At 42.8% G+C, this 144179-nt stretch overlaps 2 protein-coding genes across 3 annotated transcripts; one reads left to right on the top strand and one right to left on the bottom strand.

The window, feature by feature from the left end:
* Positions 1 to 17674: 17674 nt before the first annotated feature.
* MCUR1 (mitochondrial calcium uniporter regulator 1) lies at positions 17675 to 40080 on the bottom strand. 2 transcript variants are annotated; one of them, XM_070778368.1, is made up of 9 exons: positions 39473 to 40080; positions 32819 to 32938; positions 29616 to 29719; positions 28966 to 29067; positions 27951 to 27992; positions 27081 to 27152; positions 24469 to 24522; positions 22227 to 22341; positions 17675 to 19257 (listed from the first exon to the last, which is right to left on the bottom strand). In XM_070778368.1, exons 1-9 carry the CDS (start codon positions 39909 to 39911, stop codon positions 19022 to 19024), a joined length of 1284 nt encoding a protein of 427 aa, XP_070634469.1. In that variant the 5' UTR covers positions 39912 to 40080; the 3' UTR covers positions 17675 to 19021. The 2 variants fall into 2 exon arrangements, with proteins under 2 accessions (XP_070634469.1, XP_070634470.1); XM_070778369.1 differs by lacking the exon at positions 17675 to 19257 and adding an exon at positions 19750 to 21110 and having other exon boundaries at positions 39473 to 40079.
* Positions 40081 to 72219: 32139 nt separating this feature from the next.
* On the top strand, positions 72220 to 122097 carry RNF182 (ring finger protein 182). The gene is made up of 2 exons (XM_070778367.1): positions 72220 to 72313; positions 118986 to 122097. Exon 2 carries the CDS (start codon positions 119205 to 119207, stop codon positions 119952 to 119954), a length of 750 nt encoding a protein of 249 aa, XP_070634468.1. The 5' UTR covers positions 72220 to 72313; positions 118986 to 119204; the 3' UTR covers positions 119955 to 122097.
* Positions 122098 to 144179: the final 22082 nt, after the last annotated feature.

Genomic DNA, 144179 nt, shown 5'->3' with positions numbered 1-144179 from the left:
TTAGAAGTATCATCATTTTTAGCTTTTAGGTCTTTGGTTATTTCAAGTTAATCTTGGGGTTTGACATCAATAGAAGCCAAGGCTCATTTTTTTTTCCATGTAATTATCCAATTTTTGCAGGACATTTTGTTGAAAAGATATCCTCAACTCATTGAATTACATTGGAACTTCTGTCAAAAATCAATTGGCTATATATGTGAAGATCTGTTTCTAGACTCTTTACCGATTCTATTAATGCGTATGCTTGTTCTTATACCAAGACCACACTGTCTTAATTACTGTAGCTTTATAGCTAGTATTGAAATCAGTTACTGTCATTCCTTCAACTTTGCTCTCCTATTTCAAAATTTTTTGGCTCTGCAATTCCATATAAATTTTAAAATGAGTTTGTCACTGTTTTCAAAAAACATGCTGAGATTGTGAAAGAGATTTCAGTGAATCTATGGATTAATATTTTTTTCATTTAAAAAATTTCATTCTGATCTTGGGGTCTCTTGAGCATGAAGACTGGAATCCTTGTGTGTTCTGAGATAGTTTTATTGTGACTTTTTTTCACAACTATCTATCTCAGGAAAACTATCTCTGATAATTCATTGAGGCCTGTATTGAAAACACGTTTATTAGAGATTTTGCATTCACTTTTTCCAGGCCTCATTTACTGCTCTGGCCTACATTAAACACAAATTCCACGTAGGATTTTTTGGAGAACCATGTATGTGAATTTCAATCTTAAACCCACGTAAAAATGAATTTATGACTGTAATTTATTCTCTTATCTTAGGTCTGGTTTCCTTGGAAACAGACCCCGAGACCTGATCTGAGTGCAAGTAGTTTATTTTAGAGGTGATATCTTGGGTAGCCCCAGTAGGGCAGTGGAGAATTAGACAAAAAAAGGAATTGGATACGGTGTATTAATGAGATTGAAGTTACCATTGAACAACCGGGACCCAGTTTCACTAAGCTCCTGTTGCAGATGGTACACAGGTACATTAGATGTGCCTGACATGAGAGGTGAGGAAGCTGGGGTATTTCTCTACCCATTTGCAATCATCATTGGTTGCTCCCTGCAGGCAGTAGCTCCCTGGCTTCCAGACATTCAGATGAAAAGTGCTCAGGCAGCCAGTGAAAGCTCTCAGCGGAACACTTACACTCTTTTGTCCAAAAGGAGGATTTCTTTCTTAGGTTCCTTTTCATTAAGAAAACTCAAGTAGGAAGTATCTCCAACACAAACACGCTTCTTGCTTCATCATTAGTCTGTTCTCCTATGATGATTAATTTTGTGGGTCAGCTTGACTGGGCCACAGGGACCCAGATATTTGGTCAAACATTATTCTAAGTGCATGGCTGTAAGAGTGTTTTTGGATGGGATTGGAACACCTTCAACAAGAAAGTCCTTTACTCCTGAAAAACTATTTTAGCTAAATCTCATTTTACATTACAGAAACATTCAACAGTAGGAACTGAAAAGGAGTAGTTCCCTGATGGCTCAGCGGTAAAGAATCCGTCTGCCAATGCAGGAGACGCAGGAGACATGGGATCAATTCCTGGGTCAGGAAGATCCCCTGGAGGAGGAAATGGCAACCCACATCAGTATTCTAGCCTGGGAAACCCCATGGACAGAGGAGCTTGGTAGGCTGTAGCACATGGGGTTGCAAACTCGGACACGACTAAGTGACTGAGTGTGAAAGCACAGTTATGTAACACTGAACCGCAGTGCCATTGACATATAAAAGATAGTAGTTCCTATTATTTGGTTTCTGAATCTGTGATCTAGGAATTTTAGGCCTTAGGAGGAGCACAAGGTTGAAAGTATAACAATGACATAATAAGGATATTGTATTGAGCTATTACCATGTGCCAGCTGCTGTGCCCATGTACTACCTACTGTCTTGTCCAATCACAATTAGTCTCTGAAACAGCCTTGCAGTGGGTCACCTTCCTTTCCTCATTTACATATAGGGATGCTGCTGCCGCTGCTGAGTCACTTCAGTCGTGTCCGACTCTGTGTGACCCCATAGACGGCAGCCCACCAGGCTCCCCCGTCCCTGGGATTCTCCAGGCAAGAACACTGGACTGGGTTGCCATTTCCTTCTCCAATGCATGAAAATGAAAAGTGAAAGTGAAGTCGCTCAGTCGTGTCTGACCCTCAGTGACCCCATGGACTGCAGCTTACCAGGCTCCTCTGTCCATGGGATTTTCCAGGCAAGGGTACTGGAGAGGGGTGCCATTGCCTTCTCCAACATATAGGGATACTGATGCTTAAAGAAGTTCCATAAATTTCCTAAGGTTACTCAGGTAGTAGGTTGCAGTCTTGTTACCAAAGACCATTCTGAAAATTTCACTCACTCGTTAAACAAATATGTATTTGATCTCTGTATACCTGGCACTCTGCTAGGTGCTGGATGTTCAACAATGGATAAAGAGAGTTTGTGTCCTCTTCCTAGGCTCACGCAGAAAAATGACCAGTGCTTATTAAATGGCACTGCACTGGGGGCCTTTGGTAAGGAGGCTTCTGACATCTGCTCATGTAAAGATGCAGCCACAGAGCCTGAGTGGGACTTCTTAATCCCTCAATGATTGCAAAGCCCTCTTTACCTGTTTTAATACCTGTGGATGACATTGCTTTCAAGGAGTAAACAAAGAAAGGCTTGGTGGCAGCTGGCATTTTGTGGCTGAGGCCTGATACCTAAAGTGGTAACAAGCAACAGCTTGTGGTCTCAGTGGGTGAAGGCAGTTGGTGGCTCCCTGGCCTTTTAGGAAGAAGCCTCAGGACCGCAAACCAAAGCCATCGAAAGTCCTTGGCTGCTAGGGTCTGAAGGGTCTCAGGCATGTTTGTCTCTGGGGGAGAAGGAAGACCTGGCAGAAATTCAGCAGGGCTAGGAGAGCTGGATGCCCTGGCTTTGTTTCAGGAGCAGGGCATCCTAATACAGGCTCACGGTCCGTGTCCTGTCCTAATTATGGTGAGGGAGAGTCAGTTCCGCTGAGTGGCAGCCTCAGAAGATAACCCCCTCACCTCATCTCTCGTTCTTCCCCTTTCTAGCTGAATATTTGAAACAGCAAATGACATGGGACCTCGTGAAGTTTCTTCCCACAGGTTTGTTCTCTGCTGGTGCTTGGGTCAGAATTTCTTCAAAATTCCACACAGGAAGGTGGTCATGAAGCAATGGGAGGTTTTAGGGGCGACCTCAACACAGATCAAAGTGCCTCTCAGCGATTTTTGGAATGTTTACCTGCAGGAAAGCCTTTGGTGATCACTATCTAGCCAGGAGACTGAGGGGCTTCCTTGCGACGTTTTCCCCAGTATGACTAGCAGACAGGTGGGCATCTTTTCAGGAACTGGATAGGGCGCTGCTGAGATGCTTTGTCCCACGGAACAGGTGGGACTGACCTCGGACAGGCAGCTGGAGCCAGAGGGAAAGAACAGCGTGTGAACAGGATGCCAGAGCCTTGCTTTAACCCCAGTGTGCTAGTCACTCAGTCGTGTCCAACTCTTTGTGACCCCATGGACTGTAGTCCACCAGGCTCCTCTGCCCATGGAATCCTCCAGGTAAGAATACTGGAGTGGGTTGCCATTTCTTGCTCCAGGGGATCTTCCCAACTCAGGGATCGAATCTAGATCTCCTGCCTTGCAGACAGTTTCTTTACCGTCTGGGCCACGAGGAAAGTCAATTAATCCCAGAGGAGCCAGAAAATCAGGGCCAGGAGAGGTGAGACTCAAACCAAGAAACGGAGGAGAATCCAGGAGACCACAGACCACCTTCTACTGCAGAAAAAGCAACAAAAGGAAATGAGGGGAAGTCTGGAAGCTTCCTCACCTGGAGCCTGGGGCCTGGGGCCTGGGGTGTGATGGGCTGAACAGTGCCCGGGCAGCCTGTTCTCCCTGTCGTCTGACATTGATTAATCCTCTTATTCATTCAACAAATATTTATTAAGCTCTTATTCCTCGCCAGGCCCTGGGGACACAACAGCGAACGATACATGCCCTGCCCTCATGGGAAGGAGGAAGTTGGTCAATGAACAGACATGTGAAAATGCCAGCAGAGGCAGTGGAGAACCAGGAAGGGAGCTTAGAGGGATGGAGATGGGGTGGCCTGGGTACATCTGCTATTTTTAGAGAGAGAATTCAGGAATGCTGGCTCTGATGATGCTCAGCAGACTCAGAAGGGGCAGGCTGTCTAGACCTCTGCAGGAGGAGAGCTCCATTGTTGCTGCGTTAGTAGCTCAGTAGTATCCGACTCTCTGACACCCCATGGACTCTAGCCCACCAGGCTCCTCTGTCCATGGAATTCTCCAGGCAAGAATACTAGAGTGGGTTGCCATTCCCTTCTCCAGGGGATCTTCTCGACCCAGGGATGGAACCCGGGTCTCCTGCATTGCAGGCAGATTCTTTACTGTCTGAACCACCAGGGAAGCAGGAAGAGCGCTTTGGGCAGAAACGTTAAGGACCTCAATCCCAGGAGATGTGGAGGGGCCCAGAAACTTATACTGGCCTCCAGCATCTACACAATTGGCTCAGCTCACAAAGCATTGGTTCTGCCCTCAATGACACCTGATTAGAATGACATGCTTGCCTTCTTTAAAATTTGGATTTTCATTAAATTGCACAGAAAAAAATATTGGTAGCTTTCAAATTCATTGGCCTCACGACTGGATTTGGGTGGAAGGAGGCTGGCTGAGATAAAAGGCTTTCCTGACTTCATGACATTTCAGATGAGACCTGAAGGATGGAGAGTCACCCAGGGCTTCAGGGAAGGGCAGGTGGGCCACGTTCAGAGGTTACAGTGCATCAAAGGCCCTGAGGAGGCCTGCTAATTTTGAGGATCTCATTTCCAGGTGGTACTCTACTGCCCTGATTCTCTAAGCATGGGATGGGCATCCTCTTCTTAGTGCAAACCGAAGCCATCAGCCCATCTGCCCTGCAGCCATTCTAGGGTGTCTTCTGTTCCTATGCCCCAGGCTGCTATCCAAGATCCTGTTTATATATTTGATGCTGGTCCTTAAATTTTTAAAGACAGCCCACCAGCCCAGCGTTGAAACCATTCCATATGTCTCCTAAGGTGTCTTTTATCTCCCTTGGGTCCTGGGGTGGACTGGCCTTTTGGTCCTGAATGCCTGTTCTCTTGCTTCAATGCCAGGCTTGGCTAGGTTTGCTCAGTGACATCTGGAAAATGACTTTCCTGCCCCATGTTTCAGCTTTTTTCTAACTACATGCCATTCTATCATCTTTATACTTGTAGCTCCATAAGGGCAAGGACTATTTTGTTCATGGCTATTTCCGTAGCAACTAGAATAGTGCCTGCCATCCAGCAGCCCAGAGTTGCTCTTCTGGTTCTGGTCATTGGCTGCTCATATCAATGAATAGCCAATGTCGTGCTCCCTGTGGGTTTCCATCTTGGCTCCTTTGATCCTTTTGATTCTGAGTCAATGCCTTCCTGGTTTATATTCTCTGTGACTCAGGGGCCGCCTTGTGATCTCCTCCTTAGTCTTTCTAGAGAGTGCAATCCTGCCTCTATGATCCACTCTCTATATATTTGCTATTTGAAGAGCAGGAATCTCACCTCTCACTCTCCAGATGTCATTGTATAAGCAATTCATGGATACCTTCCTAAAAAAAAAAAAAATCCAAGTTCTCTTTCTCACCAATGTCCCATCCATGGTCTGGGCAGCCTTCCTGAAAGTCACGTCCAAACTGTGAGCAGACCTTGCCCTTCGGCCTCAAAGAAGCATTGGAGGGCCATGTCACTGCTGTAGGGAAAGAAGTTTGCATTTGGACAAGGACGGCCTGGGTGTGCAGCACCCCAGCTCCGTCACTTACAGTGGGGCACGCTCGGGCAAGCCCCTCCCTTCCCTGTGCTCCACCTTCTGCCCTTGGACGGCAGTCAGTGATGTCAGCCTTGCAGAGAGGCTGTCTACAACGCGTGCAGACCTGAAAAATGCAGAAGGGTCTAGCATGTGGCTGGCAGTCAGCAAAATTCCTCCCAACTGTACGAAATCCTCTGAAACATCTGCTCCCTCGTGTTCAGTGGAGTAGCACAGTGTCCCCAGCAGGGGACTCTCAGACCGGGTGGCTCTGTGTGCAAAATAAAGTATTTCCCGTGGGAAAACGTTCAGCATTCCGTGAAGATTCATGATCACTTCAAGCATATTGGAACAACACAACAATAACCTGTGCGGCAAAATTATGTTGTCAGTTATGTTCACGAGGTCCAGGCATTGTCTCAGGTACAGGAAAGCACAGCTTTACCCCCAGAGCATAGCCCTTAATGAACAAGTGGCACTAAAGCATGATGAATAGACGTGTTTCCCTCTGCCGGCCTCACCTTTGCCAGAGGGACTGGAAACATTTATCCTAACCCTTGCCAAATTCACAGAAGCTTTTCTAGTTCCCACCACTTTGCTACTCAAAAGGAAGGGAATGATCGCTTCCGTGATAGGGTGTGGTATATTTAGCAGAGTGCTGAAAGCAAGTTCAACACAAATGACCGATGTTGGCAGATTGCACAATTCTCGAGTTATTTTTGTGATGGGCAATGTTTTCCTCCCTCTTGAGCTGGCTGATGATTTCCAGTGAATAGAAACACGTCCAGCGCAATCCAGTTAGCCCACACTGAATGTCAAGCATCCATGGGAGGTGCTGTGTTGACACTCTATTTTCATGGACTCCCAGTCTAGTGAAGATGGAAAATGACATGCGGTTGGGATGTTCGTTTGTAATTTGCGCTCTTGGTTTGGAAGTGGGTCATCCGCTCAGCACAGAGAATATAAAAATACACCGTAAGGTCACCACAGCTTCTGAAGCCGGAGCCATCACCTCTTGTGGAATCAAAACATGTGTAGACACATCATGAAAGTGTCTAATATTCTTCTACATGACCAGGTGTGGGGCTTCCCTGTCCAGCCTGGATGAACTATCTCATTTTGGCTTGGCAGAAACTCAGGTGTATGCCCGGCTCCCTGCAGTCAGTAGGTAGCTACATTCACCACCAGCTGCACTTTCTTTGTGATACTGCCAGAAAGAATGTGTTTAATGGTATTATTGATTACTATTGAATCTAACAGATATCCTATCTCCACTCAACAACCTTTATCCATCCCAATGGATAGGGCTGAGGACAGTATCCTTGATGATGAGTCACATGCACCCAAGAAGGCAGTCAGATTCCATCTTCATATTCACTTTATGATTGTTCAGAGATTCCCAGATTCTTTCTGGGGAGCTGAGTGCAGGAGTCAAGGGGAGTTTTTTTTTTTCAACAGTAGTATATTAAAAATATTTATTTACTTTTGGCTGTGCTGGGTCTTCGTTGCTGTGCACAGGCTCTTCTCTAGTGTGGCAAGCCGGGGCTACTCTCCAGTTGAGGTGCGAGGTCTTCTCGTTGCCGTGGTTTCTCTTGTTGCAGAGCACAGGTCCTAGGGTACAGGGGCTTCCATAGTTGTGGCTTCTGGGCTCAGCAGTTTCGCCTCCTGCTCTAGAGGACAGCTTCAGTAGTGTGGTGCGTGGGCTTAGTTGCTCTGAGGCATGTGGGATCTTCCTAGGCCAGGGATTGAACTCATGTTTTCTGCATTGGCAGGCGGACCCTTTAACCACTGAGCCACCAGGGAAGCCCCCCCCTCTAAGAGGAATATCTGAGTCAGTGAATATTTTCCAAGAGAAGCCTTGGCACTGAATCTCCAGATTTCATTTTTAGAAAGGATTACACGCTTATGGTAAAAATAAATAAAAATAAATAAATAATACACATTGAAGAATGAGTGTCCCTTAACCACTGAATCCCTAGTTCTCTCCCCCACAGACAAGCACTGTTACCATTTTTCATGTGTTCTTCCAGACAGAAGCTACGCACAGAAGAGGAGCTTTGATTTCTAAAACGCAGTTTCATACATCAGCTGAAGTGGTTCACAAGACACCTTTTCCAAATAACTCTCCATGGTAACGCAACTTGGGAACACACACAACACAGACTCGCACGCACACAGGCAAGTACACACACACTCATTCTCTTCAGCATGAAATGGAGAGGAAATGATGCAACAGAAAGTGGCTAGGAAATATATTACCGTAAACCGCAGCGGTTAGTGATTCTCAGATGGTTCCAGACAGCTTTTTGTACAGAAATAGCCCAGCGAGAACACGCCAGCCCACTCAGACTACAGACTGAATCCCGGGAACTTGCTTTTTGTGCGACCTTCCCTGTGAAGTTCAAGTCTAAACACATCAGAGCTTGGCAGGGCTGCAGGCGTACATTAGCTGACAGAGGAAACACTCTAGGTCCTCAGGCTCCCCTGGTTTCTTCCCGGTGAACTGGTAGATTCTTCTCGATGGCACCTGCTCTTCCCCCATCCCCAGCAACATGCAGAAACTGAGAACCCCTCAGGTTACTCTGGGTCACAGAGTTGGATAAAAACCCACCTGACTCTCACACTCGGAAGGAAAGGGAGAAAACAACCCGGGAAGTAGCAAGTTAGGATATACATGTACATGTTTGGCAGAAATAAGAAAAACTGTTCTATCCATCAGACTATTCTGAAGCTAAGTGATAGGTACTGGGTGGTGGTTTAGTCACTAAGGCATCTCCAACTCTTGTGACCCCATGGACTGTAGCCTGTCAGGCTCCTCTGTCCACGGGATTCTCCAGGCAAGAATACTGGGGTGGGTAGCCCTTCTCTTCTCCAGGGGATCTTCCCCACCCAGGGATCAAACCCACACCTCCTGCACTGCTGGCAGATTCTTTACCCCTGGAGCCACCTGGGAAGCCCCAGGGGATGGGTAATGTTGTTCAGATTGGGAAGGTGTATTTGTCTTCAGAGTGGAGATGCCTGACTGGTACCTTGATAAGCTGTGGTTCGAGAGACTTGCCATAACTGAAATGTGAATGAGGACGTTGGTGGACTAGCTTTTACCTAAGTAAAATCAGTCAATCTATAGGAGCCTCATCAAAAGCCAGCATTCTAATACAGGAGCCACATGGAAACCAATAGAAAGGATACCTTTCCACTGTATCTTGGAAATACTCATGAGCGCAGGTCTTACTCCCAGTTAAGGAAATAGTTACTTAGGGTATGGCTTTGAGGGACTCTGGCAAGACCACTTTCTGAGAAAATGCTGCCTCACTTGCTGACTAGAACCTGAAAATTGTTTACTAGTTGAGAGAGTCTTAAATTCCTCAATAACAGATCAAGCGTAATAAGCAAAGTTCCCTGCAAAGAATAGTGATAGTAATAATACTCATTTCCTGAGCACTGAATTATGGTAAGTTCTTCACTTACATTCATACTCAAGACTTTATATTATATTTTTAAAAATATCTCCTAAAAAAAAAAGATTTTGAACTTCTGATTATATGGGTCAATACATTTCCTTATGGGTTGACTTTTTGGTTACTTGGTGCTGAAAGCACACTCAGGTATGGTGAGTGTTATGACCTGTATGGCTCCTTGTGGCTCAGACGGTAAAGAGTCTGCCTGCAATGCAGGAGAGTCGGGTTTTATCCCTGGGTCAGAAAGATCCTCTGAAGAAGGAAATGGCAACCTACTCCAGTATTCTTGCCTGGGAAATCCCATGGACGGAGGAGCCTGGAGGGCTAAGGTCGAGTCGGACACAACAGAGTGACTAACAGACACACACACATGACCTATATTTTCCATCGGGGACGGAAGGTAGTTTGCAATCGTTCAGACAGCTAGGAAGCAGAAGAGTGAGGATTTGAACTCAGCTCTCCTTGTTGTTGGGTTTCCCAGGTGGTGCTACTTGCTGATGGAGGAGATGATGCAGGTTCAACCCCTGGGTTGGGAAGATCCCCTTGAGGAGGGCATGGCAACCCACTCTCGTGTTCTTGCTTGGAGAATCCCAGGCAGAGGATCCTGATGGTTAGGTCCGTGGGGTCGCAAGAGTCGGACACGACTGAGCGACTAAGCACGCACGCTCCTTGTGAAGTCCCACCCTCATAAGGCCGCCTCCAAAGGGTGAGATGTGCACTGTTCCTGAGAGTAGGTGGTTTGGGGTTTGGTTTTGGTGGGTTGGGGTCCTGAGAAAACATGAAAGGAGTGGGCATCTGGAGACCATGGAACAAAGAGAAGGCCCGGAGAGTGGGCGGCGGGAGGCGGGCAGAGGTGATACATAAAAGACAGACAGTTCTCTCTGAGTTCTGTTCAGGACTGGCCTGGGCTCCGGTATTTCTTCATGTCTGTGAGTTGGAAGATGCCCTCTCTCTCCTCCTTTCTTCCCAAACAGATCGGCACAGCATGTTGTTTTGCAAGAACAATCCTGGAAGACGGGAAGGCGCGTGTTCCTTCGAGGAGCAGGCTGATTGGTCCAGGCAGTTCTATTAATATAAACGGCAACCGCCCACAGCACGCTACTCCAGAGACAGTTTATAATCACACAGGGAACAAGCTGCAGGATTCCAGCTGTCAATGCTGCTGAGACGTAGCAGCAGCAGACCTTGCAAAGATACTCGAGCCACGACATGAAGTCAGGATTTTTATAACCCGGGATCTCTGGGCTCCCTGCCCCCTCAGCGGATGCCAACATCTGAGGGGGAGGCTCGCCTCTATTCCCACTATGCCACCTACTCCCACCACATTCCTGCCTTCTCTGAAGAGAGGGAGGAGGCCAATTTTAACCTGTAATCTGAAGCCCTGTTTAGGGCAGTCCCGAGGTGGCACAGCTAAAGGACACTTTCAGGCTTCAGGGGAACAAGGCAAATGAGAAGGTGACAGCTCGTCTCTGCAACAAATATCCAGAGTTTACAACGTGTGCTCAGTCGCTCAGTCGTATCTGACTCTTTGCGATACAACGGACTGTAGCCCACCAGACTCCTCTGTCCGTGGGATTCTCCAGGCCAGAATACTGGAGTGGGTTGCCGTTTCCTCCTCCAGGGGATCTTCCTGACCCAGGGATGGAACCCTGCCTCCTGTGTCTCCTGCATTGGCAGGCAAATTCTTTACTGATAGCGCCACCTGGGAATAGGGGCAGATCACCCTTGATAAAAATTTCAGTGTTCATTCGCTTTGCCTAAATTCATTTTCTCACTTCAATTTGTTCCTGTGTCTCTGCTGGAAAAGGAAGTTTGCAAGGTACTGTGACATGGAAATACTACAGGCTGGCAGTCAAAGGAAGAGGATTCTAATTCTGGCTTTTATCATTAACTAGCTGAGTAACTTCAGTAAGTCACTTAACCTCTCTGGTTCTCATTAAAACCAAATGATCTCTTTCAGTAAAAAAAAAAAAAAAAATCCAGTGTTGGACTTTCTCCTAATTGTAAACAGATTCCTGTAGGAAAAAGCACATGCATTTAACTGAAGACTCTCCATGGGCTTCCCTCGGTGGCTCAGTGGCAAAGAATCTGCCTGCCAGTTCGATCCCTGGCTTGGGAAGATCTCCTGGAGAAGAAAATGGCAACCCACTCCGGTATTCTTGCTGGGAAATCCCATGGACAGAGGAGCCTGGCGGGCTACAGTCCCTGGGGGCACAGAGAGTCCAACAGGACTGAGTGACTAAGCAACAAGTGGGCAGTGCAGGGCATTATTTTGACACTGGGAAAGGACACCAGTTAGGGACCAGTTCTTCCGAAGATGTTTCTAAAAGGTCGCTGTGAGTCTGGAAAGGACAATAAACCACCAGCTTCCCCCTCCTTATTTTACAGACAAAGAAACTAAAGCTGAAAGCGATTCTGTGGCGCCCAGGCCAGCATGCCCCGGCCTCCTGATTCCCTGGGGAATTATGAAACGTTGATCTTGCCTACCCCGGCCTGGGTTAGTCCAGATTTGGAGGCGTGAGGATGCAATCACGGAACTCCTGTTAGAGCCAAGTGGTGGGGTGCACGAATGGTGGACGTCTCAGCCTTCCCGGCTGGTACTGCGCCCCCTTCTGGCCACACGCTGATTCGCTCCCTAGAAGAGGCCTCTGCGGTCAGCATGGGCCGCCTCTCCACCCTCGCCGCCCACGTGGGTACCCTGTCTCCTGCCATCCTGGGGATGAGAGACCAGCAAGTCCTGACGCTGACTTTGGAGTACCCGGGCCAGGGGGTGGGTCCGGTGTCCTTGAGGAGACAAACTCACAAATGGCCGTGTTCCCGCTTCTCTCCCTGTACTGACCAGGAGTTGACTTTGCCCCTTGTAAAACATTACAAATAGAAGAAGGATGACTATATTATGGCATCTATGAAACCTGATAAAAAGTAATTTAGGACTTAACAGCAACCAAAGCATCACCTCAGGAGACTAGTCAGGAGTCATGAGGCCACAGGAGGAGCTGGCCTCTCAGATCCCAGCTGGGCTGCCAGTAACGGCTGTGTGACTCACACAGTCAAAGGGACAAGTCTCAGGCCTCAGGGCTTCATCTGTAAACCGGAGGTGTAGAATGGACATTAAAAAAGACCAAAAAGCAAACCAACAACACAGCTTTAATGGAGCTAGCATGCAACTTACAAGTGACCCATTTAAAATGTGCCATTCAGTGGTTCTCCGTACCTTCACTGAGCCGCACAGCCATCACCAAAATTGGTTTTTATTTTGTTTTTGCTTTTCCAACTTAATTTAGAAAAACAAATCCAGGTCTCAGTGCGCTTGTGCCCCCTGTCCCCCACCCCTAGCCTCTGAAAATTTTTTTTTCAAAATTGGATTTTAGAATATTTTCATCAGTCCAGAAAGAAAGCCTGTAGAATTAGCTCTCACATGTCATCTCCCGCCATCCTCAGCCTCCAGCCTTTGGCAACAATCAGTCTACTTTCTGTCTTTATGGATTTGCCTATTCTTGTGAGGTTGTGTATATGTCTGTACAAAACATATATATTATTTACAAAATTTAATATAAATAATTACATATATATATATTTTTTTAATGCACAAGAGATTGGGGTGAAAGCATAGTGTGACCTATAAGGGTACCAATTCTTCCTCCCTCCTCTTTGAGATCTGAAATCTTGCTTGGCTTGAGAAGAGGAGGAGACCCTTAGTTTCCATGGAAAGCTGAGAGCAAGCAAGAAGGGCTTTATACAAATAAAATAGAATTCAGATGAGATGTGAATGTTCCCAAGGGGCCTGGGTCAGGATCTGGGGAACCCAGTTTTCTGGGAAAGTTTTGAAAAGAGGCTGAAATTTGTTTTATTTTCTCATGTAGTGGTTGATGTCGGAGAAGGCAATGGCACCCCACTCCAGTACTCTTGCCTGGAAAATCCCATGGACGGAGGAGCCTGGTAGGCTGTAGTCCATGGGGTCGATAAGAGTCAGACATGACTGAGTGACTTCACTTTCACTTTTCACTTTCTTGCATTGCAGAAGGAAATGGCAACCCACTCCAGTGTTCTTGCCTGGAGAAGCCCAGGGACGGGGGAGCCTGGTGGGCTGCCGTCTATGGGGTCGCACAGAGTCGGACACGACTGAAGTGACTTAGCAGCAGCAGTAGCAATGGTTGATGTCGTTGATTAAGAATGAAATATCCTAGTTAATGATCGTGTCACAGAAAGAAGGGTGAACTAAGCAGGAAGGAATTACCTAAGGCCTAAACATCAGATGAAGCTAAGGCTTGGACAGTGGGCTCCATGCCAACACCAATTCTTTGGTAGGAAGACCTCCAAAGAGAAGTATGGACAGTCACAATTACCCTGGGATTTATATGAAGGGCTGGTGTAGTATAATACGTATTTCCTCTACATTCCTCTAATATCTACTGCAATCTCTATACCAGCCATTCAAAGGATGATGATGTTCTTTTGCTGGGATATGGCATCGTCTGTCTTGGTGCTCTGGGGTGGTTGCTAGGGAGCATACTAAGGGGAATTTACTTGTTTGGGTGGTGGTATAACTAATATGCCTAGTAATTACTAGTACGTGATTCCAGTTATTACACATGGACTGCATTATATTTTCCATGAATGTATGGTTTTACAGTTTGGAGAACGTGTCCCTGTGTTTGGCCTCACTTGATCCTCACCAAGTGCTCTCAGTTGGGTGGGGTCTCTATTCCTTGGAGTCAGGAGGCTTGGGCTTGAATCTGGAATCACCACTTAGTAGCTGGGTGCTCTCAGACAAGTTTTTCCACTCTCTCATTCTTGATTCCCTCAATATAAAACAGAGATCATTATAATACTTAATTCCTAGGGATGCGATGAAGATACATGGCAACCCACTCCAGTGTTCTTGCCTGTAGAATCCCATGGACAGAGGAGCCTCGTGGGCTACAGTTAATAGGGTCACAAAGAGTTGGACATGACTGAAGCGACAGAGCACGCCAAGGTTTTAGAACTGTGCCTCTAAGACAGTAAATGAACGCCCTATAATTATTGCCATTATCATTATTGTTGTTGATGCTATTATTTTAGAAACGTGGGACTGAGGATCGGCAATGTTAGATGGCTTCGCCAGAACAAAGCAAGTGGCAAGGCTGGAGGCTGAAACCAGGGCTCCTGACTCATCCTACCCGTGGTTGTGAAATGATCTGCCTGTAAAAACTGGTATGTAGCGACCAGACCAGGATATTGTGCTGCCCTGACAAAATAATCGTGGTTTTGTTCATTGGAAGGAAGACGTTAGTAGACTTTTGTCTGTCTCTCACTTTTTCCCTTAGAGTTTTCTTAAACTTTGTGGACCTGCAACTGCTTTGCCTCTCCCACTTGCTGGTGTTCATGGCCAAGTCAAGGCATTCACATAAATATTTATGCAGAAAACCGAGAACTCACTGTCCATTCTTGGTTCAACAGCCACGTTTTTTTTTTTTGTTCCATGAGCCCCTGACCTTGTGATTTCATTCCATACATGTGTCAGTAGACTTTCTGCAGGTACACCTATCCTGGGTCGCAAGAAGGAATTATAGATACACCAATAATTTGCAGTATTTCACAAAGAACACATTGTTCTGTAGAGAGCAAGATGCCTTCCAAGTCCACCCACCCTGAACAAGCCTGAGGGCTGTTGTCTCAGTCATCCTTCCCTGACCTTGAATTCTACCAAATGTAGACTTATTTTTCACACTTCCTACAACCACTCGAATTTCAGATCAAGCAGTCCTATGGCTGTCTTTACTGTAGCCTGTGTTTTATTAAATTTTCACGAACATTGTAAACAACACTGTTGAATGCCAATCCAACAACCATTTCCAAACTCCTTCTTCCTCGCCCACCTCCTACCAGAGGGGCTGGAAAGCTAAACATTCCCTTTGGTAACTTTTCTTGCTACAGATGGCCATGTGACCTAGTCCTGGCCTACAAGACAGGAGGGAATTTCTGTGGGAGGGGTGGAAAACCTTCTTCCTGATTAAAAGGAGAGAGACCTCTTATGAGAAGAATGCTCTTATGCATCTCTCTCTTTGTCTTGGATGCTTTGTGAGGATGTGATGCCTGGAGCTGGGGCAGTCATGTTGTGATCAGCAATCCCATGGCTGAAGTTGAAAGCTAATGTACAGAGACCCTGACGCTGGGAAAGATTGAAGGCAGGAGACGGGGACAACAGAGGGTGAGATGGTTGGATGGCATCACCGACTCGATGGACATGAGTTTGAGCAAGCCCTGGAGTTGGTGATGGACAGGGAAGCCTGGCATTCTGCATTCCATGGGGTCGCAAAGAATCAGACATGACTGAGCGACAGAACTAAACTGTACAGAGTAAGGTAAGAGTGGAAAGGTGAAGGGTTAAACTGCCACCCAGTCCTGAGGATCACTTATTTCTAGACTTGAGTAGTAAAAGTCACGAGGTATAAATCACTGTTAGTTTTATGCTACTTACAGTTGAAAGCATCCAACTGATACAAATGTGAAAAAAAAAAAACCAATTCTAAGTGCTCTCACTAAGTGCTCTTCTAAGTGCAGCCCACTCCAGTACTCTTGCCTGGAAAATCCCATGGACGGAGGAGCTTGGAAGGCTGCAGTCCAGGGGGTCGCTGAGGGTCGGACACGACTGAGCAACTTCACTTTCACTTTTCACTTTCATGCATTGGAGAAGGAAATGGCAACCCACTCCAGTGTTCTTGCCTGGAGAATCCCAGGGACGGGGGAGCCTGGTCTGTGGGGTGGCACAGAGTCGGACACGACTGAAGCGACTTAGCAGCAAGTGCTCTCATGGGATCACTGAGTATTTTGATTCCCCCAAGCTTCCATCTTTTCCCCACAAAGTTTTACCACTGTTTTCACAGGTAGCAGTTCTTGAGGTCTGAGCTAGACACTGCCTGATACAGCACTTCAGGTTCGTGCAGGCCATAACTAGTATAAGAGATAAGAGAACTAGTGAAAAATATCTCTGTGCTAGGTAGACACTAGCTTTCATGCTGAGGGACAAGAGGCTGCTAAGCAGCAGTTTTTCTCCTAAGGGAATGGGTGTTGAGGAGTTGGAGATGGCCGAAGTTTTTTAAAAAGCCTTCCCCAAGAAGGTGGTAAGTGCAGAAACACCATGCTGACCTGAAGCTGTTGTGTGCAGCTCTTGGGCTTTATGTTAAGCTGACTTGGAACTTCAGAATCATGAGCAATAGATCAGGGTTTACTGAAACACAGATTGCGTGCAAAAAGAAAGAAGAAATAGAACTGAAAGGAATAGTTAGGACCTTGTAAAATGTGAGCATGTATCAACTTTTTACCCCTGAGTGTTGGCCTAAAAACAGTTCCCCACGTACCTGTGACGTGCAAAACAATGGAAGCTCACTGCTCTCTATTTAAAACTTAGAGATGCTGGAGCTCAGACCCTGTGGCTGACAGTGGCCACCACGACCCCTTGCTGGGGTCCTGGTCTGGTCCTCCATGGAAACTGCAGAATTAGAGTAGAAACACGGCTGCCAGCAGCACGAACAGCGAGACTCCGCTGTGGAGTGCCAGGGCTTTAGAGTCCAGCAACAATGCTGTTTTTAGAAAATGCCTTTCTTTAAAACAATTTTCTTAAAGAAATCAAAGAGCCGTGGTAAAAAGCAGGTGTTTAGTTTGCGCGCCAGACATGTGGAAGGGGAACTGAAGTGAGAAGGCAGACAGAAGACTGACGTCTGGAACTTCAGTGGCACGGTTTTCACAGGAAGGCTGCATTTGTGGGTCATTTAGGGGCTTTGAGAAACCAGATGCTCCCCCACCCCTCGGATCTAGTCAGTTCTTGGTGACTCCCTAACTTGAGGAAAAGTTTTCTGGTTGGAGAAAATGAAAGGGGCCCAAAATTAGTTTCCAGGCACTCACTCATTTATCCACTCCCTCAAGCCATTCCTCTGCTTCCCTCTCGAGCAGGTATCTGTCACACAGAAGCTAAGCCTGTGCAGGTGACCCAGAAAAGCCCCACCTTTCAGGGGTGGTGTTTGTGTCGAACAGGTGGGTCCTGGGGAAGGAGCGTGGAGACCTTCTCAGGACCCCTCCTCTGGTTGCTCCTGCAGCGCTTGCTTCGGTTTCTTCCAGGCCCTTTCGCAGTGGAACTCTCCCAGGCTCAGTCGCAGGGCGTGTGCTGCCAACTTCACCACCGTGAAGCTGGTCTGAGAGAACTACCCACCCCGTAAGAAGTGGAAGTGTGAGGTGCCGGTGGGTGAGTTCCCGTGGTACCTTCGTCTTGCTCTTCCTGAATTTTGATCATGTAGGCCAAGAAAAGCAAACTCTTTGCTCAAGCTCATCTGATTTGGATTTCTATCACTTGTAACTTGACCTTCAGCTTTTGTAGAAACTTGCATATAAACCACATTTTCCTTCAAACAAAGAGTTAAAACACTTCACCACAAGCATGCTAATAAGAGTCTTTTGAATAAAAATTTATTTTTTAAATCAAATAACCACTTTCAAATGTATCCTGTATGCAAATCCAAATGTTTAGGTTTTAGATTTTTAAAATAATACATCGTTATCATATACAACTGGAAGGAAAAAAACAGTATAAACAGAGTGTAGGCAGAAGTTGTTCTAGTTTTTCATATTCAATGTGAACAGAAGAGTATTCTAATCACATAAAATTAAGTATTTTATTTTAGATCATAAGAATATTAGGCCCCCTCTGTCATAGAATACAATGTAACCAAACATTTGCTTAAGTAATGAAAGGGTTAAGGAACGATCTGGGTTATAATGAGAACAACATAAGTTATAAATCTGCAGGAAGGTTGGTATTTTCCAAATGAAACCCTGATAAAAGGCTAAACAGGCTCAAACATTTTCTATAAAGAATAAATCACTCCTGATTAACATGTTTTTGCTTCAGTGTCAGAAAAGTCACAACACATGTGATGAACGTATGTTAAGAGCCAGTTTTCGAGACGTGAGTTCCATGGTGCCGTCTATACGACATTTGTTCAGGAATGACGCCAAAATTCTCAGAACACGGCATATCGGGGGGGAGAGAGGTCCCTGCCAACGCTGACACAGCTAGTTAGCAGGAGGAGAGGCTGCGGAGGAGCCTGGGACAGAAGAGCTCGTCACTCTGCACAGCAGCAAAGGGCCACAGACCCTGCGGCTCAGGAGTCTGCTTTTCAAAGAGCTCAGAGCAAGATGGCTGGCTTGAGTCAAGCCTTTCTTCCTGAACCAGAGACTTCTCGACTGGTACTTGACATCCTTAAGTGAAAAGACGAGACCTTCAGATGTAGTTTTGTTAGCTACCGAGCTGGAAAAGTACTTAGTGGAGGGCTGAGACCAGCAAGGAAGTCAGAATTCACGTTTCCTCTAAAGAACCATACACACAAACAGGCTTGTTTATGAAGGGAACAGGAGAGGAGTCGGGCTGCAGCTTAAGCTCTTTTAAAAAGATAAAAAGCAGGGAGTGTAGAGAAGGTATGGAGGAACCTTCTGAGCGGTTCGTGCATGAACAGGAAATAAGGGCTCAGGCCACTTGACATTCAGGGTTAGGAACCTGTGCCTGGAAGGGTGATCTTCAGGACCTCACTATGGCCAATTCCCCCATGTGCTAGACGCACAGAGTTTCGTCAGGCATCTTTTCCCTTCTGAGTGCTAATGCTGAATTTCCTCTAAGCCAGCTGAGCTCAGGAACGGTCACACGGAATCCAGCCCCAGCCACTTACAGGCTCACAGACGGCCAGGCGAGCGCTGGGAAGGGTATACTTGCATTTCTGGCTCATGTGCTTTCAAATAGAATATATCTGACTAAATAGAGAACATGGTCCTGAACCGGCAGTCCGGGCCACCAAGAGGAGAGTTCGTTGTTCCCCGAGGCTGGGGAGGTGCGGGCTGGTACTTCGGAGGACTCCACTGCAGTCAGTGATGGCCCAGACCAAGCGACAGGGGTGCAGTCCGCCCTCACTAGGAGGAATGTCACATGGAATACTGGCGGAGGACAGAAAGTCATCCAGCTGAGTGTTATCTAAAAAATATTTTATCAGAATATAAGGTCACTTTGTGAACGCATTGGTATTCGCTTTGAAACAGAACTGCGGACAGTGCTTTTTCCTCCTGGGACTTTGTTTTGTCGGAGCGTGTGTGCTCCAGGCTCCTTCTGGTTCTCCCTAATCAAAGTTATGTTGCAAAGGTGGGCTTAATGGGAGGTCACTTACTTCACTCTTTAATACTTAGGGCAATTGTTAAATGAACAGGATTTTCTGGAGAACCTTCTCTGAAAGGGACAGAATATAGTGATAAAGTACTTTTTGTGGCAGTTAAGGGAACTTTGGATCTAATTGAAAAAAGATTATTTTTCACTTTGAAACTGACACCACGAATGCCAAAGCATTTGATTTTCATACTTATCTGGAGCTCAGACTCTTTAAGTTACACAAATATTCTCAAACAAGGCAATGACTTACAAAGTTTAGAAATGGCATCCAAAGGACAGAGGACAACATTGTACCACTGTGGATGAAGAGTAATGATGGGTACTTTATTCTACCAGTGTGATCCAGAAGTCTCTATGTGGTTTTTCCACGGGACCAGGTATGCATAGATACGCACACGCATGTGTGAGAAAGACAGGAAGGAGACATCTGATGTCATCATTTCTTGAATGCTTATTCTCTTTACGGGCAGGTCATTCAAGTAAGACGGGAATGTGCATTTCCAAGCCCCTCCCAGCTGTATCTAGTAATCTGTTTTAAATGCAGAGGTAAGGTCACTATGAGAATGTCTTTAACAACCAAAGAAATCAACCCATATTAGGCTGATACCTGGCAGGACAGTTCTCTAATTTTCAAAGCCTATGACCTGAGCTTGTAATGGGCAAAGGCATCTTCATTAAAGATATTTCTGAGCAGTACCTACACTAGCTAACTATCTTAGTATTGCTACAGACATTGTGCCTTGTGCTTCCCTTGTATCGTGTACAAAGCTGAAGAAGGCCATTAGGGTGACGATCACACACGCTGAAGTTGACTTCCATGCTGAGAGTGAGCACGTTTTCTAGGGACACAGTGTCATCCCTGGAGCATTATGATAGCTCTTAAATCAAGAGGGAGAGGAGGAGGGACCGAGTAAGGGGGAAGAAGGCAGAAGAAGTCTACACACCAGGAGGATGGGACAGTCTCCATCCTAATCATAATACTTCATTAGGCAATAAGATTTTCCAGCTGGAAGGCGCATAAACAATAAGCAGAATAATAACGAAGATAATGGAAACCAAAAGGAAAAAAATCTCTCTCTGGTGTCAAGTACAGTGTAGCATGAGGCTACCAACTGACTGGACTTGAAACACAACCTCTAAACACAGGGACCGGCTGATGTCAGGGTCTGGGTCAGCAGGTGAAGAAGATTCGATGCTCTTGGTTTGGTTACCGTGATTCTTCAGCACTTAGTAAAGCTCCTGGGCCTCTACATGGAGACCCCAAATCCTTGATGAGACAGAAGATTTAAAATTGCAGAGTTATACACATATTTACTATTGCTATGTCCTGCAAGTTAGACTGAGTTCACTGGTCCAGGGGAGTGGAGTCCTCCTTGCTTTGTCCACCACTCAGAGTTATAAAGTTAACTACATAGAAGAGATGAAAGAAACAGTTGTGAAATTTCTTACTTCTTTGCCTTGGTTATATGTCCATCATTTGCATAAAATAAATAATATGCATTAAATTAAAAAATCAGCATTATAATTAGAAATGAGAAAAAAAAAGTACAGCAAGATTCTGGTGTTCTTAAGGCAGAACAATAGAATGCTCTTTAAATAGACACTTTATTATATCCACAGGCGATAAAATCCCAGAGCTACTGTTAGGCACGTAAATACAGATCCTGGAAGAAAAAGAACAATTGTGCACAGTATTAGTTCTATTAAATGTTACTTGCAGGAACATCATTTTACTAAAAAAAAAAACAAAAAAACAAAAAAAACACAACAGTCATTTATCCTCCAAGAAAGTAAAACCAAACCCAAGAAACCTGGCTTGTTCACTGATGTGCCACACGCCATGAAACACCTTCCTATTAAAAAACCCCACATCTAATATCGTCATCTCCAAAGGACAAATGCGTTCAATATCCAAGGAAACGTCTCAATAAATGTATAGAAGCCCAAGAATTCTGTGGTCACAAAGTAAATGCACTGGAGAAGGAAATGGCAACCCACTCCATCGTTCTTGCCTGGAGAGTCCCAGGGACGGGAGAGCCTGGTGGGCTGCCATCTATGGGGTCACAGAGTCGGACACGACTGAAGCGACTTAGCAGCAGCAAAGTAAATGCACATGTACCACAGAGGGACGCACCCTTTAACCCTGTGAGCAAAATTCTGCTTTTAAATACTATTCTACTTCAAAATATGGATCTAGAATGTTAAATTTGGTTAAAATAATGGTTAAGTAATTTTTTTTTGGTACGTGAATCTTTTCCCCTCTTTTGGCTCAAAAATTTCAACAGCAAAATAACTCCTTATAAGAAGTGTCACCCACTGAAAGACCACGACTCAACTATGTGTAAAACATTCCACCTTGAATGTCACTAAAAGTAATTACCAATAACTACAGTTTGATGATAGCATCTCATCAAATTTAAGATGCCATGAGTAGTAGTAAATAAAGTCAGGTACTTCACAAAGAAAGAAAAAAAATGACATTAATAGTATGATACTTTATCTATTGGAAACTGTAAGATGCCTTCTAATTTCAGAGATGTTAAAGCATGAAAAAAATGTTCTAGAATCAATGAAATGCAATATCTGTCTGTGACTCAATTTATACATTTATCTTGGGAGCTCCCTAGTGGTCCAGTGGGCAGGACTCTGCACTTCCATCGCAGGGCACATGGGTTTAATCCCTGGTCGGGGAACTAAGATCGTGTGTGGCTCGGCCAAAAAACTTTAAAATTTTATTTATTTTCAGTTCATTTTAACTATCTAAATGTAAGACAGCTTACCTGCTAAATATTTAATATTATCAAGCTTGTGCGACTCAAGCATGGTTTTTAGGCCAGCAACCTCGGTGTCTATCTTTCTGTCTGTCTGTGTGACGGCCCGATCCTGCTGGGCGTGCTTTTAAAACAAAGAGATTCACAGCATTAAACCACACTGGATTTGTCCCTGAGTCCCTTCCCGACAGGGTGCAGTCAAGGTACACCCACGGTCAGATTAAGGAGACCTGGGCTTTAGCCTTGAGTTCTAGCTTCATGCTATATTCTGCTAGTCAGGGCCTTAGCTATCTCTAGGCCTGTTTCCTTCAGTTTGAAACAAAGATAAAAAGTAACATTGGCCCTGTATTCACAAAGGCTGTTTAGAGAATCAAGTGCAATTACTGATAGAAGAAAGCTTTTATAAATTATAGGCAGCTTTACAAGTAAGATTAAGATTAGGAAGCTCGTCTGTTCTCAATGGCAATGAATATACCTCCTCCTTCTGAATTCCTCTCAGTAAAAGGTATACAAAACATGCTTTAAGGAACCCTCTTACACTGTTGGTGGGAAAGCAAACTAGTACAGCCACTATGGAGAACAGTGTGGAGATTCCTTAAAAACTGGAAATGGAACTGCCATATGACCCAGCAATCCCACTCCTGGGCATACACACCGAGGAAACCAGAAGGGAAAGAGACACGTGTACCCCAATGTTCATCATAGCACTGTTTATAATAGCCAGGACATGGAAGCAACCTAGATGTCCATCAGCAGATGAATGGATAAGAAAGCTGTGGTACATATACACAATGGAGTATTACTCAGCCATTAAAAAGAATTCATTTGAATCAGTTCTAATGAGGTGGATGAAACTGGAGCCTATTATACAGAGTGAAGTAAGCCAGAAAGAAAAACACCAATATAGTATACTAATGCATATATATGGAATTTAGAAAAATGGTAACAATAACCCTGTATGCGAGACAGCAAAAGAGACACAGATGTATAGAACAATCTTTTGGACTCTGTGGGAGAGGGCGAGGGTGGGATGATTTGGGAGAATGGCATGGAAACATGTATAGTATCATATGTGAAATGAATCGCCAGTCCAGGTTTGATGCAGCATACAGGATGCTTGGGGCTGGTGCACTGGGACGACCCAGGGGGAGGGGATGGGGAGGGAGGGGGGAGGGGGTTCAGGATGGGGAACACGTGTACACCTGTGGCGGATTCATGTTGATGTATGGCAAATCCAATATAATACTGTAAAGTAATTAGCCTCCAATTAAATAAATTTATATTAAAAAAACAGGCTTTAAAAAAATGAATGGAATCTTAGGTAATCTAAAAGCAACAGTGCTTGCTGACACTATTTCTATTCACATTTTTAAAAAGTTTTCTTTTTTTATAATTCAAATACCAAGTGTTTTATTATGAGGCTTGGCTATACTAAGGGCCTTTATGAGTTCTTTCCCAAATATAAATAGTTAAACCAGATACATAGTTAACACCCAAAGGGTAGTGAGTTTGGTTGATGTTATAAAGGGTTTGTAACAATTCATTAATGTGAATGCGTAAAAGCATGGGAAATACTTCATTAAAAATCCCAGGGCAAGTAAGTAGTCCTCTGTGGTGAACAGTTCAGGTAATGAATGAGGAAATAAATGCGTGGAGGAGTTAAATATTCCAGAGGATGAGTTTAGTATTCTCTCATGGAAGTCTCTTCCAGGTTTCAGAGGTCCCGGGTAATAAGGATGGAAAAGAAGTTACACATGCCATAAATTAAAAATATAGTAAAAAAAAAAACAAAACTCCATTCCTTATTTATTCTTCAATTAAAATAACTAAGTACTTTGTTAAGCACCAAAAAATTCCCATGATACTCCAGTTCTGGCTATGTATACCCAAAAGAATTAAAAACAGGGACTCCAACAGATATCCACAAGTGCACAATTAGAGCGCTATTCACAATGACCATAATAATAATCAAAATGTAGTATGTCATAAGGGAGTATTATTTAGCTTTAAGAAGGAAGGGGAGTCTGACATATGCTACAACAGGGATGGACCCTGAGGACGGAAAGCCAAGGAAGATAAGCCAGTTATGAAAGGACAAATACTGTATGATCCCACTTACACGAGGGACCAAGAGTGGTCAAACTCAGAGGCAGAGAACAGAATGACGGTAGCCAGCGGGAGGAAGGAGGAGCTAGTGCGTTTAATGGGCAGAATTTCAGTTCTGCAAGGTGAGAACTGAGTCTTTTCTTACCAGTGACACCATTTCTGTTTTTATTTCCAGCAGCTTCCTTTCGTTTAACGAATACTGAAACAAACATGTAACACAGGTTAGATTCTGATTTAGTCCTTTATTTATTCCTCTCCTCCTTCCCTGGTACCTTAAATATTCTGCTCTCAGCACTTCCAAGATACGTACCATGAGCAGTCACCCCTAGGATGAAGCAGCCTACCTGCTTTCTCCTTTTGATCTTTTTTAAATCTTATTTATATTCACTTATTGCTTCAACATCTCGATTCCCCTTTGTCATCTTCTACCTCTCTCTCGGTTGGGTTTCTTTTCCTGTCTTTGCTGTGATGTCTCTAAGCCCCTCCCACTACTATGATAGCATCACCTGGGACCAATTTAGATGGATACTGAGTCACAGGCTTTTCAGCTTTGGGAGGGGTGAAAAAAGTAGGGTAACAATTCAATTTCGGAGCTATCCCATCTTAACTACAAACAAAATTGGCACTATTTGAAGCCTAGACAAAAGAGAAAAGACATAAAGTGGGAAAAAAATAATTTCAAGGATTATTATTCTGTGACATAGATGCTGCCTTCTGAATATAAAACACTATGTAAATTCACAGATTCAAGAAATACACTAAACCATCACATGTTGGTTTTAATTGAAAAAAACAAAAAACAAAAAACAAACCCATGTGAGCATTGTCACAATCCAATGTTATTAAGGGAATTGACTAGTTCTACTCAGAATTAAAATGATATCTTGCCTTTTTTGCTATTAATGACTGTGTGATTCTGTCAATACTGAGAACAAAATCAGGCGTATTTCCTTAGTGGCAGGCATCAGGATTTGCTTAAGCAAAGAAAAATGTGTAACTTAAGTGAAGAATTTAAAAAATCCTCAATAAATTAACACTTGTTATGGGGGGAAATTAATGCTTTTTAAGTCTCTAGAAACTTTCTAGCTATAAATGTCCCCCTATGACTACCAGGGGGATAGAGTATAAAAACAGCATTGCTTAGGAGTTTAAAAAAACAACAACCCAAACCCCAAACCAAGAACTACTTGCAGGACCAAAGAATGCTCATCGCCAGGGTTTCAGAGAGAGCTATGCACCAGACTACCACCAGGGGGCAGGGTGGAACGGGATTTTCTGCATCCCTTAAAATTCCAGCCTTCACTAATACTGACTCAGCCACAAGAGAAAAGACTAAATCTCGACACTGCCATGATTATAAAAGTAGCATCTATCTGGACCCATCTCCCTCTACCCCAAAGCAGTCTATAGGCTACACTGCATTTGAAACTGGCTGTAAATATCACCACAGTCAATGCTGCTAGAACAGTATTCTAAGTGTATTAAACAAAAGAATGAGAGGGTTGGATAGCTCATCTTCCTCAGTGCATGTTAAACTCATGCTAGTTGCAGACTAGTATACTGCTGTCCCGCACTTCAGAGTAATCTGAATTTAGGATTTCCAAAAAGGACTTCTCACCTAGGTTAATAAGTCACACAAATTCACTGACTTTAATCCATGCTCACAGCCCCTATCTCCCAATCTCTGAGATCTAGTTCTTCCTGACTTTGTTGCTAGAGGCATCTTCCTACATCAAGTGGATTCGGAATTCCTGCTAAGCCTATATATAACCCTTAAGGGCAAAGGTAACCAAAGGACTTTAAGTCATATGCTAGTGATCATTATATATTTCAGCAATACTAAGTGATCTCCTCTTCATGGTTAAAAGTGTTTCAAAACTAGAAAGGCAGGTAACACTGGCATAATAATTATTTTGTATATCATATGGGGGCTTCCCTGGTAGCTCAGTGGTAAAGAACCTGCCAGCCAATGCAGGAGACACAGGTTTGATCCCTGTGTTGGGAAGATCCCCTAGAGAAGAAAATGGCAACCCACTTGCCTGGGAAATCCCATGGACAGAGGAGCCTGGTGGGCTACAGTCCATGGGGTTGCAAGATAGTCAAACATGACTTAGCAAGTAAACAACAAATATATGTCATATAAGATATATATATATCCCTTCTGCTTATATACAACCCATATTTTGTGGTATCTTTTTGTAATGAAAGCTTTACTTTTCAGTTATTTTTCCTAACTGAAAATTTCAATTTAGCATAACTTAAAGAATCATTTAGAATTTGCATTTCAAAACAATGCAAAAAAACTCATTAAGATTTCTCTATTAAAAAAACTACATGAAAATAGTTTTCAAACCCTCAATTTTTAATGTAGAATTTAACATTATTTAATATTTATAATTTAATATGATTCAAGTCAGATAATCAACTTAACTTCTGCAAAATCAGGACCAGTAGAGATTTAAGTTAATATCAAAGAGATCAAGATAAAACAATTTATTCATGTCTAAGTGACAAATAGTTTAGTATCTCTGAAACAAACAAGATTCAAACTTGACTTGACCAAGATTTTAATTTTAATGTTACTTTTTAAAGTCCTAATCCAAAATATAGTTGAAATAAAGAAACACCATGTGTAACAATCATATGTAGGTAAATATTTAACAGTACTTATGAACTGTAAATAACCTTAGACTTGACCAAATGTTCCATCTTGCAAAGAAATTAATTCATGTTCTATTTTTAAATAAAGAAACATACCAGTTCTTTCACTCTGCTCTTTTCTAGATTGAAGTCCAATTTGGTATCTGTTCGGACTTTGATCACTTCGTCCTAGTGGGAGGGCAAACATCAAAGACAGAAAGAAATCCAAAGTAAGAGATCCAAAGCCTGTGTGGACACGAGCCTGGGTCCACTGTCTCCACTGCTCCACCGGAGGGGTCGAGGGTAGGGGCCGGGGGTGTGCAGAGCGATTGAGCTAGAAACGAGGCAGGTCAAGAGACTGGTTAAGCCATGTCTGCGGGGACTTCCTGGTTATTTATACAGATAATCCCCTTTTATGTTGAAGTCAGATCACAGTGGGTTACTGTTGCTTTTAACATCAAGATTCCCAATACAATCGCCTTGTGGAATTTATGAATCAAGCTGTTCTCTGGACAACTTTGGAAAGCAGAGATGGACTCAAGTCAAATATTAGATTCTGGTTCAAATAAAGCTTTCTGACACTCATCAAAACCTTTTTCTTATTTAACACCAATGTCCTTTCCACTCAAAAAAATCAAGTAGCTGGCATTAGTCAGCATTTTAAAATCACATGTAATTCTTTTAAAGACAGTCTCTCCTAAGAGAATGTAAGGATTCCATGTGGCTGTTTTAGAAAAATTTTATTTAAAAATGACTTCATTCCTTCTGGATCACAATTTTCTTAATGGATTTGGTTACAGACATCAGTTAACTTATTCTTTGGCTATGTTCTCAGTTAAATCTTCCAATATGTACTTTTGAGACATATCACACAAATATTTAACACAGAAGCAAGTTTTTAAGAACACATAAATATTTTGGACACTATATTTATTACTGAACTTATGTAATTATAAATGAGCAAGCAAACAGGAATGAGGATCTTACCATTACTTGTTGTTTTAACCGATGGAGTTCAAGTTTTATTTTCTAAAAAAACATTAAAAAAGAAGTCAGTCAAGGATATGTTTGGAAGGTTAGAAGAAAAACCTAAAACTTGGTAATAAATATTACAACCTGCGTTTATGAGCAAGTTCTTCAACTTCTTTCCTCAAGTCAACATGAATTTAGCTACATTTAGCACACAACCATAACTGAACAGCCTCAGAGGCAGAAATGATCACTGGCCATGCCAGGATGGCACTACAGTCATGGCGTGTCCTGAGGGCTTTCAATTCATGTTGAAGGCCACATACAATCAGTAACGCAACTGTCTTCAATAGTCTCATCTCCCTCCAGCGATGCTTTAGTACCTCTTTCAAGTTTCCTTTTAACTAATTCTGCCCTCAAATAAATGACTTCAAGACAGTTTCAAACTTTTATCTTTTTTTCTAGCAAAAGAAGGAATCGTTTGCTAGGTGGGTTCTTATAAGATCAAAACTAACAGGTGATCAATGAACTTCCTTCATGGGACTCTAAATACAACTAAAAACAAAAGGAAGATGTGGAGACAATACCTATTTCAACACTGATCTCATACGCCCACACTTTAAGTAAGACATGAAGAGATATTTTACAGCACCACTTATTCATAATAACCCCAAACTGGAAACAACTCTAATATGCATCACAGTAGAATAATGTGGTGTGTTCCAATAATACTATGAACGATGAAAGAGAGTTATCTATTGCTGCAAGACACATTTGTGATTCCATTGATAAAGTCAAAACCAGTTAATGGCCATGTAAGCTGGGATGGTGATTTTTGCTGTGGGAGGAGTGACCAGAAGGGGATGACAGCAGGTCTTGGGGTGCCAGTCAAGGACCGCTTCTTCATCTGACTGACAGTCCATACTGAAAATTCACTGTGTGCACTTCTTTGTACACTTTTGTGTATTCACATTATATCTCCATATCCTAATAGAAAAGCACTTGAGAAATATGAGTGGCTCTTTGGTTTTACCTCATTTTCTGATCTGAGGGCTGAAAATTCACTCTTCTCCAAAATAATCATATCTTTTTTCACGTTGGCAATCTGAGACATTATTTGCTGAAGAGTGATCTCCTGGGAAAAGAAAAACGAAACATATAACCTCGTCTGGCCTAGGAAGTCCACCTCCTACCATCCCAACCTGGGATCATCTTAATGAGAAACCAGGACGTGGGCACATAGAAAGAGGTTCAGTAAGGTACTCCTCCGTCTCGAAACGAGAAAAGAGGAAGAACTCCAGGCCAGTATCAGCACCAGATGAATCACAGTTAACAGAGTGGCAGTCAGAGGACTGCCAGCTACAATTCAGGCCACATCTCCATTTATTAAAGCATTTTGTTGTTCAGTCGCTCAGTTGTGTCTGATTCTCTGTGACCCCATGGACTGCAGCGTGCCAGGCTTCCCATCTCCTGGAGTTTGCTCAAACTCATGTCCACTGCATAGATGACTAGAAGAGTTAGTTTTCAAACTTAATGGTTCTATAGAAGTTGAAAAAATAGCTCTGAATAAATATATTTTATGCCACTCTAGCCATTTGCCTCTCGTCTATACTAAAATTGCTACATGCTGGGACTTCCCTGGTGGCTCACTAGCTCAATCTGCTCCAGAGCCCAGCAAGCTACCTGCTGCATCTTGGTGACCATATCTTTGTAGATGATATCCATGTTGGCCTCCATAATCTTGATCAAGGCAGATACGACGACTTCTGCTTGTTGAGTAGTAAACCCTAGGCAAACACACAAAGACAATTACTCAGGAGACCGTAATTGTCAGAATTTTAAAAAAAAAAACATCCTTCATTGAAAGGGAGAAAATGCAAAGTTACACCTGCAGGTGAATGTCTGAATTCAGAAGCAGCTGGAAAGTTTAGCATGGCAAGAGGGTGGAGTCTAGTCACAGGCTGTGGTGTGTCTGTCACTCAGGACAAGCTGGGACACATGAGCATTTACACGACTGTTTCCTTACGTACAATGAGGGGTGGGGCTGACTGAGCTCTGATGTCCCTTCTAGGGGTCAAAAACCATGTTTTCAGAGAATGTCTAATGACAGGAGATAACTGCTCTGCAAGGTCAAGTGAAAAGATGCAAGACTCAAAAATACAGATATTATACAAGTTATTGCTTTCGTAATTTATGAGAGAGTTTAGGTAGCTGTTATTTTCTTCTGTGTTGTCTTATTTCTACAATGGATATGACTTCCTTAATTTTAAAGTGTATATATTAGTAAAAAATAATTACATTAAGTAGAGAAAGTTTGTTTATTTCCAGCACAAATCGGTCAAGTCAATGGCTATATAATAATTCAGCTGTTAATTTATTTAATGTTAAAAGACAAAATCAGTTCTTACATTTTTCCCTCCACAATCTTCCTCAATCACTAGTGAGGAAAGCCCAAATTGGAAAGAATATATTCTTTTATATTCAATAAATGACGCTGAACTGAATTACATAAAGACTCAACTTAGCAGTGCTACTATTTTTAATAACTATAGGTACTAACATATTTCACATTTAAAATTCTAATTAAAATGCTTAATTTTAAATACTTAAGATGAATAAGTACCTGGTATATAATTCTTTGTTAAATACTTTCATTTATAAGAACTTCAGAAGAATGTACTGATACTTATAATTAGTTCATGGCATATTTGTCTGGATAAAGTTATACCTGATTCAATCTGGATGAGATTAAGCATGGGACTATACTGAAAAAGAACAAAGAAACAAATTCAAAGAAGACAAAAAGACCTCCAAAAACCTATTCTTTTCACTTTATTCAAAATCCTTTTAGTTTCAATGTGTGGGTCATGAACAGCTAGCAAAAAACATCACTCAAATGTTAACAGTTTAGCTCTGGCACTGGGATTCACAGTAGTTTTTCTTGGTTCTTTTCTGTTTTCCTAATTTTAAAAAAGTCAACAAGTCTTTTGCAATTTTTAAAATTTATTAATAAGAGTTCATAATTAAACATAATTAGGCTTGGGAATTATAAAGAAAAGAAAAAGAGAAACCAAAGTGGACTTACACTGATAAGAAAAGAGATAAACTTTACAGCCTTATAATTTAGAACCACCTACAGGAGGAGAAAGGATAAGAATAGGGAGAAGTTAAGCCTGAAAACTTCTGGGATACCCAGATGCAAATGAATTCTTTGTATTATAGGAAAAAGAGGTGGGACAAAATCAGGGCCAGTGAGATTATGGACAGAGGAAGTTCTGTGAATCAGGAGACATAACTCCAGGGGAGGAAAAAAAGGATAAAGGACAGAGCATTCCCCAAGGGGTCCTTCCTGGTCTTACCCTAACCCAGCCACCATCCAGGCAAGCACTTTCACATGCTACACCCAGTGGGGTCCTTACATCACTGGTTTTGAAATAGGCAAATACTCATGGGCCAGGGTTTTAAATCAAGAAAAGTAGGAAGTACCTATGTTGAAACATTCAACATCTATTATTTTTACTTTGTCAAAAATAAGTACATGGATTCTGAAAGGCAGGAGGAGAAACAAACCCCACCTTTCATGGGAGAAAGGCTTTGGGTCCACTGCTGATACCTGGCCACAGTCACGCTTAGCAAAATGAATGACGTTCTCTTAGCATCATCAGACATCCAGTCCATGTAGAGACACTCCTAGTATCTCTGGAATGTCTTTTTTACAATTGGTTACTTCGAATACAAAAGGTCCATGAAAAAAGAGAAAAGGAAAGAAAAAGAAAAGTGGAAAGACTTCTGCTTATCAAGATAATTTTAGATGCCCCTCTTACTTCTACTTTTCTTTTTAAAATTCTGAGCAGAAAGACGTTGTGGTGGAAAAGGCTGACTGTTTCAAGTTTGAGAAGAAAAAGCTGTAAAAATTATCACAGAGCATGTGACAGTTTTCCCAACGTGCATTCAGGACATTACTTAACACTCACAAGTGCTCTCTGGAATTCTCTGGGAACTGAGAGGGGAGAAAGACTGTGAGGCCACGCAGCTGGAAGCTTGCAGAGCCTGAACCCAGAGCTGCTAACTAACCCACGTACGCACAGAAGGACCCACCCCATCACCATGTTCTGGGCAGACAAAGCACATCAACACAGGGCAGCTTTTCAGATATGAACACGCATAACCGGATGGATGACTGTACTATAGCACAGACTGGTTTATTTCAAAGGCATAAGCTATGGTATCTGAGATTCTGATTGTGAGAGGATATGTGTCTATGGTTTAAAGAATTATCAATATGTATTAAACTTACACTGTGCATTTGTCTAGACAAGATTAAATATGAGACTGCTACCTACATACTAAGTGTACTTTGAATAACTGCCATACATATAGGAGTAATCTTTTACATCAGTTGGTTCAACAGCAGTAAAAGAAAATGTCAAGTCTGAATATTTTTTTAAAACTACAGTAAGCTAAAATGATCAATAACTGCTGCTCCGCAACATTTTAATTTCACGAAAAATTTTAGAGCACACGAGATGCACAGGAATAAAACTGTCCCTTCTGGCCTTAGACAGCTGTCCTAGGAGCCATTCCTGAGTTTTGCTGGCTTGTGTCTAACTTTTAACCTGTAACACTATACTTCCAGAGTGATGTTATACACACACACTTCACTTGGACAAAGGGAAAATGTAGGAGGAAAGTCTCAATTGTGCTGATGAAGCAAAAATGCCCTTAAACAGAGAAAAAACAAGGACTTAAAAAAATGGAGACTGATCAAAAGGCGACCTGTGGACTTCAAAGTCAAAGGGAAATACGGGAAATTAGGTAAGACCATCAGGAAGCCGTGAGGTACAGGGTATCTCGATGGCACCGAGTGGCGACTGGCAGAGGATTACCATTCTCCTCGAGCACACACACTAAGGCATGGGTGTCAAAGTAGAGCTTCCTGTTCCCAGAAGAGGTGAACTCTCTCCTTTTGCTGTCCAGCTGCAGGTTCCCAGCACTGAGGCTAAGCTCTAGAAAGGAAAGGACACTATGGTTCATAACAGGACCTGATGGTAAAAAAAAAGCAACTCAGCATCAGGAAAAAAAAAAAAAACAAGGCATACCTCAAAGGCCTTTTTTTTAATTAACAACGGCTTTATTGAGACACACCTCACATGCATATGACCCACCCATTTGCAATGCATACTTCAGTTGTTTTCAGTATCTTTACAGAGCTGTGCAGCTGACCCACAACTAACTTTAGAATACTTTCATCAATCCCAAAGAAATCCTAGACCCTCTAGCTACCCTCTCTCATTTCCCTACTCTGTGCCCCCCAACCTCGACAATCCCTTAATCTATTTTCCATCTCTATGAATTTGCCTACTCTGGACATTTCATTTGAATAAAATCATTAGGTATATGACGGAGAAGGCAATGGCACCCCCATCCAGTACTTTTGCCTGGAAAATCCCATGGATGGAGGAACCTGGAGGGCTACAGTCCATGGGGTTTCTGGGAGTCGGACACGACTGAGCGACTTCCCTTTCACTTTTCACTTTCATGCATTGGAGAAGGAAATGGCAGCCCACTCCAGTGTTCTTGCCTGGAGAATCCCAGGGATGGCAGAGCCTGGTGGGCTGCCGTCTCTGGGGTCGCACAGAGTCGGACACGACTGAAGTGACTTCGCAGCATTAGGTATATGATATCTTGTGACTGGTTTCTTTCCCCCAGAGTGGTATTTTCGAGGTTCACCCCACCGTGTTCTATGTCAGTATCTTATTTCCTTTTATTGCCAAATAATATTTCATTGTACAGATATACGTTTTTTTTTTTAAATGCAGTCACCAGTTAAAGGACTAACTGTATGAAGGTTCTAATTTCTCCACATCCTCAACACTGTTATTATCTTTTTTTTTTATTATAATTATCCTACTGGGTGTCAAGTGGTATCTCTCTGTAGTTTTGATTTGCATTTCCCTGACAGTTAATGATGCTGAATATCTTTTCATGTGTTTACTGGCCATCTGTCCATCTTTGGAGAAATATACTTTCAGACCCTTTGCCCATTTTTAAAAACTGGGCTATCTTTTTATTACTGAGAGTTTTTTTCTTAAATACATCTTAAGATAAGTCCAACTTATCTTTTCCTTTTGGTCCTTTTGCTTTTGGTGTCACAACTAAGAAGCCACTGGCAGATGTGAGCACAGAGATTTACATCTGTCTTCTAAGGGTTTTGCAGTTTTAATGTTCACATGTAGGTCTTTAACCCATCTGAGCGTTTTTGTATATGGTGTGAGATGGGGGTTCAACTTCATCCTTTGACATGTGGTTATCCAGTTCTCTCAGCACTATTTTCTCCCTTAAATTGTCTTGTGACTCTCATCAAACATTCAACCGATTTTAAGTGGGTGGGTTTATCTGTGGATTCTCCAGTCTATTCCATTGATCTATATGTCTGTCCATCTGCTAGTGCCCCATTTTCTTGATTACTTGCAGCTCTGTAATAAGTTTTGACACCAGCAAGTGAGTTCTTTTTGTTCTTTTACAGGATGGTCTCGGCTATTTTGAGTCCATTGCATTTCCATACAAATTTTAGGATTATATAGTATCAATTTCTGCAAAGAAGCTACTTAGAACTGTGATAGAGATTGCATTAAATCTGTAGGTCAATTTGGGGAAGCAGTGCCATCTTAAAAATATTAAAGTCTTCCAACCATGAACATGGAATGTCTATTTATTTAGGTCTTTAATTCCTTTAATAATGTTATATATAGATTTCAGAATATAACTTTAGTGCTTTTTTTGTTGTTGTTAAATTTAAGGATTTTGTTCTTTTTGATGCTACTGTTACTGGAATTGTTCTTTAGATTTTTCAGACTGTTTATTGCTAGTATATAAAAATACAACTGAGTTTTGTTTTTGTACAGTTTGTATGTTGATCTTGTATCCTGCAATCTTGCTAAATTTGTGTATTAGCTGTGAAAGTATTTTAATGAATTTCTTAGAGTTTTTCATGTACAAGGTCATGTCATCTGTGAATAGTGATAACTTACTTCTTCTTTCACAATCTGGATGCCTTTTCATTTTCTTGCCTAACTGTACTGGCTAGAACTTCTGGCACAGTGTTCAACTGAATAGCGAGAGCAGACATCCTTGTCCCTGACCTTGGGGGGAGAATAATCTTGTCTTTCACCATTAAGTACAAAGTTCACTATGGATGTTTCAGATGTCCTTAATCAGATGAGGCAGGTTCCTCCTGATTCAGATTTGTCATGAATGGATTACGGAATTTCATCAAGTTCTTCGTTTTTTCCCATGATCGTGTGGTTTCCCTCCTTTGCACGGTGAGTGTGGTGTGCTACACACATTGATTTTTTCATAAGTGAACCTGCTGTTCCTGAGGCGGAAGCCCACGTGGTCCTGGTGTTGACTCCCTCTCACATATCGCTGGATCTGGTTTGCTAGTATTTTCATAACAGATATTTGTCTGTAGTTTTCTTTCCTTGACTTTGCAAAAGTCTACCTTTGGGGAGGGACTTCCCTGGTGGTTCAGACGGTAAAGCGTCTGTCTACAGTGCGGGAGACCCGGGTTCGATCCCTGGGTTGGGAAGATCCCCTGGAGAAGGAAATGGCAATCCACTCCAGTACTATTGCCTGGAAAATCCCATGGACAGAGGAGCCTGGTAGGCTACAGTCCATGGGGTTGCAAAGAGTCGGACACGACTGAGCGACTTCACTTTCACTTTCACCTTTGGGGAGACATGTTCTAACAATTCATATATTACCTGTTGTACGAATTTCTGTGTGTTTAACCACAGATCCAACCTGTTTCGCAAATTTGTTTCAAGATGCTCATTTGATTTTTAAAATTTTTTTGGCTGCTCCTCATGATATGTGGGATCCTAGTTCCTGACCAGGGATTGAACCTGCAGCCGCTCTACATGAAGGGTGGAGTCCTAAGCACTGAACAGCCCAGGAAGTCCCTCCCGGTGCTCATTTGAAAGAGGCAGCATAGTAATGGTTTCCTGGGTTTTGTATTCCACAAACCATAGAAGTAGTTTTAAAAAGACAGGGAACAACTGCAAAATGAACTTGTAATTTTTATCAAGAAAGGCCATTTAAACATTATAGTTTCTTATTCTTACAAGCATACTAAAATTGACAGCAAAAGAAAAAGAGAGATGGACAATATAAAATAAAAATCTTTCAATTAAATGTAATAAACATAGCTATATAAAAACCAGTCCATCCTAAAGTAAATCAGTCCTGAATATTCACGGGAAGGACTGATGCTGAAGCTGAAACTCCAATACTTTGGCCACCTGATGCGAAGAACTGACTCACTGGAAAAGACCCTGATGCTGGGAATGACTGAAGGCGGGAGGAGAAGGGGACGACAGAGGATGAGATGGTTGGATGGCATCACCGACTCGATGGACACGAGTTTGAGTAAGCTCCACCAGTTGGTGATGGACAGGGAGGCCTGGTATGCTGCAGTCCATGAGGTCACAAAGAGTCAGACACGACTGAGCGACTGCACAGAACTGAATATAAAAACCTACTACATTTTTGTTCTTACTTGTCTAAGATGCCAGGTGTAGAAGAGTGAGAGAAGACAGAATAGTCATCTATTAATTCAGAGTTCAAAGGTTTTCTCAGGAGCTCTCCTAAACATCCTTCAGCTGATCAACTCTTATTCTCATCCCCTAAACATTCAAAGGAAATTCCAAGTAAGCAAAAATGTGACATGGACAGAACCCTACAGATCTGATGCTTTTCTGTAAGACGACAGCAGTGATTCCCAAGTTACTGGAAAGAGTGGGGTGGCTGCAGTCACAGTCTGTACCAAGATAAGGACTAGAAAACCAATAATCACTTTGTACCAAGCACCGTTTGCAGACCAACAAAACATCAAATGCAGCAACTACTGTATGTATGTGTGTGGCAAACAGTAAAAACAAAACAGAAAAACTTGAGAGTTGCTTAGATTCAAAGAAGCACTCGCCTACAGCATAAGGCCCTTGACAAGGCACACAAAGCTCATCCCAATTTAGCCCACTCACCCCTTTAGCTTTCGTTCTGGCCACCTAAGCTATTCTGTTTCCCGCACTGTCAGACTCTGTACTCCATCCTTAAGCTTGGCTTGCTCCCCTTTCTCAACTGGTAAATTTTAAGCATCTCTTTTACCCCTCTTCATCTGATCTAACAGTGTGCTAAGCACCCATTACGCTCTGGGCAGGGCATTATGCTACCCTGTAAGGTTCTCTCTGCTAACTCCTCCCAGGTAAGGGAGCAGCCTGTATTCCTTCCTTATCTGTGTTCTCAGCCCAGGACAGACAACCCCATCATAGCACTTACTACATTTATTTCCATGTCTGTGTATCATTCCAAACTCCCCAAGAGTGTTCAGTCAGTTATTTTTGTATCACTAGCATTTAGCAGAGGTCCTGGTACATTGCAGGCCAGAAATAACTTAACAAAATATGCAACTGTATGAATTCTTAGATCCAGATCTATAAACCGTCTACAAAGAAAGTTTGAGATGAACTAATTTCTCCTCTTCACCTACGGTTTTCCCTTTTCACATAAGTGAGGTCACTTAAATCTGGCACCTCTTTCTTCATCCTTTATCTCCAGCTCTGGGCAAAAACTGGCCTTTATGAGAAGAGACCCCGACACAGAACAGCCCTAGCTGGATGGCAGGTGAATGAATGAATGCACCTCTTACAGGGCTCTTTACAGGCCACCCCACCCATTTCAGAACCGTGCTGGACTGTTCCATGGGTTAGAGAGCTTAAATATATTTGTATCCAGAACTGGCTTGATGCGATTATTCTAGTACAAAATTCCTTTCTTCTAATAACAACAATCATTCATGTAATTTAAAACAATACTGCAAGCTTATTTTAAATAAATATTATCGGCTGAAAAATGGAGACGGCCTAGTCATGTGTCGCTTGACCCTCCAACCCTGGCTGATGGAAGGTGAAGTCCATCTTGCCTCCATCACAGGGCAGGGCCTAGGGACACCAGAAGCAGCTCTGGTCCACTTTTCTTTCTTTATTGTGATAACAAATTGAGGTCCAAGAACTATGAATTCCCAGAATTAATCACCAGGAAACAAGGAAACTGAGCTATGATATGTAATTCTCCTTTGGGGATGTTCTGAGTGACTTCACATGCATTGGAGAAGGAAATGGCAACCCACTCCAGTGTTCTTGCCTGGAGAATCCCAGGGACCGGGGAGCCTGATGGGCTGCTGTCTATGGGGTCGCACAGAGTCGGACATGACTGAAGCGACTTAGCAGCAGCAGCAGCAGCACATCAAAAGCATACACAAAAGAAGCCCAAAGTTAGCCCTGGACAGAGGAAGAAACTCAGCACAAAGTTCCTATTCATAAATCATCCTTAGGTCTGAGTAGCTCTACAGAGAATTCTGGACACCAAACAGACCACTAGGCTGAAGACCAAGAAACAAAATTCTCATTAGCTGATGGGATCATGAGAGGAAAAGAAATTACTAGTTACTAGCTTGTCAAAAAAAGAGGAACAAAAGGCAAAGGACAGAAATAAAGACTCACAATTACTGCAGCGCACTGCCAGCTGACCACTCACTTCCCAGTCTCCTACACAACTCTCCTCACGCTTTGCAAGAAACTAACCAGTTTCTTGCCCAGCCAAAGATATTCTTAAATTTCAGAAGCAACCAACATTTACCGAGCATTTCTGTTGAGGAAAACATTTTTTAAATAGCCATCAGTGTGGTTAGGGAGAGCCACTGATGTATATGTATAGATTCCCCAAAGTTAGACTTTTGCTAATAAATAACGATTACCCCAAATGATTTTTTTTTTAATCAACAGTTTTCAATCTAGTACACTGAGTCTGCTTGGACTTTCCTCATCTCATACAAGGGAGTGATTGATCTCACGTTCTCAAAGAATTTAATCAAATGCCAACTTCTCAATGAAGCTTATTACGAGGACTCCATTTAAATGAATAACTGGAGGACCACTCCACTTCCCAACATTTACCCCCTCTATTTTTTCCGACACCATTGATCAGATGTTATTATATACACATATATAGTTGTATATAATATATATATTTATATATTATAACATGTTATTATATTATATATATATAATCTCCTTTGCTAGAATTAAGCTCCAAGAAGGAAAAGAGTTTGCTGACCGATACACCCTGAGTACTTAGAAAAATGCCAGGCAGAGCAACGAACCAAAAGAGGGTCTGAAATTAAACTGTGAAACAATCCCTTCGTCTCCTATAGCTTCGCACCTCCCATCGCAAGCCTACTACACGCCGTGTGTGCACCCGACCCGGGGGATCTGCAGAAGTACGCACCCCCTTCCCGCAGCCATCAGTCACAACCTGCGCCGGACACCCGGCGCCCGCCTCCCGGAAGGGTCGGACCCTCCCGTGTGGGGAAGCCCAGGTTAGCGCGTGGCCCAGACGTCTGACCGGACAGTCCCCCCGCCCGGGAGGAGACCGGCGACCTCGGCCGGCCTGCCCAGCTCCCGCCGCCCCGGCCCGGCCCTCACCTCTCCTGGAGGACGCCAGGGCGGCCACCCGGCCGAGGCACCGGGGGAGCGCGCCCGCCGCACCCGCGAGGCCCGGGGCCAGGCCCGGCTGGCTTCTCCACACGCCGCCGCGCCCGGCCGGGGGGCCCGGAGGGGCCGGGGGGCCGGCGCGCGGGCGCTCCCAGTCCGCGGGCGGCCGGCGCGAGGCCGCGGCCGCCCGGCGCGGGCAGGGCACCAGCAGGAGGAGGAGCAACGGGGAGGCGCGTGCCGCGCCGCCGCGGGCCGCCTGGGCGCCGGGGCGCAGCGCCCCCGGACCGCCGGGTAGCGCGGGCAGGAGGCGGCGTGCGGGGTTGCCGCGGCCGCCCAGACCTCCAGCGCGGCCGGCGGCCAGGAGGGGCAGGAGCCGCCGGCGGCTGGGCGAGCACTTCGGCCTCTCGGCCGCGATGGAGCCGCAGTCCATCCCCGACGCGGTCACTGGCCCGGGAGCGCGCTCATGCCAGTTACGCGCGGCTCATGCCAGTTACGCGCGGCCCCCGCCCGACACCTACGGCAAAAGCGAGCACGGGCGGCGGCGCCGAGCCCGCCCTTTCCTGCCCGCCAGGCGAGGCTCGGGGCCCGCGCCGGGGGCGGGGCTGTGCGGGTAGGCGGGGCTCCAGGCCTGCGCCGGGGGCGGGGCAGGGCCGAGGGGCGGGGCTCCGGGCGCGCGCTGGGGGCGCGGCCGGGCTCGTCTACCGGAGCCAGCACCCGGAGAGAGGCGAGTCTTTAGTTTAGTTTAGTCGCTCAGTCGTGTCCGACTCTTTGCGACCCTATGCACTGCAGCACGCCAGGCCTCCCTGTCCATCACCAACTCCCGGAGTTTACTCAAACTCATGCCCATTGAATCGGTGATGCCATCCAACCATCTCATCCTCTGTCGTCCCCTTCTCCTCCTGCCTTCTGTCATTCCCAGCATCAGGGTCTTTACCAATGAGTCGGTTCTTCGCATCAGGTGGCCAGAGTATTGGAGTTTCAGCTTCAACACCAGTCCTTCCAATGAATGTTCAGGACTGATTTCCTTTAAGATGGACTGGTTGGATCTCCTTGCTGTCCAACGGACTCTCAAGAGTTTTCTCCAACAACACAGTTCAGAGTCTGGTACACATCAAACCCTCATACTGCTTCGTGACGGCGACCAGGGAGACCAGGAGGTGGTCGTGGGACTTCACAGAGCTGGAATGAGCTTGGAACTGCCACGATTTGCGTATTTATTACACTAATGTCCTTATAAAGACATTAATTATCCTGGGCCCCTTTAGAATCCCGTGGAAAGTCCGCCGAACTGCCCTGGGTTTTCCTGATTTTCCTGGTCCGAAGTCCCTCAGAGTGTTGGCGCCGAAGTGCATTTTAATAATTATTAACAGGGTCGAGGGTGTAGCACTTAAAGTAGTCAACGCATTTAAATCTAAACTTGAAGAGCTTTTGTTTCCGGATTAGTGGATCAAGTGAGAAACTCTCAATCTGGGAATTTAAAACGTGGGGGTTTGAGTGTTAAATGAAACCTTCTGGTCTAAAAGGATATCTGATACTAGCAGTGTTTAGTTCAGTGAGCTTTTTGAATGCCCGCTGCACCTGTCTCAGTTACTGGTCCATTGTGTGAACTCAGAGGTGTTCCTTGGACGAAGGAATGAAATGTCTAAGGCACCAGCCTAGGAAATACAAAAAAAAAAAAAAAGATTGAAAACAACATTTTTATTTACATAAATCAATAAACTGTTTTTGTTTAAACTTGATAGAGTAAGGTTTCTGTCTCTTACCCTAACACAGAAATCTTAATAAATAGACAGACTAGATACAAGGATTAAAAGGCCAAACGAAAAAGAAGTATCTACAAATTAAGGCTTCAGGCAGGGACCAAATAACCCACGGGCTCATAACTTTCTGACAAAGTTGGATTGGAGAATATGTTTGGACATGGGGCCCTCCTGCTGTCTCCCCACAACTGGACCTGGGGACTTCCATGAGCCAATTTGGGTTCGCAGAGCAAATGCTCTGAGACCCACCAGCTGTGAGATCTCTAGGCAGGCCTCACACACTCAGAGGTCACCAAGGAGAAGAGAGTGAAGGATGGCAGGGCTGTCCCTGGAGGCCCTGGGCCTGGCCAGGGTGTAGTTACCATGTGGTGACCTGAGGGTGACGTCTCTATAATGTAACTACAAAGTAAAGGGGCAGGGATAAAGAGATCTTTGTGGTGGTGAGTTTTCTACATTGCACTTGAAGTGCTAAAATACTGAGTCTAAATAGATTTAGAAAAGTTAAAAAAAATATGTACACCATAATCCCTAATCTATAAACATATTATCTGAAGAGATATAGTCCAAACACCTAATAGGTAAAATGTAATAATAAAAAATATTCAAATAACCCCAAAAAGAGACAGCAAAGGGAAAACAGATAAAAAACCAGAGGAAACAAACCGAAAGCAAATAGTAAAATGGTAGACCCGAATTCAAATGTAGTAATAATCATATGAAATGTAAATTGTCTATACCAGAGAAAATCAAGCTAATATACTGTTAAATGAAATAAGGTTTATCCCTCTTTCCTCTGAAAGGTAGCAAAATACGCCACTTTGGCATGAAGGTTATATTGAACTGAAGGCTGTTGAAAAAAAGCTGATAGAAGAGAATCTCTCTACTCTCATTTTGGCCTAAAAGCAGGACATAAGTTTGTAAAGGGTGTCCCCCTCCCCTCTCTACTGTGAAGGGCAGAAGGTAGTCACCAAAGAGAACTCTTAGCAGCCCAGAGACAGCATGTGAGGAATCTATATGATCAACTCACTCAGACTAGCCCTTATCTATTACTTTCCATATATTGACCTTGCCACAATTTGCTGCCTTACATGCTCAAAGTCCTTTTCCTCTGTCTTGCCACTTCTCTGCAAAATTATGGTTCTTTGCTAAGACGCTATGTAAGTCCAAGTTCTGACCACTCCTTTGTGTTACTCCTCTCTGAGTACTCCCATGTGTATGTTCTTCATACGTGTTAATAAGCTTGTCTGTTTTTCTCTTGTAAATCTATCTTTTTAATCAGCCTAATATACAGGGCCCTAGCCTATGATTCTAAGATGGAAAAACAATTTTTCTTCCTTACACTTGACAGATATACTTTCAGACTGGAAAAATAGAAAATGTGTAAAACTTGATTTTTCATGGTTTTGCAGAGTTTTTACATAATTGAAACTTGGCAAAATATTAAAGAGGATGAATGTAATTATCATTGGGCACATTGAGTTCCTGAACCAGTGATGTTTAGATGAGTACTGAAACACTTTCCTATCCTATGAATTTTTACCTACTCTATAAAATTAATTTTTCTTTCCTTCATTTTAACAAAATCAAATTATCTTGGTATAGTGGAGACTTTCACATAGTTCATTTTCTAGGATAGGAACGATCTAAAGAATTGAAAAGCGAAATGTACTCAAATTGAACAAAAGTTGAATGATCTACATCAAAAACATAAGGTAAATGCAAAAACTGTAAAAGTAGATTGCTTTGATAATTTATACATTTTCTTCAAAAATACTGGAGTTGCTCTTTTAAAAGAAAAATAATTATAATTAAAAATCAAAATTTTATTTCAAAATTAAAGTTGACAGCTTATTTAATTGTGTACATTGGAATACAACCACATAAATCTTTTTGTATTGGAAAATGATTTGCAGTTTTAATGTCCACATAGTTACCAGTGTAAAGAATTAGAATCATGCCTCACACATGCTGTATCTTGTATGTATGTGTGTATACACTTAACAATAATGTGTGACTTGTTTACTATTGCAAAATAGTAAATTCCTTAGACACCATGTGCCAACAGTTGTGAGTATTGTCAATCAAAAATTTAAAAAAACCAGAAAGCCTGCATCTACATCTGACACCATGTAACGTCAACCAAAAAATCTGAGAAAGTCTGGAAATGAAAGTTTTTGTTGTTGTTGTTGTCTTCAAAATTGCAATTTGGGAGACACTTTGTAGGGGAAAACCAAATGAGTGTTCCAAGGAAGAGAGTCAGAGGCTTATCAAGGCAAGAGCCACAAGGCTGTACGCTAATAGGAGAAAGAAAATATTTGCCTGAAGTTATTTTAAGGTTGGGCTTCCCTGGTGGTTCAGATGGTAAAGAATCCGCCTGCAGTGCAGGAGACCAGGATTCCACCTCTGGGCTGGAAAGATCCCCTGGAGAAGGAAATGGCAACCCCCTCCAGTACTCTTTTCTGAAGAATCCCATGGACAGAGGAGCCTGGTGGGCTACAGTCCATGGGGCCGCAAAGAGTTGGACATGACTGAAGCGACTTAGCATTCACACACACATACTTAATGTAGGCAGCCCTAACCAGACCTTCAGTTTGCTCGGATGGTCTCGTCTTACATCTTTACTGATTTTCCTGTGAGACCTTTTTGTCTCGATGTCTGTACTTCAGCTTGAGAGTGTAGTTCTTGGGCTCTATATACTTGGCCATAGCCTGAAGCTATAACACTCATGGGAGAGAGCTCAGCTGCTATTGCCTCCAGCCTTTCTTAGAGAGATTGTACTCTCAAATCGTTCTTCGATCTTATTAAGTATCTTGCAATAGACTTTGCGTCACCATAATGGGCTAGATATGAGAAAGAGGTAACAGAGGAGTAATTCTATTTCCATTAGAAGGAAAAATTTCACTGAGTGTATGTTTCTGTTAGAATGAGTCAGTCACACCTGGCTATGCAAGCTCTCATTTTACCTGCCTTCCCTCAATAGCTGGAAAATAGCATTTTTGGAAGATTAGTTTTGCATCAGTAGTCAAGATGGATTGAAATGGAGAACACTGGACTCAGGGAGATTAAAGAGGTAACTCTTATGGTAATGTTGGGGAGAAATGAATTAGGTTGAAGTGCTGAGTGTATATAAAGAGTAATATATATATATGTTATTCTAGAAGCACATGTATTAAAATATTTAACAGTGATTATTTCTGAAAGGGGGTTAATAGATGCATTTATTTTTCTTTGTATTTTGTTTTTCAAATTTTCTACAAATGAACATGTATTGCTTTTATAATAGAGAAGAAGCTGCAAATAGGAATAGTATATAGTACTATCTTTTATGCAAATTTCCATGAAAAATTATTTAAAAGTTTCATTTTAAATCTTGACCAGAGAAACTTCAGTGATTTGTGCATTTCACATTTGGCTGGTCCAAACTTAGAAGAGCTGTAAGTGTAAAATATAAAATGAATTTCAAAGACTTACTGCAAAAAAAAAAAAACAAAAAAAAACCAGAATACAAAATACCTCTTGTATTTTCAGACATTGGTTACTTGTTGAAATGATAATTTTGAATATATTAGGTTAAATGAAATATATTATTAAAGTTAACTTCATGTATTTCTTTCTATTGTTTTAAAACGTGCCTACTAAAAAAAACCGTTTAAATTACATGTGTGGTTTTCATTTGTGACTATGTTTTATGGGACATAAAAGCTGGTCAGTATTTTATCCAATTTTTAATAAACCAGTGAAAACCAATTGACTTAAGGTGCTACTTTTCCAGTGTCACCCATTCAATAAATGGCCTTATCCTCTCTGAGCCATTTTTACTCACATTTCTGACATCACAGGGGTGGGGATATTTTTTGCAACAGCCACTTTCTCCAACTCTCCAGATACCAATTGGATGTCTTAGAATTCAGTTCAACAACTCTGGGAAGTTGGTGTCAGACAACATGCATTTCAGGGCTCAGTTTCTAAAGCCAATTTCACGTCTCAGGTTGTTACTTGTTTGTACTACTCCATTGTATACAAGGGACTCGAGCATCCATGGATCTGGGTATCCACAGAGGTTTCAGAACCAGTTCCCCGTGGATACCAAGGGACAATTGTACTTCTGACTAAATAAGTGGCTATGTTCACCAACCCAGATGCTGTCAGAATTCTGTCACTTAAGGGTATTTATGGAGTTTTTGGAGAAGGCAATGGCACCCCACTCCAGTACTCTTGCCTGGAAAATCCCATGGATGGAAGAGCCTAGTAGGCTGCAGTCCATGGGGTCGCGAAGAGTTGGACACGACTGAACGACTTCAGTTTCACTTTTCACTTTCATGCATTGGAGAAGGAAATGGCAACCCGCTCCAGTGTTCTTGCCTGGAGAATCCCAGGGATGGGAGAGCCTGGTGGGCTGCCATCTATGGGGTCTCAGAGTCGGACACGACTGAAGCGACTTAGCAGCAGCAGCATGGAGCTTTCATTACTTAGGCATGATTGATTAATTCATTGGCCACCAGTGATTTTTCTCAGCCTCTAGCCCTGCTCCCTTCTCTGGAGGTCAGGGGGTGGGGCTGCAAGTTCTATGCCTTGGTCTTTCTGGAAACCAGCCCCCGTCCTGAAGCTATCCAGGGGCCCCCAGCCTCCAGTCAGTTCGGTGCACAAAAGACACTCATCACTTTGGAGATTCCAAGGGCTTTAGGTGCCAAGAATTGGGGACAAAGAACAAATCTACTTATTTCTTATTATATCACACCCTCTGTTCTACCTGCTGATAGCATCTAGTTCTTCTCTCTGCCCCTTCCAAGGGTCTCCTGGATTTGGGACACACAGAGAATTATTCCACAGCTCAGGTGGGTTTCCTGCTGAAACTTGTCATCTCATCATTGCTGGGAACAATATTCATTTTGCTATTGGGTCACTTCTACCCACCCTTCCATTGCTTCTCCAAAACCGTGCTAATACAAGGCTGTTTTGATTAACAAATGTTTATGAAGTTTGAGGATAACTATAGCAGAATCAAGATTGCCGGGAGAAATATCAATAGCCTCAGATATGCAGATGACACTACCCTTATGGCAGAAAGACCCAGAAGGATGGTATGGGGAGGGAGGAGTGAGGAGGGTTCAGGATGGGGAACACATGTATACCTGTGATATTTGGCAAAACTAATACAATTATGTAAAGTTTAAAAATAAAATAAAATTAAAAAAAATAAATAAATAAAAATGGGAAAAAAAAAGCCTCTTGATGAAAGTGAAAGAGGAGAGTGAAAAAGTTGGCTTAAAGCTCAACATTCAGAAAACGAAGATCATGGCATGCGGTCCCATCACTTCATGGGAAATAGATGGGGAAACAGTGGAAACAGTGTCAGACTTTATTTTTCTGGGCTTCCCCTTCTCAGGAGAGTTGTTAGAAAATCTAAAGCTTATCTAAACGCCCCTCTGGTTAAAAGCCAGATAAAGAAAACTCCAGGAGAGTTACTGGAGTTCTGGCTTCTTAAAAAAAAGAAAAAATAAAATAAATAAAAGACGATTACTCCTTGGAAGGATAGTTATGACCAACCTAGATAGCATATTCAAAAGCAGAGACATTGCTTTGCCAACAAAGGTCCGTCTAGTCAAGGCTATGGTTTTTCCTGTGGTCATGTATGGCTGTAAGAGTTGGACTGTGAAGAAGGCTGAGTGCCAAAGAATTGATGCTTTTGAACTGTGGTGTTGGAGAAGACTCTTGAGAGTCCCTTGGACTGCAAGGAGATCCAACCAGTCCATTCTGAAGGAGATCAGCCCTGGGATTTCTTTGGAAGGAATGATGCTAAAGCTGAAACTCCAGTGCTTTGGCCACCTCATGCGAAGAGTTGACTCATTTGAAAAGACTCTGATGCTGGGAGGGATTGGGGGCAGGAGGAGAAGGGGACAACAGAGGATGAGATGGCTGAATGGCATCACTGACTCGATGGACGTGAGACTGAGTGAACTCTGGGAGTTGGTGATGGACAGGGAGGCCTGGCATGCTGCAATTCATGGGGTCACAAAGAGTCGGACACGACTGAGCGACTGAACTGAACTGAACTGAACTGATAGCAAATGTTGAAAAGGACTTCAAATGATGTCCCTCTCTGTAAGTTTTCCCATCACTCTCAGCAGTGATGAGCAGGCTCTGTCCACATGTGCATACCCCCACTGGCCATCCCCCACTCTATTTCTTCTGGAGTCCGTTTCCCTTTTGTAGCACTGGCTGACAACTCCAAACTTTCTTCATACTTTATTGTGTACAGTGAGCTTCTCAGGTGGAGCTAATGGTAAAGAATCCTCCTGCCAATGCAGGAGATGAGTGCTTGATCCCCAAATTGGGAAGATCCCCTAGAACCCACTCCAGTATCCTTGCCTGAGAAATCCAATGGGCAAGGGAGCCTGGCGGGCTACAGTCTGTGGGGTCACAAATAGTCAGACACAGCTGAGTGTCTGAGCACAATTGTGTATCTTGTCTAAAAGTTTTCCGCATAGACTCTGCTTGGCCAGTTTTGCATTTCAAAACCAGATGGGCCCCTTTGGGGTTTTCCCAAGGATTAAACTGTTCAAATTTTCATGAGCTCTTTACAGTAACCCCATTTTATTTTGTTATGTAGTTTTGTTTGTGGAGAGACAGGTGGTGTAACTCTCAGTATGAGTCAAGCTCTGTTATATTAACATTTCTCAGGTAACAGACAGACTTTTGTCCTGGAATGTTGTCTGCCTTCCAAAAATTGAGATCTAGTCACTTAAATTTTGTATTCCAAAAATTAAGAGATATTTGCAAAATAGCACAGTGTTAAGATTGTGGGTGCCCACACTGACATTTACTAACTATATGACCTTAGGTGATTTCTTTCTTGTTCTCACACTGAATTATCCCATTCTTAAAAAGAATTCTGTCATAATAATACCATCTACCTCTTAGGTAAGGATTAAAATGAAAGGTCAAAACATACAATCGTGCCTGGTCTGTAGTATGTGATTAATGAACAATACTTATTTTGTTTATTAATATTAAAGCAAGCTAGCATTGCGTTTAATTGCTCTGCAAGCACGCAGGAGGAATGGTACCACCAGGAGCCCCGGGGGGCAGCAGCTGTGGTACCACCTGCAGGGCTACAGAAAGTTTGCTGAAGTACTGCTTGTAGACCCACCCTGCAGGCACCAGAGGGAAGGGTCCTGGTGGTTAAGGAAAGGGGCACATTGATCGAAACCCCGGGAGACTCCTGGCTAGATGCCTGAGGACATCCTGTGAGCTCTGATCCAACCCTGCCAAGTGAGTCACTCAGGGAAGCAGCTGGGGTGTGAGTTCAGAGGTGAAAAGGAGGAGATATCCGGAAGATCAGAAAATAGGCTTTCCTTTCTTCTTTGTGTTTTCATTTTCCCTTGCATTATTCCCCTGAAAGTAAAGCTCCTAGGAAATGGAAATCTCATGTGCAGACTTTGTGCAGACCAAAGCGGAAATGTCTTATCCCAGAAAAAGTTGACCTGGGCAAGACATACTTTTAAACGTGTGGGGATTTGTCCCAGGGACGTCAGGACTTGATATAGGCATCCTTGGCATGTATACTCACTCAAGATGACTGAGCCAGTAAGTGGTTCCTACTTGTGGAGAAGGAAATGGCAACCCACTCCAGTATTCTTGCCTGGAGAACCCCATGGACAAAGGAGCCTGGTGGGCTACAGTCCATGGGGTCGCAAAGAGTCGGACACGACTGAGCAACTAACACACACACACACACACAGACACTTGCAGGAAACAATTCTTGGAGCTGCATGGCAGAACTTTCTGGTATAGCAAGGGCCTGAAATGACAGGGCATTCAATATCCAGGGAGAATTGAATGGAGGCTTGTGATTGGTTTAAAATTGATAAGAACATTGGGGCTACTTCTGCCACTTTCCCTTATGCGCCTCAATCCTAGATGTGTCGGGTTGTTCAACCAAACTCGGGATTCACGGACTTAGAGCTAGGCTTAATCATGGTCCTTTGAAGGCGAGCAATGTTGTATGCGTTGGGGTATCTGATGCCTTTCACATATGGCCTTACATCCTCTCAGCCCCAACTCTGATCTCAGTAATGGCTAGAACAATTAGTTGCCTCTGGGCTGGGGCTCATTTCTTGCTGAGAGCATCTCACCTTGAACATGAACTGTGTGTCTTTTATTTTCTGCCTAGGGCTTTTCCCATGCAATGGTCCAGGGTGGCCATGGGTCTTTGCTCTGCATGCCTGCTTGGGAAACCCACCAGACGGAAAGAGCAGGCTTCCTGAGTTACTACGTGGAGGGCTGCCTGCTTAAATGCATGGTTGATCTATGGTATGAGTAGGAAGCAACACCTCTAATATGATAAGCCTGTGGGATTTTGGGGATCCTGGGATATGTGTTAGCACACCCTGACTAATACACCCACTGTACAGCTCCTGGACTTTCCCCAGATCCATATTTCCAGCCAAAAAGGGGGTGGGGGACTGTGAGGTCCCAGGCGAAAATGAGCTCACAGACAACAAATTAAGCAAGCTGCCCTTGTCAAGGAGATAATTGGTGCTCACCATAAGTCCATGTGCTCATTTATCGTGTTCCGGCTTTCCTGGCAGTTGGCTTGGGGCCACGTGACTAGTTCTGGCTAATGGAGTGTGAGTTCTCCGTGGTACTTGGGCTACTGTTTTTATGACTTACAGTGAAGACCTCCAAGATGGCGGGGTTGCAGTGTGGAAGCAGCCTGGGTCACAGTCTGAGAAAACCAACTAACGTTGCCTGTGAGTGAGAAATACAGCTTTGTGGGTATTCGTTGCTGAAATGTCCAGTATCACTCGTTACTGCAGCACATTCTACACTATCTTCTCTTTCTCTCTAGTCGCTAAGTCATGTCCGACTTTTGCGACTGCACGGACTGTAAGCTGCCAGGTTCCTCTGTCCATGGGATTCTCCAGGCAAGAATACTGGAGTGGGTTGCCATTTCCTTCTCCAGGGGATCTTTCCGACTCAGGGATCGAACTCGGGTGTCCTGCACTGGAGGCAGATTCTTTACCGACTGAGCTACAAGGAAAGCCCATAGGAATTGAAAAAAATTGATCAAAAACTTAAAATAGAGAATATTTGGTAAATGACATAGGAATGAAAGATTATAAAGGAGAATCTACTGGATATAATGATTATATTTTGAAAATGGTTAAAGCATCCAATTTGAGGGCAGGATACACAATAGAAAATATATAGCCAAAGGACAAATTAGTGAACTGCCATAACAGATCCAGAAACAGCCCCAGAGGGCAAATTAAATTATAGTGAAGATAGGAAGTAAAAGGGAAAAATAAAATAAAACAAGGGGGGTAGGCAATACCGATAACTGATTATCAGATCAGATCAGAGCAGTCGCTCAGTCGTGTCCGACTCTTTGTGACCCCATGAATTGCAGCACGCCAGGCCTCCCTGTCCATCACTAACTGATTATAATCAACTATAAATGGAGGACTATAAGTAACTTGAATCTGCAACTGTTTTGTTTTTTTTTTTAAAGTAAAGTAAATGTAGGACAGGCATCAGGAAATTTGGATTCTGGCCCCAACTCTAACTTGCTATGTACCCTGGATAAATCATTCAGTCTTCTGAAGCCTCAGTTCCCTAATCTACAAAATCTTAAAGAGAAAGAGTCAGATGGCCTGGAACTGAATCCTAGCTTAGTTGCTACCTTGGTCGACTTTCTTACCTTCTTTATATATTCATTTCTTTACGCATCAAATAAAGGTAACGATATCTAATATTATCCTTGAATCCAAAAGGTACTTCCTATTCCTTCCATTTCAGAAAAAGGCTGCATTTAAAATTCAGATTCTAGTTCAACACAATTATTTCACAAGTGAAAAAGTTGAAACATGGAGCCATTAGAAAACAGACAGGAAAAATACTCACTAAGTGTCCGAACTGTAACTGGAGCTCAGTTGTCCTGACACGGGCCTGTCAATCTCTCTAGCAGTCACTGGTTGCTCATGCGTGACGCTAAGTTTAATCATTAGAAGAAATGACCTACTTTTGTGGGAATTTCATCTTTCATAAACTATTCAGTTTCTCATTGAGCCTGATGGCGTGGTCTAATCTCACAGTTAAGGAGCAAAGAGGCTGGGAAGGGTTTGCACCAGAGCACAGGGCAAGCCAGGGCCAACCATAGGGTGACAACTCATTTTTCCTTCGAATGAACCTGACAGTTGAGTAAAAGAAAAAACGTAAATTTCTCTACCAAGCCAGTAATAAGAATGCTGCTGTGTCTTTAATTTCCTATCAACAGCACTGATGGCATTATTTTCCATGATGCAGGCAGTAAGAGGTAATTGAAAAATTGGAAACTATGAAAATGTGCAAGGAAAAAAAATGAACTCGAGCACCGCCATCAAAACAACATTATTCTCAGCTCTGGTAAATTTCTTTCTAGTTCATTTTCCATTGAGACATCTGACTGCACACATTTGAATATATAATTTTATATCTTGCATTTACCCTTCATATTATAATGTAAGGATTTCATGGTATTTCATAGTCTTCTAACACTTCTTATTAAAAGGTTGCATAATATTTTGAGAATGGCATTTTATTTCACTGTTTTTTTCTGGTAACCGCTTGGGTTGTTTGCAGCTTTCTGCTAATACAACAGAACTGTAATAGACATCTGTATAGATGAAGGTTTTCTGTATTAAAGATTACTGGACCAAAGAGCATGAACAATGCTTGTGGCACATGGTAACTCTCTAGAAGGATCATGCTCTGCTGACGTATAAACTGTCGTTGAAAACTTCCAGTTTATTAATTTTAAATTTATCATACCTATTTATATTTAAAATGAGACAGAAGCATTAAAAAATTACATAAGCGATAGGTAATGCTTATAAAAGTTTATAAGATACAGAGATGAATAAGGTCGAAAGTGAAATTATCCCATAATGTCATTTCCTAGAGTCATTACTCTCTAAAATTCGTTGCCTATTCTTCCAGATTTTGTTATCTGCACATACTGACCTTTATTGCTGTTACCATTACTATTAGAGACATGCATAGTGTCTTGCATTTCACTTTTTTCATTTATCGGTAGCTGTTAAATATTGTCACCTTGGCACATGTAGATCAACTTCATCCTTTTTAATAGCTTCATGGTTGGAACATAACACAATCTCTTTATCTCATTTCCTTTGATAGACTTGTGGGTTAGCTTCAAGTTCTCTCCTCTGGCAAACAAAGCTGCCATGAGAGTTCTTGTCTTTATGGTTTATTTTTAAAGAGCATTTACTGTTGTGCTAATGTGACTTTGAAAACAATGGTTGGCAAGATAATTCTCGCTGTGTGTGGAACATGCCATATGTAAACGTCATTTAAATTTTAAAACTAGAATTGAGTCATTTCTGTTAAAACCGGGTTAAAATCACAGTGATCTCTTTCTCTTGTGTACGAATGAATCCTCTTGCTCCAGATGGGACGTGAAACTCCTTAAATTGAAATTCTGTGCACAGGGGCTCTGATGGCCCTTGACAGATGGAAGGACAATCTCATCTGGATGGTTATATAACTCAGTGACTCTCATGAAAGCCTTCGGAGAGCCTCAGACAGAAGGTGGACTGAGCTAGGCTTGGGGCAGAGGCAGGTAAAGAGGCTGGAGTCACTAGTTTCTTTGTGTGTATTTATTTGCTAGTGTCGATAAGACTGGGGTCTGAGATCTGAGCAGTATAACACAGTCTGGTCTAATGACTAATGTTGGGACCTCAGAAATCTCCCATTTGGATACGATTTGAGTTGGAACTCAAAGTTTCCTGTTAAATGACCTTGGGATGATCATTCTACCTCTCTGAAGCCCTCATTCTCACTAATATGCAGATAATGCTTTCAGTAGGAGAGTATCATATTAATATTAGTCATAGGTATTTATGAAGAATTGATGCTTTTGAACTGTGGTGTTGGAGAAGACTCTTCAGAGTCCCTTGGATTGCAAGGAGATCCAACCAGTCCATCCTAAAGGAAATCAGTCCTGAATATTCATTGGAAGGACTGATGCTGAAGCTGAAACTCCAATACTTTGGCCACCTGATGTGAAAAACTGACTCATTGGAAAAGACCCTGATGCTAGCAAAGATTGAAGGCGGGAGGAGAAGCAGATGACAGAGGATGAGATGGTTGGATGGCATCACCGACTCGATGGACATGAGTTTGAGTAAGTTCCGGGAGTTGGTGATGGACAGGGAAGCCTGGTGTGCTGCAGTCCATGGGGTCGCAAAGAGTCGGACATGACTGAGCGACTGAACTGAACTGACAGGTATTTATTCAGCTGTATCTCTTGTAAGAGCTAGAGATACAGTTGTAAACAAGAGATAATCTATTTTTTTTTTCCCCTAAAGGGGAGGTTGTTGACTTCCTCACCCGGAAGTAATCAGCTAATCTGCTTGAATTTTGTCAATATACCGCACTGAAGTTTAGCCTTCATGTATCACCTCTTCTTGGTATTGTAGGCTGATGGTGAAAGTGTTAGTTGCTCAGTTGTGTGCAACTCTTTGCAATCCGATGGACTGTAACCCTCCAGGCTCCTCTGTCCGTCCATGGGATTCTCCAGGCAAGAATACTGGAGTGGGTAGCCATTCCCTTTTCCTGGGGATCTTCCTGACCCGGGGATCAAACCCAAGTCTCTTGCAGTGCAGGCAGATTCTTCACCATCTGAGCCAGTGGGGAAGCCACAGGGCAGGCTAAACTGTGCCAAACTTATTAGCCAAATCAATCGAACTTATCTGGACTTATCCGTTCAACAAGATACTATTCCTCCTGCCTTGTATCAGGCCTGCATTGCTGAAGTCAGGACTCTTCCTTTTAAAAAAAAGCAGGTTTATTTATTTATGGCTGCAACCGGTCTTTCTTGCTGCACACGGGCTTTCTCTAGGTGCAGTGAGTGAGGGTCGCTCTCTAGCCATGGTGCGTGGGCCTCTCTTGCCGTGGAACATGGGCTCTGGGCATGCGGGCTTCAGCAGTCATGGTGCACAGGCCTAGTTGTGCTCTCAGGCCTAGCTGTGCCCACAGTTCGAAAGCATCAATTCTTCGGCACTCAGCCTTCTTACGGTCCAACTCTCACATCCACACATGACTACTGGAAAAACCATAGCTTTGACTATGCGGACCTTTATTGCAAAGTGATATCTCTGCTTTTAAATACACTGTCTATGTTTGTCATAGCGTTTCTTCCAAGAGCAAGTCTCTTTTAGTTTCATGGCTGCAGTCACCATCCACAGTGATTTTGGAGCTCAAGAAAATAAAATCTGTCACTGTTTACGCTTTCCCCCCTTCTATTTGCCATGAAGTGATGGGACTGGATCCATGATCTTAGTTTTTTGAATGTTTAGTTTCAAGCCAGCCTTTATACTCTCCTCTTTCACCCTCATCAAGAAGCTCTTTAATTCTGCCATTAGAATGGTATCTGCCTATCTGAGGTTGTTGCTATTTCTCCTGGCAATCTTGATTCCAGCTTGTGATTCATCTGGACCAGCATTTTGCATGATGTACTTTTCATATGTACCCTGTTAAATAAGCAGGGTGACAATATACAGCCTTGATGTACTCCTTTCCCAGTTTTGAACCAGTCCCTTGTTCCATGTTTGGTTCTAAATGTTGTTTCTTGACCTGCATACAGGTTTCTCAGGAGACAGATAAGGTAGTCTGGTATTCCTATCTCTTTGAGTATTTCCCACAATTTATTGTGACCCACACAGGCAAAGACTTTTGTGTAGTCAATGAAGCAGATGTTTTCTGGAATTCCCTTGCTTTTTCTATGATCCAGCAGATGTTGGCAGTTTGATCTGTCCTTCCTCAGCCTTTTCTAAATCAAGCTTGTGTCTCTGGTACATAGTAGGTGGGAAATAAATTTTGGGAGGCTAGATATCTAAAAATATTTATTGTCTAAACTTTAGGCATTCAGAATACCTTTGGTGGATATAAGTATAAAATACTACTTCTGCTTTCAAATATCTTATATCTACTTAGGAGACAGGCATATTAACCAGAAATATGGATGCTTTAAGAATTGTGTGCACAGCATCTTCTTTCTCTATCGCCCCAATTAAAGTCACCATTTCCCGATTTCTTGTTCTATTCATCTACCCTATACTTTTAAATTTGCCTAAAATTGCAGACCAGATAAGCCAAAACATATTTTTGTTTCTGTTTTTGGTGAATCAGAGGTTACATTTCCCATCTTTTTCAAGGATATCTTTGGAGGCAGAACTCTTAAATGTTTTATACTTATTTGAAAAGCTGGTATAAATATTTCAGGACACAGTTGAGCTTTTCTCATTATTGCCCATTCTTCCCTTTCTGTATGCAGAAGTTTCTAGCTGTGGAGTGGAAGTACTATTTTCAAATAATTGTGAAGAGCCTAATTCCATGGTAACCATGACAAACAGACTTTTGCTATAATAGGTTTTGATGAGCTTATTTTAAATCAGAACAATGACAATTTTTTAACCTAATTTGATGTGTGTTTTTCAACTTGCTCTCAGTTAAAGGCTGTGGTGGGCTAGACAAGTCAGAATCAATCTATTTTTCAAACCAATAGCATAATCTGTGAATCACTGTTCTCAGGAAGATTTGGTGATATTTGTTGTAGAGTTGGTAGCTATCTTTAATCTTTTTTCTTTTGTTTCTGCATAATATAAAAATCAACAAATAAGCGAAAAATCTTCCTTGGTACTTTCTGTAGAATTACATTTAAATGCACGTAAGGGATGAGAGAAATTTCCATTTCCCCTTGGGTCACTTTTAATGTCCTACCCATAGGTGGCAGCAAGTGACTACTCTGCTAGACACTGGGCCTTTGCTGTTCAGAAGCTAAACTGTGTCTGACTCTTTGCAACCCCATGGACTGCAGTACACTGAGCTCCTCTGTCCTTCGCTATCTCCCGTAGTTTGCTCAAACGCGTGTCAGTTGAGTTGGTGATGATGCTATCTAACTATCTCATCCTCTGCTGCCCCCTTTTCCTTTTGCCTTCAGTCTTTTCCAGCATCAGAGTCTTTTCTAATGAGGCAGCTCTTTGCATAGGGTGCCCAAGGTATTGAAGCTTCAGCTTCACCATTAGTCCTTTCAATGACTTTTCTGGGTTGATCTCCTTTAGGATGGACTGGTTGGCTCTCCTTGCAGTCCAAGGGACTCTCAAGAGTCTTCTCCAACACCACAGTTCAAAAGCATCAATTCTTTGGCTCTCAGCCTTCTTTGTGGTCCAACTCTCACATCCATACATGACTACTGGAAAAACCATAGCTTTGACTATGCGGACCTTTGTTGGCAAAGTAATGTCTGTGCTTTTAAATATGCTGCCTAGGTTTGTCATAGCTTTCCACCCAAGGAGAAAGCATCTTTTAATTTCATGGCTGCAGTCACCATCTGCAGGGCCTTCGAGTCCCTTTCTATCAGCCCCTTGTTGTAAAACCCTGGTAAAGGAAAGAACGTGGAAGATGACAGATTGCATCTCTGACGGATACTTCATTTTGTTTTCTGAGATGTAGCCCTCATCTTTAGAGCTGGAGAATTCCGTTCTGTTTTGATTCTTCTTCTGTGGCTTTGGAGAACCCCAGCAGCACTGAAGTAGCCATCAAGGTCAAATAGGGAGGGTCAGGCTGGATGGGAAGGCCAAGGTCATCCAGGGAGTGCATATGGCTGAGGCCTTCCTTGAATTGCCCAGGGCCTCTGCCTCCTGCCTTGACTCATTCAGGTCAAGCCTTAAGAATTGGAAGTGCCTCTGACAATTCAGCATTGTCCCTTGGCCCCTGTGGGTCTGGAGTCTCTCTCTCTTTTTTCTCACCCTCTCAGCAAATTGTATTCTTGGGCAGCCCCTGACTCGAGTCCTCATGTGTATCACTGGTCCCTGGAGACTAGAGAGCCAGCATGCACATGATTTTAGACAATAATTTAAAGTTGGCATAAATGGATTTGTAGGTATATTCCTTTTATTCTGTGCTTATTATTTGACTAGCACTGTGCCAAATACTATATATACAACTTCTTACTATCCACAAGAGCTCCATAAATTAGAAATTATGAATCTCATTTGACCAGTGTGGAAATGGAAGTGAATTAACTTGTTGAAGTTTATAAATCTGGTTTAAACTGCTTTGGCTGGTTTAAGGAGGCCCTTTCTTGAGACGTGGGAAGACTTTGACCTTCTCGTTCAGTATGTACAGACTGCTTCCATGTGCATTGTGAAAGATGTAAATGTTCCGTATCTTTGAAGACTTTACAGTGGGACGGCTTACACACATCAAAAAGACATCAAGGCAGCAGAATTTGAGAAAACCCAAATTACGGTAAGTGTAATCTTGGGGAGATACTGCAATAAAAGAGTTTTCATAGAAACAGAAGAGGCCTGGGTAGAAATGTAAGCTAAATAGGAGAAGTATTGAACATAAGATGAACTTGTTCTGTTCTTTCAGTTTCTTTTGATTGGTATGTTTAAAAACATGGCTAGTATTCCCACCTGGCAAGGGCTGAGTTGTAGGAGTAATCTGGATCATTTCAAAATCTCAAGAGAACGTAGGAGCTAGATCTGCTCTCAGAATCTCTCTTGTGATGTAAGTTTCCTGAAGCATCAACAAGAGGTATTTTGTAAGAACTCATAGCTTACCAGTGGCCAATAAGCACATGCAAAAATGCTTTACATCCTTAGTTATTCAGTTCAGTTCAGTCACTCAGTCGTGTCCGACGCTTTGTGACCCCATGGAGTGCAGCACACAAGGCCTCCCTGTCCATCACCAACTCCCAGAGTTTACTCAAACTCATGCCCATTGAGTTGGTGATGCCATCCAACCATCTGGAAATGCAAATCAAAGAGATACCATTTCCCACCCATTAAGGATGGCTAGAAACCACAAGTCAGAAAACAGCAAATGTTGGTAGCGATGTGGAGAAACCGGAATGCTTATGCATTACAAATGGGAATGAAGAATTGTGCCGCCACTTTGGAGCACAGTCTGGCGGTTTGATTAAATTTAGAGCTACAAAATGAACTAACAATTCCACTCCTGGGTTTATACCCAAAGGGAATGAAAACGTACATCCACACAAAAACTCGCACATGCATATTTATACCAGCATTTTTTCATAATAGTGAAAATGTGGAAACAACACAAATGTCCATTAATTGATAAATGAAGATATCCATAAAAAGGGATATTATTTAGCAATGACAAGGAACGAGGCACTGACATGTGTTACAACATAGATGAACCTTGAAAACACTACGCTGCAACTGAAAGAGGCCAGTCGTAAAAGACCACGTGGTGTGTGGTTCCATTTATACGAGATGTGCAGAGCAGGTAGAGCTACACAGGCAGACGCAGATTAGTGATTGCCCTGGGCTGGGGGTGGGATGTGAGGGGACAGGGTGATCGCTAAAGAGCATGGTGTTTCTGGGTGATAAAAATGTTCTAAAATTGAGTGTCATGATAGTTGCACAACTCCGTAAATACACTGATTCATACAATGGGTGAACTGGGTGAATGGTGAATATGTGAATTACACCTTAATAAAGCTGTTAAAGAGAGGAAAAAAACCAAAAAGAATCCATAGTCCCCTATGGCTACCTATGTAAAACTTTGAAGGCTTTTCATATGTTAATTTTTGTGATCTTCTCAAAAATCTCATGAGGTGGAAACTTTTAATCTTCCTTATTTTACAGGTGTGTGTTAGTCACTCAGTCATGTCCGACTCTTTTTGAATCCGTGGACTGTAGCCCCCCAGACTCCTCTGTTCATGGGATTCTCCAGGCAAGAATACTGGAGTGGGTTGCCATGCCCTCCTCCAGGGGATCTCCCCCAACCCAGGGATTGAACCCAGGTCTCCCGCATTGCAGGGGGATTCTTTACCATCTGACCCACGAGGGAAGCCCATGAATACTGGAGTGGGTAGCCTATCCCTTCCCCAGGGGATCTTCCTGACCCAGGAATTGAACCCCGGTCTCCTGCATTACAGGTGGATTCTTTACCAGCTGAGCTAATATACAGGAAAAGAAGGCACACTTAGGGTGCAGCTGCCACATATGCCCGAGCTGGGGCTCTCCAATGAATCCCGTCACTCAGATACAGAAGGCCTAGCAAGGACAAAGTCTGAGCCATCTGCATACACAGAAAGACAGTCTTTTCTTAAACTCCATATTTATTACTTTTGAATCTAGGGGGAGAGGTAGGTCAGACTGCATAGACGGCGTTGCAGGAGTATTAAATAGAAGAAAATGATGGAGCAGGCAATAAAATTGGTTGGGGATTTGGGAATTTATGAGAGAGAAACTGAAATAATATGCAAGCATGTCCACGAAATAGTGCCTGTCTCATTCTTCATTATGTATTATCAGAGGATTTCAAGGCAACTAAATTTGCAGAGAGATCTTGCTTGAAGTTAGAGGGATTCTTTTTTATAGGAGAAACTCAGGTATTCCACATGCCATTTCTGCTTCACTGTTAAATCTAGTTAGGAAGAGTGTGGGTAGCAGCAGGCTATGGAGAAAGATGGGAGAGCAGGGATAAACCTTAATATCCTATTAAGTGACTTAAAGGCGTGTGTGCATGTTCAGTTGTTTCAGTCATGTTCGACTCTTTGCAACCTCGTGGACTGTAGCCCACCAGGCTCCTCTGTCCATGGGATTCTTCAGGCAAGAATACTGGAGTGGGTTGCCATGCCCTTCTCCAGGGGATCTTCCAGATCCAGGGATCGAACCCACGCCTCTTACATCTCCTCCATTGGCAGGTGGATTCTTTACCACTAGCACCACCTGGGAAGCCTGATTTAAAGACAGAGGACCAATAAAAGCCTTCAGAATTAGCGTATGATCAAATTCGCCATCACCGTTCCCCTGCCGTTCTCTTATTCACTAAACCAGCCTCCTAGAACAGACCTCCGACAGCTCTGAGGTTCCCCTGTCTCTTTACAATAAGGGCAGTCATCTGGTCCAAGGTCTTCCGAGTTTCTGCTGAGCCTGAACTATCTTTCTGTTCCCTGGCATTTTCGTCCTCCTTGAATTGTTCAACTGCTCTGTCTGTTCCATTGCTGTTTCTTGAAAGGTTCAAAGTGGAGCACAGCTTCAAAGAAGACTCTGATATTTGCAGTCTTACACTGGAATTGTAACCTTGACGGCTTCCCTTGGGGGAATGTCTGTGTCTGTGGGCAACGTCAGATTGCAATGTGTTCAGAAGAACGTGGCAGTGAATGCAGGACACAGAGGAAGAGCCACCCACGCAAAAATAAAGGAAATAAATTTGAGGTGAGACAGAACCACTGAGGAAGAAAGGCTAGCAGGAAGTGTCCTGGGAAGCAGTGGTAAAAGGTAAATGACAGCTGTGGCTGGACTAGCAGGAAGGGTCAAAGGTTGGGTGACTCAGTTTGAATGAAAACTCACAGTGACATACAGATGGAGAGGAATTTTCCCACAGGTTGGGATAAGCCTCCAGGCCCAGTAATTATACATAAGCCACTATTTAATTTAGCAATTGATGTGAAAAGAATAAATAGTGATAGTATTTCAGCTTAATTCAAGTAAACATAAGATAAATATTTTCAGTAACCCTGTATAAAAATACCCAGGACAATAAAACAAACTATAGCTTAAAGTGGGAAGACAGTCTTGGTCTTTTAGATTCTGTTCTTTATCATCATCCTGTTTGATGATGCCGATAATTATAACAACAATAAAAATAACAGTGGGCTATTATTAATATTTGATTTGGAGTAATGAGAAATCCTTTCACTCTTATTAGTACTGATTGATTATCCACAAAAAATACGTTCTTGATTTTGAACAAGATGAAGAGCCGTGTACAGCACTTGGCAGGTAAAGTGGGCTGCCTACTCGATAACCATGCCCTGTTTTTCTTGCTCTCAGAACCCATTTCTTTTTTTATCTGACAAGCTGCCCAGCTCCTGCAAATGATGTCATTGGCCTACACCAATCAGGACTTCAGGATTTCCCTTTAACAGTGATTGGTCCAGGGATGAACATGTGACCCAGTTCAGTCCACCAAGACAAGCTACTGAAGAATTCTGGGAAAAAGTTCCTCTCTGATGAAAAGGAGCAGCAGGATGAGAAAGGCCGTTTGTCACACCCCATTTCTTCCTGTTTGGATGTGGTTGTGTGAAGACGTGATACTTGCAGTCATGCCAGTCATTTGGGGACCCTGCTAATTACTGGGAGAGGAGAGCAAGGAGACAGCAAGAGTCCTATCCTTTGCTGATGTTAGAACTACCTTCCTATAGATGTACCTTCCTTTAGATGTCTTGTTTGATGAAATAAACACAATTATTTGGACTACTTTTATTAAAACTTTTTTTTTTTTGACCATGCCCCCATGGCATGTGGGATCTTGGCTCCCCGACAAGGGATCTAACCTGTGCCCCTTGCACTGGAAGCGCAGGGTCTTAGCCGCTGGACCGCCAGAGTAGTCCCAGGACGACTTTTAATCATTATTTCCTTCCTGTTAGTTGAAGGTGTCTTACCTGCTCTAAGTTGCTGTGGTCTGAATGCTTGTGCACCAGCTCCCTCACCATCGCCCGCCAAATTCTTACATTGAAACCTTCTGCCCCCATCTGATGGTATTAGGAGGTGGAGCCTTTGGGAGATGCTGAGATCATGAGGGTGAAACCTTCATGAATGGGATTGGTGCTCTTATAAAAGAGACCCCAGAGATAGCTCTTCTCCTTCTGCCATGTGAGGTTAGAGCAAACAGATGGTTATCTATAAACTGGGGAGTGGGCCCTTGCCAAGAGCAATCTGCTGGCATCTTGATCTTGAACTTTTCAGCTTCCAGAACTACAAGAAACAAATGTCTGTTGTTGAAGCCACTCAGTATGTGGTATTTTTGTTATAGCAGCCTGAAAGGACGTAGATACAGGTACTGTAACCACTGCACGTTTTGCCGCTGCAAACGTGCAAACAGTCCAGATGAACATCTGGGATGTATGCCGCTAGTTCGTCTCGGCGCCCCCTGAGACTGAGCTGTCTTTCTGCTCCCTGGCATTTCAAGCACTTTAATCATCCGATTTTGCACACACGCGTTTCAGTTCTTACAAATAAAGTCCCTGAAGAGAAAACAAAATCAAATTAAAAGTTTGCCTAAGCAAATTGATCCTATAAAATCCTTTCGGAGTAAAAGCTGACAAAACAAATGTGTTGCTAGCGCTAGGGTGTTCTGGGCTGTTAAGCAGGGCAAAGGTCCAAGATGGAAAAAACCCCCAACAAAGGAGCCCACGTGAGTAATTAGGGACGCAGGAAAGGAAGCGCAGATTGCAGAGCCAAAGCTGGGCTTCTGTGCCAGAAAGAGCCCCTTCAGGGCAGGGGTTTAGTTGATTTCCAGGCCACGTTTTACAAATGGGCACCTCTTCAGTCTGCTTTTGCCCCAAACCCCCAACAGCCAATCACCTCCTCCCGAACAAAACAGAAAAATGAAACAAATCCTCGGTGGGCACTCTTGTCTGACAACTAAACACAATGCCGCATGAAGTTACACCTGGGCTGGGAGTTCTATGTGGGAGCAAATACTTAACGTCATTAAATCAACAGACAGACTGCCAGCGAGGGCGAGACACTAGGCTAGGGAGAGACAGGCCATGCTAGGGGCTATGAGGGATTCAAAAGAAGACACCCACTTTGTGGTTTGGGAGTTTTTATTCTTGACATATGAAAATACTGGGCTTCCCTTGCGCCTTAGTGGTACAGAATCCTCCTGCCAATGCAGGAGATGTGGGTTCGATCCCTGGGTTGGGAAGATCCCCTGAAGAAGGAAACGGCAACCCACTCCAGTATTCTTGCCTGGGAAATCCCATGGACAGAGGAGCCTGGTGGGCTAGAGTCTATGGAGTTGCAAACGAGTAGGACACGACTTAGCGACTGAGCTTGCTCACCCACCATACACACAGGCGTGCATGCAAATACCACTCTGGCACAAAATGCCAGGGGATTAGCTCTATAAGAGAGATGTGAGGTCACGGGCTATGGGAGCTACTAGGCGAGTCCATCCCCACCAAAGGATGAGAGATTGCTTCAGTGAAGTGTGGGCATCTGAAGTCAGCACTGAAGGGTGGGGAAAGTTGGAGAAAAGGGCACTTTAAGCTGAATAAACCTGTCACTACAGAAGGACAGTATGTTTTAGTTCAGCTGCAATATGAAGACGAAGTAGTAGGCGTTACAGTGGGCAAGGTGAGTTAGCGCCAGAGCACAGAGAGTGAGAGTTGGGCAAGGATGTCTCTCTGTAGACAGCGGGGAGTTACAGAGAGCTCAGGGGCAGAGCATGGCATGTTCAAAGCACTGCTTTAGGAAGATGGAGCCAGAAACAATGAGTCCAATGATGAGTGATGCTAAGGGGAGACGGACAATCACGTGACCAGTTAAAACGCTATTATGATATTTCAGATAAAAATATACTAAAGTCCTTACTACAATTATGAGAATGAAAGTGAAGCAGGAGGGTGGGTTTGAAATTTAAATAAAAAGATGGAATTGACAGAATGTGGCAAATTGCCAGAAAGCAGAGGAAAAAGTTTACCCCGGGTTTCCTCCCTAATGTTTCTGAGAGGACAGAGTACCTCCCAGGGAACAGGTTTTGTTTTCATGAAAATCAAACTGTTCTAATGAATGTCTTTCCTGTTAAATGCGTGAATTGAAGCCCCTTGTGATGCTGTGATCCCCGGCAGCCTACACAACAGGCAGCTTTTGGAGGATTCCTGGCTCGCTGCCTTCCTCTGGCAAGCTGTCATTGAGGAGGCTGACAATGGCGCTGGTCTTGGCGACACTGGATATCCATCCATGGGAACCTGGACTGGGACCAGCCGGCCTCTTAACTTCCAATGCACTTCATTAATAATCACACGCGGCTTTAATATTTGCTCAGCTCTTTTGAAGGCAGTCTCATGGAGAATGTCAAATAGCATTCAAGAAAGGATATGTATGTGTGTATGTGTGTGTGGTCAGCTAGAAAATAAAGTCCCAGCTCTCCAGCTTGGAAGAACAAGGGTCCCCCTGAGGCTTGTTAGTATTGAGAGTTGCCAGGAGGTGGGAAAAATCCAGAAGGGAGCAGAGGCTCTGTGAGTTCCCGTTCACCAGGCAAGACTTTTTTTCCAGGACTAGATTTTATTGTCTTGGGTTTTATTTACTAAAGAAAATGATTTTTCCTTACAAAAGTCCATCCAGTCTGGTCTTTGCTACTGTCTCAGTATCATTTCTGTCACTGGCTCTTGAACACCCTGAATTCTGGCCACACTGAATCAAGGGCTCAGAACTTGATACCCTGGCTCAGCATCTTTAGCGCCTCACATCTGCTGCTTCCTCTACCTGCAATGACCTCCTTCCTTCATTATCTCAAGATAATGGGAAACGTACCTCCTTGGCGGAGAAGGCAATGGCACCCCACTCCAGTACTCTTGCCTGGAAAATCCCATGGGCGGAGGAACCTAGTAGGCTGCAATCCATGTGGTCGCTGAGTCGGACACGACTGAGCGACTTCACTTTCACTTTTTCTCTTTCATGCATTGGAGAAGGAAATGGCAACCCACTCCAGTGATCTTGCCTGGAGAATCCCAGGGGCAGGAGAGCCTGGTGGACTGCCGTCTATGGGGTCTCACAGAGTCGGACACGACTGAAATGACTTAGCAGCAGCAGTACCTCCTTGGTGGCTGTCAGTACCTGAAGCCTGATCTGCAGACTGCTACAGAAGGCTCACCACCTGAGCTACGGGTGTGCTCAGTCGTGTTTGACTCTTTGGGACCCCATGCACTGCAGCCTGCCAGACTCCTCTGTCCATGGGATTTTCCCAGGTAAGGAGACTGGAGGGGGCTGCTATGGTGGGTAGCTATTTCCTACTCCAGGGGATCTTCCCGACCCAGGGATGGAAACCAACCGAGTCTCTTGTGTCTCCTGCATTGGCGGGCAGGTTCTTTACCACTAGCGCCACCTGGGAATCTCCCGTGCTACCATTACCGAGACTCTTTTCTGCCCTGTGCACGCTGCCTTCCCTCACAGCTGGGCTGCCCCTTCTTCATCTCTGGATCCCTGGCCTTGCTCAGAGATTGCACATGGAAGGAATAAAACCTTTGAATTAGCTAATATTCGTCAGCAGTAAGACAGGCTAGTGTCTTAGTGGAGTATTCTTCCCTTGATGTATCTGTCCTAATTTTTTTTCAAAAAAAGCTGTGGCTTTTCTTTTTATTAGAGGTTGATCTTTTTGGCACCTTTCCTGGTCTTTGTCCAGCCCTCTACTGACTTAGATTTCTATGTGTATTCTGGTACAGCCCTTTTGTTGGTAAGGTCAAGAAGTCACTCAAATAAGATCATGGAAAAGAAAAGATTCTTACGAGGATGTGGCGATTTTACAGCAGCCAAGGGTAGAAAGCAGTTTATGGCTGGATCTCTGTGAGCTAGAACCCGGCACTGGGAAGCCGGCCAGATCAGAACTGACTCACCAGGTGTTCGCTGAGTGTCTGGCCATGCCGGTGTTGTTCTAGAGGTGGAAGGTGGTCAGCCTGAAAGGGCCAGGCAAGTCCCTGTGGTCTGGAAGCTTGCATTCTAGAGGCAGAGGTGGTGGGAGACACACATACGAATGAACAACAGTTTTAGAAGGTGGCGTTTTGAAAATATTAAAAGAGGATGCTGATATGATGATGAGAAACTGGGTGTTCTTGCAGATTGGTCGGGAAAGCCGTCTTTGAGTGGGTGACGCTTTAGTGGGTGGCCGAAAGACACGAGGGAAGGAGATCTGGGCAGGGGACTCAGACAGGAATAGACTTGATGTATTCAGACAGCAGAAAGCAAGCCCGTGAGGCTTTAGTCTCTTAGCAGGTCACACAATGATGTCTGTTTCTCTGTTTGCAGTAGCTTGTCCTTCTCTGGCCCTGGGATGAACATGGCGGTCTGCATTGGCCGTGCATCATATATCCCAGCTTTGTCCACTTCCACCCACTCGTCCCCCACTCTTCTTTCAAGAGAGAGAATCTAATTGGCTCAGGTGACCTCCCTCAGCACAGAACCTTTCATGGCCAGAAACCTAGAAGGCATTCTTGGCACAGTCCTCTCCTCCATGACCTGGAGGAAACCTTCTGAAGAGGTTTCTGTTCTTCTTCTAAAATACCTCTTTAATCTTTTTACTTTTCGCCATTTCATCTGTCACCACCCACCCAGTCCAGCTCAAAATCATCTGCCACTTGCTCTAGTAAACTGATACACATGTGAGTTTCCCTGTTTTCATCTTGCTCACCACAAATCCATTCTCCATCAACCAGAGGGATGTGCAAAAAGCTGCTAATTGGGGAGATAGCCTCGTTTACGATTAGAAGCTGAAGGGTGGCTTTTTTAAGCCTCTACCTCCTGTTGGGAAATTTGATACACCTCCGGGTTCTCTGGACTGTCGGGTTCTGGGAATGGTATGGAGGCAGAGACATGGAGAAGCACACTTGCCACCCACTATTTTGGAACTCACAGTCAGCTCACTCTTGTTAGTGTAGCCTCGATCTTGTTCCCTGTTCTAATAACTGTTCTTCCTCCCCGTGAGCACCCTCACATTGGCCCTCACTTCCTTCGTGGACGACTCGTGGGCACCGCCATTAGTAGCACTGACCATCGCGTCACTGAGAGATCTTGCTTTGCCACTAGAATAGATTCTTTCCCAGAGCTGCTCCTGTACCTGATGTTGCCTGATTTAGGAAATACAGATAGAGGACACCCAGTTAGATCTGAACTTAGGATAAACACATAAAAATGTTTTCGTATCGGTTCAGTTCAGTTCAGTCACTCAGTCGTGTCTAACTCTTTGCGACCCCACGGACTGCAGCACGCCAGGCCTCCCTGTCCATCACCAACTCTCAGAGTTCACCCAAATGCAAGTCCATCAAGTCGGTGATGCCATCCAACCATCTCATCCTCTGTTGTCCCCTTTTCCTCTTGCCTTCAATCTTTCCCAGCATCAGGGTCTTTTCCAATGAGTCAGCTCTTCGCATCAGGTGGCCAAAGTATTGGAGCTTCAGCTTCAGCATCAGTCCTTCCAATGAATATTCAGGGTTGATTTCCTTTAGGATGGACTGGTTGGATCTCCTTGCTGTCCAAGGGACTCTCAAGAGTCTTCTCCAACAGCACAGTTCAAAGGCATCAGTTTTTGGCACTCAGCTTTCTTTACAGTCCAACTCTCATGTCCGTGACTCCTGGAAAAACCATAGCCTGGACTAGACGGACGTTTGTTGGCAAAGTAGTCTCTGCTTTTTAATATGCTCTCTAGGCTGGTCATAGCTTTCCTTCCAAGGAGTAAAGTACTGGCATGTCCCCCAGATTTCGTGTCCTGTATTTTACCTGGTCACTCTATCCTGCCCTTTGTCTGGAGTTCTGCCACCCTACTGAGCAGAGTTTGTCTCTCTCCCCTCTGCTTGAACTACCCTGTCTGGCCACAGTAAACAAGCCTACAAGTGGGTACTTCCGGTCATCTATGCCTGTCTAGCAGAGCAAGGTAAGCTCTCAGAGTGAGGGTGAGGTTTCAGTGGAAGGGTCCCGAGCCATCTTTCCTTCCCTGTGTTGTGTGCCTCATCCACGGAGAGCCTGTCTGGTCACAATATCCATGGCTTTGATGGCACAGAGTTCTTCGTTTATAATGTTCAAAAGAGCTAGTCACAAAGAAGGCCTTTCACATCATTTTACTATTCTAATGATGTGTACAGCACAGGGTTTCCTTTTGACACCAATTCTAGTCTTTCACTTCAAAAGTGTTACAGCATTAGAGTTGCACAGAACCTTTGATCAATGAGCTTTACTGAACGATCTAATTTAGACTTAGGAAATCCTTTGCCGCTAACAAGAGCAGCCTTCAGTACCCTCAATTTATAGGCGAGGAAACGAGAAACAAATCATTTCCAGTCTGCTGAGAGCTATGTCAGGGATCAATAAGTAAATGACCTATGAATTTAAAACATCATGTTGAACTGGTTAATATTCTGACACACTTTTTGCCACTGGAATGAGATAAGCTATGAGTGTGGGTAAAGTCTGACACCAGGGAACCCTGAAAAGAGGTGTGAGGCTCTATTAATGACTCAAAAAAAGGAAGCAACATCTTTAAACTGTGACATTTTTAAACACAGCTCCAAATTAATTGATTTAAAACAAAACTTATTTAAACCAGATTAAAGCACATCAAAAGTTAACTTTAATGGGATCTGGTCGATATCAAATTATACTTTTGGCTGAGACATCATGTGGAATCTCTCCATAGGGAGCTCTTGGCAAAGAACTATGATGTATTTGTTTAACTCTCTGTTTCCCTGCCATTTTCCCCACTGGCACAGAATATGTATATATTTTTAATTGGGCTGCACAATACACACCAGAGCTAAGAAATGATAAAATGGACAGTACTTCTCAATCCTATCTACTTTTGCCTGTATCCTCCAGGATTTTTACAGGATACATTTCTTTAATCAGCAGCCAGTTTCTCACACTGAGGTTGATATGTCAGATAGCTCAGTAAATACATTGCTACTTTCAAGTACTGAATTTCAAAATTCATTTTATCTTTGTGGAATGGATTGCAATGAAAAATTAGTCCTCCTGTAAGCAGTTATGGGTCTGTTTGACATTTGATGGGCTTCCCTGGTGGCTCAGATGATAAAGAATCCGCCTGCAGTGTGGGACACCCAAGTTCAATCCCTGGGTTAGGAAGATCCCCTGGAGAATGGAATGGCTACCCACTCCAGTATTCTTGCCTGGAGAATTCCATGGACAGAGGAGCCTGGCGAGCTACAGTTCACTGAGTCATAAAGAGTTGGATATGCCTAAGTGACTAACACTTTCACTTTGGCATTGGTAGGAAACCTGACTAGAGCCATTTGGGGATGCATAGCCTTTCGTCAACCAACACTTTACACAAAATGCTCCTTTCAAGCTGGGTGACATTCCTGTTGCTTGTTGGATTTTTTTTATGTCTCCAAGAAATTCCCAGTGATGAAGGAATTGATGCACAGAGCTCATTTCAAGTTAGGTGACATTCTTGTCATCTGGTTGGATCTTTCTTTCTCCAAGAGATTCACTCTGATAAAGGAATTGAGAATGTTAATTGAGCATCTTTTGGAGACTCTGAAACATACGACTGATGATGTAACTGAACATTTTTGTTTATTTTTAAATGGATTAAAATATCTCCTTGATTTTGATAGTAATTTTATAACCAGTTCAGGGGTGAGGAGGGTTAAATTTCATGTCTCAGTCACAGTGCCAATCAGCTTACTTAAAGGAAGATGAAAAGATTTGTTATGACTAACCAGACAAATTTAGACTAACCAGAATTGAAGATTAATAGAATAGTGACAGATCTGACAAAGTATAATAAAAAAAAATAGTTAAAATTTATTCAGCATTGTATATGATCAGACATCATAATTAGAGTTTTCCACACATTCACTTATCTCGTTCTCAAAATAACTCAGTGAGGTAAGTACTATTATGGGACCCATTTAACAAATGTGGAAACTGAGGACCAGATGTATTAAACTGCTTGCCTGGGTCATATAGCTGATACGTAGGAGAGCTGGGATTCAGGCCCAGGTAATTGAACTTTAGTGCTTGTGGTAAAGTCTTTCTAAAATATAAACAAATGAGCTAGTTTTATCTCTAACATTTGTCTATGTTTAACATTTTCAATAAGTAAAAAATATTTAACATAAATTGCTATGACACATGTATGAAAACATTAATGTGAAAATTATATCTTGTTTTAACTAAAAGTTAACTTTGGATTTCCTGCTGATTTTTAGCATAAACACTAGCTCTAAAACAGAGCAGTCCAATATGCCACTTACATAATTAAAAATTTTTTAGTAAGCATGTTAAAGTGAAAAGAAACTGTACTAATTTTAATTAATATGTTTTATTTGACCCCATATATTAAAAATGTTATTTCACCATGTGATCAATATAAGGATTATTAATGAGATATTATACTTTTGGGCGGAGAAGGCAATGGCACCCCACTCCAGTACCCTTGCCTGGAAAATCCCATGGATGGAGGACCCTGGTAGGCTGCAGTCCATGGGGTCACTAAGAGTCAGATATGACTGAGCGATTTCACTTTAACTTTTCACTTTCATGCAGTGGAGAAGGAAGTGGCAACCCACTCCAGTCTTCTTGCCTGGAGAATCCCAGGGATGGGGGAGCCTGGTGGGCTGCCGTCTGTGGGGTGGCACAGAGTCAGACACGACTGAAGCGACTTAGCAGTAGCAATACTTTTGGGGGGTTATTGTTCCAAGTGTTTGGAATCTGGTGAGCATTTTGCACTTACTGAACAAGTCACTTTGGACTACATGGTATGAGTGTGCCAAACTTATTTACCTGATGGACAAACAAGTTGTTTCAATTTTTTGCTAATAAATAATTGCTGGAATGCACATCCTTGTAAATCTATCATCGTACACTTGTGTATTTCCGCATGACAAATTTCTGAGAATTGAGCTAGCCAGGAGAAAGGGATGTACATTTAAAATTTTGACAAATACTGTCAGACTGCTTAAGAGCCTGTGAGAAGTCCTTGTCTCTGGACTTCGTCTGGAATCACCAATGTTCCCAGTACAGGAAAGAGGCCAGTTGTTCTGAGGAACAGGCTGTTTCTATTCACCCTAAAATGAATCTTCTATTTTCATTAATTAAAATGTGTGGCTTCCATTGGTAATAACCTTGTTTTCCTTTATGGCTTCTCAGATAGGGAGCAAATCCAGAAAACATCAGCTACCCTGGGGTTTTATTATGTTATTGACATTCCTTTGGTGATTCACAAGTGCCAGAAAATAAATGCCGCGTTCCCCGGGGTCTAAACGAAGACACTGTAGGTCCTAGGTTTAATCACTGATATTTCAGGAAAACATAGGATGGGGTGATGACTCACCCCGGTGGTAGCTGTCCTCCAGCTCTGTCCTTCAGAGGAAGTATTACTGTGACCGTGCTAGTACTTTTCCCTCCCTCTCCAAGAATTTCCATAGGAGAGGATGCCTACCAGGTGCCAAGGTCAGCCTCACCCTTTCATCTTCCCCGGAGCACCACGACCTGCAGTGCACGGCTCGGGGGCTTGGCACAGAGAGAGCGAGCGAGCCCGCGCTCAAGGTAGGCGCTTAAGCGGTCACGGCCAGTAGCCGAACAGTAGCAGCAGCAGAGATTCACAAGGACAGCCTCCAAGTTGTTTTAGCGTGAGGTTACAAGTGTATCCAGTGTTTAAATTAAAAAAACAAAAACAAAAACACACACCAAAAAACACGAAGCCCCCTTCTCTCTTCTCTTACTGGAGCCCCCCACGAAACATACGGATTTGGGTGGAGCGAGCCCAGACCCGTCGAGGCGCAGCTCGGTCAGGGCGGGAGGCGGCGGGGCGCCGGAGCCTCTTGGCAGCGCCGGGCTTCTGCGGCAGCTCGCAACAGATGCACCGGGACCAGTTGCTCCACACTTTATCTGTTTGCACCGCTTTCTCCTCTCTTCAGTGAATTTCCATGTTGAGGGCACAGCGCCAGAGAGGAGAAAGGTGGGGTGGTGGTGGTGGTGTGGTTGGTGGTGGTGGGCTTTAGGAATGTCCAGTGTGCGAAGCCAAAGAGGGTGCCTACGGGGGATGCCAATAGGCATCGGGCCCGGGGTGGGCTCCTTTCGCCCCCTCTTCCCCTCTTGCTGGGGCCAGACGAACGTTAGGGGCCCTTGAGAGAGGGGCGTGTGCGGTGGTGGCGGCTACTTGTGGGGTGGTGGGGGGTTGGGGGTCGGGGTGGTCCTTGTCCCCTCGGAGCAGCCAGACTGGGAAGAGGAAAGGCGGGGGTCCCGGACCCGGGATGCCCAGGGGTCCTCGCAGGGCCCGGGATGGGGGCCCGCCCCCCCGGCGGTTGCCATGGTGACGCAGGGTCGGTGGCTCCGCGCCGTGGAAACAAAGCCGCCCGCCCGCTCCTCGCCCGAGCTCCTCCTCCGCCGGCGCCTCCCTCCCCTCCCGGGCGCCGCCGCCGCCGGAGCGGCTCCCCGGCCCGCGCCGCCCGCCGCCGCCGCCGCCGCCGCTCACACACCCGCTGCCGCGGCCGCCCGCGGGTCAGGTGAGGCGAGCGCGCCGGCCGCCCGGGGGTTGGCGGGGGCGGAGGCTCGGGCCGGGCGCCGGGGGGTGGGGACGGGGGGCGTCCACCCGCCGCGGGGAGCGGGTCTCCGGGGAGGGGTGCGCCCCCGCCGGACAAGGTCTCTCCGCCGGGCCGCCCCGCAATCCCGGACGGCGCCCCGGGGCGCGGCGGCGGGCGGCAAACTTCGCGGCGGGCGCGCCCGACGGGCCCGGCCCGTCCCGGTTCCGCTCGACCGAGTGCGGGGCGCTGGGGTGCCCGGAGCCAGCGGGGTGCGCGGGGTGAGGCCGTGCGGAGAGGCGGGGGTGGTACCTGTCTACGTTATCCGTCCTTCTCTGTCTCTTTTGGAGTGTTAGCGAGGCTTTTTTGGCGGGGGGGTGGGGGTGGGGCGGGGGGGGGAGACAAAAAGATACGAAAATATTTCCCTCTGGGACTTTGATGTTGCCGAGTTGATCCTCTTTGAGGGCGGGATGATGCCATAGGTCGCCAAGGGAACAAATGAGACTTTATTATTATTATTATTATTATTTTAAAACAATCTCTGAAAAGTGAGCCCAGGTTTCCATGCCTGGGACGGGAGCATTTTGAGGCGCTTTTAAAGTTCCCTGGGCTTTTGAACATCAGCACCTTTATCTTTGGAATGGGTGCTGGCACCTGTAACTAAATGGGAGAGGTAGCCTGGGATTCCTTCTGGCAATACGAGAGTTAACAGGACCAGTACTTGTAGATTAGATGCTTGGCACCCGTGTCAGCGCTGTTGTTTCTGGAAGGCAATGTGTTCTTGCTTTAAGGAACTGGAAATGCCTTTTTTTTGGTTTCTCTATGTGAGGAAGCAAACCAAAGCACCTCTGAGGGCAGGTGTCTGGGCGGTGTTTGCGTCTGTTTATGAGTGTGGTGAGAGGGTTACGATCGGTTGTCAAGGGCATAGGGTTACTGGATGAAGACCTGCTCAAGTTATGGGTAGTCTCCTCCTTTCTCAACGGGCCCCAACCTTGCCATCATTTCGTGATATTTAGTTTGTAGCAGACCTAGAGTAGATTAAAAATAGAATTGTGAAGACTTAGATATCATCTTTACGTGTACTTATGTGGAAGAAGACAGTTTTCATTTTTAAGAAGCTGATCAGTGCAGAAGGAAATAAGGTATTTGTTAATTTTTTTGAAATAGGGGATAATAGGAAGATATTGAATTGTATACCCAACTTAGCAAAATAATCTTTAAGTTGGAAGAGGTCAGAGAAAATTTTATGGAAAGCAAGAAATTGTATTTTTGCTTAAAGGTAGTCAATGAGAAGAAACCATTGGCACTGATCATTTTGAATTGCAGTTAAGTTGATTAGAATTATGGATATTAAAGCTACTTGAGGTGTCAGACATAAAGTGATTATCTGATACTTCTCTCTTTTGGGATTTCAACACCTGTTAGCTGGCTGATTACTAGGTTTCTGAGTCTGTTCATATTTGCTAGTAATTTTAAGTAATGTCACTTCATTAGAAGATTGTATTGGAAACTATTAAGAATTGAGTTGCAGCAACAATTTGCAGATTATTTCACAATTGGTTTTGTTATTAAACTGAATCTTAACCTGTAGAGTGATTCACAGACACTCTGCAATGATGGTAGTGAAATGGTACATTGATTAAAATGAAGTTGATCTGTTTTCAGAAGATAACCAGGAGAGGAAAAATAAGCATTTTTTCACTTGAGCATGAAAGACAACTAGGATGAATATTGAGGCCTTGTCCTGTTCTATAGACAGAATATCGTTTCATGTTTTGTGCTAAAAATAATTAGTTTTGTGTTCTTTCTGAGGCAGCAACAGTACAGCGTTATTCATACCTTTGTTAGCAAATCCAACATTCAAGTGCAAGGATTCTGGACCTGCTTTTCAGCTACATGGGCCCCTCACTATGAGTTCTAGTCTGTGGTCCTTGGTTTGGATTCTGAAGATTGGTGATAGCCAGTGTTAATTCAGCACAGTGATAACTCGTGTTTTGCCTTTGCTACTAGCTCACCCAAGGCACAGGATTCAATATAGTTTGGCATCTTTAAAGCTGGATCACTTTCTGCCAAGAAAGTAAAGTCAGTAAACATCAGAAATAAACAGGCATATATTGCAAGCACAGCTTTGTCCTAGTGGTTTATTTACACAAGCTCTGAGGCAAGAAATGAAGCTTTTGTCAGTGAAGTGAAAAACAATAATTTGGCATATTTATATATGTTACTAGCATCACGAGGTATGTGCATGACCAAATCAGTTCAGTTGCTCAGTCGTGTCCGACTCTTTGCGACCCCATGAATCGAAGCACGCCAGGCCTCCCTGTCCATCACCAACTCCCGGAGTTCACTCAGACTCACATCCATCAAGTCAGTGATGCCATCCAGCCATCTCATCCTCTGTCATCCCCTTCTCCTCCTGCCCCTAATCCCTCCCAGTATCAGAATCTTTTACAATGAGTCAACTCTTCGCATGAGGTGGCCAAAGTACTGGAGTTTCAGTTTTAACATCATTCCTTCCAAAGAAATCCCAGGGCTGATCTCCTTCAGAATGGACTGGTTGGATCTCCTTGAATGAAAGCCAAAAAAAAAAAAATGCTGTGATATCTATAGAAGCCCCTTAGGAAATGCAGATGGGAGTGTGCAGTAGGTCCCTGGTTGAGATCGGCCACCTGGTGGAAGTAGGGAACAGCACAGAGCATCCTTAGGTGTAATATGCCAGTTGTCACCGGCTCATTCATAGTAGTAGAAATCTTTTGCATTTCTAAGCTTCAGAGCCTTAAAATTAGAAAAGTCTCAATTTTGTAAAATTATTTTATAATTTTGTAACATCATAATTTTATAGTCTTAATTTAATAATTAAAATAAAACCCTGGTCCTAATTTTTGGTATACGTTGTAAAATTTGGTCTGATAATTATAAACACAGCCTGAAGAATTCTGTAACTTGACTTATCGAGCATGTCCAAAGAGATAAAAGGAGTCAAGAAATGTTCTCATTTAAGTCAGATTAACATTGTTCTTGTGCCACTGAAAGTCATATTTTTAACCATATGAGCCTGCACAGGCAGCATTAGGCCGTTGGAGGCTTTGTTGGCTGTTTCTGGGTCAGTGTTCTCCAGCAATTTCTAGCTCTGTGATAACGTGATGACTGGTTGGTAATTTAGCGTCTCGTACAACGTGTTGTAGCATTTGTAAAAGTGTATTTGTGAAAAAGATGATAGTTTTTTAAAACATAATTTCTTCACTGCCAAAACACTTGGATTTGGATTTGTGGCTGGGGAGAATAATGTTAGCCCTGGGACTTCAAGGAAAAAATGCTGTAAATGTAAGGTATTGTCAGCTGACCTGCTGTGTGTGGTGAGTATTGATTGTAACCACAGTGCTGAGAAAAGGCATGGGAATCCATGCTTGTGGTGATAGGAAGGGGTGTTTGTGCTACGGACAGTTAGTAGAGATTGACGGAGGCTGAGAAACTTCTGTGGGCGTGTGTTTCATTTTTTTCCTGCTCTCAGTTAAAATGAGGGTAAGATCTCTTAAGCCATTTTGTAAACCACTTTACAAAATGGGAAATGCATATATTTATTCAGTCGGACACAGAATTGGAGTGTTATAAACATAGTTCGAGATCAACGCTTGATTTCCATATGTGCCAGTTCTTTGTAGCAATTATATAGAATAGTTTTGGACATCAGTCAGCAAATGTTTATCAGCTGATTCCTTTTCTTTATTCCATATTGCTTGATAAAGTCACCTGAGATTTTATAGTTGAGGAATTACTTGTTTTCCAACTATTACGATTATTCTTATTATATGTGTAACTCATTGTTTATGATACCTAATACCCAAATATTCTATGTTAGCCTTCCTTTTCTTATGGGGAAAAGTTACCAGTTAATTCTTTAATGCTTTGTAAGTAATTTTATACCCTCCAGGGCTTTTAGAAAATATAAGTTGGTTAATTTGTTTTTCAACCAGAATATTAGAAAACTTACTTTATAATGGTGTGTATTAAAAAACTCATAATTCATGTTATAATCTTTTTTTTTCTTTTTAAGCTTTCTTTATTTTACATTGGAGTATAGCTGATTAACAGTGTTGTAAGAATTTCAGGTGGATAGCAAAGGGACTCAGCCATACGTATACATGTATCCATTCTCTCCCAAACTCCCCTCCCATCCAGGCCATGTTATAATCCTTAATTTCACATTCTGGACATGTACAAAGGTCGTGTGGTGGATAGGAAAATCTGGAATCCTGTTAGGTGATGAAGTGCTGTTTTCCCTAACTGCCTAGATCTAGATCTCTGCTTCTTTACCTCATAACCAATTGAAGTGAAAGCCAAAGAATCTCAAGATGGAGAGTTCGGTGAGTTAAAAAGTATTGTTCAGTCACTAAGTCGTGTCTGACTCTCTGCAACCTCATGGACTGCTGCACACCAGGCTTCCCTGTCTGGCACTATCTCCTGGAGTTTGCTTAAACTCATGTGCAATCCAACCATCTCATCCTCTGTCACCCCCTTCTTCTCCTGCCCTCTATCTTTCCCAGCATCAGGGTCTTTCCCAATGAGTCACGTCAGGTGGCCAAAGTATTGGAGCTTCAGCTTCAGCATCAATCCTTCCAATGAATATTTAGGATTGAATTCCTTTAGGATTGAGTTGTTTGATCTCCTTGTTGTCCAAGGGATTTGAGATTAATATATACTGAGACCTTTCAGGACCGGGTGAAGGGGAGGAAAAAGATGGATGACACAGATCATCTCTTCAGCACCTTGTGGTCCAGAATCCTAAAGCAACTCCCCAGCGAGTGTTTACATGGTTTGCAGAGACTGATCACTCCTACAGCAGAGAGGCTGTTCTGTTCACTTACCCCCACTTTTCCTTACAACCGAGTAAAAAGTGACTCCCCTGAACTGGGATGTAAGTGCACTTTTAATATTATAAACCACAAGTTAGGACATAAGAATAAAGATTTCCACATGATTATAGTGTATAATTGGTCAGGAAAAGTGAAGTCACTCAGTCATGTCCGATTCTTTGCGACCCCATGGACTGTAGCCTGCCAGGCTCTTCCGTCCATGGAATTTTCCAGGCAAGAGTACTGGAGTGGATTGCCATTTCCTTCTCCAGAGGATCTTCCTGACCCAGGGATCAAACCCGGGTCTCCCGCATTGCAGGCAGACGCTTTACCATCTGAGCCACTGGGGAAGCCCATAATTGGTCAGGGAGACCAGTTAAATAGCCAAGACAGTAATGGAGCTTGAAAAGAAAACTATGGGTTTGTCCCATGTATTTGGGGGTGTTTAAATGAGAAATTGTTTCTCTGAGTATCAGTCTATTGTGAACCATCTTCCCTCTGTTACAGTCGTAGCTGTTCAAGGAAGACATGGCATTTTACACAATTTTATTACTACGTGATGTGTCAGGCAGAGTTGAATTGAAGGACAGATGATTACTCAAACTCCTGAATTGTAAATCTCTAATGAAAGGTTTCTGTGTGGTCTCATCTGGCATTTTGTCTTGTTTCATATGGCTTCCTTAGACCCTGGTTAGCATGATTGCAGTTCCATCTCTTTTCTATCAGTCAAACCCTTGCAAGTGCTTCTTAATGGCCAGGCGCTTTTCTGAATACTTCACAAATATCAATCTATTTAATCTTCTTAAGAACTCTGTGAAGTAGGTACTACTGTGATCCCCATTTTAAGAAGGAGGAAACTGATGTGATCTTTCTGTTATATTATTCTAAAAGTACAGAGGCTTCCCAGGTGGCTCAGCGGTACAGAATCCACCTGCCAATGCAGGAGACACAGGAGACACGGGTTCGACTCCTGGGTTGGGAAGATCCCCTGGAGGAGGAAATGGCAACTTACTCCAGTATTCTTGCCTAGAGAATTCCATGGACAGAGGAGCCTGGTGGGCGACAGTCTATGGGGTCATAAGATTGGAACATGACTGAGCACACACAAGCACGCAGGCAAAATATGTAGCAGAATCCTGGCTTCTTTATGTCAAGGAATGCAGCAAACTTTGCTTTTTAATTAACTGATATCAAGTGTAGAAATAAAGGCGTCAATTGTAATGGTACTTCTTTTTTTTCCCCCTTATTTTAATAAAAAGGAACAAAACCTAAAGCCAGAATGATTTCTTCAAGAATAAAGCAAGAATTATTTCTTCATAGCATATTGTGACCTATGTCAGTATTTTCTTTACTTAAAAACTAGAACAGACTAATTTATGGAAAAGATACTTTTGAAGATAGTTGTTCTTTCACTTATTATTTGTATTCATATATTAAAAGAATGTATATTTTCGGTGGTGTTAGCTTTGCTATATACATGTGAAGGTATCTTTTACATTTGTCTATTTGGGATTGCCTTATGTGGTGTATCATCAGTCTAGGCACACCTTTTTAAAAAGAATGAAATGTAGTTGATTTGCAGTATTATATTAGTTTTCAGGTGGACAGCACAGTGAGTCAGTATTTTTGCAGGTTATAATCATGGTATGGAGAAGGAAATGGCAATCCACTCCAGTATTCTTGCTTAGAGAATCCTGTGGACAGAGGAGCCAGGTAGGCTGTCGTCTATGGGGTCCCACAGAGTGAAGTGACTTAGCAGCAGCAGGAGCAGCAGCATAATCGTTGTAAGCTACTACAAGATAATGGCTATCATTCCCTGAGCTGTAGGCTTGTCTGGTCTTTTCTCAGTAGCTCTCTCATGTCCTGAGGACCAGGCAATATTCCCTTCTCACTCATTCTCTTCCAAGAGAACTCTGTCTATACCTATTTAAAAAACAAACCAAAACCGAAAAACAACTTAGCATGTTGTTTGAAAACACATATATCTTTTTTTTGTGTGTGTGAAGTGAAAGTGAATGTTGCTCAGTCCTGTCCAACTTTTTGCAACCCCGTGGACTATATAGTCCATGGAATTCTCCAGGCCAGAATACTGGAGTGGGCTGCCTTTCCCTTCTCCAGGGGATCTTCCCAAACCAGGGATTGAACCCAGGTCTCCTGCAATGCAGGCGGATTCTTTACCAGCTGAGCCACAAGGGAAGTCAAGGAATACTGAAGTGGGTAGCCTATCCCTTCTCCAGCGGATCTTCCCAACCCAGGAATCGAACCAGGGTCTCCTGCATTGCAGGTGGATTCTTTACCAAATGTGTGCCAGACTGTAAACAAGAACTATGCCTTATTCATTTGCAAAGATAAGATAAATACAAATGTGCTTTCCTTAAATGAATGCCTAAAAGATTTTTTATGTGATATAAAAAGATTATTTTAAAGTCTAGTTCCAAAGTCAGTATTGAGGACCTTACAAGTGTCAATGTTAGGGTCTTAGGAAAGTGACTCAGGTTTCCTGCATGCGTGCATCCTAAGTCATGTTTGAGTCTGTGCGACCCTATGGACTGTAGCCCACTAGGCTCCTCTGTCCATGGGGATTCTCCAGGCAAGAATAGTGGAGTGGGTTGCCGTGACCTCCTCCAGGGATCTTCCCCACCCAGGGGTGGAACTCGCCTCTTTTGTCTCCTGCATTGGCAGAGAGACCACAGCACCATGGGGGAAACAGAGCAGCATTACTTCAGTTATCCAAGCTCCAGTGTGTCATCAGGGCGCTGAAAATCACTGTAGCTTTTAGTTATTTGAAATACAACATAAGAAATCAAAGATCATCGTTTCATTTTCAATTTATTTGGATTCCTGATGGTCATATCTTAAAAGGTTATGTATGTGTGTGTGTGGCTCACCCTGGTGGCTCAGAGGTTAAAGCGTCTGCCTGGAATGCAGGAGACCCAGGTTTGATCCCTGGATCGGGAAGATCCCCTGGAGAAGGAAGTGGCAACCCACTCCAGTCGTCTTGCCTAGAGAATCCCATGGAGGGAGGAGCCTGGTAGGGAACAGTCCATGGGGTCGCAAAGAGTCGGACGCGACTAAGCGACTTCACCTCACCTATGTGTGTGTGTGTGTGTGTGTGTGTGTGTGTATACGCGACTGAGTGACTTCACCTCACCTATGTGTGTGTGTGTGTATGTGTGTGTATATATATATATATATATCACAAAAAACTCTAGCTAGCTTAATTTTGAAGCACAAGCGGTAATCAAGATTGCCGGGAAAAATATCAATAATCTCAGATATGCAGATGACACCACCCTTATGGCCGAAAGTGAAGAAGAACTAAAGAGACTCTTGATGAAAGAGGAGAGTGAAAAAGCTGGCTTAAAACTCCACATTCAGAAAATGAAGATCATGGTATCCGGTCCCATCACTTCATGGCAAATAGATGGGGAAACAATGGAAACAGAGACTTTATTTTTTTGGGCTCCAAAGTCACTGCAGATGGTGACTGCAGCCATGAAATTAAAAGACTCTTGCTTCTTGGAAGAAAAGCTATGACCAACCCAGACAGCATATTGAAAAGCAGAGACATTACTTTGCTGACAAAGGTCCATCTATTCAAAGCTATGGTTTTTCCAGTAGTCATGTATGGATATGAGAGTTGGACTAGAAAGAAAGCTGAGCGCCGAAGAATTGATGCTTTTGAACTGTGGTGTTGGAAAAGACTCTTGAGAGAGTCCCTTGGACTGCAAGGACATCCAACCAGTCCATCCTAAAGGAAATCAATCCTGAATATTCATTGGAAGGACTGATGCTGAAGCTGAAACTCCAGTACTTTGGCCACCTGATGTAAAGAACTAACTCATTAGAAAAGACCCTGATGCTGGGAAAGATCGAAGGCGAGAGGAAAAGAGGACGACAGAGGATGAGATTGTTGGATGGCATCACCGATTGGATGGACATGAGTTTGAGCAAGTTCCGGGAATTGGTTATGGACAGGGAAGCCTTTCTGCAGTCCATGGGGTTGCAAAGAGTTGGACACGGCTGAGTGACTAAACTGAACTGAGCTGAAGTTTATACTCGCAGTTATGCATAAGCTTTTGATTATTCAAGTCAAAGAGAGCAAAAAATGGATCTTTAAAAATCATCTACATTTGTCTTTACATTGCTTTTACTATTTTATCTTCTATCTACCCCACCCCGTTATAAACTCATGTTCTCACTGTCTCCATAGAAGAGTGATCAAGTGTTTTACTTTCAGGGGGCTTTTCTTATTTAAGCTATATGAAAAGCAAAATTAAATAAGAGACAGGTGTCCATAAAAGCAAGTAAGGAAACACAGTTCTGTAGGTTCTTTTAATAAATATTGTGATAGCTATAATTTATTGATCACTTACCTGGCACCCCAGTAGTCCATTTAGTATGTTATACAAACTATCTCTTGATCTTCACAATCACTCTTCTTTCCTCATCTATAAAATGCTAATAAATAGCTTATCCAAGATCATACAAGGTTGGTAAATTTAAAACCATCATCTGTGTGATAAGTCACAATCTGAAATTGACTATGCTTGCTTTGTTAATCGGAGAAGGCAATGGCACCCCACTCCAGTACTCTTGCCTGGAAAATCCCATGGACGGAGGAGCCTGGTGGGCTGCAGTCCATGGGATCGCTGGGAGTCAGACACGACTGAGCAACTTCACTTTCACTTTTCACTTTCATGCATTGGAGAAGGAAATGGCAACCCACTCCAGTGTTCTTGCCTGGAGAATCCCAGGGATGGGGGAGCCTGATGGGCTGCCGTCTATGGGGTCGCACAGAGTTGGACACGACTGAAGCGACTTAGCAGCAGCAGCAGCAGCAGCTTTGTTAATTGCCAGTCAACAAAGAATGCCTTCCTGCTGCAGTGAACATGCATTTTAATTACCTTTGCTTTGGAAAGAGTGGCTGCCTGGTGGGGAAGATTCAGGATGGTAGGTATGGTCAGTGTTGAAGGGGGAGATGGTTCTCAGGAGGTAATCAAAACCATAGTCCTTGTTTATGCTCATTGCCTCAGACCCCCAGATAGGGTTTTGGTGTAGAAGGAGGGGGCAAAGTCTCCCCCTCCCCCAATCTATTTTTAGAATTAAAAACAAAATTAAAAGGAATTATCTTCTCTTTCCTGAGTTTATTTTGTTTTATTTTGTACTGTGCCCTGGATTCAGAATTAACGCCCCCCGCCCCCCGCAACACACACCCAAAAAGAGGCCAGATGAGATGTTGTAGGATGAAAAGAAATGCAATGAAAAGTAACTCAATACGTGTCATTTCCCTCAGGCTGGACTTCTTTGAGGGTCAGAGCAACATGTTCTCTGTCGCTGCGGGAGAGTTCCTTGTCTTAGAACGCCAGCAGCCTGGAGTCGCAAGGTCAGGATGAAGTTAGAAACCTTGGAAACTGCTCTCATTTAGGTCCCTCCCTTGTGCATCACGGGTTTTTCCTGGAATTCCTAGCGCAAACCTTTCTTGATAGTTACTGGGAAAAAAAGAGAAACGAGATTTTTCGTTAATATCTTAACAGCGTGTAAAAGCTTACCTTTTTGAACAACTAGTTATTTTTGTCAGGATGAGCTCTTTCTTTCATGTTCAAGGGCAGTCTGAGAGTCAGCAAAGCACAGTGGTTAAGAGCGTGAATTTTGATGCCAGACAGCTTGTATTTGAACTCCGGCCGTGCTACCATCTAGCTCTATGACCTTAGGGTGGTGGCTTAATAATGCTGTGCCTTCATTTCTTGACTTATAAAATGGGGAGAATATTACTTACTTGGTTGGGTTGTGAGGGTTAAGTGAATTAATATTTGTAAAGTCTTATTAGCTGTTAAGAATCAATTTTGTCTGCAGAAAGGACAATTTCGGTAATATTTTAAGTTTTTACAGGTAAAAATAAATATCGAGTTGCCTTTAAGCGTTTAAGTTACATATCTTCTTATTCTGCTTATAAATCTGCTAAATGTGAGCAATCACAATCCCTTTTTCTTTGATGAAACTTTAGTTCAAATTGAACAGATTGAGTTCCTTAAACTATCAGTCTCGTTTGTAAACTTAGTTAAATTTAAACCCTAAAATATTTTCAATTGTATATATTTATTTAATATATTTGATTTTCTTTTTAAACAAATCAGATGCTCAGTGGGCAAATGTATGATTCAAATGAGTGAAGCCTTTCCAAGTACTTAGCTCAATTTCCTTTGACTATTCCATCACTTACAAAATTAATATTTTATAGACATAGCCAAATCCTCTTAAACACTTCAATCTAAATAAATCATATGTCTAAATATAGCTCACATTTTAAGGAGAATCACATGTCAGTTTATGTCAGATTCTTTTAAACATTAAAAACGTAATAATTATGCACAAACTGTTCCAGTTAATATAAAACATATTTCTAAAATATTCTAAAAAATATTAACGTGAGTCTCATTTTCCTTGTGGTCTCTATGCTACTGTGCATGCCCAGTCTCGTCTGACTCTTTTCAATCCCGTGGACCGGAGTCCACCACTCTCCTCTGTCCGTGGAATTTTCCAGGCAAGAATACTGGAGTGGGTTGCCATTTCCTACTTCAAGGGTTCTTCCTGACCCAGGATCCAACTTGAGTCTCTTGAATCTCCTGCATTGGCAGGGGGGTTCTTTACTCCTGTGCCACCTGAGAGTCTCTGTTTGATTCTAAACTTTGTCTAGATTGGAGAGGCACTTACCCGTTAGAAAGAAGTGTATTATTTCGGGTAAGCTGGAGGTACCATTTTAGGTGAACTTTTGTTATCATCCCATTCCACATTGATTTCAAGTTACTGTTTGACTCTTTTTCATTAAAATACGGCTCCTTATGGATCACAGATTTAAGGCTTAGATACTGCACGTGGGCTGCGTACATCCTGAGTAATATTCCCGTGACCTTCGTGCACAGGCTTTACCCATTTTTTGTAGTCACCATGACAACCAGTGATTCCAAACCATGCTCTTTAGATATAGTATTGGCATTTTAATCTTTAGACGGATGCTGTCCAATATGTAATTTTACATTTCAGGTAGGCATATTTTTACTTTTGAAGGTGTCAACCCTATATTTAGCCCATGAATTTTTTGGTTTTATAAGAGAATATATTCATCTACATAGGTAAAATAAATGATATATATACTGTTTAATAGTTTAGCATATTAAAATGTCAGACATACTAACTACAGCATCAATGATATTTCCGTGAATAGAATTGGAGTTTCTTATTAAACTGATTCTTCAAATACATTTTCATCAATTGATGTGTTTTATAAGACATATTTCATGTAGCAGCTATTTTTTTTAGATGGAGCCATCTTTTGAAATCAGGATAGAAAAATAAAATTAAAATAACTGTGGTTAAATTGTGGGATTTAGGTTAAATATATTGTGGTAGTGCCTTTTTTAAAAGTTATATTGAAGATTCCTTAAAAAAAAAAGTAAGATAGAGCTACCATATGACCCAGCAGTTCTACTCCTGGGCGTGCATCTAGAGAAAACTCTCAAGATTGAAAAGATACATGCATCCCAATGTTCATAGAAGCACTGTTTACATAGCCAAGACATGGAAGCAACCTAAATGTCCATTGACAGATGAATGGATAAAGATGTGGTGTATGTATATATGTACATATATATATATGCATATAGACAATGGGAAACGTCAGTTAAGTTCAGTTCAGTTGCTCAGTCGTGTCTGACTCTTTGTGACCCCTTGAACCACAGCACGCCAGGCCTCCCTGTCCATCACCAACTCCCGGAGTCCACCCAAACCTATGTCCATTGAGTCAGTGATGCCATCCAACCATCTCATCCTCTGTCGTCCCCTTCTCCTCCTGCCCTCAATCTTTCCCAGCATCAGGGTCTTTTCAAATGAGTCAGCTCTTAGCATCAGGTGGCCAAAGTAGAGTTTCAGCTTCAACATCAGTCCTTCCAGTGAACACCCAGGACTACTCAGTCCTAAAAAAGATTGACATAATGCCATTTGCAGCAACATGGATGGACCCAAGGTTTATATTAAGCGAAGTAAGTCAGGCAAAGGGAAATATCACATGATATCACACGTGGACTCTGAAATACGATACAAATACACTTTTTTACAAAACAGAAACAGACTCACAAACAGAAAACAAACTGGCCAGGTTGGTGAGAGTAGGCAAGAGGTAAAAGGAGGGAACTTTGCATATTGAAATCCTAGAATCTATTCTACGGAGAATATGGCTTCTAGAACAGGTAGAGTTGGGGAAGGGATGGAGTGAAGTGGGGAGGGGATGAGGGAGTGGCTGGTGAGGAAGCAGAAGTCAGATTAGGAAGACATTAAAATGTTTTCAAGCTGGAATCAAGATTTCAGGGAGAAAGATCAACAACCTCAGATATGCAGATGATAGCACTCTAATGGCAGAAAGTGAAGAGGAACTAAAGAGCATCTTGATGAGGGTGAAAGAGGAGAGTGAAAAAAGCTGACTTGAAATTCAACATTCAAAAAAACGATGATCATGGCATCCAGTCCCATCTCTTCATGGCAAATAGAAGGGAAAAAGGGGAAGCAGTGACAGATTTTATTTTCTTGGGCTTCAAAACTTCTGTAGATGGTTCCTGCAGCCGTGAAATTAAAAGACACTTGCTCCTGGGAAGGAAAGCTATGACAAGTTTAGACAGTGAATTAAAAAGCAGAGACGGCACTTCGCTGACAAAGGTCTGTATGGTCAAAGCTATGGTTTTTCCAGTAGTCGTGTATGGATGTGAGTGCATGTGTGTGTACTCAGCAGTCATGTATGGATGTGAGTGCATGTGTGTGTACTCAGCAGTCGTGTATGGATGTGAGTGCATGTGTGTGTACTCAGCCATGTCCGAGTCTTTGTGACCCCGTGGACTGTAGCCCACAAGGCTCCTCTGTCCATGAAATTTTCCAAGCAAGAATACTGGAGTGAGTTGCCATTGCCTTCTCCAGAGGATCTTCCCAGCCCAGGGATCAAACCCATATCTCCTGCACTGACAGGCAGATTCTTTACAGATGTGAAAGTTGGACCATAAACAAGGCTGAGCACCAAAGAATTGATGATTTCGAGTTGTAGTGCAGGAGAAAACTTGAGAGTCCCTTGGACTGCAAAGACATCAAACCAGCCAGTCCTAAAGGAAATCAACCCTGAACATTCACTGGAAGGACTGAAGCTGAAGCTTAATACTTTGGCCACCTGATTTGAAAAGCTGACCCTTTGGAAAAGACCCTCATGTTGCGAAAGAGTGAAGTCAACAGGAGAAGGAGGTGGCAGAAGATGAGATGGTTAGTCATGTCCACTGACTCAGTGGACATGAATTTGAGCAAACTCTGGGAGACAGTGGAAGACAGAGGAGCCTAGTGTGCTACAGTCCCTGGAGTTGCAAAGAGTTGGACAAGACTTAGTGACTAAACAACAGCACAGTATTTTCAGCAGGGGCATAAGTGATTGCTTTTGAGTTCTAGAAAATCTCTCTGGTTGCTGAGTGTAGACTTTTCAGAATCACTTTCTTTTATCTGTTTTGTGTTTTGTGTATCACGTAGAGACTTAAGGAAGCATTGTTTTTCTTTTTAAGTAAACTTGTGTCATTAATAGTTAGCATGCAGCCAGAAAGGTATACAAGGCAGAACATGACATACAGCTCTATGCATTTTCACTAAGTCACTAGTTATCACCTGTGTAATCATCTGTTTTACCTTTCACATTTAGATCTATAATCCTCTTGGAATTGAGTTTTGTATATGGTGTGAGGTAGGGGTGAAGGTTATTTATATCTATGTAAATATCCTGTTGACTCAGCATTATCTGTTATAAAGATCATGCTTTCTCCCCTAAATTGCAGTGGCCCTTCTTTCATCAATCAAATAATCATGTAATGTTTGTGAATCTGTTTCTGGACTCTCTGTATTCTGTTCTACTGGGCTATTTCTTTAATAAAATGCCTTAAATTATTGTCGTTCTGATGTCAGGTTGAGTAAGTCTTTCATTTTTGTTTTTCTCCTTTTTTTGCCTCTTTCTTAGTGTTTAGCATTTACATAAAAATCCTAGAATCATTCTATCAATTTCCACACACACAAAACCTGGCCGAGGCTTGGGTTGGGATTGCATTGAATTTGTAGATCAGTTTGGGAGAGTTTACTGTCTTTACGATATTGACTCTTCTAATCAATGAATGCTACAGGTTGTCTTTAATATTTTCAAGTTCTATTGGTAGCATTCGTGTATATCTTTCATCAACTTATATTCTTTTTGTTGTTATTGCAAATGACATCTTTTACCATTTCATCTTCTAATTTTTGTTGCCTGTACAAATCTGTTGCAATGTGATAGATTTTCTTGTATTGACCTCGTTTCCAAGGATTTTGCTCCATTCACTTCTTAGTCTTAATAGTTTACCCATAGATTCATTTGGATTTTCTTTGTGCATGATCATTTTATGTAGGGAAGAGTTTTATTTTTTACTGTCCAGTTCTTATACTTTCCATTTATTTATTTTTTATTGCCTTGTTGCACTAGGGCCTCAGTTATAATTTTGAATAGTAGTGATGATAACATATATTTCTGGTTCCCAAAATCAGGAAGGAGAGCTTTCAGTATTTAAAGTAGGGCATTTACTTAGGAGTCTGGTTGAAAACTTTTTTGTTAAAGAAAACTCTCTGATTTCTAATTTGATAGGCAGTTAACTATGAACATGTGTTGACTTTTATCAAATGCTTTTTCTGCAGCTACTGGATTGTCATATAATTTGTTTCTCCTTTATTTTGTCAACATGGTAATCATATTAAAAAACATTAAAACAGTCTCATGTTCCTGTCATAAACCCAACAGATGTGCTATCATTTTTGTGTTTGATTGGATTCAATTTGCTAATATTTTAAGAATTTTGCTTCTGTGTTTGGGAAGGGAGGTTAGCTTGTGGTTTTCCTTTTGTGTAATGAACTTGCCTTGTTTTGGCATCAAGGATATGCTGGTCTTATAAAATCAATGGGGAAGTGTTTCCCTCTTTTGTTCAGTTCTCTGGAAGAGATTGGTATTACTTCTGTCTTCAGTGTTTGATAGAAAATTTATTAGTGAAGGCATCTGAGACTGGAGTTTTCTTTGTAGCAAAGTTTTATATTATGGATGTAATTATATTAAGTACAGGCCTAGACATATTTCTATATACCGTTTCTTGTGTCCAGTTTAACTTTTTTTGGACTAAAATTAGATGTTGTCTACCTTTTTTGAGAAAGATACTTAGATTATTGATTTTCAGTCTGCATTTCTAATGTATGCATTCACAACTCTACATTTTCCTTTAAACTGTGGTTTTAATAGCATCCTAGAAGCTTTGATGTCATATTTTAATTTTTCTGCTCAAGATGTTTTAAAATGGTCATGGTACTTTTTTCTTTGACCTTTAGGTAACTTAGACACTTGCTATGAAGTCTGTCTCCCCATGATGAGTCTACACACTGATGTCTCTGCTGAGTTTTTTTCCCTCGTCTTTTATTTTTAAAGCTTGGCTTCCTGGGGATCTTTTCTGTGTGTGCATAGCTGTACGTTCAGCCAGAGACAGAGGTTGTGCGCAATTTTCTCAAGCCAGGAAGACTTCCCCTCTCTATGGAGAGAGCTGCATGTGGCCTGGGAAGTCCATTCGAGTTCAGGGCATTTTCAAGTCTGCTCTCGTTTTTACTTCCACGGGCACTCATGTCTTCTCTATGCAGGTATTCAGACTCTGCTGTGAATGTGTTCGTGTGTTACACATTAGTCTCTGAGATGTATGTGCTCAGCCTCTGGTTAACCCCAGGCTATGTGGAAAAGTTTTCAAGCCTGTCTTTGCCATCTTAACTTCCGGAACATCCTGCCTATGGCTTGTCTCAAATTGTTTTCTTAGGCTAGCAGAAATGCTGTCTCTCTTAGCTTGTAACCGAGATCACCACCTTGAACAACACTGTTTCGTATCAAGTGAGCTTCCGTGACAGTGGCAGCGGAGCTGCTGTTTCTCGCAATTGGTCGTGCCCTGGGTGAAGTAGCATGCTGCTGGGCGGGGGCGGGGGGTGATGGGAGGGCCCAGGCAAGAGCTCTCAATACTTAGGTTAAGCTCTCCAGAGTTCTCCCTCTGTTTGTTGTTTGCTGGAATTTTCAGAATGCCGAAATGATTGTATTTGACAGTTCTGACTGGCTTTATAGTTGCTTTGTGGGGAGATGATTTATCAACCTCTTCATCATGCCAAAGTGAATCTGTTCTAGCTATTGTATTTTTGAGATTTACAATCTTTATTGGATTTTTACCTTTCCTTTTTCTCTTTAAAACAGGTCCCAGTTCTCTGGTGTAATTCTTCACTTGTCATTTTTTTTTTTTTGGACATATTAATCATATTTCTTTTAATGTCCATGTTGGATAACTTCCAGTATTTGGATCACCAGTGGGGTCACTTTATCTCATGTCTCCCCACCCCACACCTCTGCCCTGATTTTAGACATTTGGTCTTATCCCCTCACACGATATTTTTGCTAGAGTGTCAGAGCGTGTATTTGTAAAAATTGTAAGAAGCTCTGAATGATGCAATCTTTCTTCAGAGTGCAGTAAGTTTTCTTCTGGAAGACAGTTAGGGGGCTGCTTGTTTTGATTCGGTCAAGAATCGAGACGATGTGATTCTGAGTTTCGTTTGTTTTTCTGGCTGCCCTGAGTCTTCACTGCTTTTGTGCGGGCTTTCTCTAGTTGTGACACATGGAGGCTCTCCTTCCTTATGGTGCTCGGGCTCTCCTTGCGGTGGCTTTTCCTGTTGGGGAGCCCGGGCTCTAGTGTGCTGGCTTCAGTAGTTGTAACGCTCGGGCTTATCTGCCCCGAGGCATGTGGAATCTTCCCCCACCAGGGATCAAACCCGTGTCCCCTGCATTGGTGGGTGGATTCTGGTCCACCGTGGCAGAGTTTTATTCTTCTTGAGGAATATCTTACTTTGATATTCTTTTATTCCTGGGGCACAAGCTTTTAGAGATCCCAATTGAAACCTAAGGTGTTTGCTGGGGGCTTCCTCCTTGGTGAGCCTGAGCCCCACTTTCTTTTCTTCAGTCCTACAGATCTACCAAAATCTCTGCTGAGTATTTTAACCTCACGTGTGCCACTGTTTTCTGGCTTCTCAGAGTGTGCAGCTTAGGAATCTTGAAGGGAAATGTTTTGTGGAATGTTAGTCTTACTCTCTGCACCTATCTTTTCTTTGGTGTCTTGGCTCATCCAGTCCTACTCACTTTGGTAAACCTGAACTCTAATTCTTGAGCACATACCGCTGAACCAAAATATTTGAACCACCACTTTCTTCATGGTCTACTGGCCCCCAAGTGTACACAGAAATTGTGTGCACTTGACCATTGACGTGGCAGATCATGGCAAGTTACCCACTTTAGTGCTTTTCCCTTCTCTCCAGCAACTTGTCTCTCAAGTCCTGGTTGCTTGGGTTGCTGTTTAAGGACTCGAACAGCTTTTTGCTTTTTTCAATCTTATCTCCTCTTTCTTCATGGGATTACTGGTCTGATAGCAACTACTTCACTCTTTATGGAAGTGGAGCTCCACAAAAGTATTCTTAGTGTCATTATACTTTATTTGATCTAAGTTGACAGATGTATGATCATGCAATTTTTTTCTCTAGATTAGAATCTTGGAATAATCAAGGAGTCTCCTGAAGATACAATAACTAGACTGGAAAGACTGAAAAATCATCTTGCAAAATTTGAACTAGGGAAATTTTACTCAAAATATATCAGTAGCTAAGAGACAAAATTGTTTTGCATAAATTGACCTGCAGTGTTATTATAATTTTGGTCTTATGAATGCTTTATTTTGAATTACTTCTTACAGTAAAATTAATCATGACTATATAAGGAAATTTTACAAAAATTTGATAATGACTTTTAGTGTGTGGATCACAGCAAACTATGGAAAATTCTGAAAGAGATGAGAATACCAGACCACCTTACCTACCTCTTAAGAAACCTGTTTGCAGGTCAAGAAGCAGCAGTTAGAATTGGACATGGAACAGCAGACATGGAGCAACAGTTAGAATTGGACATGGTTCCAAATTGGGAAAGGAGAACGTCAAGACTGTATATTGTCACCCTGATTATTTAACTTATATACAGAGTACATCATGCAAAATGCCGGGCTGGATGAATCTCAAGTTGGAATCAAGATTACCAGGAGAAATATCAATAACCTCAGATATGCAGATGACACCACCTTAATGGCAGAAAGCATAGAAGAACTAAAGAGCCTCTTGATGAAGGTGAAAAAGGAGAGTGAAAAAGCTGGCTTAAAACTCAACATTAAAAAAACGAAGATCATGGCATCCAGTCCCATCAGTTCAGTTCAGTTCAATCGCTCAGTCATGTCAACTCTTTGCAACCCCATGAATGGCAGCACGCCAGGCCTCCCTGTCCATCACCAACTCCCGGAGTTCACTCAGACTCACGTCCATCGAGTCAGTGATCCAGCCATCTCATCCTTTGTCGTCCCCTTCTCCTCCTGCCCCCAATCCCTCCCAGCATCAGGGTCTTTTCCAATGAGTCAGCTCTCCGCATCAGGTGGCCAAAGTATTGGCGTTTCATCTTCAACATCAGTCCTTCCGGTGAACATCCAGGACTTTAGGATGGACTGATTGGATCTCCTTGCAGTCCAAGGGACTCTCAAGAGTCTTCTCCAACAACATAGTTCAAAAGCATCAATTCTTTGGTGCTCAGCTTTCTTTATAGTCCAATTCTCACATCCATACATGACCACTGGAAAAGCCATAGCCTTGACTAAGATGGACCTTTGTTGACAAAGTAATGTCTCTGCTTTTTAACATGCATCACTTCATGGCAAATAGATGGGGAGACAGTGGAAACAGTGACAGACTTTATTTTCTTGGGCTCCAAAATCACTGCATTTGGTAACCGCAGCCGTGAAATTAAAAGATGCTTGCTTCTTGAAAGAAAAGCTATGACCAACCTAGACAGTGTATTAAAAAGCAAAGACCTTTGTCACTTTGCTGACAAAGGTCTGTACAGTCAAAGCTGTGGTTTTTCCAGTAGTTATGTATGCATGTGCAAGTTGGACCATAATGAAGGCTGAGCGCCAAAGAATTGCTGCTTTCCAACTGCAGTGCTGGAGAAGACTCTTGAGAGTCTTTTGGACAGCAAGGGGATAAAACCAGTCATTCCTAAAGGAAATCAACCCTGAATATTCATTGGGAAGACTGTTGTTGAGGCTAAAGCTCTGATACTTTGGCCACCTGATGCGGAGAGCTGACTCATTGGAAAAGACCCTGATGCTGGGAGGGATTGGGGGCAGGAGGAGAAGGGGACGACAAAGGATGAGATGGTTGGATGGCATCACCGACTCAATGGACGTGAGTTTGAGCAAACTCCCGGACATAATGAAGGACAGGGAGGCCCGGCATGTCCAGCGGGTCACAAAGAGTTGGGCACGACTGAGTGACTGAACAACAGCAAAGAATCATATTGTTTTTACGATTTGGAAAACACAAATATTTATAGTGTCAAATTATTGTTTAGGTTTTTTTATTTTAAGTGAAACAACACAGAATGCTTAATTTTTAGAGCTAGTTAATTTTGGATCTAATACTTTTTATTATAGAAAGTAAAAATCAATCTTGAAAATAGCTTTTAAAAATTATTAGGTAAGGTTCATCAGTTGTAACAAATACACTGCTCAGATGAATGATACGGATTATGTGGGGGGATGTGCAGGTGTGATGGGAAACGGTAAGTGGGAAATCTCTGTATCTTACTCTCAATTTTGTTGTGAGTCTTAAACTGCTCTAAAAAAAATTAAAGTCTTCAAAAAATTGTTAGATACACAGAAATTACATTCACCTACTACAGGAGACAGGGATCAAGACCATTCCCATGGAAAAGAAATGCAAAAAAAGCAAAATGGCTGTCTGGGGAGGCCTTACAAATAGCTGTGAAAAGAAGAGAAGCGAAAAGCAAAGGAGAAAAGGAAGGATATAAACATCTGAATGCAGAGTTCCAAAGAATAGCAAGAAGAGATAAGAAAGCCTTCTTCAGCGATCAATGCAAAGAAATAGAGGAAAACAACAGAATGGGAAAGACTGGGGATCTCCTCAAGAAAATCGGAGATACTAAAGGAACATTTCATGCAAAGATGAGCTTGATAAAGGACAGAAATGGTATGGACCTAACAGAAACAGAAGATATTAAGAAAAGATGGCAAGAATACACAGAAGAACTGTACAAAAAAGATCTTCATGACCCAGATAATCACGATGGTGTGATCACTGACCTAGAGCCAGACATCGTGGAATGTGAAGTCAAGTGGGCCTAAGAAAGCATCACTACGAACAAAGCTAGTGGAGGTGATGGAATTCCAGTTGAGCTATTCCAAATCCTGAAAGATGATGCTGTGAAAGTGCTACACTCAATATGCCAGCAAAAACTCAGCAGTGGCCACAGGACTGGAAAAGGTCAGTTTTCATTCCTTAATGCCAAAGAATGCTCAAACTACCGCACAATTGCACTCATCTCACACACTAGTAAAGTAATGCTCAAAATTCTCCAAGCCAGGCTTCAGCAATATGTGAACCGTGAACTTCCTAATGTTCAAGCTGGTTTTAGAAAAGGCAGAGGAACCAGAGATCAAATTGCCAACATCTGCTGGATCATTGAAAAAGCAAGAGAGTTCCAAAAAAACATCTATTTCTGCTTTATTGACTATGCCAAAGCCTTTGACTGTGTGGATCACAATAAACTGTGGAAAATTCTTCAAGAGATGGGAATACCAGACCACCTGATCTGCCTCTTGAGAAATTTGTATGCAGGTCAGGAAGCAACAGTTAGAATTGTACATGGAACAACAGACTGGTTCCAAATAGGAAAAGGAGTTCGTCAAGGCTGTATATTGTCACCCTGTTTATTTAACTTATATGCAGAGTACATCATGAGAAACGCTGGCCTGGAAGAAACACAAACTGGAATCAAGATTGCCAGGAGAAATATCAATAACCTCAGATATGCAGATGACACCACCCTTATGGCAGAAAGTGAAGAGGAACTCAAAAGCCTCTTGATGAAAGTGAAAGTGGAGAGTGAAAAAGTTGGCTTAAAGCTCAACATTCAGAAAACGAAGATCATGGCATCCGGTCCCACCACTTCATGGGAAATAGATGGGGAAACAGTGGAAACAGTGTCAGACTTTATTTTTCTGGGCTCCAAAATCACTGCAGATGGTGACTGCAGCCATGAAATTAAAAGACGCTTACTCCTTGAAAGGAAAGTTATGACCAACCTAGATAGCATATTCAAAAGCAGAGACATTACTTTGCCAACAAAGGTTCGTCTAGTCAAGGCTATGGTTTTTCCTGTGGTCATGTATGGCTGTGAGAGTTGGACCGTGAAGAAGAGTGAGCACCGAAGAATTGATGCTTTTGAACTGTGGTGTTGGAGAAGACTCTTGAGAGTCCCTTGGACTGCAAGGAGATCCAACCAGTCCATTCTGAAGGAGATCAGCCCTGGGATTTCTTTGGAGGGAATGATGCTGAAGCTGAAACTCCAGTACTTTGGCCACCTCATCGAAGAGTTGACTCATTGGAAAAGAGTCTGATGCTGGGAGGGATTGGGGGCAGGAGGAGAAGGGGACGACAGAGGATGAGATGGCTGGATGGCATCACTGACTCGATGGACATGAGTCTGGGTGAACTCCGGGAGTTGGTGATGGACAGGGAGGCCTGGCGTGCTGTGATTCATGGGGTCGCAAAGAGTCGGACACGACTGAGCGACTGATCTGATCTGATCTGACTCTGATATACCAGTGTTATATTGCTATACAGCAATCTACTTTTCTTAGAAGTAATTTACATTAGTAGCAGTTAATATCGATAAGCTGCTTACTAGGTGTCAGATCCTAAGGGGAAAATTTAGTAAGATCTAGTAAACTCTGAATAGCGAGAAAGTCAGACTGTTCCTAGTGCTTTGCTTTGTCCAGATGTAAATGCTCTCAGCTGTCATTTGAATGACTGCCGACACCCTTAATACCTATGGAAAGGCCGGCCCTAATCCTAGATCCTTGTGATGTTGGAACAGGGAGGTCTTTAGCCATCAAGTCCAGAATCTTAATTTCTTGGATGAAAACGTCATGACCCAGAAAGGGTAAGTGATTTCCCCAAGTGATTTACTCCAAGATCCCAGAGCCTGCTCATTAGACAGAGCTGGGATTGGAATAGACAAATTATTGTGGCCCGATTTGGAAATTTACCCTAAGATGTCCTTATCACAGAACATATTTATCAAATGTCAAACTGCCACAGCGTCTCCACTGCATTCCTTTAGAAAAATAACCTTAAAAGGTGAAGTTGTCGGTGGGTGGAGATGACAGTGACTCAGCAGTGTCCTTGAGCCCGTTAATGGCTTAGCAGAACTCTCTGTATAGATACTTCTGCCTCCATCTGCCAGATGGCTTTTAGTGGCCCTCCCCCTCCACCCTAGCCCCAGTGCTATAGCTTCGGCAAAAATAAAAGAATAGCAACATGACAATACCAACAAAACCGCCAACCTGCGTGCGTGCTAAGTTGCTTCAGTCCTGTCCGGCTCGTTGTGACTCTATGGACTGGAGCCCGCCAGGCTCCTCTGTCCATGGGCTTCTCCAGGCGGGAATACTGGAGTGGGTTGCCAGGCCCTCCTCCAGGGCCTCTTCCCAACCCAGGGGATTGAGTCCGCATCTCTTATGTCTCCTGCATTGGCAGGTGAGTTCTTTACCACCAGCGCCACCTGCGAAGTCCAAAAAAACCCAACACACATCTAAAAAACAAAAACAAAAAACCCAAACCTTTCTTTTCTTTCTTTATTTATTTTGCCTAAATGTGAGCATTAGAGCGTTTTAAAAATTTCAAAGATTAAAATGCACCATTTTTGTTACTTATGTCAAATCTTTTCATTTATGCTGTTTTAGGTGTTAATTGGGCTTCCCTGGTGGCTCAGTGGTTAAGAATCCATCTATAATGTAGGAGATGCAGATTCAATTACTGGGTTGGGAATATCTCCTGGAGAAGGAAATGGCAACCCACTCCAGTCTTCTTGCCTGGAGAATCCCCGTGGACAGAGAAGCCTGGCGGGCCACTGTCCATGGGGTCGCAAAGTGTCAGACACGACTGAGTGACTAAGCCCACACCCAGCAGGACAAAGTAAGCATCCCTGAACACAAACATTGGCAAGTAGGGACAGAAAGCGTTGCTAGTGGTTTTTATTTTTGTCTTTTTATTATGGAAAAACTTTAAATGTATTCAAAAGTAGAGAAAATGGTAGAATGAATCCGTATTTCACTAATCATGAAGCCTTAACAATGGTCAACATATGGCCAATCTAGCTTCTTTCATCTGCCCCTCCCCACTGGATTATTTTAAACAAAGCCCAGATGTCTTATTTCATCTGTGACTATGCCAGAGTGTATCTTTAAAACAATAAAGAGACTTGCCTTTGTAAAAAAAAAAATAACCACAATGCTATTAGCACACCAGAAAACAGCATTCTTTGCTGTCATCAAAAATATCTGATGCGTATTCAGATTTCCCTGATTGTCTTGTAAATTTTTTCTCAGTTGGTGAGTTAGAATCAGATCCAAATAAGGGCCACACATGCGCTTAGTTGATAAATGTCTCAGGCCTCTTTTAATCTATAGGTTCACCCTTTTCTCCCTCCTCTTGCGATTTATTGCAGAAACCAAATTCTTCACCTGTAGAATTTCCTACAGTATGAATTTTTGCTAATTGTATAGCCCTGATGTAGCTTAATTTTCCTGTCCCCTGTATTTCCCATAAACTGGTAATTAGAACCAGAGCTTTGGCAGATTTTGGGGTAGGGGGCATATGCTTTCTAGTGACCTTCCCTGGTGGCTCAGTGATAAAGAATCTGCCTGCAGTACCGGAGACATGGGTTTGATCCCTGGATCAGGAACATTCTCTGGAGGAGTAAATGGCAACCCACTCCAGCATTCTTGCCTGGAGAATCCCATGGACAAAGGAGGCTGGTGGGCTACAGTCCATGGGGTTGCAAAGAGTTGGACACGACTGACTGAGCACACACACACGTATACTTTGTCCTGCAGGACATCAGGGGCCACATGCTACCTGGCCTTCCTGTTTGTAGGGTTAAGTTTGACCTGCGAACAAGTGTCGTCAGCCTGACACATCCATTATAAACTCCCCCATCTGCTTTGTGCCTGGTGGTTTTAGCAATCACTGGTAATTATTGTCTAGATCAGGGGCTGGCAGACTCTTTCTATAAAGGGCCAGATAGTGAATATTTCAGACTTTGAGAGCCATATGGTCTCCATCATTGCACATAGCAGCCTTAGGTAACATGTAAATAACTGGGCATAACTGTGTTCCTATAAAACTTTACTTACCAGATTAGGTCTGGCCTGTTGGCCAATTTTTTTGCTGACTCCTGACCTACATCAATTATTTCATAAGGGGTTGCAAGATGATATGATTCTATCATTCTTTCTTTGTTTATTCACTGAAAGCCTTCTGTAAAGAATTTGACCTCATCTGGTATTCGGCTCCTCTAAGCAACTGTTTGTAAAGGAAAAGCAGGGTAAATACTGGAGTCTTTCCCTTTGTTTATTATCCACCTTCAGAATATGGTGTTGGTTTCCTAGCATCTTCCAGAGGTGACCATTTTGTTTTTAAAGTACCATCATGGAATTCCAGATCTGTGACATGGTCGATATTTCAGGCCTCCTAGACTTGGGCCCTCTACATGTTCAGAAGAGCCTCTCGGCTGTTGTCTTAATAGTTAAACTGCAGCCGTGTGGCACTTCCCAGACGTCTTTATTTTATTGTTGTTATTATTTTTTTTGTCTTTGAGTGAATCTAAATCCCAAATCTCAAGGACAGATGTCCTCAAATATTTTCTTTTGGCAGGTGTTAAATGAGTGCCCATTCTATGTCAGACCCAGTCCTGGATCCTTTCCTCCCAGGCATCCTTATATCCCTGGCAGAAAGGCTCTGATGTACAGTTGTTATAGAATAAGTGGTCTCCTTCTGCAGCTGTAGAATCCATGATGCTCTGGTTTCCAGTTTTATCAGGGAAGAAAAACACATTTTTCAAATTCAACAGTGAGATTCTTTCACATAGCTTTCCATAGTTTTTAATCTGTGTTAAAACATTTGTTTTTAATCATGGCTAAGTCACTGCTATTAAGCGAGATTGACATTTAAGTGTTCACAATGCAATATTATTTAGTTAGCCTGCAATCTGAAATTTGATTTAATACCCTCTGGTTTTTCATTAGTGCCAAGTGGGGAAAAAAACGGACACGTTTAAAGAGCTCAAATTTAACATTGTCAGAAATGTTGAAATGCTCTCTCCTGGTGAATCAGCCAAAGTTCTCTTCAATCAGTGGACTGTTCCGATGCTCCTTCTCGCTTCCTCTCTCTCTTGTTTTAGCGCTGAGTTCGCTCTGCATTTTCTCTCTGTTGTGGCTGGACTTTCACCCTAAACCCACAGGCTCTGTCTTCCCCTCAGTTATTTGAGGTTCTGTGAGGTCTCCTTTAAGTGTTGGTGTCGCTGCCCTGCTGCTGCTTTTGACACCTCCTTGTCACCCTCTCTTTCCTTGGATTTAGGGGCGACCTTTAGTTTTTCTTCTCATCCTCCTCTTGCTTGCTTCCCTCTCCTCTCTTTTCCCAACCCACCAGCAATGTGCCCGGATCTTGTTTGATCTCACCTCCGCGTTTCTCTCTGACTTGCTTGGGAAGCTCGTGGTTTGCCAGTCTTGGGTTCACGATTTTAATTATCCCCGCTCTGCACATGACTCTAGAGCCCTGTCTCCAACGCTGAGCTCCGATGTTTCTATTTCTATATTTATTGTCAAGGATGAGATGTTTAAACGTTGACTACTTTTTTTTTTTAACAACCGAAGATAAGATCCAAGAGAAGAGAGTATACCGTGTTCCTGAGGTACCTTTCAATGTAGTCCTGTCCCTCTTGAAGTCCCTGGTGGTTGGCTGATCAATGAAACGATCTTGAAGATGGGTTTAAAGCCTTCTGAAACTTGTCTACAGATCCCTCTCCGTTTCCATCTTCGGCTATACCCTGTCTCTGGTCTGGCCCTATATCTGCTGGCTGTCCTTGCTTTAGACTGCTTTATAACATTTCTCTATTTAATATATCTTGCCACACCACCAGTTTCCCTTCTTTCTGGAAAGATTTTCCAGATGAATTCTGACCATCTTCAGATACCAGAAGCTGAACCCCTTTTCTCTGAACCATAAAACTGGTTGTGTGTGTGTGTGTGTGTGTGTGTGTGTGCTTTTGGCAATTCCATGGACTGTAGCCCGCCAGGCTCCTCTGTCCATGGGACTTTTCAGGCAAGGATACTCAAGTGGGTTGCCACTTCCTGCTCCAGGGGATCTTCCCAACCCAGGGATTGAACTCCAGTCTCTTGAGTTTCCTGCATTGGCAGGCGATTCTTTACCACTGAGCCACCGGGGGGGCTCGAGCAGGTGGCTCAGTGGTAAAGAACCTGCCTACCAATGCAGGAGATGAGGGTTCTATCCTTGAGTCAGGAAGATCCCCTGGAGAAGGAAATGGCAACCCACTCCAGTATTCTTGCCTGGAAAATCTCAAGGATGGAGTAGCCTGGCAGGCTACAGTCCATGGGGTTGCAGAAGAGTCTGACATGCTTAAACAACTAAATAACAACACCACAAAATTAGGAGGAATTTTTTTTTTTCATGACTTGAAAACTTCCCCAAACCCATTATTTTCTGCACTGATAAGAAGGGAAGCAATGTTTTATTTTTTATCTTTTGAAGATGTGAGTATTTAGTATGTCTGACACACAACAAAATCATTTAACCCTAATGTGTAATAAATGTAAAACTTTATTTCCTAACAGTGTGCTCCTTTTTCCTATACAAACATCATTTTTATCTCATTAAAAAAACATTGAAGCTCTTTGCTTTATCCTAATCTTCACAGTTGAGTATGTGTCGATCAATAAAGCCACTTTATGTAACTGTTGCAGAGTGACACGTTCATTAAGATTGAGGCTGAAAGGCCTTTTGAGAAAAGCCCTTCAGGGCAAATTCAATAACACTTAATCTAATATTTCTGTTTCTGCTTACCAAGCTTATATTAAGGCAAATAGTAAATGTAGAATTTAGAAAGTGATTTTTTTCCTTTAAAAATCTTTGCCCATTATTAATTGAAGTATTTTGTTCATCGGATTGATCACATTTTACTGAGTCAGACCACAGGTGGGCCTTGGTAAGTACAGATATTCAGGATATGTAGGCATTTCTATTGAAGATGGAGGAGAGAGAATACATTCCTTAGAATTATGGGAAGTGAGCAAAACACTTTTGGGAGAGATGAAAAGGAAAAATATTTTCATTTGTGACTTTGTTTTTACTTTAGAATAATAGTATAGCAAGAATACCTTTCTGGCTTTTACTATATTTATAATTTTGAGAAAGTTGTGAGTTTCGAGACTAGCAGTGGTCATTTTTACTTAGTGTATAAGGAAACATTTAGAGAAAATTTAAAACGCTTTAAGGGCAAAGTATACCTCTTCATGGAGAAGGAAATGGTAACTCACTCCAGTGTTCTTGCCTGGAGAATCTAAGGGATGGAGGTGCCTGGTGGGCTGCCGTCTATGGGGTCGCACAGAGTCAGACACAACTGAAGCGACTTAGCAGCAGCAGCAGCATACCTCTTCAGATTGATGTCCTGATATTTACAGACAAACAATCCTACAGAAGTTGTAATCTCTGATTTTTATTGATGAGTATCTAGGAGCCTAAACCTGAAGCTGACTGTGGATAAATATTTATGAAAATGGGATTTTCAATGATGAAGATAAAAGAATTCATTCATTTGTTCAACATATATTGGAGGCTTTCTAGATGGTATGATTTAAGGGCACCCCACTCCAGTACTCTTGCCTGGAGAATCCTATGCATGGAGGAGCCTGGTGGGCTGCAGTCCATGGGGTCGCTAAGAGTCGGACACGACTGAGCGACTTCACTTTCACTTTTCACCTTCATGCATTGGAGAAGGAAATGGCAACCCACTCCAGTGTTCTTGCCTGGAGAATCCCAGGGACGGGGGAGCCTGGTAGGAGGCCGTCTATGGGGTCGCACAGAGTTGGACACGACTGAAGCGACTTAGCAGCAGCAGCAGCTGCAGCATATCAACCTAAAGCAGGAATGAGTTTGGACTATTCCTGGAACTAGCAAACGGGGATGTGACAGGAAGGTGACATGAGTGGTGAATCCAGACAAGACGGAAGGGAATGTAGAGGCCAGACTGTGCCGTAGGGAGTCTGGACTCTAATCTCTATGTAATGGAAAACTACTCAGTGATGGTGACTGTTTTGCTTAGTATTAATGTGTGAAGTCACTCAGTCATGTCTGACTCTTTGTGACCCCGTGGACTGTAGCCCGCCAGGCTCCTCTGTCCATGGGATTCTCCAGGCAAGAATACTGGAATGGGTTGCCATTTCCTTCTCCAGGGGATCTTCTCAACCCAGGGATCGAACCTGGGTCTCCTGCACTGCAGGCAGACACTTTATCCTCTGAGCCACCAGGGAAACTTAGTATTAATATTCATATATAAAACAATATTTAGAGAAAATATAGAAACCTTAATGACAAAGTATACCTCCTTAGGTTGATGTCTATAAAAATATAATCTAATTTACATTTCTAGAAGTTCATATTTGAGCTGCAAAGAAGATAGTTTGTTGTGGGGCAAAACAGAAGCAGGAAGATTATTTAGGAGACAATATCCTAACAGATAGGCTTTCTAGGTGGTCCTGGTGGTAAAGAATCTGCCTACCAATGCAGGACATGCAGGAAATGTGGGTGTGATCCCTGGGTCGGGAAGATCCCCTGGAGGAGGGCATGGCACCCCACTCCAGTATTCTTGCTGGGAAAATTCCATGGACACAGAGAAGCCTGACAGGCTACATGGGGTGACCACGTAGGTCACCCATGGGGTCCCACCATGGGGTTGCAAAGAGTCAAACACAGCAATTGTAATGGACAAGGTCACACGTGGGTGCAGATGGAAGACTGGAGACACACATTGTGGGCAGAGTTGACTCTTCTCCCTAGTGAGTTGGATGTGAGGAGTGAGACGCGGGGTAGGATGAAGCAGGACTCTTGGGTTGTGACCTGAAAAACAGAGAATGAGAAACTAGCACACATTGTAAAGCAGTTTTATCCCAGTTTACAAGGTAACTAATCATTAATTTAAAAAGCAGAGGAGGGTGGTGCCATTCATTATGATGGAGAAACTGTACTGGGTGTGGTTAGAAGTGAAGATCAAAAACTGGTCTTGGATTGAATTCAGATCTGAAATGTTAGTGAGAAGACAAGGGGCGGGGTCTAGTAGGCGGTCTGTGACTCAGGGGAAAGGTGTGAGCTGTAGACCCAGAGTCAGGGGGGCTGTCAGGTGGCACTTAAAACTGTGGGAGCAGATGCGATGATCAGTGGCTCCAGACCAAGTGCTCGGGTGCCCCAACCTTCAGAGACGTGGTAGAGGAGGAGCTGGCAGAGAACGAGTGGTCCCGAAGAGAACTGGGGAAATGTGGCATCCTGGCAGGGATGAGCAGAGAGGGTTTGGGGAGGAAGGCCGTGGGCAGTGGGTGGAAAACTCTAGAGAGGTGAAACGAGATGAAGGCAGAGAAGGATCCATTTATTACCTTTATAGTCGACTTCTGCCTTCAGAAATCTCATCTTACTTGCTTTTGTATCCTCAACGTCTAGCACATAGCTTGACACATCATAGGCATTGGGTAAATACTTGTTGAATAATTAAATGAAAGAGGTGGTATGAAAAGAGGGCTACATCATGTGTCTATCGGAATTAAAATCCAACTACTGCTCTTTTAAGTATTTTCTGTAGGAATTGAAGATGGCTTTCCTATCAATTACTAATATATTGATTAAAATGTTTTGAAAGTCTTTGATTTTCAGCTATGATTTCGGGCGTATGATTGTGTAGTTTTTTTGACCAGTAGGTATGTTTCCTCTGTTTTCCAAAATAAAGGCAGTTACATTCGTTTGGGAGAAGGAGCATTTGAGTATGTGTGTATGTGTGGTATTAGTTTTATTTGAAATCAGCATTAAAATAATTAACTCATTTCTACCTAAGTTTGAAGTTGTAGAAATGTTGCAAAGCACCTACGTTAGTCTCTTTGATCATGTTATTCTTTCTTGATATAGTTAGAGACTTTTATTCAATTTGGCCAAGGGAAATTATGGGGGAAGGATTAATAGCAAAGAGGTTTGTCTAATGGGAAAGGATTCAGTCACTTTTAACAATGTAATTTGTAGCCTATATTCCTGTTAACACTTGATCTTCTTATATTCTACTTTTGCTTCTTCCAAGTAAAGTAAGATACCAGATAAGCAATCCAAACTTATAAAAGAAAGAATGAAAGAAAGTGTAGTCCCTCAGTCATGTCTGACTCTTTGTGACCCTGTGGACTGTAGCCCACCAGGCTCCTCTGTCCATGGAATTCTCTAGGCAAGAATACTGGAGTGATTGCCATTCCCTTCTCCAGGGGATCTTCCTGACTTAGGGATCAAGCCTGGGTCTCTCACATTGCAGGAAGATTCTTTACCATCTGAGCCACCAGGGAAGCCAAAACTTAATAAGACTTAATAAGACATCTGTTCATGTCCTATACAGACAGAATACTCATTGAAAAAAAAAAAATAAAATTTCCCTTTCAACTCATCAGGTCGTGGAGATTATTAGAATCCTGTAAGTTTGGTAGATAACGTTTTACTTGCTGTGAGTTCTATCTATAGATAGAAAACCTGGGTTGCTTGGTTCAGTGCATATTCTTATAACTGCTACCAGTTTAGAATGCCGAAGTACTTAAAAATATCAGTGGATACATTATTTATAAATTTCTGACAGCATCCGTATAGTATTTACTTATGTAAAATATTTCTACCCGTATGATTTCATTGAATCCTTACAACAACTGCTGAGACAGGTGTTCCTTCTTAGTCCAAGATCAGATAGCCTGTCAGTGTCAGAGCCGAGCCCCACATCTGGGTCTCCTGACTCATTTCAGACTGCCTTCAAGTGATGGCCATGCGTCTGGCTCCCCACAAGTCCTGAGATTGCAGGTGTGGATATACGTAGGGTGAGGAGAACCTGACTTTTCTCCGTCATTGCTGGACATACACACTGGTTTAAGAGAGTTGGCAAATGATGAATCGTTAAATCCCTCCTCCATCTGTATAAACAGTGGCCTCTCATCCAGCAGTTAAAGCCTGGAGCACTCGGTCATTAATTCTGCTGTATTCTAATAAACAGATTATGATTCCCCATCAAATTAAATTGCCTGGTTGTGGAGGAGGGGTAAAGTAAGAGTTTCTGTCTTTGACGGAAGTTTTCTGGAAGTGCTCAGAAGGCTGCCAAGCAACCACTAAGGGTTATTGGTGTTGGAGGTTAAATTCGTTTTAGAGTCGGCTGGTGATCCTTCAAGAATGAGCGTTCGGCATCTACTGAGCCTCTTCTTCCAGAGTTTTCTAAGTTAGAGCCTTTTTTTAATAGCAAGAAGGATTGTTCTTAATGAAAAGGCACAGCAACCGCCCCACCCCCACCAATCTGAGCTTATCATGCTATACAAAAGCTTAAATGTTGTTAATGTTCTCTAAGGGGGCACTATGATCACTGGGACTGAAATCAGCATATTATTGGCAATTTGTAATTATTAACAGTAATGTGAGTTTTTCAGACTCTAACTGGAAGCTAACTTAATGAATCTCTGGATGGAAAGACTGGACATTCTTGAAGGTAGATGCCACATATATGGTATAAGTTTACTTTGAGACTCAAGAGCCATAAATACTAAGATTTGGAGTGTAGGGATTTGTGAATGCGATTTAGCATTATATGGCCAGTATGTGTCATTTTTAGTAGCTGAGCTTAACATCAGTGTCCTGCCTTGGTTATTCACAAAGAAGGATGGTGCTGCAAGTGCTGGCATCTCTCATATTGTTTTTCACTTTTTGGGTGGGGGGTGGGTTAGAGCTATCAGTCAAGAATTTAAGATGTCATAAAAACTGATGATCAAAAACCGAAAATGTTTGAATAATGATGTTCCAGTTTTGCACAAAAAGAAATTAAAGATAGAAGCAAGTCTTTAGCACCATCTCTAAAAACAGGAACCATAGGTAATGTAAGTGACTGCTGCTCAATCTGTATCAGTTTTTTGGTTAGAGAACCCTTTAAAATATACTGTCTACCCATGTAGGAAGCAGTGTTAATACTGTTTATTTTCCAGGATTGGAGGAGGATCCAGGAAATGAGAATTGAGACTTGGCAGTGTTGCTGTTTCATAAGGGGAAAAAATATAACCTGTCCTGTTAATGCCAAATTAAAATGGTTGATGGACTCCGTGAGCATGATTCAGGCTAAATGAAACCAGTATGAGAAATATTGGAAGAAACTAAATTCACCCTGAGACATATAAAGATAATTTATATGGACACTGGAGTGAGACAGAGGACAGAGCCCTGGACAGGCGACAAAATAGCATCACATTTGATGGCTTATTTTTTGAGCTCCCTTTGTTCTTATTTCTTATGTGATCTTGGAAAAAATGCTTATCTTTTGTGTCCATTTACATATCCTTTGGGGCTCCCCAGGTGGTGCTAGTAGTAAAGAACCCACCTGCCAAAACAGGAGACACAAGAGCCAAGGGTTTGATCCCTGGGTCGGGAAGATCCCCTAGAGAAAGGCATGGCAACCCACTTGAGTATTCTTGCCTGGAAAATCCCCATGGACAGAGGAGCCTGGGGGGCTACAGTCCGTGGGGTCACAAAGAGTCTGACACGACAGAAGCAACTTAGCACAGCACAGCATATGTCTATTAAATAGGAATGATGGTGCCCTTCATTATTATGAAGGTTATGTATGTTTCTAAAATTTTTCAGTTTCTTAGAGAAAGTCTCTTAATTAACAGAAGTAATTATAGTAAAAATTATAAAAGTTTATATATAGAGGAAGGTACAGGGGACTTTCTTTTGACCAAGAACTTTCTAACACAAACAAAAATTGCAAGGATCTCTTAGGCAGCTTCAAAGTATTCAAGGAAGTCTTTTAGGTAGGATGATGATAAATGGTGGCTGCCTGCTGTCACTCTGCGAGGTCACAGAGTAGAGACCTCTGTGTCCCCTCATGGAAGTGTAGTCACGTGGGTCCTCCCGTTCCCAGCCAGATCCCAGGGATATAACAGAAATAATGGTTCCATGAACACATGGTTAATGCGGTAGAGTGGCAGCTGGAGACAGACGCCGACCTGACAAAATATAGTAAGAGCACATAAGGAGATTTAAATGCAGCCTAAGAAGACTTCCTAGAGAGGAAAAGCATGATTTTCCCATCAAACATTTCAGTAAATGAATTGAAGGAGATGACAGTCTTCCTGGAGACTTGAATGAAGAGCCAGGTCTCTCAAGTGGAAGAAGCTGAAAGCATAGAACAAAAATATAAAGAAAGGGATCCAAATCACAAGAGAAAATGGATCTAGGAAATATAACATGTGAGTAACAGGAGAGCCAGAGGGAGGAAAAGGACAGATGGAGGAAAGGCAATAATTAAATAAATATAAGAAATAAATTTTCTGAGCTTGAAAATCAAGACTTGTGTCTGTACATTCAAATGGCTCATCAAGTTCCAGGCAAGATTTCTCAATTCTCTGTAATACTGGAAAAGTTCTCGAACTCTTAAGAATACAAAGCAAAACCTTAAAAGCTTCCAGAAAGAGAGAATGAATTACCTACCATTTAAGGATTATCAGAGAAGGCAATGGCACCCCACTCCAGTATTCTTGCCTGGAAAATCCCATGGACGGAGGAGCCTGGTGGGCTACAGTCCATGGGGTCGCAAAGAGTCGGACACGACTGAGCGACTTCACTTTCACTTTTCACTTTCTTGCTTTGGAGAAGGAAATGGCAACCCACTCCAGTGTTCTTACCTGGAGAATCCCAGAGACGGCGGAGCCTGGTGGGCTGCCATCTATGGGGTCGCACAGAGTCGGACACGACTGATGCGACTTAGCAGCAGCAGCAGCAGCAGACTAGCAACACACTTCTCACTGCTGACCCCAGAAGCTAGAGATAGTGGGGTGCCTTCCATAGACCATGGAGACAAAAGTGAAAATCGAATACACAGTCAAGCTACCATCTCTCTGTTAGGGTAAAAGAAATTTACTGTTACGTAAAAATTCAGAGACGTCATCACCCATTTTCTAACAAAAGTACTTAAGAAGAGTATCAAGTGAAAAGCATCTAAACAGAAGTTTAATCAGAAATACTTCAAGGTGAGCAGAGACAATAGCAGAGGAATTTTTTTTTTTAATTTCTAAATTAACCATTGAATTGAAGTGGAAAGGAAAGAGTAAGTTCAAATAGTCTTTACATTAAATGTGAATGAACTGAATTTTCCCATTAAAAATTTGATACTATTAGACTAAATTCAAAAGCAAAACCCAGCTATATGGTATTTTTAAGAAACATTTGAAACAAAGTAATGGAAGTTGAAAAAACAAAAAACAAAAAAACAAAAAAAAACGGTAGACAAAGATCCCAGGTCAATACAGAGAGTCAGAAGAACTAGTAATATTAGGTTTAGTATTTAAGTTATATTTAAGATAAAGGCATACTTAGGATAAGGAAAGAGATTATATAATGATTCTTAAAAAGCACAGTTTATGAAGAAGATGCATAAGCCTGTATATATAAAGAACATAGCCATTAAATCTGTAAAGCAGAGGATTAGAAATGCAGTTATGATGAGACACTTTAGTAAGCCTTTCTCGTTTGTCTCAACCCATCTTAACTTCATGCAGACCTCTAAGATGGAGAAATTGAATAAGTAAAAAAGTTAGATTTAACAGATATGCAAGAACCTTACATCCTTTGAATACAGAATATTTCTTTTCTGGTTTACTTACAAACCTTGATTATATACTTGACCACAAAGAAGACCTTAACAAAGCCAAAGGAAAAGAGATTTTTACAGATCTCATTCTCTGATCATAATCCAGTAAGATTAGAAATGAACAAGAGAAGGTAATAAAAAAGAAACTTTACTTGGAAATTTAAAATCACTCTTTATGGCCTTTGTATCAAAAGAAGAGGCAAAAGTCAATTTACACGATATCTAGAAATCAATAAAGGGGGCATGATTTATTCTAAAAGCTGTGAGGTAGAATGAAAGCTATAGGCAGTGGAAGTTTACAGTCTTGGGATGTGTTCATTATTTAAGAATAGAGACAAAGTGTACCTCATCATGAAATGAGAAAGAAGAATGACAAAACAAACTAAAGTAATCAGAAGGAGACAATAGCAAAAGCTGAAGTTAGTGAAATAAAAAATAATAGAAAGGATAAATACATATGCTAAATTTACATGTGCTAAATTGCCTCAGTCGTGTCCTACGCTATGGACTGTAGAGCCCATGAGGCTCCTCTGTCCCTGGGATCCAGCTGTAAACAGCTGGTTCTTTGAAACATTAAGATAAGACATAAAGATTTGTGTCTGATTAGGAAATGAATAGAGAGTGAAAATTTTACAGACTAGAAATGAGAAAAAGGATATAATCAGAGCTACAGGAGCAATTCAAAGAAGATAACAAACATAACTGCATTTGAGACCTCCCTGGTGGTCCAGTGGCTAGGACTCTGTGCTCCTAATGCCGGGGGCCCAGGATTCATCCCTGGTCAGGGAACGAGATCCCCCATGCTGCAAGCAAGGATCCCGCTGCATGCCACAACAGAAATAAAGGATCCGGCGTGCTGCACCTAAGACCCAGTGCAAACCAACACATAAATAAAAACAAAGATTAAAAAAGATAACTTCATTCAGCTCCAGGACAATAAAATTTCAGAAACCTGAAATGGATTAGTTCCTTGCCAGATATAAATGTCTAAATTTGACTCAGGAAAAAGTAGAAAATTTGAGTAAGACAATAAATACCATAAAAGACATTGGAAAAGTGATTAAAGATCTTCCCTTTAAAAAGGCCGTGGTGGGACTTCCCTCATGGTATAATGAGTGAGAGACGGTCTGCTAATGCAGGGGACACGGATTCGGTCCCTGATTGGGGAAGATCCTACATGCCACGGGCAACCGAGCCCATGCGCCACAACTGCTGAAGCCTGTGCCCCCTAGGGCCCGCGAACCACAGCTAATGAGCCCCTGGGCAGCAACTACTGAAGCCCGAGTGCCCCAGTGCCTTGCTCCACAACGAGAGAAGCCACCACAGTGAGAAGCCTGTGCTCTGCAACTCGAGAAAGCCTGCTTGCAGCAATGAATACCCAGTGTGATCAAAACCAAAAAATAAATAAAAATTATTTTTAAAAAGGCAATGGGATCATATGAAGTTATAGATGAGATTTATGTGTGTGAATGTTTAGTCGCTCAGTCATGTCCGACTCTTTGAGACGCCATGGATTATAGCCCACCAGGCTCGTCTGTCCATGGAATTCTCCAGGCAAGAATACTGGATCGGGTTGCCATGCCCTCCTCTAGGGGATCTTCCCAACCTAGGAACTGAACCCAGGTCCCCTGCATTGCAGGTGGATTCTTTACCGTTTGAGTAGGGTTTATCCCAAGAACAGAAGAGTGGAAATCTTATCAGTGAAATCCTTCACTGGATCAAATTAGGGCTAGAAAACCATATGGTCATATCAGGAGATGCTGAAAAGTGTTTAATAAAATGTGTAGACACAGTAAAAAAATATAAATCAGAAACAGGAAGAATGGAAAGAAACTACGTGAGTATAGTAGTGCCTGGTTGCTCAGTCGAATCTGACTCTGCAGTCCCGTGACTGCAGCCTGCCAGGCTCCTCTGTCTATGGGGATTCTCCAGGCAAGAGTACTGGAGTGGGTTGCCATGCCCTCCTCCAGGGGACGTTCCCAACCCAGGGATCGAACCCAGGTCTCCCTCACTGCACGTGTATTCCTTACCCTTTGAGCCACCAGGGAAGCCCTGCTGTATAAGGCCTAGTACAGTGGACCATTTACCAAAATAAACAGTGTCATCCTAAACAGCAAAACACAAAATTTACAGTAGTGTTACTAATACTTAGTTATTAAGTAACTAAACCTTTCTATCACTTATTTATTTAACAAATGTTTTTTCCAGCATCTCCTTTGGGTCAGGATATTGGTCTGTGTTCTCAGGAATGAATAAAAAAGAGAAAAGGCTGTGATTCATGGAGCTTACATTCTAGTGGGAATTGTTAACTTTGTCTTAGAGTTTGTGGTAAGTTCATTAAAACAAGAAAAATGAAATAACTGGAATAAATACTAGAAAAGACAAGCTAAAACTATCTTTTCCCCCTAGTGATATCAATGTATACCTTGCAAATCCAAGACACCCCCAGTAAATCCTGTAAACATAAGAGAATTTGGTAAGTGGCTAAATTTAAAATAAATAAAATCAAAGCCTCCTTCTTGCCCCAAAATAGCAACAGTCCCTTATAAATGAAGAGTAAGGACAAATTAGAATAGTAGCAAAACCCTAAAAATACTAAAGAATAATTTTAAAAGGCATGAAACATGGAGAAAATGAAAATATATTGAAGAACACAGATCAAGATTGTGAACAAGTGAGAGACCATGTTCTTGGATTGGAAGTCTTAGTATATTTTTTATTGGAGGATAATTGCTTGGAAGTCTTAATATTTATACATTTGATGCGATTCCAATCCCAACAGGTTTTTTTTTCCAATTTGATAAAATGATCTGAAAATTTATAACAGAAGGTTAAGTGCCACTAATAGCCAAGAAAATAATTCCTCCATTGCCTCCCTCCAGACCACTGAAATGTAAGCTCAGGAGAGAAGGGATTTTGCTCGCGGTTGAATCGTCAGCACCTACAATTGTGTCTGGAACATACAAGACACTTAATAAATAGTTGAATGAATTAATAAAGGAGACTTCCTCAAGGAGACATAACTTACCAGGTATCAAAACATACTAAAAAGCCATGATACTCAAGTTACTATGGTCGAGACAGATGGCTAAACAAATAGATCAATGCAATATAGTAGAACATCGGAAATAGATCTCGGAACGCATGAGATTTTAATACATGTCAAGCAGATGCAGAAGGCCAACAAATTAGACTTGGCTTAGCAGATAAGAATCTGCCTGGAATGCAGGAGACACTGGTTCCATCCCTGGGTCGGGAAGATCCCCTGGAGAAGGAAATGACAACCCATTCCAGTATTCTTACCTGGGAAATCCCGTGGACAGAGGAGCCTGGTGGGTTACAGTCCCTGGGGCTGCAAAAGAGTCGGACCCAACTTTGCGACTAAACAACAATAACGTGAAGACAGAATTCAGAGAAGAACAAATCCTGGAGGCCAACAAATGAGAAGACAGTCTTGCTCAAATCATGACATATCACCCCTCAGGCTGGCAAAAATTACATCAATATCATCTATTGCTGTTAGGGGAGAAGAGCTCTCACATTACTGAGTTTTGAAGTCTGTGTGACAGTCTTTTTAGAAGACAATCCAGCAGCATGTGTGTGGAGTAACATCTGTTTTACCCAGGAATTCCACTCCTTGTTCTCTTAAAAAAATGAAATGCTGTATGCATGGGTGTGTATTCCAAGATTGTGTTCTACAGTAATGTTAGTGTGGAGGACAAAATGGAGATACATGAATGCTTATCAGGGGAGGAATGGTGGGCTATATTACATTCATCCCAATGGTGAAATGTTATACAGCCGTTAAAAAGGAATTTGGGGCTGTATTGGTTGAATTGAGAGATTTTAAAAGTGAGTCTTTAGTGGGAAAAACAAGATGCAGAAAACTGGATATAGTATAATAGTTAGGAAAAATAATGGAAAAAACTGTGCTTATAGTGTCTTTCCAATTATATGTACATGGATAGATAATATGCACGTTGGAATATATATGGAAGAAAACATGCTGCTGCTAAGTTGCTTCAGTCATGTCCGACTCTGCAACCCCATAGATGGCAGCCCACCAGGCTCCACTGTCCCTGGGATCCTCCAGGCAAGAATACTGGAGTGGGTTGCCATTTCCTTCTCCAATGCATGAAAGTGAAAAGTGAAAGTGAAGTCGCTCAGCAGTGTCAGACTCTTTTTGACCCCATGGACTGCAGCCCACCAGGCTCCTCCATCCATGGGATTTTCCAGGCAAGAGTACTGGAGTGGGGTGCCATTGCCTTCTCCTGGAAGAAAACATAGCAGGTAGTTAATATGGGTTATTGGAGGGAAGGGAGTGCCTTTCAGGCTGATACCAGTGAAGGGAAGTGAAGAGGAGAAATTAACCAAATAAAAAGGGAACACATAGAGAGACCACTAATAAATAAACAATATGTATGATGACTTTTCCAACAAAGGTCCGTGTAGTCAAGGCTGTGGTTTTTCCAGTGGTCATGTATGGATGTGAGGGTTGGACTGTGAAGAAAGCTGGGCGCCGAAGAATTGATGCTTTTGAACTATGGTGTTGGAGAAGACTCTTGAGAGTCCCTTGGACTGCAAGGAGATCCAACCAGTCCATCCTAAAGGTGATCAGTCCTGGGTGTCCATTGGAAGGACTGATGTTGAAGCTGAAACTCCAGTACTTTGGCCACCTGATGCGAAGAGCTGACTCCTTGGAAAAGACCCTGATGCTGGGAAAGATTGAAGACAAGAGGAGAAGGGGACAACAGAGGATGAGATGGTTGGATGGCAGCACTGACTCGATGGGCATGGGTTTGTGTGGACTCCAGAAGTTGGTGATGGACAGGGAGGCCTGGCGTGCTGCAGTTCATGGGGTCGCAAAGAGTTGGACACGACTGAGCTGAAACTGAACTGAAAATGATGCCTTTGGGGGCTTCCCAAGTGGCTCAGTTGTAAAGAGCCTGCCTGCCAACGCAGGAGACACAGGAGACATGGGTTCAATCCCTGGGTGGGAAGATCCTCTGGAGGAAGAAATGGCAACCCACTTTAGTATTCTTGCCTGGAGAATCCCATGGACAGAGGGCCTGGCGGGCTACAACCCATAGGGTCTCAAGGAATCGGACACTACTGAGCACACACACACAGGCGATAATGTTTGTATGCTTTTGTATATAAATTTGTGTGTGTGTGCATGCAGGCGTGCACATGTACACACATGTGCAAATGAAACTTTTAAAGAATTCCTATTGGCTTTGGCTTGTTTTACTCAATTATTTATTTATAATTTCTGTAGTACTAAGCAGAAGCCTAGATATAAATACACAGTAAATTCTCTAAGTTAAATGCAGCATGGTAATTATATCCTGGCTCTTTGTGTTGTGAGTAGCAGAAATCCTACCAAAAAATCTAACATGAGCAAAAATGGGGATTTACTGACTCACGTGCGCCTCACACAAGATTAGGTTCAGAAGCTCAGTTCAGCTTTCATGAAAAGTCTTTTGCTTTTACCTGCATCTCTGCCTTCCTTTACTTCTCTCTCTCTCTCTCTCTCTCTCTCTCTTTTTGGCCCATCTTCTGCTTCTCTCCCTCTTGATGGCATGACAGTTCCCCGGTACATTTATTTTTGGTCTGTCCTCCCTTCCCTGGCCTTCAGTACGTTTCTTCTTTCCTCCAAGCTTTACATTGAAAAAGGCTCAGGAGGTGCTGTGACAGGGCTGGTTTGAGTCGCATGCCCACCTAGACTGTGGGCCCTGTGAGCACGGGGTTTGTGGAGTCCTGGGGTGAGGCAGGCCGGGGTCACGGATCCCAGCTTGGGAGAGAAGGGAGGCAGTGTGGCATTGTCCACATCACAGAATCTGAGTGAGGGGAAGGCTTCCCCAAAGAAGCCGTGGCAGGTGGGAAGGAGCAGTGTGGTCTAAAGGAAAAAAAAAAGATCCTGGGTGGGTGGACAACAGATGTCCCCTGGAGGGACTTTGGTTCGAAATACAAGCCAAGTTTGCATCTTTAATAGCAAAGACTTGAGTAGTGGAAACAGTGGGTTTGAGTCAAGTAGTAACCACCACATACTTTTTGTTCAGTCGCTCAGTTGTGTCTGATCTTTGTGACCCCACGGACTGCAGCATGCCAGGCTTCCCTGTCCTTCACTATGTCCCAGAGTTTGCTCAAACTCATGTCCATTAAATTGATGATGCCATCCAACCATCTTATCTTCTGTCATCCCTTTCTCTTTCTGCCTTCAATATTTCCCAGCATCAGGGTCTTTTCCAATGAGTCGGCTCTTTGCATCAGGTGGCAAGAGCATTGGAGCTCCAGCTTCAGTATTAGTCCTTCCCGTGAATATTCAGAATTGATTTCCTTTAGGATTGACTGGTTTTATCTCCTTGCTGTGCAAGGGACTCTCAAGAGTCTTCTCCAGCACCACAGTTCGAAGGCATCAATTCTTTGGCTCTCAACCTTCTTTATGGTCCAAATTTCACATCCGTACATAACTACTGGAAAAACCGCAGCTTTAACTATATGGACCTTAACACATTTAGGGCAATGAAAATATTTAGTCCTTTGTCTAAAAGCTCAAGTTAATTTATAAGAATTATAGTAGGTGATTATCTCTTTGTATGTACTTACACTAGATAATCTATAAAAGGATTAAAGACTTAAGTGGCTAATGAGGAATATCAGCTTCAGATATTTGAATAGATATTTTTCTAGGAAAAGAAAATCTACCTTTTGTATTTATTTTCCCTCCAGCTTTATTGAGATGTAATTGGTACACAATATTATGTAAGTTCAAAGTTCACAGTGTGATGATTTGATACTCGGATGTACTGCAAAGTGATTAACAGGACGAGGTACAACATCACTCACCTCACGTAACCACACGTATTTGTTTTTGAGGCAGTTTAGCATGCCGGATTCTTTGCCGTGTCTGGTGAAACATACATTTAGTTTTTCTCATCAAGTAATGCTCCAGATTTGCTCACTTTAAAGACTCCATCCTTTTTAATATTGATTTATAGCGATGCTTGGATATTTACGTGATAAATAAATGACTGGCATCTCAATTTTGTGGGGAAAAAAAAAATGAATGAACTTACAGATCACAGAGGAAAAAAGTTGATCCAAAGTATCCATGGACAGAAAACTCTGGGCTATCCAAGTAGCAAATGTATTTAGCCATGGACTTAAAAAACAAAACAAAACAAAACACTTTTTACTCTGAAAGTAACGCCAGTACAGAAAAACGTGCTGCCCGATGGTGTAGGACGACAGGGACGCTCACAGGTGCCGCCCGTGTCAAGCCTCTCAGCCCACACCCAGGTGTATCTGCTGTCCTGACTTTCATGCTAATCACTTCCTGGCTTGGCTTCTTGGTTTTACCACTTATACTTGCATCCCTACCACGGCTTACCTTTGCCTGTTTTTTGAGCTTTCTAAAAATGGAGTCATACACCGTGTGCTCTCCGGGGTCTAGTTTCTTTCATTCAGCATTTGAATTGAGGCCCACAGTTGTGGAGTGAATGCAGGGTGGGAATGAGCTGCAGTGTCCAACTTCTGGATGATCACATTAACAACTCCCACTAATTGTAACCCTATAAAGTTACAGATTTTAGGCTATTACTTGAGTACTTAGGGGGACCTTAGAATTAAAATGAGACACATGAAGTATTTAAGTATCCTAGAGCTTGGTACCCCATCCTCCCAAGAGGAACAGACACTGCCCTGTTTATGCCATTCCAGAAAGAAAGCCCTTGTGGTGGCTGCATTTCCTGGGATGTGACCCGAGCTCAAGGCTGTCAGCCAGTCCTGCCCAGAAGTGCCACTTTCAGAGCCTGGAGTTGATGAAGTATTTCAAGCTAATAGAGTGGGTTTTCTAGAAAACTCCTTAGAGATAAAGTAGGTACCTTTTTGATTGGATATTTAAACATTTAGTATTTTTATTTTTGCACGTTACCAAGAAGCCCCTGTATGAATTTTTAGAACGTTATGATCATAACACTCTAAACATGTTCATAGGAATGAAGAGTGGTTCTGTGAAAAAGGTAAGCTTTATTTAAAATAATAGCTCAGTATTGGTTCAGTGAGGCTTCCCTGATAGCTCACTTGGTAAAGAATCTGCCTGCAACTCAGGAGACCCCAGTTCGATTCCTGGGTCAGGAAGATCCGCTGGAGAAGCAAATGGCTACCCACTCTAGTATTCTGGCCTGGAGAATTCCACGGACTGTATAGTCCATGGGGTCACAAAGAGTTGGACCTGACTGAGCGACTTTCAGACACACATTGGCTCAGTGAATAACTTATGTTCCCAGAATTAGGAAATAAAAATTGTGCTGGCTCAACATATTAATGGAACTTTCCTGCTGCTCCTTTAATGGTAGGAAGCTTGGGTACAGAAAGTATTACAGTAACCAGCTGACTATCAGATGTTGACAATGTAATGTATTCTTATACACACACACAGCCTTTAAATTTTTTTCATTTCCCTCAGTTTTATTGAGATTCAATTTACATACAGCATTATAGGGGCTTCCCTGGTAGCTCAGCTGGTAAAGAATCTGCCTGCAATGTGGGAGACCTGGGTTTGATCCCTGGGTTGGGAAGATCCCCTGGAGGAGGGCATGGCAACCCACTCCAGTATTCTTGCCTGGAGAATCCCGTGGACAGAGGAGGCTGCCGGGATATAGTCCATGGGATCCCAACAGATGTCACTTACATATATATTGTGAAATGATCACAATAAGTTCTATATATTCTTTTTTGCATGTCAGTGTAGTTACAGAGAAATTAGCTTTAATAGCAGTTTTGAAATACACGCATTCATATACAGTGTAAAGTGAAGTGATGTGAAAGTCGCTCAGTCATGTCCGACTCTTTGTGACCCCATGGACTGTAGCCCACCAGGCTCCTCTGTCCATGGAGCTCTCCAGACAAGAACACTGGAGTGGGTTGCAATAGTAAACTCTATTAAAAAAAACTCTACCTATACTTATTGGCTGATGCCAGAGGTAAGAGCCTAACTTATTGATTGTCTTCCTTTTCCCACCAAGAGTACATCTTACCATGCTAGCCATTACCCTATACATTCTTGTACTATATTGAGTCAGTTTAAAATTAACTAAGGTCATAATTTAAAAGGAACATAATACATATTCACAAACCAGTTAATCATGATTTCAAAAACCATCCAAGTTTACCTGCACACTGGCTTTTCTCTGTTAAGGCAGTAGGGTCCATGGCAAATTTAAAATGCTGGCATAGTTGCATTCTACTTCTCAGAACTCTTATGACCGCCCTCTGCTGTTATTTCCTTGGGGGTCTTCTCAGAAATTCAAATACATTCTGATATTTTTCCAAGCAAAATATAACTTAAGACAAATCTTTGCGCGTGCCTGTGTGCTAAGTCGCTCAGTTGTGGATCTTAGCGATCCTGTGGATCATAGCCCACCAGTCTCCTCTGTCCATGGGATTCTCCAGGCAAGAACACTGGAGTGGGTTGCCATGCCCTCCTCCAGGGGATCTTCCTGACCCAGGTATCGAACCCATGTCTCTCAAGTCTCCTGCATTGGCAGGCAGATTCTTTTCCCCTAGCGCCACCTGGGAAGCCCAGGACAAATCTACTAGCCCCGAATCACATATATTAAAGCTAAAAATTATTTGGAGATTTCTCACATTGCTGCTCCCTCTTTTAGTCCTAATAATTGAGAATGGACTGTTTATGTGACATCAGTCTTCAGCCATTTGTCCAAAGTCAGCAGTAATATCAACCATCATGCTTTCTGTTCACCATAGAGAGAGTTTACATGAGCTAAAGTAGGCAAGTGGCTGGAGTTTGAGTACTTTTTGATAGCCATGCATGCATGATTCTTCATGTTTTGAGACATAACTGCACGTGTGTTCTGTGTTTAAACACTCTTGGCTCAGATGCTGAAGTGCCTGCCTGCAATGCAGGAGACCTGGGTTCGATCCCTGGGTTGGGAAGATCCCCTGGAGAAGGAAATGGCAGCCCACTCCAGTATTCTTGCCTGGAAAATCCCACAGACAGAAGAGACTGGTAGGTGACTGTCCATGGGGTCGCAAAGAGTCAGACACGACTAACAACTCCATTTCTGTGTTTTCTTCTCTGTCTTGGCAATTAGACTTGACTTGGATATAATGCTTATTTTAGGTGTCATGTGCTTCACTCTTCTTTGAGTGAATGTATGTGTACAGCCATGGTTTGCAAGACTAGTATTGAAACAGAAAGTTTGAAATTGAATAGTCAAATAAGGAAGACACTTGTAACAGATTTCTTTACACTGGGAAGGTAAGAATAGTCTGCTGTATTTAAATACACTCTCATCTGTATAAATTACTTTCTGAAAACACGTTTTCAACATCTATCCTTAAGTTTTCCCTCCTTTAGTGTGTTCTGAAGCACTATTGGGGTTATTTAGACAATCGGAGTTTATTACCAATGGGCCTCTAAAAGAGTTAATTTATACTGAATGGAGTTTAACTGCAAATGTATCTATTTCTGGTAAGTGTCCCATTCTGTCTTCAAAAAGGCCGAATTTGTACAATTTCAGAGAGAAAAATCTCTCTATTGAGCTGAACACACAGTGCTCTGCAGTGTACTTCACACCACTAAGATTCTTAATGCCTTCTTTACTATCATATCTGTGGACTGAAAAAAGCTAAGCATGGAGATAATGCTTTCCTATATCCTGGAGGCAGAAACGCGTGAAAAGATGCTGGGGATTTAACCTTTCAAGTCTGCCACTTCTAATCGCTGGAAGCTCAGAAAATTCCGTAAAGCACTTTTCAGCGAACCGCTCACCATATTAGAATCTCTTTTCCTTTGCAGACCCCTCTCGTGGCTTTTGTCAATATGCTGTTTGAGACAGAGAGCGATACGCAGAAACTGAAAATGCCCGGCCGATTTCTGTCCCTCCTTTTCCTGCCTGTGTGCATCTCTGCCTGATTTGGATGATGTGATAATTCAGAGAGAAGGCACCGTCCAAGCCTTCCTTTTGCGGGACCCGTCCAGCCCGTCCGGCCCAGGACGGGAGGCACAGAGCCCGGGATGGCCAGTCAGCTGCCAGAGGAGGCAGCCGAGTCTCAGGTCTCAGACGAGCTGGAGTGTAAGATCTGCTACAACCGGTACAACCTGAAACAGAGGAAGCCCAAGGTGCTGGGGTGCTGCCACCGCGTGTGTGCCAAATGCCTGTGCAAGATCATCAACTTCGGGGACTCCCCGCACGGCGTCATCGTCTGCCCTTTCTGCAGGTTCGAGACGTGCCTACCGGATGACGAAGTCAGCAGCCTGCCCGACGACAACAACATCCTGCTGAACCTGACCTGTGGCGGCGGCAAAGGCAAGAAGTGCCTGCCCGAGAACCCCACCGAGCTCTTGCTGACCCCCAAGCGGCTGGCCTCGCTGGTCAGCCCTTCCCACGCATCCTCCAACTGCCTGGTCATCACCATCATGGAGGTGCAGCGGGAGAGCTCGCCCTCGCTCAGCTCCACGCCTGTGGTCGAGTTCTACCGGCCCTCCAGCTTCGACTCGGTGACCACCGCCGTGTCGCACAACTGGACCATGTGGAACTGCACGTCCCTGGTCTTTCAGACGTCCATCCGGGTGCTGGTGTGGTTGCTGGGCTTGCTGTACTTCAGCTCCCTGCCCTTGGGCATCTACTTACTGGTCTCCAAGAAGGTCACACTGGGGGTTGTCTTCGTCAGCCTGGTCCCCTCCAGCCTCGTCATCCTGATGGTGTATGGCTTCTGCCAGTGTGTCTGCCACGAATTCCTAGACTGTCTGGCACCGTCCTCTTAAGCGAGACTGGCGCGCCGAGAAGTCAGACACCTCTTGCCACGTGTCAAGTTAGGTCACTTAGCCTTTGTTTTCTATCACAGTCTCTGTGATCGGTGCCCATGGTGTGAACAGAGCCACTGGGCATATGTCTGTGGTCTGTTTTCCATCCAGATATTGACTCGGTGGTTTTCCTGTACGCTGGAAGTAACATGTTCATTTCTACTTACGTGTTAGCAAAAAAGAGACAGGGATCAGCTCAGCCTTCTAGCGCTTTGCTACTGAGTCTTCCCAGAGACAGGGCAGCCGCCACTCAGGGCTGCTAGACGGACCCCGGGGCCCGACGTGTTGTGCTGTGGCGGCTGGAGTCTTTGTGGACTGTCAGGCATGAACTGGTGCCTCTTCTCATCATCTTAGCCTGGGATGGAGGGTAGACCCAGGAGGGGGGCAGCCCCAGGGCATACCCATCTGCACAGTGCACACCCCTGCCCCTGGCCCACGGTTGGCACTTCCCTGGATCCTCTCCAGCTCAGGTGCTGGTCCCTCCGTGCATGGTACTTGCCAAGAGGAACCCGGCCTCTTGCGTGGTTTCAGCTATATGCCTGTTTTGTCACATTACTATAGAGAGCTTAAAACGCCGGGAAATTGGCATCAGTAAACCTCAAAGCAGAATGTGGCCACTCGTTTGGGACACACACCCTTTTTTTTTCCTCCATGTTTATTTTCTGCTCTCCAGCTTTCTCTGAAATTCTGTCAGAGCAGTTCATGGAGATCCAATTTGAGCTTTTCCTTAAAGCATTTTAGTTTAGTTTCTTCTTTTTTTTTAAAACCACATTGTTCATTCAGCACCATCCTTTATCCTGGATGGGGTTCCATTTAAATTAGTTGCTATATGTGGATTTCGATTATTTTTTCCCCGTTTCATTTTAAATTCTACTATGGACTCACTTAACTTAATCCTGTAACAATTTGGCGTAAATTGTGGCAGTGGAAACCCAGGCCCAGTTCAGGAGCTGTTCCAGCTCATGGTTTGATGTGCCGAGAACCTAAGTATTTTGCTGTGTTCTGTTGAGCTGTACCCAAATATAATGGTTTAGGCTTATGTGCAGTAGCTCAGGCAAAAGGATGGGCAAGAGAGATGTCAAGCTGATGCCCTTCAAGGGAGTATATAACAAAATGGAAGGGCAGAGTGCAATCTCCCATGTTGCCATCCCTGTTAAGTCCCTTTTAGAATGGATTCAAGTTCTCATGAAGTTTATTTCAAATAAAAGCATAATCTTATATGACTTGAGTTAATGAACTTCTTTTCGTGAGGTAGGGGACATTGAATGTATATATTTACGAGAAGAAATTGGGTAACAGATTTTAGGTTTGAGGGAATAGAATGCCCACAGAAAGTAGGCAAAAAAAAAAAAAAGGTTTTTTAGCCTAAAACTCATTACTGATGATAAATGTTTAAATACTTATAACTCTTAGAAAAGGGCATTACTAAGGCTACTTTACGTATTTGTGACGAAACATTTGTTGGGTGAAAGACAGTGGACCAGTTCCAATCTGTTTATTCAGGAAAAATCGATACTTTTCTAGAACAGTAGTTTTTAATTCTGTAACTGTTAACTTGGAGACTATGTATGCCCAGGGTAAATATGACGGGAAAGTATGTGTGGGATGTGGCCCAGTGAATTTAAGCCCCAATATAGCTATATACTTATAATTTCCCGAAATCTAGTTTAGATGGCATTGTGAATGCAATTTCCAAATATCCATTTGTACTTAGAGTAAATGTCATGTTTAGGAGGTGTTTTGTGGTTTGGATTTATATGTTTATGAGGTTTTTAAAAAAGGCTTGCTTTGCCTGAAATGTAACATCAGATGGCCTGGTGCGTTATCAGGGGCGCACGCTCTAGGGAGCTCTGGTTGTGGGCGCCGTGCGTTCTGCTATTTGTGCCAGGCCCGCTGTGCTCGCTTTGTGTCTCTGTAATGTGGTAGTCTTCGTTTCTTTTCTTTTTTTTCCCAGTTGCCAGTAAGTTAATTTGGTGTTAACCAGTTTTAAATGTATGACAACAAAAAACCTTTTCATGATGTTGGATGAAAAAAGGACAGTGCTTCAATCCTTTATTTATTGTGGTGATGTTTTATTTGTCCATTAAATTGTTATTGTTTCCAAGCTAGATGTTTGATTTTTTTCTGACTGATGGTTGAAATTCAATTATTTTGGACTTCTTTTAACATTAGATAATTGCAAACTTGAGCTTTCAAACACATTGATTAAGCTAATGCCTTTATTATACAAATAAAGATTCTAGAACTTTCTGACAAAGCTGATCTACTCTATTATAAAAGACCTTTGTGCTTTTTTTTTTTTTTTAAAGGAAAAGGACAAAAGTAGGAAAGATGAAATAAAAACATTGTCTTTATAATAAAATTTTTTGGTTTTAATGTGCTTGATTTGTTTTCCAGACTGCCTAGCTGCTGAGCAAAACAGAATCCATTTTGGTTGGGAATTCACTAACCTTGTGTGATCAGTACAAGTTTAAAAAATTTACCTGATATTTAAATATGACCAGTGTTAGGCAAGGTCATGGTAATTTGGGAATGTCACAGTTTTATGCTTATGATTCTTAGTAAATTGGCACCATATGTTAATCTAGAGTCATGGCTTCATTCATTTCCGAATCTCTACGTAAATGAGGAAAGAATCAGATTAAGGGAAACAGTTACCTGTGCTTGTCATAACTTAAGAATGTTAATTTATGCTTATCTGCTGAGAGACCCACTGAGAGTCATCAACAGTCAACCTTTTGTTATATTTGTTTTTGCTCTCTCTCCCCTAAGAATATAAAGTCCATGGAATTCTCCAGGCCAGAATACTGGGGTGGGTTAGCCTTTCCCTTCTCCAGGGGATCTTCCCAACCCAGAGATCGAACACAGGTCTCTTGCATTGTGGCAGATTCTTTACCAGTTGAGCCACAGTGGAAGCCCAAGAATACTGGAGTGGATAGCCTATCCCTTCTCCAGCAGATCTTCCCAACCCAGGAATTGAACCGGGGTCTCCTGCATTGCAGGTGGATTCTTTACCAACTGAGCTATCAGGGAAGCCTCAAGAATAAGGGACATACTTTAATTTGACTAAAATATCATTATTGTATCTAAAACACTTAAAAATACTTTTCTAATATCATTTAATACGCAGCCTCCTCAAATTTTTCTATTTGTTCCCAAAATACCTTTCATCATTTGAAACACAAATTACAAACCAGAATCCCATCAAGCTCCACACGTTGCACTCAGTTGTTGTGTATCTTATTCTCTTTTATTCTGGAACAGTCCCCCACCTTGTTTTCCTGTGACATTGACTCAAAAAAGCAGGCCAGTTACCTTGTCAATGCCCCCACCTTCTGGATTGGACTGACTGTCAGACAAATGGTGATATTTAACTTCTATCACTTCTATTTTCTGTAAACTGAGAGTTAGGCTTGGAAGCGTGATTGGATTCAGATTTGGGGCAAGAGTTTGTCTTAGGATGATGGCATGTACCTGGAGTTGCATCCCATCAGGAGACATGAGTGGAAGGTTGCACCATCGTTTGAAACACGGATTCATCACTCGGTTAAGAGGGGGTGACCTCCAGGTCTCACCATTTCCTGTGTGCAATTAACACAACATAATCTGTGTGGTGAATTTTGGTACTATGCAGATGGCATTTTCCCTAAAAATTTTACCTGATGGTCTTAGCATCCAGCGAGGATCCTTGCCTGAATCAATTATTTCACTTTTCTCACTAATCTAATCCAGTGAGAACTGACTTCTCTCTCACTGGAGGTTTTCAAGAGAAGCTGGTCCAGTGCTTCTCGACAGGTGTCTGGTGCGGGAGAGAGATTCATGGAAGCCTGTCTAAAGCTTTGGTCGACCTTAAGGTTGGAATGTGTCTTTACAGTCATCCGATTATTGAAGGGAGAAACGGAAATGTATAATAATCTTTTATCTCCTGAGGTGTTTTCTATGAGCTCATAGAAGAAGAGACCCAAATCACCCATGAAATAACATTTTTTAAACCTGTAAATAATGCACTTGACTCTAACCTCAGACTTTCAATGTATGATACCACTTGGGTTTCTTAACCACCCATCTGAAACATGTCTTTACTCTCTACTTAAGTTGCTTAACCAGCTCTCTAGTTATCTTTCAAATCATGTTTAGTCTTTGTGTGATTTTTCTGTTTTTGGCTTTAAGCAACAAAAGTTTATTCTCTCACAGTGCTGAAGGCAAGAAATCCAAAATCAAGATGTCGTCACAGTTGTTCCCTTTCGGAAGTGCAAGGAGGATCGGCCCCCTGCCTCTCTCCTGGCTTCTGGCAGCTGCTGGTAATGTTGGGATTCCTTAGCTGGTAGCCGTATCATCCCAGTCGCAGTCTCTGCCTTCATATGGCGTTTGCTCCTTGTGCCTCTCTGTCTCTTCTTGAGGACTTGTGGGTGGCAATTCTTTTCTATTCATCTCCGTATTCCCAGTGCTGGACTCATAGTAGCTTCTCAACACTGTGTAAGTGGGAGGAAGAAAAAGCGTGGGACATTTCATGCGCAGACTCGCCTAAGGTTCTAAGAAGTGGGAACTAACGGGGCTGCAGGCTTTGGGAATCCTTTCCCAAACATCCTTTGATCTCACCTGATGTTCTCAGAGCAGTGAGGAGTAACTGGCTACCATGAACGTAATCTAGAACCAGGATGTGAGAAAGAACAGGATTGCAGTTCCCTGATCAGCCCCATGTGACCTTGGGCAAATCTCTGGCTTTTAGCCTACTTTCCGCTCTCAAAACGCCAGTGCAGTGCACGGCGGTTGGGTTACTAGAGAAAACTTCTCCCAGAATCCTTCTTGCTGGAATCCATCTTGGCTGAGTGATGCCTGTGATTTTTCTTGAGTCCCTTTCCTCAGTCTTTACCAGGTCTTCTTCTTGAACTCTTCATTTCAGACAGCTCATTTTCTGGTTATTCTAGTAATCCGTTTCACTCCTCAATTTATTCCTCAAAATGATCTTGTTCGGTTAGATACAAAAACCTCTTGTTTTTTTTTCCTGGCCATTCCCCTCCTTCCTAAAACCCCTCTAGGTGGTGAGTTCATTCATAAAAACCCCTCTAGGTGGTGGGTTCATTCATAAAAACCCCTCTAGGTGGTGCGTTCATTCATAAAGTTCACTCTGTGTGCCCAGCCTTGATACCATTCTGGCACTTTGTCTCTGTCACTCCTGGCTTCAGATTTTTCAGCCCCTTGAGTGGTAGATGAAACACTTGCAGAGCTTTTATCGGTTCACATAAAAGATTCTATACTCTACAGGTAATGTTTTTAAATGTCTAGTAAGTATTATTTGTGGGTAAAATGCATGCTATATAATCCTAAACTTAGTATCTTTCCCTGATTCTTGCCAATACAGTTCTAATTTGGTTGAGCCAAGCATGAATTATCTCTTGGGTAATAAACTTGTGCTGGACTAGGGTCAGGTCATTCTGAGCGCTGGCTTAATGTTTCAAATTCCTTCTGAGTAGTTTAGAATAAATTAAGCCCTTTGGTGATTCATATCTATAGATAAGAAAGCTTAGTGTCTAATGTGGAAAATGAATTAAAGCAACACTTCTGCTATGAAATGCTGTTTTTTAATACTAAATAACATTATTAGTCAATAAATGGACATCTGTTTTTGTAACATGCTGAGCCAAAACCTCCTGCACTTTTCCTTTTTTCCCATTACCTCTGATTTCTGTAATGCCATTCATGGGAGAACATACTGTTCCTCACAGCCACACTGCCCCCCCAGCCTCCGCCATTTCTCCTGCACATTCATGTGTGCACACACACACACACACACACACACACATACATGCATACCAAGCCTTTACATTTTATGAAATTTGAAAAAGATTTGACAGAGAACCACATTAGTCTCTCACCAGTTGGTAATTGTCCATTTAAGTACCATTTAAAAATATTTTTGTGACCTCTGACTATATTTATGACTTCTCAAAGAATAATGGATTCAGCTGTCTCGGGTGATTATTTCCTCTTGGACAGTATTTGCCATTACTAAGCAATGGAGATTATCCTGAGCTGTATGATGGACTGGTTGGTGACACTGCTTCCATCTGATGTGATTTTTTTTCAAGGTACTCTGGCTAGGACTGTGTATTTCCATGGCTAAATATATTGTCATCACACATATTACTTTCCGTTAGGGTTTTAAAATTATGAAACGATTCACAGCTCGTAATTTGACGAGCTGTAATCACTAGTTGAAAGGGAGCAACAGCACATCACAGTTTTGTGGGGTTTTTCTGTTCCTGCAGTGGAGGGTGGAGTGACACAGAGCCAGGACACCAGCTCTTGAGGAGCTGGCTACTTAATCCTCTTCCACGTGTGCAAGTGTGAAAGCCTTAGGTGCTCAGTTGTGTCCAACTCTCTGTGACCCTATGGACTGTAGCCTGCCAGGCTCCTCTGTCCCTGGAATTCTCCAGGCAAGAATACTGGAGTGGGTAGCCATTCCCTTCTCCAGGGGATCTTCCCAACCCAGGGATCGAAGCCGAGTCTCCTGCACTGCAGGCAGATTCTTTACTGTCTGAGCCACCAGGGAAGCCCAATCTTCTTCCATACTGTAGCTTTATATCCCAAGTGGGAACCTTGTCAGAATTTCTTGATAAAACGAGCTAAAGATTCATTAGTGAAAGTAAAAGTCACTCAATTGTGTCTGACTCTTTGCGACCCCATAGACTGTAGTCCATGGAATTCTCCAGGCCAGAATACTGGAGTGGGTAGCTGTTCCCTTCTCCAGAGGATCTTCCCAACCCAGGGATTGAACCCAGGTCTTCCGCACTACAAGTGGATTCTTTACCAGCTGAGCCACAACGGAAGCCAAAAGATTCATTATTTAACTCATACTATTAACTCTCTATTCTGCATGATGTACAAATATTCCTTGATTCTTTGATGTGCCATCCATGCATGTCACACTTTATGGGGAAAAAAAATTACGACAATCATGGTTTTTAAAAAGAGTATCTTATGAAAACAGTTGTTCCAAAATATGTGCCATGGATAATATCCAGGTAGGTGGTCCGGGAAGAGAGGACTTCCTGGTTGTGCACATTGGAGTAGCTGAGCACCCTGTATCTTCCTCTCAGAGATGCTCACTGAGCATCAGCCCAGTAAAGCGTCTTAGACACTCAGATAAAGAAACCTGCTTAATGATTAAATCCAATGTTTTCTCAAACTTATGAAACCATCAAAGTTTTTCCTCCAAACATCTACTGATATTGTGTGGAATGGGTGCTCGTTTTGCGAACTTTTCACTAGGAAATTGATAAAACAGATATAATACGGAATCTGACTACAGGTGTAAATCATGGAGCCAGTACATGAATTATGAAAACAGTCAAGAAGAGAGACATAATTAAGCTGTAGGTTCAAGTTGAACGGTGAAATGCATCAGAGGACAAGAGTAGGCTGGTTGTAGCCGGGGCAGTAAAATGTCCACAATTTCAACTTGTTTCCAAATTAGACAATTTACATTCTTACCAAAGTTTTATGAAATGACACATTCAAACTGTGCCTGTAACCCAGCATCAGTCTGCCCAGTACATGTAGAGAAGCAGCTAAATAACGTGCAGAAGGAGGGCACAAGCAGAACAGTTAACTACTGGTTATTTTTTTGAGCCTATGAAACTTCCCCAGTTAATTCTCAAAGAGTGGAAACTAAGGTTCCAAATTTTGAAAAACATGCACCAGATTTAAAGTTCTGATCATTGAATGTTAGAGCTGGAAAGATTTCCAAGATTACAGTCCAACTGCTTCATTTCACAGATTGTAAAACTCTTGAGAAAAGGTCGAAAGAGTCACATGACAAGCATTAGAGCCAAGTTCTAGCCAAGGCCTTTGAAGTTCGTCTGCTTTTTACCCTACATGTCCCTGCTGTGGAGTCAGCATCAGCCAACTTCTGTTTTCCGCACGGATTATCAAATTATGGGCAACAAATGTGCAGCTGGACAGACATTATCTTTTCCCTAGAAGCCGTATCTAGTTGTAAAAAATATGTAATGAAGACAAGAAATAGTCATCGGAATTATTCAACTTCCTTCTTTGTCCTGGAGGAGTAAGATCAAAGCATTCTGAGTATCAAAACCTCATCCATAAAGTAGATATGGAGAGCTTTGTCACACACGACCAAGCAGATAGTTGTCATTAGGAGAAAGGAAGGGGTATTGAGGTGAAAGGTTAGTACACGTGTGACAAATTAGCAGGATCTGGAGACCCTCATTGGGCTTCCCAGCTGGCACTAGAGGTAAAGAATCCTCCTGCCAATGCAGGAGATAAAGGGGATGTGGGTTCCATCCCTAGGTCAGGAAGATCCCCTGGAGGAGGGCATGGCAACCCACTCCAGTATTCTTGCCTGGAGAATCCCATGGACAGAGGAGCCTGGCGGGCTACAGTCCATCGGGTTGCACAGAGTCAGACACGAAGCGACGACTTATCGTGCAGCATGCACGCATGGAGACCCTCACGTCCATCTCTTCTTTCCATCCTGGCAAAGAAAAATATTATGTGAAACGGTCAGGAAGCATTTAACAGGAGGCTTCCTGTGTGCTGTTTTGGATCTGTTAGGAATCCTCTGTTCTTTATTAATTCCTGAATAAAGAACAGAGGATTCCTGACAGAATTAAAAGGAGAGGCAAGCCTCTCCCGGGGCTGAGGAATCCAGGCATTTCCTTCATTGGTTTTTCTATACGGTGATAAGTACCCTCTTCCTGCGTATGAACCATATGGTAAAAGTGATTGTTTACAACTCTCTCTCTTTAATATGGATCGCCTATGTTTTGTAAGTCTGGAATTTTAATCTTTATCTTTGCTGAGAATACTACCTTGTAAAACAGTATATATGCCCACACCATGTTGATTAAAACACCTTTGCTCCATCAGAGCTTTGGTCCCCGTGTCTTGCTTTCTTTCTCTCTCTCTCTCTCTCAGGCTAATTCTTTGGAGCGCAGAGGCCTTCTGGTTTCACTTTCTTGCCCGGGCTTCTAAGACCCTCTCGAGAAGGCACTCTGGGCCTTCACCCCATTGAGAGGGTGCCTGAGGCCTTCATGAACAGAGCAAGCCCTGTGTCAGGGACTTTATTGGTTTTCTGCGTAAACCAAGAAATATCAGGCTCTCTTTCTCTCTCCTTTACTTTCTTATCGTCGACTCCAGACCACCAGGTTCCAGTCCGTTAAAGGACCTCAACATGAAACCATTACCACATTCAAGGTAATAAACATATCCATCACTTCAGAGAAGGAAATGGCAACCCAATCCAGTATTCTTGCCTGGAAAAATCAAAATCTCACGGACAGAGTAGCCTGGCAGGCTAAAGTCCATGAGGTTGCAAAAGAGTTGGACACCACTTAAAGACTAAATAACATCACTTCCAAAAGTTCCCTCTTGTCTCCACCTCTTTTGTGTGTGTGTGTGATAGAAACACTTAACACGAGCTCTACTCTTAATTATACCGACTTGTTAACCACAATGCTGTGTGCTAGGGCAGGTCTCTAGCTCTTACTCATCTTGGACATAGACCAATAGCTCCCTGTTTTCCCAAACCCTCAGTCCCTAGCAACCACCACCAATTCCTCTCTTATTCAATTTTTAGTTTTCCCTGGAATTAACTGCCTCATTAAAAAATTTACATCGCTTTCTCTGTACTTGTACTTTCTCTGAGTCATCCCCAGAGTCTGTGAAGACTGAAAAATCTTTCCTTCCTGTCAAACAGTATTGGAGAAGGAAATGGCAACCCACTCTAGTACTCTTGCCTGGAAAATCCCATGGGTGGAGGAGCCTGGTAGGCCACAGTCCATGGGGTCGCAAAGAGTTGGACACAACTGAGAGACTTCACTTTCTTTTCCTTCTTGTCAAACAGGATAGATGATCTGCCTGCTGACTCTCCTGGAGCCTTTTCGCATCTTGATCCCATCTAGATGAGTTGCTTTGTGCACAGCTGTCATCCAGGGACTTCCTTTCATCCTGGGAATCCTCTTTTCTTGAATTGCCTGAGATCTTTTTCTTGGTTTATTCCTTTTCCATTAATTTTTACTGGAGTGTTGTTGCTTTACAATGTTATGTTAATTTCTGCTGTGCAGTGAAGTGAATCAGCTGTTTGTATATGTAAATCCCCTCTTTTTTTGGGTTTTCTTCCCATTTAGGTCATCACAGGTTTATTCATTTTTTTTTGATGAAGCACCTTCTCCAGCAGCTTGCAGGGGGAAAAAAGGCAGAAGGTATAACTTTTAAAGTCCTCATAGTCTGAAAATATCCTTATTCTAGGCTTAGGCCTGATCGATGCTTTGTTTTGAAATCATTCTCTCTGGCTGCTTCTTTGCCTTGCAACCCCAGTTTGCTGTGGAGAAGTTCTACGAATTCTAATCTTGGAGGCTTTGTATATGATATTTCTGTTTCCATTGTGGCAACCGTTAGCATCTTTGTGTGTGTGTGTGTGTGTGTGTGTGTGTGTGTGTGTTGTTCTGAAATTTCACAGTGAGAAATCAGTTCTACATGCTTTTTCTCCCCCATATATTGTGCTAGGTATTAAGTAGACCTCTTCAGGATGAAAGTTTATTCCCTTAGTTCTAGAAATGCTTTTGTATTTGTCTTTACAAAATCTCTTTTCTTCTATTTTTTTCCCTTCTAGTTTCTGGAACTCGTGTTTGTTAACTTTCGAAACTTCCTGATCAATCTTCTGGTTTGCTTATCTTGCCTCTCCTACTTCTCATCTCTTCCTTTTTTTTAAATCTAATTACTTAGACTTTTGCTCAGTTTTATTTATCAACCTTTATCTTTAATTTCTGTTTGCCATCATTTAAAATTTATTAGAATGCTTTCTTGGTCTCTGAATGTTTCTTTTCTTCTTTCAAATGGCATTCATTCTCTTCTCATTTCATGAACACAGCATCTTTTTCCCTTAGAGAGAATATTCCATCCTAGAGTTTTTAATACATTCTTTTGTTCCCCACATTGTCTGTTTCTTCCAAGTTAATTTTATCTGTTTCCTTTGGTCTCAGATTTGCATGGAGAACCATCCCTCATCTGTCTGATCCTCGGCTGTCTTTTCAGTTTAGCAAGGAGCTAAATACACAGGTTGGAAATGGTAGGCACGGCTGGGGCTTGTCAACTGATGGGCCTCTGGGGATGGTCCTCTATTTCATTGGCGGATGCTCAGTTATCACTCCATCTAGGTCTTTCTTTTAAGTTGATGAGTTTCTCCACAGAGGAAATGCTGGCTGCCAGTGTTTGGGAAGCTGAGCAAGGGGAGGAGGGTGTCAGACACCGATTTTAATACGTAGCCTATCATTTAATACTTCTGTTCTCTGTAGGACTCCTTACCTCCACCCTCAGGCGCTCCCGGTGCCTCTAGAGACAGACTTAACTCTGATGCATCTCCTCTAGAAAGAAAGTCTCGGTCTTTGGTCTTCAGCAGACCAGGGAGGAGCCAATAGGAGGAGGAGACAAGAAGACCTGGAAGGCCAGTTTCCACTGTGCTGCTGCTGCTGCTAAGTCATGTCTGTCGTGGCCAACTCTGTGCAACCCCATAGACAACAGCCCACCAGGCTCCTGTCCGTGGGATTCTCCAGGCAACAACACTGGAGTGGGTGGCCATTTCCTTCTCCAATGCACGAAAAGTGAAAATGAAGTCGCTCAGTCGTGTCCGACTCTTCACGACCCCATGGACTGCAGCCTACCAGGCTCCTCTGCCCATGGGATTTTCCAGGCAAGAGTACTGGAGTGGGGTGCCATTGTCTTCTCCACTGTGCTAACTCTCGACAACTCTGTGACTCCATCCTCAGAGACGGTGCCTCTGTTCTTGAGCTCTTCCAAGGTTCTGTTTCCGGCATGAACTGGCTTCTTTTCTTTGGCATCCTTCTCCTTGATGCCTCTGCTGTTCGCTCCTACTGCAGGCTTTGGGGAAGCTTCCAATAAAGTGCTCACTGTGCTTATTAGCTGTGGTGATTCCAAATGAACTTCCATGGGTTCTGGAAATCTTAGAACTTTTTCCTTATAAGGTGGTTGAAGTAGGTACACAACATGATAAAGGTTAAGCATTTCCAAAAAGCACATGCAGTGTCATGTACTGATTCCTCCTGAAAGACGGATGAGTCCTCTTGGAGTTCAAAACTGCACGAGACACCCACCCTTGTAGCAGTCTCACCAAAGGAAAGGATTTTTTTTTAAAAAATCAATAGGTGTTATTATCATCTCACTACATTAGGGGGTGAAAACTTATACAGGGCAGCCTGGTAGATTTTTAAAAAGCTTACTCTTTCCTATGTTTAACAGAGAGATAGGGGAAATGGTTGCTGGTTTAGAAATTATTTTTAATAGAATTTGAATAGCCATGAGCGGAAACCATTTTCTTATTTAAGTCTAATAAACATTCTATGGCCCTAAGGGTAGAAAATAACTCTCTAGCAGAAATGAGACATAACACTTCCCATGATTAATGACCTCATAAACTGAAAATCTCAGATCATCAAAGTCAGTATTTTTCTTTTAAAAGGTTTACTGCAGCTAGGCTATTCATCAAACTCTATTTTGCAAGATGCTGACATTGTTCTCATATGAAATTCAGGAATAATTAAGCATTTGCCAGGCATCATTTGTTTTCAATTATGCAGGTAAATGTGAGGCTGGAGTCTGTTGCCTATAAAAGCATTTGACACATTGGTACGTCAGCCAATTACTGCTTAACATTGGGTTGCAAAATCATAACGTGCTATATATTAAGCAGTACTAAAGCAGAGGTGAGATCTTCTGTTGAGCAATTAAGTAATTTCCTGCACTTTTAAAGTTACATTGTGCTTTTATATATATATAAATATATATAAGTGTGTAATTTTATTTTCTTGTGACTTGTTTTTAAAATTCATTAATTACATTTGTTTTTGGCTGTGCTGGAACCTTGTCACTGCTCGGATTTTCTCTAGTTGAGGTGAGGGGGTCTACTCTCCAGTTGCGGGGCCTGGGCTTCTCGCTACAGTGGCTTCTCTTGTTGCTGAGCACAACAGAAGGTTTACAGGCTTCACTGGGTTCGCAGGCTTCACTGGGTTCGCAGGCTTCAGTAACTGTAGCTCCTGGGCTCTGGAGCACAGGCTTAGTAGTTGTGGTGCACAGGCTTAGTTGCTCCACAGCATGTAGGATCTTCCCAGACCAGGGATTGAACTCATATCCCTTCATTGCAAGGTGAATTCTTAACCACTGGACCACCAGGGAAGTCCCCACAGCAATTATCTTAATATCTTTATCTAGCAGCTAAATTCAGGATGCTACCAGGTAAAATATAAAAGTTTTATTCTCCCCAGTCCACCTGCACTTCCTAGAGGTATTCCCTTTTAACTATTAAAAAACATTTTTTTAAATCTCTTTTACACAGTACTTCTTGATTCCCATAAAAGGGGAATTATTTAGCTTATATTACCTTTACCTGCTACTTGAGCTTCCCAGGTGGCTCAGTGGTAAAGAATCCACCTGCAATCCAGGAGACTTGGGAGATGATCCCAAGAAGATCATCCCAAGATCATCCCAAGATGATCAAGAAGATCCCCTGGAGAAGGAAATGGCAACTCACTTAAGTATTCTTGCTTGAGAAATCCCATTGACAGAGGAGCCTGGCGAGCTACAGTCCACGTGGTTGCAAAGAGTTGGATACGGCTTAGGGACTAAACAACAGCAACCCCCTACTTGCTCTTCTCTCCACTCTTTTAGTTACGCCATTTGTAATCTTTCTACTGATGATGTTTGTACCTTGATATATTTTAACACCCAGGCCTATTTCTCCATGACTAGCTGCTTTTCCTTTTTCCTTACACTCTTAGATCTCAGCTTTTTGTTGATTTGGGATGGAGACTCTGAGAAAGGTTTCATGCCAAGCTTCCGAGTGGCATTAATTATTTCTTATATAAACTTTTCTTTTAGAAACACTTAGACAACTATAAACAGAGCTCCCATATACCCTGTGCTCAATTTGGTACAAGTTAAGAAGAAATGTTGAGGAATCAACAGACCAAGTCATTGGCTGAAGGGCTGTATTTGGGGCCTAAACGTGCAGTTGTGGCTTTTAAAAATCCCAAGCACTCATTTAAATGAAAAAAGCTCAGAAAGCAATAGGACGTTAGGCTTTTTCATGGCATAGGCCCAGGTTTGAAGAAGAGGGAAGACGGGAGCTGGGGGCAGAGGGTGGTGCTGCCATGCTCCATCCTCTCCAGGATCTGAATGATCTGCTTAATGTTCACTTCTTATAAGATCATCTGGGATGGTAATAACTTCTACTTCCATAAAATAGATTAGAATTTCATTTCTCAATCCTCAGGAGAAAACTCGCTTATTACTGCTATTACTCTGACACTGTATTGGGTAATTTATACACGTCATTCTTATTTAGTTCTTCGTGTGTGTGTGTGTGTGTGTGTGTGTGTGTGAATGTATGTGTTTGTGTGTGTGAATGTGTGTTTGTTCATGTGTGCCCAGTGTTGTCTGACTCTTTGCAACCTCACGGACTGTAGCCCGCCAGGCTCCTCTGTCCATGGAATTTTCCAGGCAAGAATACTGGAGTGGGTTGCCCTTTCCTCCTCCAGGGGGTCTTTCCAACCCAGGAATGAACCCACATCTCTTGTGTCTCCTGCACTGGCAGGTGGATTCTCTACCACTTGTACCACCTGGGAAGCCCTTCTAGCAACGCCCCCCAAAATAGATGATATTATCCCCTTCATACTGATGGAGAAATGGATAGTGCAGTTGCCCAGGGCTATAAAACAGTCATAGATCTGAGGTTCTCCCCAACAGATTCTTTTTTTTTAACTTTTTATTTTGTATTGGGCTATAGCTGATTAACAATGTTGTAATAGTTTCAGGGGAACAGTGAAGGGACTCAGCCACACGTATACAAGTATCCATTCTCCCCCACAGATTCTAAACTCGGAGTTTTCTTCTCCAATTTTTTTTTTTTTTCTGAAAGCAGTTATTCTCCACTTTGACTGCACATTAAAATCACCTGCAAGCCTTAAAATCTCTTATTGCCCAGGTTTAATCAGACTTTCTGGGGTTGGAACCCAGGGGCGTCACTGATGCCAATGTGGAGACAAATTTGAGAACCAGGGTCTTCCAGAGCTGGCGTATGTGAGAGAGGTACGGAAATGTCAGAATTAGGGATAACTGATTTTACATTTGTTAACATAAGTGTGGGGAGGTGAACAAAACACGGACCTGTGGTTCATCCTACCATTTGCTCATTATGAAGCCTTAAGAAGTCATAAATGAAAAAAATTTCATTAGTGGAAAAGTACAGAGAATAGCATAATGAACACGTGTTAATCACCTCCCGGCTCCGATTTCAGTTCAGTCTAAAGTTGGGCTGTACTTTTTTCATTTTTTCTTAATAATTAAAATGATACATATGCATTAGAAACCCCCTATGTTTCTGACCCCAATACCTCTCTAACTGGGTTTATTTCCATGTCCCCTTTAGAACTCTTACTGTACACATACAATATATGTATTTGATTATTAAAGTGTGTGTATTTTCAAACTGTGTATAAATGGCACATATACCACATGACTTTGTCCAACTTCATTTTTTCGTTGTTGTTTAATATTGTGTTTTTGAGATTTATCCACACTGACACAGCAAATGTGTAGTATTTCTTTGCATGTAGAGCAAATTACTTCTCTACTCTGCTGATGATGGATATTTGAATTGTTTCTGATTATTTTCCATTAAACATAAGCCTGCCCCACGTGGCTTGTGGGATCTTAGTTTCCCAACCAGGGATTGAACCCGGCCCCTTGACAGTGAGAGCAGGGAGTCCTAACCACTGGACCCCCAGGAAATTCCCTGAATGTTTCTGATTAAACATCTCCTGTGCAAATGTGCAAGAGTTCCTGGGAAATACAGTAAGCAGGAGAATTATTATTGGATTGAAAGGTATGCATGTTTTCAGCCTCTCTAGACTTGGCTCTGTTGCTTCTCCATGTAGTTTTTCTTTATACTCTTGGCAGTCATAGATATTACCATATTTTAAAATTTTACCAAAACTACCAGTGTGAAGTGGTTTAAATCACTTTAATGGACATTTTCCCAGTTACTACATATGTTGATTATCTTTTCACATATTTTGCCTATTTCACTTTTTGCCTGTTTGTCTTTTTGTGTTGACCTCTGGAGTATTTTTATGGATGTTCTACAACTGATCTTTTGCTGGTTACAAGACTGCAAGGATCTTTAACAGTTTGCAGTTATCTCTTCAATTTATGGTGTGTGTTGGCAAACAGACGAGTTTAAATTGGATTCAGTCAAATACATTGATCTTTTCCTTTATGGTTTATAATTTTTAAAAACCTTTAAAAGGAGTCTTTCTGTACTCTGAGGTCAGAGAAATATTTGCCTGTATCTTTTTCTAAAAATTGTATAGTTTTCATATCTAGGTCATTTATTTGGGGGCTTACTTTTGTGTTAGTTGGGAGGAGGCTAGATCATACAAATGCCCCAAATCTCAGAGGTTTAACCCTCAGTTTTTGTCTCATGATGCTGTTGTCCACCTTGAGTGTGCAGGGACCCAGGCTGATGGAGGCTTGTCTAGACAGGGACATCCAGAACCCCGGAAGCAGGGAGGGGAACGTGGCAGGTCACACACTGGCCGCCAAGAGCTGTACTTGAAGGTAACGCTTGTCTGCTGGCCACATTTCAGTGGCTGTAGAGTCTTGTGACCGTGTATCTAACTTAAGAAGGGATGGGAAGTGCAACCCCATCCTGGATCCAGAAGGGGGAGAGAATCGGATCATTTGATCAATAAAATTATTACTATAATTATTATTTGTCATGCCATGTGGCGTGTGGGATCTTAGTTCCCCAACCAGATATGGAACCTGGGCCCCCTGCCATAGAAGCAGAGTCTTAACCACTGGACTGCCAGGGAAATCCCAATGAAATTAACTTTTTATTGAAATAATCAATTCTCTCAACACCATTTGGGAAGAGTCCATGCTTTCTTGGTTGATTTGTAAGAACAAATATCTCTTTCTTGATTGATTTTGTGAGTACAAAATTTGTAAGAACAAATCTCTGTCCTACATCACTTTTTCACATTGGTGTGTTTATTTCTGGCTTTCTCTTGGACTCCGTTGTTCCATGATACCACATTGTTTTAATCACAACAACTCCAAACAGCTCTTGATCTCATTTCTTGCAGTGAAGGACCCCTAACCTTAGCTCTCGCCTTTAAAATGGTTTCCGCAGTTCATAAGGTCAAAAAGAGTCCGACATGGCTTAGCGACTGAACAACAACAACAAATGCATTTCTCAATCAGTTTGTCAGATTTTATGAAATTCCTCCAGAATTTTTTGCCTAGTGTTCCCCAGCAAGCAAATATCTCGTGCTGAGTATGGACTTCTGTCTCTCCAATCCCCATGTGAAAATCACATTGAAATGTCAGCTTAGGTGCTGATGCCAGCAGGTGAAGACAGCGTGTTTGGCTTGCTTTCTCCCCAGGCTCCTTCAGGGCATTGAGTCACAGCACCAAGCACGGGCTGGTCTGGAACGAGCACCACTCAAGTGAGTGTTTATGTGAATGTGTGAGTCCCCTTGGCGCTGCCAGGGGAAAAGGGATCAGAACATTGTTCATAGGCCTAGAGGGTTAAAATACAGAATCCACTCCTACAGGAGATGGCTAGATCTCATCACCGGATGTTGGAGGAAGGCCACCTTACGGAGTAGGAACAGAATTTCTCATCAGCATCGAGAACCAGGCTTTCTGGAAATGAAATCTGTTTGCCATCTATTCCCAAGGCATTGATCTCTGATCATGAGTCACTCAGTCCCCAGGCGCCGCCTTGCAGTTGACTCACAAGGATTAATCTGCTCCCATCACTTGGTTGTTTCTCCCTGGGGCAAATGGTCAGCGTATCTACAACACATGGTTATTGAATCAGACTGAAGGGAGATGGCAGCAATTGAGGCCTCAATCCGTCCTGATGTATGGCTGGTTGGGAAACAAAATGCAATGGAACAGATCAAAGATGTTTCTTCCACGCCCTTGACTACTCCCGAGGGATTTTTCCCTTTGCCAGTAGTCCTCTGTGATGCGCTACTCTTTTCCCTTCCCTGCCCTTTGGTAGCAGGAAAGCAAAACTCTTTGTTCTGGCTTGTGAACTGTGCTGCTTATGACTCAGTCGGTCAACCGGTTAGCATTGATGTGCTCTTTTTTGGGGGTGGTGGGGGAAGCTCTACAAGTCCCAGAGGAGGGTGTGAGTGTGCTCTTGCCTTTTAGTCTGCATTGGCGGGGCCAGAACTCTGAAGCTGTTTATTTCTTTTTCTTTTTTCCCTGCACTTTGAACTTTTTATTTTGTATTGAGGTATAGCCAATTAACAATGATGTGATAGTTTCAGATGAACAGCAAAGGGGACTCAGCCATACGCATACATGTACCCATTATCTCCCAAGCCCCCTTCCCATCCAGGCTGCCACATAACATTGAGCAGAGTTCCCTGTGCTATGCAGTAGGTCCTTGTTGGTTATCCATTTTAAAGATAGCAGGGTTTATATGACCTTCCCAAACTCCCTAACTATCCCTTCCCCCACTGCAACCATAAGCTCATTTTCTAAGTCTGTGAGTCTCTTTTTGTTTTGTAAGTAAGCTCATTTGTATCATTTCTTTTTAGATTCCACATATATAGGATGTGGAATACGACATAGCTCCTTCTCTGTCTGACTCCCAAGCTGTTTATTTCCATCCAAATACTTTCCTTCCAAATAATTTCACTGCCCCTGAATGAATGCTGGTGCCTTCGTTACAGGCTAATTTGTAGATGCCCACATATTTTCTATGCAGCACGCTTTCATTGAACATCAAACAGACCTTCATGTAAAATAAATAGCAAGGCTTAACAGTAGCTGCTGCTGCTGCTGCTAAGTCGCTTCAGTCGTGTCCGACTCTGTGTGACCCCATAGACGGCAGCCTACAATGCTCCGCCGTCCCTGGGATTCTCCAGGCAAGAACACTGGAGTGGGTTGTCATTTCCTTCTCCAATGCATGAAAGGGAAAAGTGAAAGTGAAGTTGCTCAGTCGTGTCCAACTCTTAGTGACCCCATGGACTGCAGCCCACCAGGCTCCTCTGTCCATGGGATTTTCCAGGCAAGAGTACTGGAGTGGGGTGCCTTCGCCTTCTCCGTAACAGTAGCTAGCATTACTAACAATTACATTGCAAAAGTATGATACCCATACAATGAAATAATAGGACTTATTCAATAATTGGATGCATTGACCCATGGACATTGCTCCCATCTCTGAAAGTGTTCTACGGAGGCTGAAGTGAATATTGATCCATGTCAGGAAGGAGATCTGCATGAAACAGAAAGTTGGAGGAAATTGCTTGTAGGGTTCCTTCTATATGCGTTTTCTGGGGCTGTTGGAACAAAGTACCACAGACTGACTGGCTTAAACAACAGGAAGTTGTCTCACAGTCTTGGAAGCTGGAAGGCCAAGGCCAAGGTCAAGGTGTCAGCAGGGGCGCCCTTCTCCTGAAGCCAGCAGGGGAGGAGCTGTTGCTGATAGTGGTTCCTTGGCTGTGGCAGCCTGACTGCAGCTTGCACATGGTGTTCGCCCTGGATTTCAGTCTCTGGGTCCAAATTTCCCCTTTTCATAAGCTCACTGATCATTTTGGGTAGGGTAGGTATTAAGGTAACAGTATAACCTCCCTTTGCCGACAAAGGTCCATATAGTCAAAGCTATGGTTTTTCCAGGAGTCGTGTACGGATGTGAGAGTTGGACAATGAAGAAGGCTGAGTGCCAAAGAATTGATGCTCTCAAATAAATTGGTGCTGGTGAGGCCTCTTGAGAGTCCCTTGGACTGCAAGGAGATCCAACCAGTCCATCCTAAAGGAAATCAGTCTGAATATTCATTGAAAGGGCTGATGCCGAAGCTGAAACTCCAATACTTTGGCTACCCGATGCAAAGAGTCGACTTTTCCAAATCATCAGGAAAAGACCTTGATGCTGGGAAGGATTGAGGGCAGGAGGAGAAGGGAGCAGCAGAGGATGAGATGATTAGACAGTGTCACTGACTCAATGGATATGAGTCTGAGTAAACTCCGGGGGATAGTGAAGGACAGGGAAGCCTGGAGTGCTGCAGTTCAGAGGGTCACAGAGTTGGACATGATTAGCGACTGAACAATAAGAACATAACCTCAGCTTAATAATTACATCTATAGCAACACTATTTCCAGGTAGAGTCCCATTCTAGTGTGGGGATAGGACATCAATATATGAATTTGAAGGGGGACATAATGCAAATCTTCTACTGACTTCGATTCGAGAAATATAAAAATCTGATTAAAACTGTTAATAATAGCCATTGACACTTAAAAAAATTGGCTGCACTGGGCATTTGGCATCTTCGCTGCAGCATGCAGGATCTTTAGTCGCAGCATGGGGCTCTTAGTTGCAGCATGAGGGATCTAGTTCCCTGACTAGGGACCGAACCTGGGTCCCCTGCATTGGGAGCATGGAGTCTTAACCACTGAACCACCAGATGAGTCCCCGCTGATGCTGTTTCTAAACCTTCTTTGGTTATTGCTCATCTAATCCTGGTGTTGCCCATGTCTGGGCTTAAAGAAAACACGACTTTCTTTAAATCCTGAAATTCTTTTACTACTTCCCTATGTTTCTTTATCTCCATGGAGGACCAATCGCCTACTGCCTTTGCCGACCTCTGACAAGAGATTCTTGGACCTGATTGTACTTAATAGATGTGTAATCTGGGCTTTGGATCAGCAGTTAATTTGACTCTTCCAATAATCCCTCTGCTCTCTGTCTCTGCATTTGTCAGCCTGAAATCCTGGCACTGGCTTTTGTGATCGGACTGCTCCCATCAACGCTAACTCTCTGCGCTTTGAACCTGGGTGTATTTGTGTGGATGGACAGTCCAGTAGCACCTTCTCATACCCAAGATTTAGAGCAAACACCCACAAAACTCGGCCACATTGGAACATCATTTTGCAATCCCTGCTTAATGAGAGCCTAATGAAACCTTGAAGCAAAAGCATTTAAAATGTGATGAATGATTGTATCACAGGAGGGCAAGCGCAAAACAGCTAATCAGGAAAAAATCTTGTCTGTGGGGTTTCTCTGGTAGTGTGGGAATAGTCTTCTTATAGCGTCGAAAGAAAAATAATCAGGAAATAAATTTCTATTTTCAGTACCATTTCAACTATCGGGAGAGGGAATCTTTAGAAAAAGAGCTGGAGTAAATTGAGGCAACATGTTAATTGTCATTACTGGCAGTTCATAGAGTGCAGGTGATAACATATTTTTCTTTATAGTTGCCAGTATTTTCCATATGTCTTTAAAACACTCCCTGTTTTATCCTTTATCTTTTTCTTCTTCCCACCTTCAGCTTTCTGTAGACACAAGGATCAGTGCACATGTCATATAACCTATTGGACTTAGTTCTTGGCCAGCTGAAGAAGTTCACTAGTGTTGGTTGAGAAAGATGGTTTGGGTTGTGGAGCTTTGTATGAGAAAAAGTGCTGAGTGACCACTTCTCAATTTTTTCTTCTCCTATTACACTTCCAGTGCACATCAGATGCTACAGACATGATGAAGTCATGCTCAGGAGACCAAGTTTAGATGAAAATGAGAGTTTAGGTTGAAGGTCAGAAAGGATCCCATAAGCTGCTAGTGATGGAGACCTGTTCTGCAGACTTCTGTCTTTAATTTATATTGATAAAAGAAGTGTGTTATTGTGTTGCTGGAAATCGATGAGCTGGGGGAGCATGAATGGAGAGAGGTTTAAGATTCAGATGTCTACCTGAGTAGATCTCTTCATTGATCTAGAGATGTGTGATAGCTGAGGCTTAGATCAGCATGCATGTTCTTATTCAAGTTGTGGGGTGAAAGGAAAGGTCCATGTACTTCCTCAACCCGCTGTAAATCTCCATAGCAACAGAACTAGATGGGCCTCCCAGATATGAACAAGGAGGAGCTGTTGACAGCTGTAGGAAAGCTGCCATGACCTCAGCATAATCTGTTCTTCTTGCCCCTCCATGACTAACTCCATGGAAAACCCTTCTGAATGGGTAAAATGGAGGAAAATGGAAAATCGCCTCCCCTATTTTTTTTTAGTATTTGTAGTATCTTTTTTTTTGGTCATGACACACAGCTCGTGGGAGTTTGGGTCCCTGAACAGGGATCCAACCCACAGTCTGTGCAGTGGAAGTACACAGTCCTAACCACTGGATCACCAGGGAAGTCTAGGAAAATCCTTCTATTAAATTCTTACTTTATGACCTAAACAGAGGACTCCAGGCTACTTAAATATGCATAGGCGAACAGTTCAGAGTCTGCTAGTGGTAAATTCTCAGGGCAGCGCTAAGACTATCGCTCAGGTATCTCCATTCACGGTTGTGGGTGCATAGCCGTGTGCCCTTCTCTGCCTTCTCTATGCTTCCTTTTATGCGGCATAAAAGCCAGGAACACAAACATCTACTTCGCTACATTTGAGGGAGGCATTTCCAGTAGAAAGCTGGGTTCTTCTTTTCCACTGCTCCAAGAAGGACTCATCATGGCATCTCAGGGCTCCTTTAACACCGTGTCTCAGGAGGGCCTCTGTGTCCCAAATAAGAGGTGAATCCCACTGTGACTGCATGGGTGATAAATGACAGCCCAGAGCAGAGGAGGGGATTTGTGTCTTGGAGTTGGGACTCTTTGTACCTGACTTGCTATGCTTAGGTTTTAGATTTTGCTCACACACACACACACACCATTTTCTTTTTCAGAAAGAAAAATATCTCCTTTTATCTTCAAACTGACCTGAATTTCAAGACCAGCGCTGCACGTGGTTTTAGAAGAACCTCCCCCCACCCTGCGCCTGCCCGCTCCTTTGCTGGTGCGCCCCCATTTGTCACTTACCCGACTTGTCCTGCTGGCAACTTGCCATCAGCAGTTCCACATCCAGAGCTGCCTTTTCTGGTTTTTACAAAATGAGAATGTCACGCTCCCTAGAGAAACAGAGCTTGAGACTCACTCCCCGATGACAGTTTGTCAGACTTTGTTCTGCTCATCTATGGTTTTTCTTATTATATGAAAAGATTTCTTGATTTGCTCTTTGGGATTCTTACATTTTCTCTGTGTTTAACCCATGCCTGACAGGCGAAATAGGTGAAGTAGGGGCCTTGGAATGTTCTAGAAGCTCAGAGTTGAGGGAGTTTACAGTCTGCTAAGTCGCTTCAGTTGTGTCCGACTCTGTGTGACCCCGTGGACGGCAGCCCACCAGGCTTCTCCGTCCAAGGGATTCTCCAGGCAAGAACACTGGAGTGGGTTGCCATTTCCTTCTCCAATGCATGAAAGTGGAAAGTGAAAGTGAAGTCACTCAGTCGTGTCTGACTCTTAGCGACCCCATGGACTTCCGCCTCTTTCTGGATGTAAATGATGAGGATTTCTATACCTTCTTCCCCCCCTCCCTCCCTAATACACTCTCTATATTTTTCCCAAGGAAAACATGCTTCTTAGATTCATGGCTCCCTTAGGGTGAAGGGAATGAGTCTCTTTTTCTTTTTTTAGATGTGGACCATATTTTAAAGTCTTTATTGAATTTGTTACAATATTGGTTCTGTTTTATGTTTTGGTTTTTGGCTCCAGGGCATATGGGATCTTAGCTCTCTGACCAGGGATTCAATCAGAACCCCCTGTGTTGGAAGGTGATGTCTTAACCACTGGACCTCCAGGGAAGTCCTTGGAATGAATTTCTATTAAGTACAATTATTCTTGGGCTTCTCTGGTGGCTCAGATGGTGAAGAATCTGCCTGCCATGCAGGAGACCCATGTTCAATCCCTGGGTTGGGAAAATCCCCTGGAGGAGGGCATGGCAACCCACTCTAGTATTCTTGCTGGGATGATCCCATGGACAGAGGCGACTGGCGGGCTACAGTCTATGGGGTCACAAAGAGTTGGATACAACTGAGCAACTAACACTTTCACTCACTTCACAATTATTCTTATTTTATCCTACATCCTTATTTCACTCTTCCCAATATATGGATTTCATCTCAAGGACTCTCCCCGTCTCAGCATCCTCTACCAACACTTTCCGGTCCTGTCATGGCTGAATTTCTCCACCGAATGTTTTGGAGGGAGCAGGAAAGAAAGCGGAGTCCTCTACAGGGTGGCTGTCTTAATCTCGTCACTGAAGCCAGTGT

This window comes from Bos indicus, chromosome 23, assembly GCF_029378745.1.
Source record: "Bos indicus isolate NIAB-ARS_2022 breed Sahiwal x Tharparkar chromosome 23, NIAB-ARS_B.indTharparkar_mat_pri_1.0, whole genome shotgun sequence".
NCBI lineage: Eukaryota > Metazoa > Chordata > Mammalia > Artiodactyla > Bovidae > Bos > Bos indicus.
This window is presented reverse-complemented; position numbering and strand designations above follow the sequence as displayed.

Coding starts and splice junctions, on each gene's coding strand:
- MCUR1 (XM_070778368.1), bottom strand. CDS start 39,911: ATGGACTGCGGCTCCATCGCGGCCGAGAGGCCGAAGTGCTCGCCCAGC. Junction 29,720..32,818: donor GTGTGTGCTCGAGGAGAATG/GTAATCCTCTGC, acceptor GTGTTTGCCTAG/GGTTTACTACTCAACAAGCA. Junction 27,153..27,950: donor GGTTAAAACAACAAGTAATG/GTAAGATCCTCA, acceptor CCCTCCCACTAG/GACGAAGTGATCAAAGTCCG.
- RNF182 (XM_070778367.1), top strand. CDS start 119,205: ATGGCCAGTCAGCTGCCAGAGGAGGCAGCCGAGTCTCAGGTCTCAGAC.